The following is a 124,404-nucleotide window of genomic DNA, read 5'->3' on the forward strand; positions in this document are numbered from 1 at the left end:
TTTGAGGTAAATACGACGTGGAATTTAGCTCAAATTTATGTATATAGCACTTTTAGCTATGCATTTTGGAAAAGTGCATAGCATTGATGGAAATTGCATCGCATTTTGCGATGCGATACCGTCGAATTCGACCGCTGCCCGAGGGCGAGGTCAGGTCTACAACTAAACTAGCATAAATTCTGGTTGTCCTCAACACATTTTGGTTGTCCCCCCGAAAAAATAAATTTGTACTTCAGGTTCAAGACCATGAAGACATTAAATGTGCTGAATATCCACCTAATAATATACCATTTAAAGTCACCCTGTATAGTACCATTTTGCATAGAGATGACAAATAATGTACTTAACAGTGTACAAAGGGCCATTTAATAGAAGAAAATTAAGTTCGTATATTCCATAACTACACTTACTACATTAAACCTGTTTGATTTTGATGAATTTCGTACTAATGAGTCAAACATGTACAGATCACCCTGTATAATATGTTGATCACCCTGCATACTTAATATTTGAGTATAACTGTGGGCAGAAACCCATGACCTATGTATTTGTCTTTCTAATTTACACTTTCACTGATGAAATATAGGACTGCTACTTGAATAAAGAAGTTCTTCAAAATAATTTTTTTGCATCAAAAAATATAGGCGAATTTGACCACCCTGTATGTTCAACACAGAACACCAACAGTCGCCCACTTTATTATTTTGTGTGGGCCATTGTCCTATCTTTCAATATCCACATCTGTTTTGACTTGCACATTTTGGGAGAAAAAGATGACCCAGGTATAGCAAAATTACAAAATATGTATTTTTTTTTATGTTACACCCTATAGGAATTTTACCCACCCTGAATATTTGGATCTCTTTTTGCCATATCTAACATCCTTGTAGTATAAGCTTTTCAAAAATGTAACTTGTATACATTACACTTAAAATGTAAGGAATAAAAGTTATGCTTACTTCAGTACATATGGGTGACGTTTATGTCATTTTTCAGTGTGTAATATTTTTTGTACCCAGGGGTAGCGCTAGAACTTGCGCCATGGGGTCATAGGCGCATTCTTTTAGCTTTTGGCGCACAAAATTACCATATAGAGGTTGCTAAAGGGTCATTTTAACCCTTTATTTCTATTGTTTTGGATCCCTATAATTCCATAAAATTTAACATTTTTGACCCCTTGTTTAAAAACCTAGCGCTACCCCTGTCAAGCACTGGTACCATTGGGTAACTCAGTGAAAAGGTTAATTAAAAATATTCAGAACTGGACATGCTGAACAAGTGGACATCAAATACTATGTGCTAGTATTAAATGAAAGACAGAGATTTATCGCGTCTGATGTCAAGTGTCAATTTACGATCCTTGATTGGTTTACACAGGTTAGTAGCGCGTAAAAGGAAGGCCAATTTATCTGGTGCCGATCGGAGAAAAGAAATAGCATAAAATGGTGAAAAATTAAGTACTTTTACAAGGCAAAAAGCAACTTTTCTAGGCATTGTTGACATGGTGCCTTCGCGAAAGAAAGTTTCCTACTATAAAGACCTAACTTTTGAGATGGTTTTTATGTTTGAAGGTGCAAAATTAACAATTAGGGGCCCGGTTATACCGCCGCGTCCAGCAAGTCATCATCACGACACTTGTAAACAAACCGTTTTCTCGAGTTTGATTGACAGATGACGTCAGACATGATAAATTCTTTTTATCTCTTGTCTTTGACAATAGCAGTGATCCATAGATCTCTCTGAAGGATACAAATTACAATCAAACATAAACAGGTCATAAATTAATGTTAAGTTTTATTTATTTATTTATATTTTATAAATCATGATTTTAAAGGTACAAATGTAAAATATAGTGGTTGTCCAGGGGATAAGCTGTTTGACCTATCCATACATCATGTACATGCCATATGAAAGGCAAACCTTCGTTTTAACATGTTTGCTAGTCAGCCAAATTGGCCTAAACCGGGGCCCAAACACAATACTTATTTGCATAGAGATTTTAAAGAACAGATTTGTCAAGGAAACCTACATAAATATGTTGTCTATACTTCACTTGACCTAAATATATGATTTATTTTTGTGATGAGAAAATCACACATGGAATTTTAGAGGGATTGTGATAAGCAGTTCCACATAGAAAAGCTGCACTATCATGAGACTACATGTGCATGTATGCTGTTTTGTTTTTTAATTGATGCATTAAATGTTGGCTGAATATTTTTGATGAAAGTCAATCTTTGACAAGATAACTTTGCTATGGAAAGTGCTATGACAAAACGGTTTTCAGTTTTGGCTTTCTTTACTCAAGGGCTTTAATTTGATATATAAAATGATGTGATTTGATGGCAAATTTGAATTCACCTTTCATACCTACATTTATCGAATGTGTGTCATTAGCCCTCAGACACACACATACATACAGTTCTGCAGCAATTGACAACTCAAATACAAGGAATATCAGTTGATAAACTTAATGTTAAATGCAATCAACATTACAACACAATCATTCTGATTCTCAAAATGAGCAGATAGTCACTGAGCCATGCTAAACAAGTACCAATAATTGATTACCTCATGGTCTAAGGGAACAAACCAAAAGAGCGATGACGTCCTATAAACAAAACTTTTCGTTTGGGGGGGGGGGTAAAAATACTCGGTTACGTTTGCGGTCTGATGAAGAAGATGTCATTACCGGTATATATTTGTTACAGCTTTTCCGCATTAAAATTTGATTTGATTTTTTAAAATCAAAAACAAAGATTGCAATTAACCATTTTCAATGTACTTATAAATGTATTGCAATAAAACTTTTACATGATTTGTAGGCCCCATTTAGTTGATTTACTTTATATGTGACGACTACTTTGAACAGCTTAGCATCACTCAAAGCTTTAATTCCTCGGCATTCTTGTTGTACTCAGTCATCATGAAATACTGAATCGGTTACCTGTCATTTGCATACTTCAACTGAACTTACTATAGCTATACAAGTGAAAACCATGACCCGCTGCTGTTGAAAAAAGAAGGAACTGGCATGGTATGGACCATTATCAAATTTAGCTTATACTCGCTACATGTAGACTGACTAGCTAGCACGATTACTTAGTACAGAATAATTGTGTGTGATGTGCCGGGATTTGGTTTGTCCCATTTTATAAAGTACAAAACACCATGTAAAATCAGACCACCAACCTGAATTATATTATACAGGTGGAAGGTACTTGAAAAGAAGTCTGCTATATTTATATTTGATTAAATTTCCATACCACCTTTGTCTATTTTGATTTTAGGCCAAAGCAAATTAACATGCCCAGGAAAAAGAAGGAACTTGATGAAGACATCAAACAAGAAAGTGTATCAGCTTTTCAGATTCGTGATGAGTTTGTGAGATGGGACAATGTGAAGACAGCACATGATTTGTATGATGATATGGAAGTAGCAAGAATGCTACTGGACTGGTAAGTTCGTTTTTTCCCCCACAACAATGTTGTCACCCTGCTACGATAATTGCCTATTACTCACTTTTCAGCCAAATTGAGTTCTTGCCTATCATGTCTCTATTAGCATGTACACCTGCTGTAATAATGGCATTGAAATTGACTAATCATAAAGAAGAGTTTGGGATAAGTTAGGCAATTTTTACAGGTGACAAATGGCGAGTTGTTCATTTTAACACCATAATTGTATAACTCAGCTTAGACTACCCCGTAGTCCACTTGCCCATTGTGCATACTCTGGATATTGTATTTAAGCTTAAAACTCTGATTTAATTAATGTGTGCACAATTGATAGATTTTCATATCTGATCAGTCACCCTACTCCCTCTGTTTGTTAGCTTCCCAAGTGGACTACTGACATTGCCTTGCGGTTAATATTTTTAACACGGGACTCTATGGAGAGTTAGGCCAATTTCTGGCCTAACTAAAATTGGGCATGATGTAATGCATCTTAAATGGATCTGCCTTGTGATTGGTCGCCCATACCTCGCTATGGTTTAAATCGTCTGGGCCCGCGCCATTACCATTAACTACACCGTAAACAACTGTCTGTGGTATTTGCGGCGCTTTTGTGTTGACGCGAAAGTTAATCTCTCATCAAACATCTAGCGCATACTTGTGGTTAATGGACTGATAAACAAGTATGCTTGACAGTGTGTTTTAGAGAGCAAAGTCCAGGGGGGTTCTGCTTACAATTCAAAGTTCATAGTTGAAATTTGGGGTTCGCTATCAATAAACTGGTAGATTCCAAAATCAGAATTGTTCAGTATTAAAGTGAGCCGTTATAATTATGCAAGATAATGTTGCATTCAATTACTTTTATTGTCACTAATCGTACGATATTTTTAACTCTTTATGACCATTTTACTATTGAATACTTTAATTTTAATAAACATCAGTATAATTTTGAGTTCAACGAAATGGGTTCATCATGACTAATAATAACATATTTTTAATAAAATTCGACTATGGCATAGTCTAAACTCAGCTGTTTGTCTGGAGATTTTGCTCTGATTTTTGCCTACATGTAAGTCACAGGCCAAAGTCACTGAAAGTCACATGCACAGGGTTGCAGCTACAGTATAACTAGTGGGCAGTGGTGGGCAGCAGTTTTGGAGCCCACCACTCAGCTGCAATTTTAGCACTGGGGCCAACTACTCCGAGTCTAAAATTGCACAATTTTATTGAATTAGTCAACAATTTGGTAAATGTTGACAACAAATTGCCAAATATCAAGATTTTCATCAAATGCCACCCAGCACTAAAAATTATATATCCTAGCTACAACCCTGCACATGCATCAGTTATGTAATCACCCTAATCGTTTCTGATTAGTCCTTTTAATTGGTCTCATTATCATTTGTTCTTGTTCAAAGATGTATAGTGTATTAAAACATACATGTTTATGCCTGAACCATATTTTGTACTTTTTCTCAAAATGAAAAAAAAAAAAAAGCGAGTGGAGCTTATTTGTCATGTGAAATGTTATGGCGTAGATGGTTGGTCAGATCTCTGATAAGATGTAATCCAAAAACCCACTCTGCAACTTAACTGCAATAACTGATAAATTTCAACTTAGTGTGATAGAGTACGTGGTGAGTGATGACCTGATGTGCTCCATAGCTTTAAGTTTTGTGTCATATATTTTGCCTTAAATTACATTTATCCACTTTGAACCCTACAGGCAATTTTGCAATACAAGTAGGGATGTAACATGATTAACACTATATTTGAATTTACAGTGTATTGCCCCACACTATATAAAGCAGGATGCACTCATCATCACCTGTGTATCATGTGTGCAATGATAGATTGACTACAGTACCGCTCTTACAGGTGCAGATTCAGCATGATGTGAAAATTCAATAGAATTTCGATCCAGGTCTTTATAAAGACCTGGATCATAATTCTATTCTAATCCCTGTTCTTTGATAATCTATGTGCAATGCAGAGGAATGGCATAACATCTAGTGCAGTGCAATACATTTTAAAGGAAGTGTCCGGCAATCACAACATTATGTCTTATATGTTAGAAAAATAATTATCAAGCACGAATCACAGGGTTTTATTTAAAACAAAGTCATATTAACCATTAAAACAAATAAAAACATCGATCTCTCAACACACGATATTCAAAACTTCCCGCGCCGAAATTGTCTAGAGCAATGATGTCCTAATAATTCGATGAAGCCTGACGACAAATGAGCACAAATAACCATGACGTCATTGCTCTAGAAAATTTCGGTGCTGGAATTTTGAATATCGCATGTTGACAGATTGCTGTTTTTATTCGTTTTTATGGTTAATATGAGTTTGTTTTAAATAAAACCATGTAGTTTGTGCTTGATAATTACTTTTCCAACATATAAGACATAATGTTGTGATTGCCGGACATTTCCTTTAAAACATAGTGTAACCCATTGTTATGGTAATAAATCCTGTTACATGTACATCACTACTTCTACAGTGAATAACCAATTTAAAACTTCTAACTTGGTAGGATGATAGAGTTAAGTAAAATTAGATATTAAACTTCATCTGGTCTCATCTGAGATCCGTCTTCAGGCCTAATGGTCTCGGATGAGACTTGTTGCTGTACATGTAGTCAGCTCAAAACAGTAAGTCCAGATGAACAGTTGAACAGTTTAATATTTAATTTTACTTGATCTATAAAAATTACCTGGATGATTCAGAATATTCACAAATATATATACATGTATGACTTCATTTTGTGCTGTAGTTTTGTATATAACAAGCTTATTTGCATATATTGCCTTTGTGCTGTATAGTATTATGTCTGGTTATTTGCATATTGATAATAAATTTTTAAACACACAAAGCACTTTTCCTTGGCTACACATCTTGCAGTGGCAGCACTGGGGAAGCCAGATAAGCATTTCCCCCAATGTTGCAGGGGTGTGAGAGTTCAGATTAAAATCTGAATTCAGATTTTTTGATCTTGATATTTATCTCTTTTTCTACACTTTCTCTGTACAAAAGTATAGGAGCTTGCCAAATTTCAGACTTTTTCAGATTTTTTCAGATTTTTTTATCTGTGGTCACTCACACCCCTGATGTTGGGCATTTCCCCTGTCAAGATAAAGCAAAATCAGAAAATAAGCCCACTTGGCACTCCCCAAACAGTCACCCTTGCCCACCCCCCATGAAAATATTTCTGGTGCCGCCAATCGGCCAATAAAATTTTGACATTTAGATATTGAATTTCATTTGCAGCTATGACTTAATTGGTGGTAACTTCCTAGTCTGGTCTGATCAAGCAAAACTTGCTCCACCTCCTCTCTACGCAACACTATGTTTGCAGCATGTTTCAGAAGAAGGTTGGGAGGTTCTACAAGAAATCAAAGCACTTGGAGGCTGGAGGGAAGATAAAACATCAAGACAAAGAAAGTCTAGAAGAAAACAAGCACAGGTTCGACACATACTTCAAGAGGAAGAAGAGGAAGAGGAAGACGCAGACGAAGAAGAGGATGATGATGAGGAGGAAGTGGAAGTGGATTTTGACATGTATGGCTTGGGTCTTGACGATCCAAAGGATGATGACTATGACCCAGATGAAGATTATAATCCCGAAGATGATGAAGTGGAGACATCAAAGTCAAAACGACCCATTAGACAAACTAGGAGAAGAAAAGTTAGTGAAAGTTCTTCCACAACAAGCACAGAAACACCTGTAAAACCAAAAAAGGTAGGCTGAAATCACAAAAATGATTGTGCTATATGAATTGCGTATAAGCAGGCAGTGCCTATAAACAGGGTGCTCAGACAAGACCCAATAATGAAATGCAAATTATCCTCAACAATGAAACTATATCTCAATGTACAAGAATTAGTTAAATGTTTGAAATGGAACCATTCATTTGCAGGATATGTGAAGGCTTGCAAAACTCACTAACTTGTAAGAAGTAGAAAGATTAAAACTTCAACTGCACTCAGCAGGTTATTTTCCCAGATAATTTCAGAGCCATGTGTGAGATGCTGAAATCAGTGTTTCTAGGAGATCTTCTGCTAGAGTTGACAGTTGGTTTCACTGATTTTCAGCAAACTGTTATACACTGGACTTGTGTCTGTTTATTTTGTAAGTTGCTTAGTTATTAAGTTGCTGAAATTATTATGATTATACACATAGAAATCAACAAAGAAGCAGGGAAAAAGAAGACCAAGAAAAGATGGCACTGATAGCCCCAAAGCAGCCCAAGGCAAAGCAGGAAATGAAACAGAGGGAACCAAAAAGAAACCAGGCAAAAAGTAAGTACCATATCTTACTCTTACATCACAATAAGTAATGAATAGGGTATGATTTACCTGATGTACGTCCTTGAGGTCAGGGCATAAATAGACAGTTTTATCCCTCTGGCTTTATATTGGCCATCAAGGGACTTTAATTGGCCATGAAGGGACTCTTGTGATAGTGTATTCCTTCTGTCTGTCTGGGTTTGTGTGTGTATGTTATTCCATTTTGGTTTGGTTTTCATTTTTGTCCAATATTTTCTCACACATTCATCCTATAAAGTCAATGTGCTACCTTTCACCATTTATATGAATTTTGAAGGAAGAATCTTTTTTTTTTATAGACAATTGAAGGGTTGTTCCTCCAAAAGGTTTTTAATGCAAATGAATTCATTTTGAACAAAAATCTGACAAACATTACTACTTGACAACAGGTTTATGGTATTTTATGTAAATGCGACATCTGCCAAAGTCAGCAATAATGAAACTTGAGATATTGTCAAATATAAATACAATCATGCAAAAACCTTAACCCCCTGGACACTACTGGTCATCAAACAACATTTCTGACTTGGTTGATAAATTGAAATGCTCATTTCAATTTCCAAATATAACTATTTATGATCAAATTTGCCTTTGCAGATGATCTTATTAATAACCTCCTTGATTGGTTCAAAATTGGACACAATATTCATTTCGACCAATCGGCAAGTAGTTCTCATGGGGTTAAGCAAATAGACTTATAAAACGTTAATAAATTTGCAACCAAATATGCTAGAGACTAACAGATTTTAACATCAGAAAGCTTAAGTACTGTGGAAGCTGGTAAATGGTAACAATACAACACAATTGTCAAAATTTCCTACTTTGGCCTGACTTGATCAGGTCATGTCACAAATGTGTTGAAATACATGTATGGGCTGCGGTGAAATTGAAGAAACTATTTTCAAAGAATATCCAACTCTATAACATTTCAAGCAAGACAATGTATGTTTATGTACTTGGGTTACTGTCAAAAAACATTAAACCTTAAATGAAATAAATCTTTTCCCAACTTTTGACAGGAACTCGGGCAGATATTCCAAAGCCAGCAAAGTCTTTGAGTGCAAATACTGTTTGACTAGGCGAGATTTACTGTACGAGTTAAAAGATCACTATAATGCAGAACATAAAGAAACTGCAACAACTTCTGAAGATGTGGAGAAATCATGTGAAGGAACTGAGAAAACAGAGACAAAGGAAGTGAAGAAAGGGAATAAAGCTAAAGGGTGCAATTTTAATTCTAAAGTATTCAAGTTAGAGAGAGATGCCAAAATTGTGTTCCGCTGTCTTGCCTGTGATGAAATAATGAAGCATAGATACGAACATAGGCGACGCCATGATAGGAATAGAAGACCAATGGTTTGTCATGTATGTGGGAACGTTCTTAGTTCTCTTGAGTCATGGAAGCTACATATGAGCAGGCATGATGCCAAAGCACAGGGTGTGAAGATCATCTGTAAGATATGCGGCAAATCATTTCCAATTGTGGACTCTCTGAACAAACACATGAAATTCCATTCCAAAGCTCGATCTCACCAATGTGATACTTGTGGGAAAAGCTATAAAACTAACACCCATCTGAGTAGGCATAAACTAATTCATGTTGAAGCCAAGCCATTGATTTGTTCGTTCTGTGGCAAAGGATTCAACAATGATTCAAATTTAAGAGGTCATATTAGAATTCACACAGGAGAGAAACCTTACAAATGTGATATATGTCCTTTGGCCTTCACTCACAACGTCAGTCTGAAAAGTCACAAGAAATCTGCCCATGGAATAGATATGTGGAAGCTTTCAGAGCAAAAAGGCACAGAAGTTGATGAGGAAACTGTCAAGACGTTAGTTACGGCTAGCATTGCAGGAACAATTGAAGGAGTAGAAGCAGCTGACAAAGACCCTGAGGAGTTTGCTGCAGTGAATTTCCCTGAAAGTGAATGCCTTAAACTTGGCACACAGCAAGCTGATACTGCTGATGAATCAGGTAATGTTTGTAAGCAACAAGATGTGACTGTTCAAGAACATGCGAAGGAAGCGCCATCAATGGTTGGTCCAAGTCAGTATGATGCTATTGAGCCTACTGCAACTCCAGAGGACACAAATCTTGTAGCTCATGCAGATAACAAACCTTTAGTAACCCCTGCCACTCATCCATCAGTTATTCTGTCTACAAGTGAACAGCAGCCTGTATTGCCACCTTTTCCATCATTGCATCCACATCAGCAAATATCTACGCCAGGTGACTTCACAAACCTCCAAAGTATTCATCAGAGAGGCCCGCCTCTTAACATGCCAACAAGTGCTCACCAGCAAGATTATTGGGATATACATAAGAGGACATTTACTAAATTATAACACTAAAGTGTTGTCTAGTATAATTTTGTCTATAGAGTGCTTGCACGAAAGGTCATTAGTTCAAATCATCCTCTAGACACGCTCTAGAAGATATGCAAATGCATGGAGTACAAAAGAATTACTTTGATCAAACAGGTGATTGGTATTGTACTCCATGCATTTGCATGTCTTCTGGAGCTTGTCTGGAGGATGATTTGAACTAATGACCTTCCGTGCAAGCACCCTATGCAAACTACAGTGGAAAGTGTCAAAGTGATCATTAAAGCCATAATGTAGGATCTTATAATATGCACTATTTTTTAAACCTGATCCTCTTGGCATATTAATAATTCTAGTGTTTACACATATCCCAACTTACACAGGTCAGGCACAGAGCAACATAATTCACACATTATTAGTCCCACATAGGACTCCATTATTTAAAAAATAGCCAGTGGGGTTTCTTTCACTTTATCTTGTTATTTTGGTTTAAAATGGACAGAAACCTGGCATTTTTTTATTACTTATATTATATCAGCATTTCGAGTAAAGAATAACAAAATTAAACTGTAATAGAAATCATACATTATGGCTAACAGAAAGTGTTACTTTCAACAATGAATATTTAAAAATATTCATTGTTGAAAGTGGTTTTGACCTTTGAACTGATGTTTTTAGACTATTGCGTGCGATATTGACAAAATGCTCTGTATTTATGGTAATGGATCTACCGCACATTTTGTACATATTATTGAAATCTAATTTCATATTATATGCCAAGCGTCGGAAGCGAATGTATTATCGCCCTGTTCACTCTGCTGAACTCCATTTGGCCATGCTTAATTGAAGAACTATAGTTGCAAATTAAAGGCTACATAGTGTTTGAAGATGGCTAAAAAGGGGATTTAGCCTATTGCTATAAATTGTAATTGCCCATTTGGCTTTTTCAAAAGAGTGACGTCAGTACTTTGTCAGTATTACTTCACGCATGTTTTTACAGATGTACAGCTTTTGTAAACACTCCAGTTCTTTCAGCCAATGTGCATGCTTAATATACGCACACTGGTGCATGCACTAAAGTTACGCTCTTGAGGAAGCCAAATGGACTATAGATTGTCATGTTATGATTAGAGATTTGCATTTTATGTGAATCTTTTGCTACATGTAATGTATAATGTATCAGGATAGTGTATCTTTGAGAGAAGTGATCTTGTTTGTATACATGTAAGAAACATATGATATTTATAGTAGAGTGTTATTTTATCTATAATTTCAGACAAAATTGGTCGAATATTTTAAGACTTAATTGGAAATGGTCCCCTATATAATACTACCATTACAATGTTGTTGCACAACATTGATTGGTAGAGAAAGGGGAAGGTACAGGTATATGAAAGATGAACATTATTGAGGCAAGTTCAGGCAACACTATTATAATTCTTAGTTTCTAGTGACACGTACATGATATATTATTAGCATGCGTATTACATGTATAATAAGAAGAACCATGGGATTTAGAGTATGTGTTTGAACACATTTTTTTCTGAGAATATAGATATTGTGAACAATGTATACCGGAAATATAATAACATCATTAATAATGGTAATATTGAGCACAATATAATATTTATTTTTAATGTAAATATCAATGTTGATCTGATAAATAGTTTCAAATATTTATTAGCCTTAATTGTTATAAATATGCTGGATATTGTGCCTAATAAAACCCACCTGAATAAAAATGAAAAAGTGACACAAATGAGTAAGCTTAGTTAAACTGGCATTTACTGCATGTATGATACCACGAAATTGTATGTTCATGCTGATCATTGCCAAATTATATTAGAATCTGAATCTGTGAGAGTAGAATATTCATTTGAAGAACCTCTAGAAGTAAATCATGCACATTCTTGCATAATAATGCACTTACTTACAGATGTAATTTTGGTGAATAGGTGGGCCCTAAACAGTCCTTGGTTTCATAATATATGCATATAGGTTAATTTAAACTTTGTATTTTGTCTGATGTTAAAGTTTTTAAAATGTTTGGTGTTCCAAGTTGCTTTTTCCATATTTTTTTCAAAATTCACATTAGACATGTGAAAGGTTGCACATTGTCAATACAATATATTATTTTAACCCCAACACCCACCCACATCTGACTTCAACAAGAATCCCTATGGCAATCAATTGGACTGAGGACGGGAATTTTTTTATTTCAGTCTCACAAAATTTCCATGTTGCAAGAATCAATCAGGTCCAGCTGTTGCTTTGTTGTGTTATGTTTTTAAGAGACTTCGACTTGCCATTATGAAGTCAATGTGCATTATGTGGCATACATGTATTATTTGAATTTTAAGACCTTAAAACTGAATCTCCATGGCATTTGCCCTATACTTGAGACAATTGTATTTTCTGAGAGAAGATCTTAAAAACGTGAAGAGTTGTTCCTCCAATGAGCAGTATGTGCGCATCGACATGACAACATCTCAGGTCTACCAACTAAGGCTTATAATGAGATTTACCGAAAAGGTTAATTCACAATTAAGAAACTGTGATTTGAAATATGGCCATTTTATTATTAAAGAAAAGGTTTTTAAGTATTCAACTCCATGTGGTAAATATATTAATTTAAATAGTACATGTACTGAATTGTGAATACATTTTATAACATTGCAAGCCATGTACATTTATCAGTATGTTCTTGTTCTTTGAGTTACAATGCCATTATTTTATTGTAAAATACAATAAATCTTTTCCCAACTTTTGACAGGAACTGGGGCAGATATTCCAAAGCCAGCAAAGTCTTTGAGTGCAAATACTGTTCGACCAGGAAAGAATTACTGTACGAGTTAGAGGATCACTATAATGCAGAACATAAAAAAGCTCTCTCTGAGGATGTGGAGAAATCACATAAAGGAACTGAGAAAACACATGAAGAAACTGAGAAAACACATGAAGGAACTGAGAAAACACATGAAGGAACTGAGAAAACACATGAAGGAACTGAGAAAACACATGAAGGAACTGAGAAAACAGAGGCAAAGGAAGTAACGGAAGGGAATAAAGCTAAAAGGTTCAATTTTAATTCTAGGGTATTCAAACTAGAAAGAGATTCCACTGTTCTGTTCCGCTGTCTTGCCTGTAATGAAATAATGAAAAGCAAAGATGAACATAGAAGGCTCCATGATAGAAATAGAAGACCGACGGTATGTCATATATGTGGGAAAGTTCTCAATTCTCTTGAATCATGGAAGCTGCATATGAACATACATGATGCCAAAGCAAGGGGCGTGAAGATCGTATGCAAGATATGCGGAAAGTCCTTTCCAGTTGCGGATGCTTTGAAAAGCCACATGAGGTTCCATTCCGCAGCGCGGCCTCACCAATGTGATACTTGCGGTAAAGGCTTTAAAACTCACTACCATCTGAGCCGGCACAGGCTGATTCATGTGGAAGCCAAGCCGTTGATTTGTACATACTGCGGTAAAGGATTTAACAATGAGTCAAATTTAAGAGGTCATATCAGAATTCACACGGGAGAGAAACCTTACAAATGTGATTTGTGTCCTTCAGCCTTCACTCACAACGTCAGTCTGAAAAGTCACAAGAAATCTGCCCATGGAATAGATATGTGGAAGATTCCAATACCAAAGTGCAAAGAAGTTGACGAGGAGACTGTTAAGACGTTCATTACTGCTAGCATTGCAGAAACAATTGAAGGAGGAGATGCAGCTGATGAAGATAAAACTGAGGAACACTCGAAGGAGTTTGCATCTTTTCTAGCTACAGCGACGGAAAGTGATTGCCGTGAACTTGGCTTACAGCCAGTTGATATTGACTTGTCTGATAATGTGCAGAGGCAACCTGGTGCGACCATTCAAGAAGCAGATAAAGAAATGCCATCATCTGTAGCTGGACCAAGTCAATATCAGGATATAAAGCCAATTGAAATTGCAAGTCCAGAAGACCCAAATCTTGTAGCTCATGCAGATATCAAACCTTTAGTAACCCTTGCTACTCATCCATCAGTTATTCTGTCTACGAGTGAACAGCAGCCTGTATTGCCACCTTTTCCATCATTGCATCCACATCAGCAAATACCTATACCAGGAGGCTTCACAAACATCCCAAGTGTTCGCCCACCTTATAACTTGCCAACAAGTGTACAGAGTACTCACCAGCAAGATTATTGGGATATATCTAAAAGAACATTCACTAAATTGTAACCCTGATTTGTATATTCTCATGCTTTAATCTTATTAAGGATATATAGTACATGTATGCATAATAATATATTAAATGTCACATACATGAATTCATGTAAATCAACCCTAAAAACAATATGTTTTGTACTTTTCAAAAAAGTAGACAAATGTTGCAAAAAAAATCTGGTTCTAAAAAGGCTATAGAAATCATACTATTATCAAAACATTTTCAAATGTTGGTAAAAAGCATTTTGAATATAGTAATTTCTTTTGTTTTATCACAAATATTTTAGAAAGTAGCAAGTTAACAACATTATATCTTACATTAATTTACTAAATTTAGTTATTTTTTATAGAAAATGTTTAAAACATTTTTTAATCTTTGAGAGTCCAATAAAACATTTAGAAAATAGAACTATGTTTTATAAACATACTTGTGTTTGTTGGGAAATCATAAATGCATATGCTAAGACCAGATTGGAGAGAAGGTAAGAGCTGTAGATGGGATTCTTCTTTTTACCTAAATTTGTCTGTTGCACCACATAGTGGCATAGAGTGATTTTCTAAATTTTTTGTATCACATAGTGGGGTATAGGTTTAGAGCTAGCTATTATCCTACATGTATAATAGTTAATCCTAGTTAACTATTAAAGATACAGTTTAATAATTTGAACCTTAAACTTTCAAATGGAATCGGGCCACTGAGAGATATTAAACAGTTGAGGAATATCGACTATTACTAGTAGCATATCTTTCAAAAACGTTTTGCTCGGAAACACATTTTGTCCTTCACGTACGCCATTATGTGTTGGGACAAACAAATTGTATTTGATGTACTGGTAAATTGTCATGTCTCATAAGAAATCTCTCAAACAAATTAATTATACAGATGAGCAACTGTATATACTCATTATCATTCTTCTCATCAGATATGGTATTGCCTTGTAGCAAAGGGACAAATATGGATGTGGATGGCACAGGATGCTTTTGTTCCTCAGTTGAACCTCTGGACTTGACCTTTTCGGTAAATCCCATAAGCCTTTGCGGATAGATCTGAAATGTTACCATTTGACGTCACGTCTAATACTCGGAGTCTGCATACGGCCTTACTAAAGGTTTATTCAGATTTCCTTTCACAAATTAAGCGTACTGCTAGCCATCCAGCGCATATTATTTGTACAAGGTCCAATGACGTCGCGCACGTATACACGATGGTTGAGCTGTCAAAGGAAATCTGAATAAAACTTTATGCATTTCAAAGCTGTGACAACATCAGGTCTACCAGCAAAGGCTTATGGAATTTACACTGAAAAGGTCACTTAAATGTTTGCATGGGTAGAAATATGACTTGTGTACAAAATGCTCTTTCATAACATGTATTTTTGCTAATATCAGTATATACTGATCTTTGTGTACATGTTTTAATCAAATTATTACTCCGAAACAGGTCACATGCTTTGTAATTTGCAATTCATCTATTGCATGATTCTGCCATGATGCAAGACGTAGTGCGTCTATTCTCACTTATGTGAGCTTGCACTTTTAAGGAAGGAAGGAAGAAGAGCCTCAAACTGGCATGACATGAAAGGAAGAATTCCATAACTTGACACAATGTTATGTGACTGGTTCAATTCCCATTCATGCATGCTGCCAGATCGAAGCTCTCCTTCTCATGTGGCGGAACCATGCAATGGGTGAATTGTCACAATCTGAATGTTAGAAATCAATAGTTTCTGAGCTTGTTCTTTGTCATCACAAATCACTTCTGCAACCTTTCTACATCTGTGTGTGCTGTACATGTAACATATATAAGGTCTCATAAGAGATTAAAAAACAAATTTGTTAAGCTAAAAGTTGTAGCAAAAAATAGTATTAAGGGGTCGGTCACCCACTTTTGCACAGTAATATTTTTTGTGGGACCTGAGAGCAATATCGAATTGCATTCTGAATACGAAGAATGTCCTTCTGATATCAAATGATCTTTTTTTTTTAATTCACAATATAATACAAATTTTATGGCAAATTATTTAAAATTTATATTCTTGATATTTAACAGTCCTCAAAGTAAATTTATAAATCAAATGATATCAGGGTCTTAGCTAGAAATTGAGGGTTGCCCGTCATTTGAATAAAATTGCCTGTCCTAATTTGACCTTTAAAACATTTCCCAGACATTTATAGCCCATTGGGGGTCAAAGAGTTCAAATATGTGCTGATATGGCCTTGTACTACAAATTGGGTCTACTAAAAAGGTTAATTAGCTTCTCAAAACAAACAATTTATAATATAGCATCTGTCAAAGGCATTCATTTTGCCCATCCCAGGAGCAAACTGGCCGTCTAAAATGACGGCCAGACGGGTGGCTAGCTAAGACCCTGTAATGATATATACTTAAAGTGTATGTAGCTGGGATTTTTTCCCAAAATTTAGGTCTTTTGGGGAAAAAAATGTTTACCTTCAATAGGAAAGGTCAAAATGATTGTTGGCTTTTCCTCCCAGCTACATACACACTTTAAGTACATATAGATTTATTTACTTTGAGGACTGTTAAATATGAAAAATATACATTTTTAATAATTTACCATAAAATATATTTTATATCACCAATTTCAAAAAATCAATATTTCTAGATATCATCAGGACAGTCCTCATTCAGAATGCAATTCGATATGTCTGATGTGAATGTCCCACAAAAAATACTGTGCAAATGTTGATATCCAATCCCTTAAAGCTCTTTTATTGTAACCAGATTTCTGAGTAATATCACAACATGATAACTTGCTGAGATGAGGCAATTCATCATCATCATCATGAAATCTTGAAAATGCTTGATCGATGTGGGTTTCCCTTGACATTCCGATGCTTAATATTCCAATAGAAGCTGATCTGATATTTGTGAGCTGCTGATGGGATGTCTCATTGGTAGTAAAGTGTTATTGCACTATGTTTACTACATTGGGCTATTCCATTTAAAATTCACACTACCCCTGTGGAAGATTTAGCTAAAGTCTTCAGCGGAGGGAGTATGAGTTTAGAATAGAATAGACAATATCTTCCATTTGAAACACTCACTCCAGTTGTGGAGGATATAGGTAAAGCCATACTACATGGGGAGTATGGGTTTCAAAATGATTAACCCTGACCGATTACATTTGAAAAACATACCCCCACCCCCCTGTGGAAGATATTTCCAAAATTTTCCACAGGGGTAGTGTGGATTTCAACTGGAATAGCCCATTGAGTGTAAATATTGATACCTCCGGTACACCGCTGTCTGTATTTGCTATCTATAATGATGGCATGAATAATATTTATTTTAATTTTAGATAAATCATTTGCAAGAATTAAAAGGGGCATTTCGTGATACACAGCCTCATCTCCCCGCTTTGTAAAAAATAGTTGAGATTTTTATACCACTTGAAACTACTGGCAACATGTATTTATACAAAAATTTCTTGCAGAATAAGTTGTTTAGCAGAAGTATTGTCAAATTTGTATTGTGTTCTGGTTAACAGAATGAAATTACAACACAGTGGCCTATTCGCCCTTTGCACGGATCCGTCATCTTGCTACCAAAATGAGGTTCTCCCTGCAAATGCCCCGGGGCAAACGCATGTGCAAAATGTGCATTTTTGTTTCTCATGCTTTTCCAGCAATGTGCCAGAATGCTTTTGCAAAGCTTACATGGTAATTACAGCATGTGTTTGACAGGTGTACACGGAGCACACACTTTGTGGATCCGTGCAATGGGTGAATATTTGAGGTATTTCACAGAACATTACAAAAAAATTTTGTGCACTGAAATATGTGTCTAGTTACTGTACATGTATATGTAAATAAAAATATATCTACTGTATGACTTAAACAGTATAAAAGTATATTTAATCATTTAGAGATTTTATTTGTGTGTAAAAACAAAGGATGATTGGGGAATTGTAAAAAGTATTATGCTTATCTATATTCTACACCCTGTTTAAGGTTATAGTTTAAAGTTTAGGACAAAAAGCATTCTACATGTATATTGAATGTAACAACTAATTTGTAAACAAGCAACTTTTAAAAATAAAATAATATACAGTCAATAAGGTGTTGTCCTCCCATTACATCTCATTAGCCCAAAAAAATTATGTTTGGTTGCCCTCAGCGACCGACCGAAAAAATTAGAAATCTTGGGTTGTTTTTTCCCAAATCACTTTTTTAGAAGAAACCTTAAATTTGAACAGTATCAAGGACATTTCATTATGTTATTCACTCATTTTATTTATTAAATGCATATTTGATTAAAAACAAGAAGTATTTCCATTTAAATTCAGTCCAAAATTGCACAATTCTTTACCATAAAATGATCAAGCATTTGTCGATACTAGCCTTTTCAAAATGGAGAAAAATGTAGGAAGAGCCCATGAAAAAAAAAGAAGAAAAAAAAGGATTGACTACCGACTCTCCAAATTATTGTCTTGGAAGGGCAACCAAACAATTAATTTTTTGGCCTTATGTGGCACAATGAAGCAAAAAATAATGAGCTAATTTTCTTTTCTTCTTGTACCATACATTCAGCATAGATTATACAGGGTGTATCGAAATGATTGGTACCCATGGCCAACACCGCCCCGAACACCTCCACATCAAAATTCATTATAACGTCCACCTTGATTTGTAGATTATGTTATATATAAAAGGTCATAAAACTATAGGTTGTAGTCATATCAAGAGGATCTTATGTTAAATGTGGAAGAAACAGCCGTTTCATTAGACAACAAAGCTGATGGGTACCAATCATTTTGATACACCCTGTATGCAATAAATTTGTTGGCAATTTCATTTTCCATTCTATAGTACCCAGTATATTAACAAGTTGCAAATTTGCTATTTTTACATGTAAGCATGTTTATTATTTGTCAAATTGAGCATATCAAATTTTACCCCTAATTCATGGTGCATGTCGCATGCATTTAAAGTATGAATATCTGAGATACATACTTTCTTGAAGAATTTCAATGATCCATTTTAAGAACAAGTACATGACAATACCAAGCAGTGGCATAGCCAGGATTTTCTAGGGGAGGCAATGCCATCAGGTAAAAAATGCAAGTTTAAATGATGGTAATTTTATCATTTTAGAAATATACACCATGTGGTTAAAAATATTAACATATTTCAATATGTTTGTGATAATGGATAAAGCCATCAGTATATTTATTAAGGAACAAACCAAAAGATCGATGACGCCTCCTATAAACGTAATTAGTTTAAAGCCATCAGTTTCTCAGCCGAGTTTCGTTTCCCTCCCTCCCCTGCCAGAAACGTAATAATGAAATGTTGAACATTTTGACATAATAATAATAATGGCACATTCTTCAGACCGATGTTTTTGTACAAACGTAATCGAGTATTTTTACCCCCTCCCCCCTAAACGAAACTAGTTTCGTTTATAGGACGTCATCGATCTTTTGGTTTGTTCCCTAATCCAGTGAGTTGTGGCAGATGAAAGCATTCTTTTATAAGTACCTTGTATCCCATAAAAAGGTTACATGTAGAAATTGAATCGCAGATGGTAGGCCTACAACAAAACGATTTAGATATCATTAATTCAATATTGATTAACCATCACAATATCATATCAAAAGTTGAATACACTTCACGCCATGACTTTTAAATATTAAAAATATCTCGCACATCAGACACACCAAATTGCATTTTGAATATGTGGAATATAAATTTTTAATAATTTGCCATAAAATTTGTATTATATCGCAAATTAAAAAAAAAAAAATTATGATGATCAGAAGGACATTCCTCGTATTCAAAGTGCAATTTGATGTGTCCCCCCCCCTCCCCTCAAAAAACATATTATACTGTGCTTAAAAACTTGGATTATTTTCAAAAATCTACATTTAACCTTTTTGGAAGTTCTATTTTAAAACTTGAAACTTAGCATTACCATACAAAAGGTACTGGTATATTAAGCTCATGTTTTAATTGAATAAAATATATTAAAATATAGTTGTCTTTGCATGTTTCTACACAATTAAGAGTTTCTACACAAGAGTGATGGATCAATCACTATAATAAAATGCTAAATGTCTTGGAAAGTAAAAAAAAATGTGTATTGAATTGTATTTAGTCGTGAAATCAATGTAATTATTTATTTATTTATTTATTTATTTATTTATTTATTTATTTATTTATTTATTTTTATTTATTTATTTATTTATTTATTTATTTATTTATTTATTTATTTATTTATTTATTTATTTATTTATTTATTTATTTATTTATTTATTTATTTATTTATTACTCATTTCATTACTCATTTATTCTGTCTGACAAGTTTGATTTTATGTGAAAGACGATCGCGGTGATGATATAGAATAGGGGGAGTTATAATAAATGTGGCAGTTATTTGGGCAACACGGCGTGTATGCATATTTGGCAATTTTGGCATTGATGATAGACTTCAAAGTGCGCGGAGCACCTAAAACTGGAAAGTCAACATACTGGATATTCAATGCACGTAATACGAAGTAAAACGATAGTAAGAAAACGATTCAGACCACATACAAGATGATGTGCATTTTTCACTTCATGATACGATTACAATTGATCATTCGGCTCATTGACTGGGAGAGGCGTACCGGTTGCATGCAGGCCTGCTCCTACAGGAACAAGTTTAGCTGAGATTGACCAAAAGAGGGGAGTGGGAATTTTAAGAGGGGGTTATTGGGGTGTGTGGTGTTGAGAGGAAATCTGCATTTTTTTTCTTGAACCATGAGGGGAGAAAAAGGGGAAAACAAGATGGGATCCAGAAATTTTGAGCAGACGTGAGGGTGGGGGTCTATTTTTTTTGGGTCAGTAGCGTAGCCGGGGGGGGCAGAGCTATACCCCTGACAAAAATGAAAGAAAAAGACAATGTTTTTTTATTTTTTTTTTCAGCAACTTCATTAAATAGTGACTGACTTAAAGAGTATTTCGTGATCCTGGCATCCTCTTTTTATGACATTTTTCAGTAGAAATCCAAAAAAAAAGCTTATACCCAAAATTTCAGTTGATTCCGATTTTGCTTTTACGAGATATAGGCCTACGTGATTATGTGATACACTGCTCAAGGCGGCTATCAATTTAGGAGGGGGTCCCAAACTTACAAAAAGTCGGCGTCAATAAAATTTGCGATCCCCCTTATTTCGGCAACAAACATTCTATGACCCCCCCCACCACCACCACGACCACCCACCACTGCATTGATCACAGTGCGCCCTAAACAGGCTAAAATTGTATTGAAATCAGTCTTTTGGAATAAAAAACACTATCTGTGGTCATCTTGTGACTCCCTACATTTTGGTCATCAAAAAAAAAAAAGAATATGACCCCCCCCTGCTATTTTTCTTCCAAAAATTTATGACGCCCCCAGTATATTTCGGACCCCCCCCCCTTCCGAAGAAAATGATAGCACCCCCCATGTTGTAATTTCGTTAGTTCGTTATGGTGTACCAGAATGTAATTCAAATTTCACGATATTTTTGCAAAACGAATTAATCTGCAAAATCTTTTGTACATAAAAAACTTATGTAGCCAGGGTTTTCCAGTGGTATAATTTTTTTGAAACTTTTTTCAGAAAAGTGAGGGATGATGCTGTGGATCACGAAATGCCCTTTTAAGGAATCGGATAGCAACGTTTGCACAGTATTTTATGTGACATGAGAGCACTTCAGACACATCAAATTGTATTCTGAATTTTTATGAGTAATGCCCTTCTGATATCAAATAGGCCTAATTTAGATTTTTGAAATTCGCGATTTTTATATATTTACAAATTGTCCTAACATTCCCCCCCCCCCCAATAACTAAAAAATGTAGGTCTCTTGGGGAAAAATCAATACGAAAGGTCAAAATGTTCAAATGATGGACGGCTTTTCCTCCCACAGGGATGTCAGTTTTCAGGCAATTGCCTGATTTCAGGCCTTTTGCTACTCCAAATTTCCGCACTTTTATTTATTTTCAGCCCGTTTTGAGGCTTTATAGCCCAAATTTACGCGCTTTTCAGGCTTTTCCTGCCAAGTCACTTAAGCCACTTTCATCCCTGCTCCCAGCTACATACACTTTAAGTAGGACTACATATCATTAGATTTAGAAAGTTTACTTCTAGGACTGATATGCCCTATCAAAAATATATATTTTTAATAATTTGCCATAAAATTTGTATTAGGTCTATATCTCCAAATTGTTTGATATCAGAAGGACATTCCTTGTATTCAGAATGCAATTTTGATGTGTCTGATGTGCTCTCGGGTAGGGCCTACGGCGCGGCGCCTACTACAAAAAATAATAGGCCTTCTGTGCTAATGTTGTATACGATTTCTTATAAAATTAGACATCTCAAGTGATAATGTCTTTTACAAGTAGCCTTTAATTATGGGATTGACAACCTGCAGGAATTCAGCATAATTCACCCTGAATTTTAAACCAAAACTCCCAGCCAATAATCCTAGCTCTACTACAAACATGACAAACATTGATCAGCTGATTGACTTGCATCTCACAGCACCTGCGCTGCCGCATATCATTATCTGCCGGTGCACCAAATTGAAACTTTATATTACGCACGGAAAAAAAAGTGCCTCGAGTAAAATTTACAATAAATTGTTGATGAGGACTGAATTAAAAGTCATTCTTACCTATAACAACTGCTAACTGCCGCAACAAATTGTAAAAGGATATGTTTGTTTCTTGTTTTGTAGGCCTATTTCTATTTTAGGATTTTACCATTGCAGACGACACGCGCAGTGATGCGGTCGCGGTCGAAACCATATTTCACAAAGTTTGTGCTTCACAAACCGTCTGCTTGGTAGAAAGATTTGCGTGTTTTAGCATCTTCTGGTATAAAATTATGTCGAACGTTCCTCTTTCAAGTAGGCCTTCATATGATCAAGACAATTCATATCATAGCTGGACAATGTAGAAGATGTAGTACGAAAAGTAAGTGTTTTTCATTTATTCTAAAAATTGTTCGAGATTTATGAGATGGGAAAACTACCCGAGAGACCGAGGCACTACGCTTTGGTGAAATGCATTCAAGTTTGTATACATGAACTGTTGATGTTTTACGGTATGGTAGGCCTATGCCTAATAGGCCTAGTAATAGCCTATGCCTAATTTGATTGAAATTTGCATTAAGCCCTGGTACTAATCAACAATGATATATGTTCAATTTTAAAAATACCGGGGACAATAGGCCAACCCCCACTATCTTCCACTCGGGACCCCACTGCACTGGTATAAAACGAAGACCGGTAACAATTCATTGGTTGAAGACCGCTAAAATATAGCAGCAGCTCATGATACATGTATCATATTATTAAAATATAAACGTATCAGACTGGAGGGGTCGTCAATAGGCCTACATTCCTAAATGTGGGGTGATGTCCCGGGGGTGTTGTGCCTCCCGAATTGAGAAACCTTTGTAAAATGAAATCCCAAAATATTGAAGCCATTTGGTTGACAATTTTGGCACTACTATTATTGTCTACAAATTATTTAGACAGATGAAGCCAAAATATTCATATTGGTGAAATGAAGGCCCGATTCAAGCCATTGGGTCTAGGCCTATTGTATAATTTAATACCGTAGAAACCCGTCTATACGAATAGAAGCGACTTGATGATAGCATATTTCACGCAGCGCCCTCCACAATTTATATCATTATGGAATTTGAGCAAATCATTTACCGACACAAGCAGGTATACAATGTATTATTTTATCTTTATTTGCATCTCACGAGCATAGCTCATTGGCAAGGCATAAGATTTTGGTTCTTTAGAAAGATGGTGTGAGCCTCATCACGGTGAAAACTTTTATAAACAAAATATTGTTCAAACTTTTCATTTATATTTTCTTGCATTTTCTAAAGACTCCTTTCGTGATCAGTTTTTTTTTCATATTTAGTTTAATTTATTCTATTGCTTTTATTGTTTCTTTTCTTTGTCTTTTTTTCTTGTTTAATTTTCCTTTTCTTTTTTTTCTTTGATTCATATAATATTGGCAGGATAAGGAGAGGGGAACAAAGACCCATTCAGTGATTTTCATCCGGACGATCGTAAAATCATCAAAATTCACCTTTGTCATTTCATAGATGTATGTAACATAGCCAGCTAGTGGTTCAGCATAAAACCGTGTGACACATAATATACATTTGGCTACATTTTATTATACGATAAAGACGAATTAATTAAGGGTTTTAAACATGGTAACAAATATTCTCTAGCAGATCGGTTATACGATGGAACTGGTAAGCATAGGCCTATTATAAATTCGGGATATTAAATATCTTCCTGACGAGACAGATCTGCGCATGTGGTCAAAGACGATTTTATTAGCCACAGACCGTCCGCTGGAATTAGTTGAACATAACCATTCGCTATGGCTGTTGGTCGGACCTCTCATCTCTCCACATCGATTTGACCTATAACCCGGCAAAAGACATTGCCGTTTTTATGAACTCACATCTTTTATTTCCAATACGCTGGCGAAGTTATTTAATAATCGGATTAACTACCATAGCAATATAGGTGAAAACAATTTTTGAATATACCGCGTTATACACTGATACGTTCAGGCGGTACCTCTTCATTGAACCATATCATGCTGCACCTGTAAGATCTTTGAAAAGACCAGTATTGTATTCAATCTATGATTGCAGACATACACAGTACAGGTGATGAGTGTAACCTGCTTGTAGCGCAGCGCGATATGTTCAAAATTGTTTTCACCTATTGCTATGGTAATTAATCCGATTAATTACGCAACTTCCCCAGCGTATAATGGCCGAATAAATTCTGACCATCACTTGGCTTGTTGATTCGTCTATAGGCCAATTCACTGTCGAAGTGACGTAATAATCGCAATAACTACCATCAAGCAGATTGCACTAATCACCCGCGTATGTCACCAAACATAGATTGAATATACTCTTTTCATAAATACTAATCTTACATGGCGAGTGATTAGCATTTCTTTGACAACTATGGTTTAATGCATAGGTGCCACGTGAACGATGAAGTGCAGGGCTATATATTCGAAATTGTATTCATCAATTGCTATGGTAGTTAATCCGATTAATTACGTCACATCGACAGCGAATAGCCTATAGTATGGGTTCAAGTGGAACAAAAAAATAGTGTATGTCCATTGCTAGCTATGGTAATTAATCATGTTAGTGTTTACATCACTACTTCGGTGAAGACAGAGAAGTGTGCCTTCTCTACCAACGCCTGTGATATAACAGGTGCAAGCGAAACAAAATTGAATGACCAGAATAGTTTCACTTTGTCAGATGAATTGATTGAAGTTTTTGAAGACACTCTATTCTTGATGGGACAATAGATTCAAATATGGAATAATTATTATTCCTCATCTATTTTTTTTTATTGAAAAAACTGCAATTATGGCAACAGAACAATATTTATTTTGATTTCATTTCAAGTAGAAACAAAATCAAAAAATTGAAAAACGCACCCTACCTACCATTCCTCATTATGAATTGGGATGGCACTATTAAAATTGCACTTGAATAGGTTTTATTGCAAATGACGAGGACAGACAAGTCAATTTACAACCAGGGATTGATATAATGGGATAGCATCTAGTATTACGTAACACACCGAAAGATGTTAGTTTAACTCTAGACAATAGGCGCCATATTGCAGGAGGGTTAGAGTTCATAGAGGAAACGTTAACTGGTTAGTAGATTAGGTCACCCAGGCACATCACTAATGTGTTTCACATTTGCTGAGTTGGATACCTGATTTTTTAAAAACATTGATTTTGTAAAATTCTCCCTTTTTTAAAATTACTAAATCAAGTTAGTACTTCAAACCATTCTTTGATGAATCTATGCAATATGACGGTAATTTTGAAACATCTAAGAATCAATCTTAAACATCTTCATGATATTCATTTTTTTGCGCATGGTCAAGCATGCTCTTGCGCTATCCACAGACTATCCGGTGGAAACTTCAAAGCAACGATCATGCGTTAATATTTGAAAATGGCGAATGATGTATTTAAGTCGAACAATAGCGTGACCGGCGTGACGTAGTTTTTGGCATTGTTCCTATATGCACTTTCACCCTCCTGTTACAACACATCTCTCTAACCGTGGGTTTCGCTATTATTTAGAATAAATGCTTTTACTAGTTTCTATAAAACCACAAAATTACTAAAAAAAACTATAAAAAAAACTAAAAAAAAAAAAAAAACACCTAAAATTAAAAGTAGAAAGGTAGATTTGAAGAAAGATAAAAGAACATGTCAAAATGGGGTTAAATTAAACGAGAATGAAAAAACGGAAGGTGCCCGGTCCATGCTCTTCACATGTCTTCAGTTCGCAAAGTCTGACGCTCTATCAATTGAGCTATACGATCCTGATATACGAAACAATCGTTATTATGTCAATACAATTGATTGGTGTTAACATACTTAGATGGAATGAATAGCCACCCAGTGCCAGTATATATTTGCTCAAACTCCAAATACAACAAGCAACCAATTTTATTGAGGGCGTTTCTTAGGTATATCCTTGTAGACGGGGTTTTACGGTATGTCGGGAGTCCAAAGCAGATAGGCCTACGAAAAGGGCGACTTGCTTACCATGCATGCATACGCAGGGGGTGTCTGAGGATTGATGAAGTTTAAAAAATTGCAAAATGAAGACCTAATTAAAGCCATTTGGTGGACGGATTTGACCGGGAATTTGATACCATTAGGCCATATTGTGCAAAATGTTGTAAAAAAATGTGTGAACATGGTGAAAATGAATGCCCATTTTGAAGCCATTCTTCAACCGACGTCGATTCGACTGCAGTTTTTTAGGCATGGGCCTACTCAATTAGGCCTACGTGCAATTAAACTTTTCTCGTGCCTTTTATCCCTTCTTCTTTTTCTCCTTTTTTTTTTGGGGGGGGCTTTTCGCGCCGGGGGACATAGGCCAAATTATTTTGTGTAAAAGTGAAATTTGGCACGTGAGCGTTCCGGGTCGCAAGCCTATTATTGCTCTGTGACAGAAGGGTTGTATGTACTATGTATGAGAGGGATGTGCCCCCTAGCCACTTAGAAGTTGGTATTATTTACAATGCAACCTCAATTGAAGCCATTTGGAAGTAATTGGTACACATATCACGCTATACAGCCTACAGGGTGTCCCATACAAAAATAGGCCTACTGGGTGAATAAATTTGGACCGGCCCAAGTCGAGAAATAGAAATAGGCATCAGAATCAAAAAAATTGAAAAACAGCGTATAGCTCATTTTATTATGCATCGTGTAGGGCCTACGCTATTAAAATTTCACTTGAATCGGTTAGAAGAAATGAGCGATTACATAACACATGCATCAATTCACTTCATTCCAAAGAAAGAACATTCGAGTAGGCCTAAGTGGTTAAAACAATCAATTTGCTTTATATTTTGTTTATGAACATTTGCAATTTTTAAACAATCTTTTTTTGCAAAACATTTAATTATATGTTTTTGAAACACGGCACGATAGGCCTATTGAAAATGAAAGAAGATCGGTAGGCCTACTTGCAAAAACTTTTTTTTTTTTTTTTATATTATAACATTTGCTGAGGAGGACGCCCTCACTGATTTTTCAAAATCATTTTTTTGCACGATTATTTATTCCCTTATTAAACCAATAGCCTATACCCTTCAAAAATCAAGACTCTAGGTGCTGTAGTTTTGTCAAAATGGATCAAAGGATCGTACCATAACACGACCGAGAGGATGATTTAAGCACTACCCAACACCCCACGGGGTTACCTGTGCAGTGAGCATAGCTGTATGAGTAACATGACAACACTGCTCTACTGCAAAGACGAGGATCCGTAAAATTTGAATTTGTACTGCTATATTTACAATATTAATTTGCTGGTCGATTTCACATTTTATGTTATTCAAGGTGTAGAATTATCCTTCATTTACACACATCAATTATGTTTTTGTTCTGAAATCGACCAAAATACCCACACACACAACTTCTAAAACAACATCTTTGCCGAGTTCAATGGAATTTGAAATGTTAAGATGGCAGTTGAAATCCGGTGATAACACTTTTGCAGTGCATGATGGGGCTTCCTTAAATCATCCTCTGAACACGACCGAAGGAGTGATACGTATGGCGCAACATCGGCGCTGGTAGTCTCAAAATAAAAGAGGATATATCTGACATCATTTTATGGCAAAGAAATGCTTATCTACTGGACCATCCTGGATTGTATTTTGAATAACAAAAATGTTATAGGCCTAATATGGCTTTTAAATGTTGAGAATAATTGCATCAAGAATTATTGCATGAAGAATTCCAACGGGCTAAAAAGTTTTTTTTTTTTTTATTATAAACGTCACAATACTGTTATATTTGATACTAATGTATAGCTATGGGTTTTCAAAAGTGATACCAACGTAAGTACAAACATTCCCCACATAATGTCAATTAGCTACTCTTAAATGTAAAAGAGTGCCAAAACTCAGTCCCGAAAAAGATTCATTATAAGACCACTCATTAAAAGGAGTGAAATGTGTTTTTAACTTTAAAACCACTAAAAAGATAGTGAAAAACTCTTTAAGAGATGAATTTTAACTCTTTCAAGGAGTTTGGAAGGACAGTCTTTAAAACGTGTTGTCCATATTCATTTAACTCCTTGAACAATGATAACCCAAACCTTTTATTTCTTAATGTGCTACTTATAATTAAAAATCTGGCCTTGATACACTCAGTAAAGTATTTTTGGAACTTAATAATTTGTTTTGAGATGAAAAAGTGAACTATTTATCACTTTTTAATTTTTGCTTTATTTTTGCCGAAAAAACTGTTTTTACCAAGTGGTAAAACCGCGATTAAAAACGTTTTTTCCACCTGCGGCAAATACCTGCGAACCCTGCTATGATGTCATAATGTGAACGCCCCTTGCAAAATTGGGGAATTCTGGCTGTGTACAAAAGTATAGTCCTATAGGCAAAATTGATTTTCGGTTAAAAATTCTACCAACATGGGATTTTCACCGAATTTTCTCCTAATTATTATTTTCTTTCTTTTTCAGCTACTTATTACAAAAGGATGTATACGTATAGGGCCTAGAGGGAATCTTAATGAATTAGGAATCAGCCTGGCATAGGACTAGGACCACATCGGCAATGCAGTATACGGGCACCCCAGTCTCGGGGAAAGAAAAGGTAAGGCATTATGCAAACCCTGAGACACTAACTTTCGTAGTGAACATGCTTTCATTGAATCAAGACAGCACTTATTTTGCTATGAGCTTGTTGCCTTGTTTGCTACTGAGCTCTATTTGAACTTGCCTTCGGTTTTTACCTTGAATTTGTTTGTTTCTTTAAAGCCATAATGTGTGAATTGCATAAAGAATAGATTCTATTTCAATGTTATTTTTCACTGATCACATTGTCCCCTTTTAATTTCGAGCTAAACAAATGAGGTAAAACTAAGAAAATTGCAATTTTATTTCATCCAGCGCCTACAATGCGTGCATTAGCTCACCGATCGCATAGGACGAACAAACACCGAATACGAATAGCGATATGGTGGTTGTTGATCCTTGTTTTTTTTTTAATTTGTTAAACTGATAATAAGTATTAAGGTTATCTTCTGCTGATATCGTCGTTGATGAAGTAGTTTTTGTTTGATAAATCACCAAGCTCATATTGGTTTTGAAGAAATATTAATTTTAAGCTATCTGCTGCAGGTATCGACGTTAATGAAGTAGTTTCTTTGGCAAATCAGTTAAGCTGATATCAGTGTTTAAGAACTACTTCATTGATTGTGAGTATACTATCTACTGACGGCGCTGATGAAATTATTATAAAAGATTTGTTTGAACAAAGCCAAAGTTTTTACTCACTATTGACGGTTCTCCTATCATAGGCATCATCAGAATTATGGTTGTTGATCCTTAGTTTTTTTTTGTTAATTTGTTTAACTGTTAATAAGTTCCCTTCTGTTGACATCGGCGTTGATGAAGTAGTTTAATAACATCGTGGATTAATATCAATACATTTTATTTGGTGAATTGTCTTGCGATATCTCGCCAGAACTATTACAAATTTTTAATTGAAGTCCTAGACTTTGTCTACTCTCTTTAACAAGCAAAATACAGACCAGGCAAATGAACTATATCACTCTTAACGTGGGTTTACTTTTCGGCGTAGTGGTAATAGCCTAATAATTCCCGCCGATTAAGAGCTGATATATTGCTATTTTATGATGCTGATATCGGCCTTGATGAAGTAGGTTTCATATAATAAATCAGTTAAACTGATAACGATGATGAAGAACTATTTGATTGATTTTAAGTAAGCTATCTACTGCTGATATCTTTATTTATGAAGTAGGTTTCATATGATAAACCAGCTAAGCTGATATCGGTGTTAGAGAACTCCTTATTTGATATAAGTACGCTATCTACTGCTGATGATGAAATAGTTTCATTTGATAAGCTAGGCTTATATCGATATCAGTGTTAGAGAACTACTTGATTCATTATCAGTAAGCTACCTACTACTGCTGATAACGGCCTTGATGAAGTAGGTTTTATTTAAAAAATCAGTTTAGCTGATATCGGCGTTAAAGTACCATTTTGTTTGATTGATAAAGCGACTAAATATGCTAAACTGATATCGAAGATGAATTACTATTTTACTACTGCTGACATCGGCCTCGATGAAGGAAGTCGGTTTCATTAATCAGGTAAGATATTTGGGTTAGAGAACTACTTGATTGATTATAAGTAAGGTATCTACTGCTGATATCGGCCGTGATGAAGATCGGCTAAGCTGATATCGAAGATGAATAACTATTTGATTGATTTTTGTTATATGCCTACTGCTGGTGAAGTTGATCATCATGTTGATAAATCAGCTCAACTGATATCCGTGCTGAGGAACTGTTTGAGTGAATATATGTAAGCTACTGCTGATACCCTACTTGTTGTTAATTTGTGAAGATGATAATAAGTAAGCTATCTACTGCTGATATCAGTCTTGATGAAGTAGGTTTCATTTGCTAAATCAGCTGAGCTGATAGAGACCTACTTGATTGATTATAAGTAAGCTATCTACTGCTGATATCAGTCTTGATGAAGTAGGTTTCTTTTGCTAAATCAGCTAAGCTGATAGGACCTACTTGATTGATTATAAGTAAGCTATCTACTGCTGATATCAGTCTTGATGAAGTAGGTTTCATTTGCTAAATCAGCTAAGCTGATATAGACCTACTTGATTGATTATAAGTAAGCTATCTACTGCTGATATCAGTCTTGATGAAGTAGGTTTCATTTGCTAAATCAGCTGAGCTGATAGAGACCTACTTGATTGATTATAAGTAAGCTATCTACTGCTGATATCAGTCTTGATGAAGTAGGTTTCATTTGCTAAATCAGCTAAGCTGATAGAGACCTACTTGATTGATATTAAGTAAGCTATCTACTGCTGATATCAGTCTTGATGAAGTAGGTTTCATTTGCTAAATCAGCTAAGCTGATAAAGACCTACTTGATTGATTATAAGTAAGCTATCTACTGCTGATATCAGTCTTGATGAAGTAGGTTTCATTTGCTAAATCAGCTAAGCTGATAAAGACCTACTTGATTGATAATAAGTAAGCGACCTACTGCTGATATCAGTCTTGATGAAGTAGGTTTCATTTGCTAAATCAGCTAAGCTGATAGAGACCTACTTGATTGATATTAAGTAAGCTATCTACTGCTGATATCAGTCTTGATGAAGTAGGTTTCATTTGCTAAATCAGCTAAGCTGATATAGACCTACTTGATTGATTATAAGTAAGCTATCTACTGCTGATATCAGTCTTGATGAAGTAGGTTTCATTTGCTAAATCAGCTAAGCTGATAGAGACCTACTTGATTGATAATAAGTAAGCTATCTACTGCTGATATCAGTCTTGATGAAGTAGGTTTCATTTGCTAAATCAGCTAAGCTGATAGAGAGCTAATTGATTGATTATAAGTAAGCTATCTACTGCTGATATCAGTCTTGATGAAGTAGGTTTCATTTGCTAAATCAGCTAAGCTGATAAAGACCTACTTGATTGATTATAAGTAAGCTATCTACTGCTGATATCAGTCTTGATGAAGTAGGTTTCATTTGCTAAATCAGCTAAGCTGATAGAGAGCTAATTGATTGATTATAAGTAAGCTATCTACTGCTGATATCAGTCTTGATGAAGTAGGTTTCATTTGCTAAATCAGCTGAGCTGATAGAGACCTACTTGATTGATTATAAGTAAGCTATCTACTGCTGATATCAGTCTTGATGAAGTAGGTTTTATTTGCTAAATCAGCTGAGCTGATAGAGACCTACTTGATTGATTATAAGTAAGCTATCTACTGCTGATATCAGTCTTGATGAAGTAGGTTTCATTTGCTAAATCAGCTAAGCTGATAGAGACCTACTTGATTGATTATAAGTAAGCTATCTACTGCTGATATCAGTCTTGATGAAGTAGGTTTCATTTGCTAAATCAGCTAAGCTGATAGAGACCTACTTGATTGATAATAAGTAAGCTATCTACTGCTGATATCAGACTTGATGAAGTAGGCTTCATTTGCTAAATCAGCTGAGCTGATAGAGACCTACTTGATTGATTATAAGTAAGCTATCTACTGCTGATATCAGACTTGATGAAGTAGGCTTCATTTGCTAAATCAGCTGAGCTGATAGAGACCTAATTGATTGATTATAAGTAAGCTATCTACTGCTGATATCAGTCTTGATGAAGTAGGTTTCTTTTGCTAAATCAGCTAAGCTGATAAAGACCTACTTGAGTGATAATAAGTAAGCTATCTACTGCTGATATCAGTCTTGATGAAGTAGGTTTAATTTGCTAAATCAGCTGAGCTGATAGAGACCTACTTGATTGATTATAAGTAAGCTATCTACTGCTGATATCAGTCTTGATGAAGTAGGTTTAATTTGCTAAATCAGCTGAGCTGATAGAGACCTACTTGATTGATTATAAGTAAGCTATCTACTGCTGATATTGGTCTTGATGAAGTAGGTTTCATTTGCTAAATCAGCTGAGCTGAGTGATAGAGACCTAATTGATTGATTATAAGTAAGCTATCTACTGCTGATATCAGTCTTGATGAAGTAGGTTTCATTTGCTAAATCAGCTAAGCTGATAAAGACCTACTTGATTGATTATAAGTAAGCTATCTACTGCTGATATCAGTTTTGATGAAGTAGGTTTCATTTGCTAAATCAGCTGAGCTGATAGAGACCTACTTGATTGATTATAAGTAAGCTATCTACTGCTGATATCAGTCTTGATGAAGTAGGTTTCATTTGCTAAATCAGCTAAGCTGATAGAGAGCTAATTGATTGATTATAAGTAAGCTATCTACTGCTGATATCAGTCTTGATGAAGTAGGTTTCATTTGCTAAATCAGCTAAGCTGATAAAGACCTACTTGATTGATTATAAGTAAGCTATCTACTGCTGATATCAGTCTTGATGAAGTAGGTTTCATTTGCTAAATCAGCTAAGCTGATAGAGAGCTAATTGATTGATTATAAGTAAGCTATCTACTGCTGATATCAGTCTTGATGAAGTAGGTTTCATTTGCTAAATCAGCTAAGCTGATAAAGACCTACTTGATTGATTATAAGTAAGCTATCTACTGCTGATATCAGTCTTGATGAAGTAGGTTTCATTTGCTAAATCAGCTGAGCTGATAAAGACCTACTTGATTGATAATAAGTAAGCGACCTACTGCTGATATCAGTCTTGATGAAGTAGGTTTCATTTGCTAAATCAGCTGAGCTGATAGAGACCTACGTGATTGATTATAAGTAAGCTATCTACTGCTGATATCGGTCTTGATGAAGTAGGTTTCATTTGCTAAATCAGCTGAGCTGATAGAGACCTAATTGGTTGATTAAAAGCATGATAAGTAAGCTATATACTGCTCATATCAGCCTTGATGAAGTAGGTTTCATTTGATAAATCAGCTAAGCTGATATCGAAGATGAATAACTATTATGATTGATTATAGTTATATGCCTACAGGCTACTGCTGATAATGTGGATTTCATTTGATAAATCAGCTCAACTGATACCCGTGTTGAGGAACTATTTGAGTGAATATACGTAAGCTACTGCTGACACCTTACTTGTTCTTTGTTAATTTGTTAAACGGATAAGTAAGCTATCTACTGCTGATATCGGTCTTGATGAAGTAGTTTTCATTTGCTAAATCAGCTGAGCTGATAGAGACCTACTTGATTGATTATAAGTAAGCTATCTACTGTACTGCTGACATTGCTGACATATGTCTTGATGAAGTAGGCTTCATTTAAATAAATCAGCTAAGCTGATTAGAGAACTAATTGATTGATTATACTGCTGACATATGCCTTGACGAAGTATGTTTCATTTAATAAATCAGCTAAGCTGATGTCGATGATTAAGAACTATTTAATTGGTTATAAGCTATCTACTGCTGACATTATGTCTTTATGAAGTAGGTTTCATTTGATAAATCAGCTAAGCTAATATCGTTGTTAGAGAACTACTTGATTGATTAAAAGTACGCTATCTACTTACTGCTCATATTGGCCTTGATGAAGTAGGTTTCATTAATTGGATAAATCAGCTAGCCTTATTGGGCTTTCGACCATCTCCACCATAACTGTCTTTGTACGCGACACTAACAAAGGTGCCAATATCTGAATTTTGATGATTTTTACAACCTCTGGATGAGCAAATCAATAAAAGGCCTTTGACATGTTTAAGGCCAATATGTATCAAAACGAAATTTGGTGTTTTCCCTCCCCAGAAAAATCATGCACATGGGCGGAAATTACACAACTTAGGCCTGTTTATAAAACCCATATCATTCATCTTGTCAGATTTATTTATTTTAAATGTTTGAGTACAAACACCGCTATAGTTCAATTCCCCTCCGACTCAACATGCTTGACGCACTTATTTCACCACGCGTGAACATTTACAAAACCACTCTGACACATTTAGACGTCTTATCTGCTGCTCTTGTTCGGCCAGGTACAGCCCAATCCATCTTTATGCAAATTCTGCTCTTAAGCGTTGCATAGGGGATGAGACGGTTCAAGTGCTGGTGTCTGACATGAGAATGTGCGGCTGAGAAAATACTTACAAACATTGCAAACACGAATACTGGTTTGATGTCCGAAGTCGTCATCAAACAATTAGGGTTAACATGAGACATGTTGTTTAAAGGCCAATATGTATACGAAATTTGATTTCCCTCCCCAGAAAAATCATGCACATGGGCGGAAATTACACAACAGAGGGTCCAGTCGCAAACAAGCTGCATGAGATCACTTTCATCTCATTTCTGCTGTTTCGTGGCTGTGTTCCGTTGACAAGACCAGCGGACGTATCTTGTGCATTAGATGCAACATAAAAATATCATCAACAAAGCATGTCCTTTAAAAGTGTGTGACCAGATCAACAACTTTATCCCGCATTTTTGTTCATCAAAACAGATTTTGGTATAGCTCATATTTTGCTCATTAATTATATCCCCATTCCCGTAATTATCCTAGTAAAATTTAACGGCCGAGATATGTTTCATTTAGGTGGTGTGAAAAAAAACCGTGGTAAAAAGTGGTAGCCACACCACTGCATGTACTATCCTATGGGACATTGCTATACGCTGGCGAAGTTACGGAATAAATCGGATTAACTACCATAGCAATAGGTGAAAACAATTTTGAACATATCGCGCTGCACTACAAGCAGGTTGAACTAATCACCTGTGTATGTCTGCAGTTATAGATTGAACACAATCTTGTGCATTAGATGCAACATAAAAAATATCATACTGGTCTTTTCAATGATACTAATCTTACAGGTGCAAGTGATCAGCATGATATGGTTCAATGCAGAGGTACCGCGTGAAAGTATCAGTGCAGCGCGGTATATTCAAAAATTGTTTTCACCTATTGCTATGGTAGTTAATCCGATTATTACGTAACTTCGCCAGCGTATACACGCAGTAGATAGCCAACTTTATAATCATTCAAATTATAGTTCTTTAAGGGATCGCATAGCAACGTTTTGCACAGTATTTTTGTGGGACATGAGAGCACATCGGACATATCAAATTTCATTCTGAAAATGTCCTTCTGATATCAAATAATTTTTATTTTTTGAAATTCGCGATATAGTACAAATTATTAAAAAAGTATATTTTTGACATTTAACCGTCCTCGAAGTAAAGTTTATCAATCTAATGATATGTACATATGTAGCTTGGAGGACTAGCCGTCCATCATATGAACATTTTGACCTTTCGTACCTGACTTTCGTATTGAAGGTTTTAAATTTAAAACGGGGCAAAACAAAGGGGGAATATACGGACATTTTGAGCGAATGCAAGGGGGTGGGGACGCCACATTTTTGATGATTTTTTGGTTAAAACTCCCACCATATCCCTGGTGGTTTCTATGTCACAATTGGAGGGGAAATACACATAAAACTACGTGTTCACAATCATGAAAATTTATACACGACTGACAAATACCATTATCGCATTCTAATTTTGCTAATGTTAAACACCTGTCCCAGCAAATACGTGTACATGTACATTGTAATACTAATAACAGGGGGAATGAAGCAATGCAATCACTTGTATTCTATTGTCAACAAGGGAAACATAAAGGTAGACTTTCCCGTCTCTGGATACCCCCACAAAACAACTGCATCATCTGAAAGAAAGAAAGAAGATATATATTATTGGAATATTGGGAATTATAATGTTAAACTAGCAAATAGATTATTTCAATTTAGTCCACTTTGACTAACAGTCTCGGTAGGATCTGTACTAGTATCTGATTGAACATTGAAGAAATTGAACGGAATTTGAATTGAACATAATTGAACATAATGTAGTCTATATAATAGGGTAAATAGAACATGTAAAAATAAACGTTTACTTAGGGTAAATAGAATTGTTCAAATACGCGTGCACAATGTGATACTAATAACAGGGAGATAAATAAAACAATCACTTCTATTCTTTTCTACTGTCAACAAGGGAAACATAAAGGTAGGATATTCCCGACTCTGGATGCCCTCACAAAACAACGGCATCATCTGAAAGAAAGAAAGAAGATATATTATTAGAATATTGGGAATTAGAATGTTAAACTAATAGATTCAATTTAGTCCACTTTGAATAACAGTCTCGGTAGGATCTGTACTAGTTAGTATCTCATTGAATATTGAACAAATGACACTGAACATAATATGAATTGAACATAATATAACCTATATATAGTAGGGTAAATAGAACATGTAAAAATAAATTTTGCTTATTTTTAGGATAAATAGAATTGCTCAAATTTTAGAAAATGCAATACGTCGTTAACGTTGTTAAGTTAATCGGTTAATGATGCTAATTAAGTCTGCTGATAGTCGATTCATGACATATGGTTCAATCGTTACAAATCCACAAAGGTGTAATTAATAATGTCAATTCCTGTGGTTTGCTTCTCTTCGTTTTCATACACACAAATTAAATCATTGTATCAACCGAATCCGCCGAATTCCACCTATCGACATGCACTGTAACCTAACAACTATTGTTATTTTAGCCGTAGCCTGGCTAGCTATTGTTGCAAATGGGCATTTATTTTCTTCGATGGCAAAACTAGAACCACTCTTGAAAACAGAAGAAGAACTTCTGGACTCCGTTCAGGAATATGTGCGTCTTGAAAAACAACAACTGTTCAGAATGGAAAGGTTTGTTTTATTTTGTTTGTTGTGTTTACGATCAAAGAAGATAATTATGGTACACTTTCTATAATCAGGCATGAGAATGGCGTGAATTCGGCTTTTAAAGGCCCAAAACAGGTTGACAAAATTAAAAATGCGTAAATTTGGACAACAAAACTGCCTGAATTCAGGGAAAAGCCTGAAAATTCTCATGCCTGTATAATGCATTTCTCCCATTTCAATTTTCTATAACTGATTTGTGAAGGGTATATATATCATTAGTCAGGGGGCACACGTATTCTACTTCATAAAGTTATGCCAAGTCTGACTTTTTATATGGACCTTGTTATTGAACCCATAAGGAGTTGATTCCAACTTGGTTTGAAATTCTCAGTGACAATTTTCATCACTTGAGGGCGCTTTTTCAAAATGGCCACCAAAATCCCTTAAAATCACCATAACTTGGTCAGAGAAGCACCCAACAGCACGATTCTGATGTCTATACCCATGTTTTCAGGGTCAAGGAATCCAATAGAGTCATTTACAACAGCCTAGGACCTATCATTTCAAGATGGCTGCCAAAAATTTCAAAATGGCCGCCAGTGAAAATTAATTAGGCTATATCTCGGGTGCAGAAAGTCCTAGAAGTATGATTCTGGTGTCTATACCCATGTTTACAGGGTCTAGAAATCCATTAGAATGATCTAGAACAGCACAGAACCTTAAAATCCCAAGATGGCCGCCAAAATTGAAAAATAACCACCACTAAAATGCAGAATTTTGCCAATATCTTATCTTATCTGTGGTTTAGACTCATTATCCGGGGTTTACAATCCTTAACCTTAGCAAAACAGTCTAAACCATGGATAATGTATCTAAACCCCAGATAAGGCACCGTAACCCCAGATCAAGGGACGTATAGACACCAGATAAAGCAGGCCAAACCCCAAATAAGCTGCCTTAACCCTAAATAAGGAACATAAACCACAGATAAGGCATCTTACACCACGTAAGGTGCCTTAACTCTAGATAAGGATCTTAAAGCCCTGATAAAGCATCTTAACCCCCAGATAAGAGACATAAACCCCAGATAAGAGACGTAAACCCCAGTCTAAACCCCAGATAAGGCGCCTTAACCCCAGATAAGGAACGTAAACACCAGATAAGGCATCTAAATCCCAGATAAGGCGCCTTAACTTCAGATGAGGGACGTAAACCTAGGATAACACAGTCTAAACCCCAAATAAGGAATGTAAACCTTAGATAAGGCAGTCTAAATCCCAGATCCATTCTTTAGGTATCTAAACCCAGATAAGGCTCCTTAACCACCGATAAGGGACGTAAACCCCAGATAAGGCAGTCTATACTCCAGATAAGGCACCTTACCCCCAGATAAGGGTTGTAAATATAGGATAATGCAGTCTAAACCCCAAATAAGCTGCCATAACCCCTGATAAGGGACGTTAGTTGGGGATAACACAGTCTTAACCCTAGACTTCTCCGTAGTCCATATGCCCATTTTGCATACTCTGACCATTACATTTAAGCATAAAACTCTGATTTATATTGATTTGTGTGCAACTGATAGATTTTCACATCTGTATCTGATCTTTTCAGTCACTGCACTCCCTCTGTTTGTTAGCTTCCCAAGTGGACTACTGACAGTTACTTTTATTGTCACTAATTATCTGATATTTTTAACTCTTTATGACCATTTTACTATTGAATACTTTAATTTTAATAAACATCATCAGTATAATTTTGAGTTCAACGAAATGGGTTCATCATGACTAATAATAACATATTTTTAATAAAATTCGACTATGGCATAGTCTATCTTAACCCTAGATAAGGCATCTAAACCCCAGATAAGGCACCGTAACCCCAGATAAGGGACGTAAGCTCCAGATAAGGCAGTTTAAACCCCAAATAAAGCACCTTTAACCCTAGATAAGGAACACAAACCCCAGATACAGCATCTAAACCCCATATAAGGCATCTAAACTCCAGATAAGGTGCCTTAACCCCAGATAAGAGACGTAAACCCCAGATAAGGCAGTCTAAACCACAGACAAGGCACATAAACCCCATCTAAACAATCTAAACCCCAGATAAGGCATCTAAACGCCAGATAAGGCCCCTTAACCCCAGATAAGAGATGTAAACCCCAGATTACGTCCCTTATCTAGGGATAAGGCACCTTACCCAGGGTTTAGATGCCTTATCTAGGGTTTACGCTTCTTATCTGAGGGAAGGCGCCTTATCTGGTTGTTAGACTGCCATATATCTGGGCTTACGCTCCCTTGCTGGGGTTAAGACGCCTTATGTGGGGTTCAAATGCCTTGTCTGGGGTTTAGACTGCGTTATCCTTGGTTTACGTCCCTTATCTGAGGTTAAGGCACCTTATCTGATGTTAGATCTGGGGTTTACATTCCTTATCTACGGTTAAGGTGCCTTATCTCTCTTCCGTAAAGTACAGTCCGCCTCTGGCGTATCACGTACTGTGATGGCTGTGTGCATGCCAAGTGAAGATATATACAGTGCAGGTGATAAGGTTCTACAAACTACTGTGCGATAAAAAACCAGGCTGGCTTAACGGGCTTGATGGTCTGACACCTTGCTTGAATCCAGCTACGGATGTGCAGTTGATGAGATCTTGAGGCAGGTTATTCCATAGCCTAATGGTGTCCGGAAAGAATGACTGCCGGTACACAACTGTCCTGGCGAAGGGAATCAAGTATCTCATTGAGTGTCCTCTCAGTGCTATAGTTGGAATCAGATAGGTATGGGGAACATCAACTAGATGGTTAACTATCCGGAACATCATCACCACTTTGGTCTGTGCACGGCGTTCCTGAAGGGTGGGCCACTGGAGTTGGTCTAACATGGCAGTAACACTACTGGTGGTTCTGTAGTCCCCATAAACAAACCGTGCAAAGCGCCGTTGTACCATCTCCAGCTTTTGGACATTGCATGATGTTGAAGGATCCCATATTATGCTGGAGTATTCGATGATAGGGCGTACTAAGGTCTTGTAGCACATCTCCTTGGTCTTTCTGGGACACTGGTGAAGGTTACGTTGCAAGAACGCTCTGGTGGCATTTGCTTTATTTGTAACGGAGTTGATATGATGGTTCCAGCTGAGGTTCTTACTGATATTAACACCAAGATATTTGGCTGAGTCTACCTCCTCGAGAGTATGATTGTGGATAGTGTATGGCTGTTGAATAGGCTTCTTCTTATTTGTGATGCGGATGACTTGGCACTTCTGGGGGTGGAACTTCATCTGCCAGTCATTTTCCCATTGCTGTAGATGATCCAGGTCTTGCTGTAATAAACGTGTGTCCTCCTCCGATTTAATGTGGCGATACAGGACACAATCGTCCGCGAATAGTCTGGCTGTTGTACCCGCCGAAATACAGTCAGGAAGGTCGTTTATAAACAACAAGAACAGCAAAGGTCCTAAAACACTTCCTTGTGGCACACCAGATAAGACTGGTGTCGTTCCAGATGTTGACCCTTCCAGGATGACTTATCTTGGGCTTAGATTGTGTTATCATATGAATATATGAATACAAAAGCCACCTAAGTCCATACTTTGGCCAAATTGAGTTAAGCATGGGAAATTGTTGCTATACATAGGCCTGTTATATGCATGAAAGAACAACTCAAATTCATTCTCTGTGTCTATTGGGCATGTGAAAAATAGCATGTATGAAAGAATCACCCAATTCCATGATTTGAGTCTTGTAACACATTGATTGAAATCCAGTATGTATAAAAGTCCACTTGTAACACATTCATTGCTGGAGAATGACTTTTGAACAAAAATGGGTTTAATAAAGGAAAGTGTGTGGTTTATATTACATGGCAGAATGCTTATCAACATTATACATACCTGTGTGCTTTATTTTGTATTATCTTACTAGTGGTAATCTCTTTCTAACATTGTTGTCTTTGTATATGATTCAAAAAACCACCTAAGTCCAAAATTTAAAATGAACCCCACGAAGTCCCTGAAATGCTAATCGTCATACCTAATACAGGTTAATGCACTCATTTGCACGTAAAACTTACCATATTGACCAGGTAAACCTAACTGAAGGAATTAAAATGATACACAGGTTTTTCTTTCAAAATAACTTCGCATGGACTTAGGTGGCTTTTGTATTCATGTATTCATATGTTTACGTCCCTTATCTGGATTACGGCGCCTTACCTGGGGTTTAGACTGCGTTATCTCCAGTTAACGTCCCTTATCTGGGCTTAAGGCACCTTATCTGGGGTTTAAACTGCATTATCCTAGATTCATGTCCCTTATCTGGGGTTAGGGCGCGCCTTATCTGGGGTTTAGACTGCATTATCATAGATTCACGTCCCTTATCTGGAGTTAGGGCGCCTTATCTTGGTTTAGATGCCTTATCTGGGATTTAGACTGCCTTATCTGGGGTTTGTGCTCCTTATCTAGGGTCTAATGTGCCTTATTTGCGGTTTAAGCTGCCTTATCTGGAGCTTACGTCCCTTATCTGGGGTTACGGTTAAGGCACCTTATTTGGGGTTTAGCCTGCTTTATACGGGGTCTACGTCCCTTAATCTGGGGTTTATAACGGCGCCTTATCTGGGGTTTAGATACCTTATATGGGGTTTAGATTGCGTTATACTAAGGTTAAGGCATCTTAGCCTCAGGATAAGGCGGTCTAAACCACAGATAAGATAAGATATAGTCAAAATTCTGCATTTTAGTGGTGGTTATTTTTCAATTTTGGCGGTTATCTTGGGATTTGAAGGTCATGTGTTGTTCTAGATTATTCTAATGGATTTCTAGACCCTGTAAACATGGGTATAGACACCAGAATCATACTTCTAGGACTTTCTGCACCCGAGATATAGCCTTAATTAATTTTCACTGGCCGCCATTTTGAAATTTTTGCAGCCATCTTGGAGAATGATAGGTCCTAGGCTGTTGTAAATGACTCTATTGGATTCCTTGGCCCTGAAAACATGGGTATAGACATCAGAATCGTGCTGCTGGGTGCTTCAAAAATGCAAAAATAGTCACAAATTTGTCAAGGGTGTAGTACCACCTTAAACACATCGAATTGACCCTTAAACCCCTTAAAATGGTTGACAAACATACACATTAGGTATTCCTAGTGTAAAATATAATTTATAAGATTGACTTTGGCCAAAACAAAGTTCACTACAATATGATATCGGCATTTTTTTAAATAGATTCCTTGAAAATGCATCATTTTATAAAGCGCCCTCATTAGTTGAAAAAAGAAAGTGAGATTTTCAAACCAAGTTGGAAGTTATTCCTTATGATGTTATTGAACACATAAAAGTTAAAAATCAAACTTGGCACAACTTCTGAAGTAATGCTAGTTTGGTGACGTGTGCCCCTGACTACATCTCTGGTTTACGATTTTGTAATATATTCCCGACGTGTGTGGGTTTTTTTTCGTTAATAAAGTAAATGTAAATCCGTGTTTTGTATACATTGATGTTTTAAGGTGCGATGAGCACCTTATGCATTACCCCCTGTCCTTCAGATTTTATACCAGTGTTTGGGTGCTAAAAAGCGGTTTTGGAATACCTCTCATGATATGACTTTCTTTTATAGCCTATTTATTTGATAAAAATCGCACATCACGTTCAAAAGTTGCGGATAAAACATTCCAACAGATGACGCACATCATACAATCATCCCCCAATGTTGACGTCTGTATGTGGGTTTCTGACCAAATTAACCTCATAGTTGGCAATTTTAGCCCCCAAAAGTGCAAATTTTTATTTATTCCACTTTAATCCACCATATTTCATCAGTTAAGCTTCAATATGGCAACATTTTTCGCTCGCATTTGTACCATAAACTTATTCTGTTGCCAACAGGTGCTGTATTCACTGTACTTCGAGAATTATATTTCTTATGCATTCTATTGTTTTCAAACAGTGTTATTTAATTAAATAAACTGATAGAAATTAATTACAGGCCAAAATACATAAATGAAATAGAACAAATTGTTGCAATTATAGAATTCAAGTGATATGACAGTTAACAATTTCTAATCATAATCTTATGCTAAGTAGCTAATTAATATTCATATTTCAATGTTTTTAAACTTGTTTCAACTTTAAAGTATAGCTTTTCTCCTATTTTATATTTGACCAAAATTGTGTTTTCAAACAAATGTGGAATCAAAACCATACCCCCCTCCCCTCCATTACCTTCCAAATTGGTCAGAATATGCCTAATTTTAATGAACCTGAATCTAATAGCACAGCTTTTAACATTTTGGTGTAAACCTCCGTGCATCAGTGGATGCTGTTTTTATCCACGGACAATACCAAAATGGAACTCGCTGCCATCTACCACCAAAACAGCTCCTGATGTGGCCTCTTTCAAGAACTTGATCGGCGGTAAGGAAATTGAAATTGAAATCGAGGAGAAAATTTAAGTTATCAAGCGAATCGATGCATACGCTGATAGCCACACCAGGCGTTTTGTGCAGTAACAGACAAGACAAGACAAGACAACAGTTTCATTTATTTTTATTTTGGAGAAATGATTTGAGAATGGAGTATAACTTTTTGAATGTTTCTGAATGTTTGAAGATAGCATGTAACCTACCCCTCTATGTATGTGGAAATAGGTTCATTCGCTACATCTTTTTAAGAGGACAATTTTGACACCTTTTAGGAACTTGATGACAAGCTGCATTTTTGTTGAAAATTTGACCTTGTCGCTAATTAATTATGCACATTAGCTAATTAATATGCAAATCAAATGTTGATCAGTACTTTTATGCTTCTTACCTGGTGATATTATAAAGTTGGTGTGATGTTTAGTTGCAAAGATATGTTAATTAGAGAATAAAGGTATTGGTTTTAGCTCCTGGAGTGTATCTATCGTCTCATATAACACGGGCGACATCATTATTTTAAGTAAAACAACGAGGCGAAGCCGAGTTGTTTTTTTTCACAACAAATAATGATGTCGCCCGTGTTATATGAACGATAGATACATGACAGCAACTAAAAAAACAATACCTTTATTCTCATTCTTAAACACTTCAATTCAAATAGAAATATCATAAGTATTACAAATTTTAATCAAATTAAATCCTACATTTTAAAAGGAACTACCTTGGGCTTAAAATCGATCAGTCCTGTTGTTGCTATGCGCCTCCGATTGGTTCAAATAGCGAGCACGCGTATCGCGTTGATGCACACCCGCTGACCCGTGTGATATCGTGTCATATCACACTGGTAAAGAACCAATGAGATTGCAGAAACGTTCTCAAGTGTTTAAGAATCACTGCTATAACACCTTATCAGTTCGTTTGTTGCACATGATGCAGTCATGTCTACAGTAGAATTCATCTCGACCTTTGCAGGACTTAACCCCATTAAAAGCTATTAAACCAAGATAACACTCATTGAAACAGCTCAACTGATTAAATCGGATCTTCTCTGGCTGTGCACATGTGACTGTTTTCATGTGCGATATCGCAATAAAGTTTGTATTATAGCTTCAGTTGGGTAACGAAAGGAAACAATGGTATGTGTACTTTTGTTCACGAAATGAGACAATGGCGTGCTTTTTGTAAACCAGCATTCTTGAAATGAGCAAAATAATGCAACATAATGATTGTTGACTTAACACGGTTTGGAAATAATTTCTTCATATTTTTGGTGTTATCTGTCGTTTACATATCCTTCCTAAAACACAAAAGTACGACCCTCTCCAAACACCTAAATTAGCTAAAAATTTAGGACATGTTACAAAACTATATTGTCTAGAATTTTAGAAGAGTACTTTTAATATTGGCCGGTTATTTTTCACACAGCGACGTTAACTAGGCAATGTACTATTACCTATAACATTAACTAAAACACCAAAGTACGAATATTTCCAAACATCTAAATTAGCTAAAAATTTAGGACATGTTAAAAACTATATTTTCTAGAACATTAGAAGAGTACTTTTAATATTGGCCGGTTATTTTTCACACAGCGACGTTAACTAGTCATATCCCCATACTTATAACGTAGGGCTATTTGTAGAGGTCACGCGTCAATGGGAAAGAGCACGGTGTATTGTGTATAGGAAAACGGACAGTAACTGCAGTATGAAACGCTCATTCGTTGGATTTGTTGGTTTCATACTGATAGTGATACAATCAAGGTTTCAATGTCATTGGCTGATACGTCATGCCACGCCGCCGCGGCAAGTGATAAGACTCTGAACTAAAGATGTCAACAACTCGTACCGTAACTAACAAACCCATGACCTGGGACCCATGACAACCAAGAGTTTGACTTACAAACTGAACAAAATATATTTAGGCTCATTAATCTATGAGCAGTTTTTGAGAAAAGTGCCAAATTTGACACCGAGTTTGAGTCCCGTACTCCTTACAGATGTCAAGAAAATGTATTTCTAAGATTTGACCCCAGATGACATTTGACCCGACACCTCTGACCCCTGTATGATGTTCCATAACGTTCTCCAGGTCATAAGGTTTGTTGCCACTGAGTTTGAGCCCCGTACCTCTTACAGATGTCCAGATTATTAAATTCTGTAAAGTGTTCCCTGGGTCATGATATTTGTTGTCACTAAGTTTGAGCCCCATACCCCTTACAGATGTCCAGATAATATAGTTGTAAGATTTAACCCCCTTAATGACCTTTGACCCCAATTCTGTGTGTAAGGTATGGGCACTGGGTAAAGCCGATGCACATGTGTAAGTGACATCATTGTGCTATGTAATATGTGGCAGAAGAAGCATTTTGAAAATATTTGGTTATATACCGAAAATGCCCCTTTAATGACCTTTGATCCCAATTTTGTTTGCACCATATGGCCACTGGATATAGCCGATACATATGTGCAAGTTACGTAATTGTATGGTGTAACATGTAGGAAGAGAAGCATTTTGAAGTTTGTTGCCAGAAGAAGAAGAAAGAAAGAAGAATCGGATAGCAAAACAGTACCTAGCTCGGGGGGTTGAAATGCATTATCAGCAGATATCTTTCGGTTTGAACATCTGCAGAAGTACAGTATCCTGTGCTGTGTTTGGAAAGCTATAAACTGTGGGTGTGTTTGTTTAAAATAACTAGTGTACCTGTAGCTGTAAGAGCACCTGTAGCCGTGATAGTGCTTCCGTGAAGTTTAAAATGTAGCTCCTAGATTACCTTTGGCCTTGATTTGAAGTTCCACGTGTTCCCCTCATATCAAGGATTCCACCCACCAAGTTTGAGCCCGATCGGACAAAGTTTGAAATTTGAAGCCTCCGTGATGACCTTTGACCTCGGTTGACCTAAATTTTACTTCGGGCATATATTCCCCTCGTATAAAGGATTCTACCCACCAAGTTTGAGCCCGATCGGACAAAGTTTGAAATTTGACCCCCCCCCCGTAATGACCTTTGACCTCGGTTGACCTCAATTTTATTTCGAGCATATATTCCCCTCGTATAAAGGATTCTACCCACCAAGTTTGAGCCCGATCGGACAAAGTTTGAAATTTGACCCCTCCGTAATGACCTTTGGCCTCTGTTGACCTCAATTTAATTTCGAGCATATATTCGCCTCGTATCAAGGATTCCACCCAACAAGTTTGGGCCCGATCGGACAAAGTTTGAAATTTTGACCTTGACCTCCGATGACCTTTCAAACCACCCCATAAACGTGGAATGCCCGATACCTATCTATATCCGAAATATCGGAACGATGCGTCGAAGCACGGCGAAACGCATAGACGGACAGACAGACAGAGCTCATTATTTTATTAGTACTAGTGCACCTGCAGTTGTAATGGCCCTGTAGCTATTAGGGCACCAGCTGCATGATAGAGATACTGTTTGACCCCTGATGACCCTTTTTGACTTGATGACATGTTCCTTACATGACCTTTGACCTCGGTTGACCTCAATTTTGTTTTGCGCATATATTCCCCTCATATCAAGGCTTCCACCCACCAAGTTTGAGCCCGATAGGACAACGTTTGAAATCCATGACGTTTAATGTTTTTCATGCTCCCCTCATACGAAGGTTTCGACCCACCAAGTTTGAGCCCGATCGGACAAAGTTTGAAATTTGACCCCTCCGTAATGACCTTTGACCTCGGTAGACCTCTATTTTACTTAGCGCATTATATTCCCCTCCTATCAAGGATCCCACCCACCAAGTTTGGGCACGATCAGACAAAGTTTGAAACTTTGACCTTGACCTCCGATGACCTTCGAAACTACCTGGTAAACAGCGCACGCCCGATACCCATCTATGTGTGAAATATCGGAACAATGCGTCGAAGCACGGCGGAATGCATAACCGGACAGACACACAGACAGACAACGGCTATTATTTTAGTAGTATAGATAGATCTATGAAAAATAAACAAGCATCTAAATCTATTTCGTACAGATTGGTTGAGGAAATAAAGCAAGAACGAATCAATCCATCCTCAGCACGCTCAAATGGTGATTCCCCAACGCCCACTGGTGGTAATTTCATCGATCTTGGTAATCCGATCCAATCCTACTTATTGCTACGGAGATTGCGGCACCAATGGCATGAAGTAAAAGGATATGCTGCAGATTTGACGAATCAAATGCGTATGTAAACTAATTAAAACAGGTCTTTATGTCAATTATCACATACGTTATAACGAGGATCATTCAAAAAGTTCTGACTGAAGTTCGTAACGGAATTCCCAAGAGTTGGGCTACATGGGTGGAACATTTTAGAGCTAGAGGGGACCGACACAGAAGGCCACACTTGAGAGTCGTTATTGGTCAATTTGGAGGAGCTCATTCCGAATCGTTTATGTGTATTAATTTTTCATAAAAGTTGTCGAAAGTCCACACACAGGTCATATTCAAGTTAGGAAACATCGCCAAATAGGTAATTGTTTATAGGGTTGTATGGGGATTAACCTTCTTTGTAGTTTTCCCCAGTAACGGAGTATTCTAGTGAAAACTATTCATTGTCTGACTTATTTTACATGACGAACAATGTGAGATCAGTTTCGTTGAAATGGAGCTTTTCTCTGTAGATCCTAAAATTTGACTTTTGACCTTTTTTTCTATAACTTGAAAGTAGTAAGTTCCCAGCAAACACAAAAACGTTTTAAAAACATTTTAAATAAGTTATATTTTGGCTTTTGGTTTAGGTAAAAACGTTTTAATAACATTAAAATGTCGGGTTATATAAAGGTCATGATAACGTTTAAAACGTTTTGTATGAAAACACACTACAACAATATTTTTGAATGTTTTCAAAAAATGTTATTGTAAACTATTTTTGCAAACATTTTTGCCAAATATTGTGTCAATACTTAAATAACATTTATATGTTAAAATATTTGAACCCAGCAAACACAGAAATGTTCTTAAAATGTTTTTTTCAAAACTTTTAATAACATTTAAATGTCGGGTTATATAAAGGTCATGAAAACGTTAATTGAAAATATTTTGGGCAAACATTTTTCGCAAAATATTTTTTCAACCCCAAAATAATATTCTGTTTAGAATGTTTTGTATCAAGTTTTCAAGAATGTTTTTGGAATGTTATTAAAACGTTTTTATACCCTTTATATAACCAGACATTTAAACGTTTTCTGTAAAACATTTTTTTTTGCTGAGCAGTAGATTATCAAAAAATGTTTTTTAAGGTTATGAAAACGTTTTATACTCTTTATATAACCCGACATTTAAACGTTTTCTGACAACCTTTTATAACTTTTTGCGAATGATGTCGAAAACGTTTTGTGTTTGCTGGGTTGATACAACAGTTACAACTATACTTTCTCTGAATCCTTAGAATGAGAGGAATAGTTTGAAGTGGTTTATAATCAAAATACTTTGGGTTATATGTTAAACCATTAAAACTGGACTTTGACCAAAACTGAGGGCGCAATGCGTGTGAAACCCCCCCCATTAAACTCATCGAGCATTACAGTGCTGAATTTAATAAACCAAAACACTCCATTTATCAATTTATATTGCTTTTTATAAAATATAAAGATTACTTGGAAACCTTTAGAAGACTCTGGAATTCAGACGGGACATTTCCATTGAAAGAAGACCTCACAGGATCAGTTAGAGCTCTACTGCGCCTTCAAGAAATTTACCAACTGAAAACATCAGACCTGGCACTCGGTCGATTACTGGGGCAGCAGAAATCAGCACCCTTGCTTGGTAAGTTGTCCGTATATCCTTCAGATAATACGCGGGTTTTGGGATTTTCTACCGGAAGTCAATTTGTGCTGAAGATCCTTCCCACAGTGCTGTAGGTGCACAACAATAGACACAGCTCTGAGGTCAATCATGGGTTAATCCATCCCCCTTTATTATGCAATACGCATTTGTGGGAAGGAATTTCGACACAAATTGACTTGCGATACAGAAACTCAACATCCGCATATCCCTAGTATTAGCAATGCCTGTTAATAGAATTGCAGATTCATACGTAGTGGTAATAAAATTAGAATAATTTAAAATTAGACTTCAACACTGCTTGTTTCTTTCGCTTATCGGGAGCGCTTTCGATTATTCCTTGTCGTCAGCCGATGCTGTTAGCTATGATGCTTTTCTTGGAAATGGTTGGTCTCAGTAAAAACCCAAAATTACGAAAATGTCCACTCTTTACGGCAATTTTGAACAAAAATTGGTTGATTTTGCCACACCCCTGACGACGGTAAGTGTTATTTTAAATTATGCTCATTGCCTATTATGTTTTTTAAAATTACTTTTCTTTGATTTTAAAGCTTCCGATTGCTTCGACATCGGCCTTGAAGCGTGGATACACAATGAACATTTTTATGATTTAGGAGTAGTCGCTGAGTGGATGATGGAAGCACTCCGCAAAGGGAAACAAACTGATGAGTCTTCAGAAACTAACGTTACACGAGAAAGAGCCGAAAAGTTGCTTAAACTGTCAGAGGGAGATGAGGTACGTGTTGAGGCAATTATGGTCATTAATTTTTTTAAAAACACCAGAAAAAGAAACAATAACTTACCATCTGACTCGCTCGGTGACAGGTTATGCAAAGGGCAGAGCTCTGCAAACTGTTGGAAGAACATGAGTACCAATAGGTAGAACAAGTATGCATAATAAATAATATTCCCTGCAATGACAATAGCCGCATTAGTTCAATCGCGTTTTCTTCCCATGTTGTCAACTTCGCTGAACAAGGAAGGCCCCTTTATCCTTTTCTGTCGTTCTGGTTGGTCTAATGGCAGCAGCCAAAAAGTTAAAAGCTTTATCCAAAAGGACAACCCGATCTTCCAACTAAACTGCTGTATATAATCGGTTTACATATATACATTATAAGGTAAAGGAGAAGATCCTGTATAAACAGTAATCGGAGTGCCCATCTCTCTTTCATTGGCGATTGGGCCAGACTCCTCCATATAATGTTACTGTATCGGGATCGCTACACCTCCTCAACAGCGAGTCTGTTACCCCCTTGTTACCTTCCCAGCATTAAAGAATGCCGGTACCCATTTATACACTTGGGTGGAGAGGAGTAATCGAGATATAGTGCCTTACTCAAGGGCACAACACGATGGCGTCGCCGGGGCTCGAACCCGCAACCTTCCGATTATGAGTCGAGAGAAACTTACTATAGAGCAGTTCTGGGCCCTGGTTCTGGGTGACTATATTGACGCCCTCTGTTGGTCAACGTACATTACATTAAGGTTATCCTTGCTTTCTTGATCTTCGGGCCATTATATATTGGAGCTCAATCAGTTGCAAGTTGCAGCCTGTGTGTTTTTTAAGCCCCGACGAGCTGGGGCACAGTATCAACAAATTACATCAAGGTCGCAAGCTAATGGAGTTCCAATATATAGTGGTCACACAGTGCAAGAAAGCAAGGTGAATGCTTAACTTTAAAGTTATCGACAGGCCGTCACCCATTTCTCTTTTGGGATAACCCTTAATTTCGCTCATTTTCTGCCCTCTATCGGGAGCTGATTTATTTTGAGCACTAATTGGTTCGCTTTAGTCCTGCGGGGCAACCTTGAACAATATCGTTATTGAGTGCTTTTGAAACGCATCCTTCTTTCCATATTTGTTATTCTGGGACTAATAAGAGAACCGTTATTAACCAAAATCCATACAATAACCCTATTATATTACAACTAATCCCTAATCGTAATCCAACAACCCTAATCCCTAACCTCCGACCTAATGCTAATTGGTTCCTTTAACACTTGAACAATGTCGTTATTGAGTGCTTTTAATCCTCTGTTGTTCTGGGACTATAAGAGAACCGTTATTAACCAAAATCCATACCATAACCCTATTATATTACAACTAATCCCTAATCGTAATCCACAACCTAACCCTACCTCTGATCCTAACACTTAACCTAACTCCGACCTAATGCTAACACTAACCTACGCCCTAATTATAAAGCCATACGATCATATAACATATAATTGGTTAATAAACCTGATTTTTTTACATAATTTGTAATATTTCCACATGTCCCAACTTGCACCTAAATGGAATCAGCCAAATTGTTTGTATTTGTAGGTCAACAAAGTTCGAAATAAAGTCATAATTCATGAATGACTTTATATCCTCCCATAGAACAGTGGACTTCGGTTGTATATATAAATGCGCATATATAAATGCGCACGTGACCAGATGGCCAGTGCCATGTTCGTGTTACCTCACTGTCAATCACTGAAATTGCGACCACAGTTCCAGGTGGTGGCCGCATTGCATTCTCTAAATTCAGTAAATTTTCATCGTCAACCGTGTAATTGAATGGGATTATTTTGAAATTTTAAAACGCTTGAAATATCACAAACAAATAGGCCTATGTTGATAAATAATATAAATACAAGCTAAAACCGTTGGGGTTCGATAATGAACCCCACAAAATTAACCGACTATAGAGTATGCACTATGCAATAAACCCAAGCGGAACGAGAGTTGCTAAGTAACCGCTAACCGAACCATAAACACCGTGACATGCATGATCAGAGAGCGAGTCTTCAATTTCCCCATAGCTTCCCACGTTGTACACACGTCAGTCGAATTTGGCGGTGTTCGTTTGTTTGTCCTCCAAGTTATAGCATTGTTCACTTTGTGTTGAACATTGTAAGTGGGCCTCACTAATGACATAAAGGTTACTGTTATATCATGTCAAGAGGCCACTTTCATGAATAAGCTAAACAGCCTATGTGGAGGAATTGTATGCATGAGCAATCACACCAATGACGTAGTAATGAATACCCTCTATATTGGAAAATGCCATACGGCCGGGCGGTTTCACAAGTTGCCGGCTCGATCATGTCATCCGCCGCCTGCACAGTTCTGACCTTGTCCCCTTTCATACTTTCATGCCGTTGCGACAAGAGGCATGACTTATCAGCCATTCACAAGTCTTGATTGTGTCTGTTTGTCTACAATGCGCGTGTGTCACGCCGCTCTGCGGCAAGCAGCATAATAGTATGAAACCAGCACTACGTCATAGATATGGCCAATTGGCACGCCCATTTAGCACGGAAATTATGAAATATAAGTTTGTAAATCAGCTATATCTAGCTTTTCCGTAGTTAATTTTTTTTTTTCCGTGATGGAAAACGTTAATAAAGAGGTTATCTTTCGGGTCAAGTTATTTTACCCTTTGCAATCAATGCCACTATTTTGCAAAAGCAATTTTCCTTGCGACCTGTCATTTTCCCCTATACTTTTGCACGGGGAGTTTATGTACATCCGGGTACCTTATATCGTTTAATACGGTATGGCGACTTGTAGATGTCACGTGCGCATTTATATATACAACCGAAGTCCACTGTAGAACTGCATGTTAAACGGCCAAAATAACCAGTAGGATTTCTTAAACTATACCTTGTTATTTCAGCTCAAAATGGATAGCAATCCTTCCCGACTATTATTACTAGTGTTATTTCAGCATTTTGAGTATAGAATAAGAAATTTAAAATCGGAAGGAAATCGTACATTATGGTTTCACTCTAAACGTAAACCTAACCCTAAGTCTAACCTTAACTATAAAAAAAAAGCGCAGTGATTTATAGTGCGCTACGCACAGGCACAACGACTAGACGTTGATCCACAAGCCTCAGCACACTTTACAGGTTGTCGCTGACCACTATGGCCCCACATCATTCCATAAGCCATTAAACAACAATTCAGGGACTTAAAGCTGCTTCAAGAGCGCACACCCTAGACATTCCACAAATAACATTCGCAACCAGGATCAGCTCCCCGAGTTTCGTACGGGTTACAACGAGACAAATTAGCAGCAAGTTCCTTGTCCAGGGGAATTTCAAGCTAACTCAATTACTACTATATTACTATACTACTAACACTGATCCTATCCCAAACCTAACGCTTGTGATAGGATCAGAAATCTGACCCTATTTCAGATGTCTGATCTGTCCTATAACCAACGCCTTAATCATAACCCTTAAGCTGAAACTAACCCTAACTATAATTCTCAAACTTAATCCTTACACCTAACGCTATACCTAACACTAATTATATCCCTAATCTAAAGCCAAGAATTCTCCGCGTTGCGGAAATTCAATTCGGAGGTAAAGCGGAAAACGCATTTCTGAGAAAAAAATAAAAAAGATAAGCAAAAATGACCTAGAAAAAGAAAAAAAAATACAATTGAAAAGAAATCAATAAAATACTAAATGAAATGGGTCTTCAAAATTCATCAAAATAATAGATTTACCGTACAATGCCTGTCCTACCTCCCATTGCAGCTCGAGTATCCCACAATCCTTTGCGCGCCCGACTAAAAATAGCTTTTTGGGGCTTTCCCGACCTTTTGAACGTAAGATTCTTGTGAAATTTTATTATGTCAGAAATGTGCTAAAATTACAAAGCGGAGAAAAGCGGAATTTAGCATTTGTAAAGCCGAAAATTCTTGGCTTTACCCTAATCTTAACCATAATCATAACCTAAAATGCCCGAAACCCTAACTTTAACCCTTTTCGGACAAATGTCCCTTCAGACATTCCGGCTTTTCCCATTATGACTTTGACAAGAAAAAGCTGGAAAGACCAACAGCAATATTTCCATAAAAAATAGTTTTGTATTTCTTTTACATAAATGTTTTTACCGTCAGATATGTCCAAATTTGATTTTGACCCCAACAGATTCGGCAATACAAAGAAAATCACTATTAATTTTAATACCGGCGCATAATGTCGCCAATGCGCGTAACTCTTGTCTATCGCGATTGAATTTGGGTCTATTGATGTGTTGTAACCTTCTCGCACGTAATAAATCTGGTAACATCACGTAATATTTCGATTTATTATTAAATTTCAGATTTTCCCAGAACTACAGCATATTAGGCTTAGATTTTTGTTGGGTATCATACTTCATCAAAGTACATTGCATTAGTGTAAAAATCTAGATTTCTAGAAAAATTGAAGATGGGTCATGAGAAAATGTAACAAGTTATAAATCTTCTCACATTTTAGGCAGCCAATGTGCAGAATATGCAGAATGCAATGAACATCGTCTATCAACTTGTAAAACAAGGTATGAGTACTCCATAAGCTAAGATATTATTTTTTATTGTAGCCTAAACTGAGTAGAATAGTTTTAATATCAACAATAAAGATGTCGGAGTATGAACACCTTTTGTTCGTACTATACATAATTTTTGTACGGTTTTACGTACCAACTCGATAAGGACGACAGCTAGCATTGGAAAGCTGTTTCATTTGGCTAATTAAAACGAGAAATTAAAAAACCAAGAAACTAACAAATATCAGGTCCTTTAAAGTTTTCAACATCGAAAAATATCAACCAAAAAACTGGTCACTAGTTGGCAATGGAGGAGCGCAGTCCATTTAAAGAATATTCAATTCATTCTAATTTTGAAATTGACTATAATAAATGATACTTTTTTTTTTGCCCGGTGAGGAAAATAGTAATGTTGCATAAACAGCGTGCGGCGTGACGCAGTAAAAAGTGCCCATTTCGACATCGTGCGGCCGTTAACCAGACAAGTTTGCAGGGGTGCAAATTGTGATTTCTTCCACAGGAGCAAGGATTTTAGGCTCAAGATTTCCTCAATCATACCAGACATCAGTGGCGTAGCTGCGGGGGGCGGGGGAGGTGGACGAAGCCCATACGCCCCGAGGGTTTAGGGGTCCCGAGCACAAGAGCGAAAATTAAATTGGGGCTGATAATGGAGAGCTGGGCCGGATTTACCATTGGGCCAGATGGGACATGGTCCAGGGCCCCCAATTTGGGGGCCCCTAAATTGCCCTATGCATCTTTCTGTTAACCCCAATAACAGCATGTTATTTGGCCAATAGAGCAAAATTATACAATTTTTATGCGCTTCGCGCGCATTCAAATAGCAAAATTAATGTTGATCTGGGGCTAAAATAGTCTGAAATTGAATTTTTCGCGTGCTTTGTGCGCAAATATCCTATTAACATCGGAACAAAATATGTTAGTCCCCCTGTATATTATACGTAAACCAAAACTTGGCCACTGACTGCAGTGTACATGCATTCCCCGGCACGTGAGTTCGGGGCCTCCAAATTTTGGCCTGTGTCAGGGCCCCCATAAGATAAATCCCGTCCGGAATAAAAGGGCCCGTACTGCTCCTTGTTCAGGGGCCCCTGATGCTTTTTCTACGCCCTTGCCAGACATAAAATAGCTTTATTCTGCTTTCGAAAGATGAGAATGTTAACATAGCGTTTATTTTTAGAACTATTCTATTTGTTAAGTCTTCGAGGTTCAAAAAAGGCTTTATAAGGACAATGTGCGCGGGGAAATTTGGAATTTTACACTAGTTTGGGGTCAATTTTGGTGGGACAGAGGCTGCTTTCCCCCTTTTCTGTTCCTTTACCCCCCATTTCCTCTTTCGGGTTTTTTTTTTGTCAGAGGGAGCACAACTTGTTCAGTTATTTATGGTTCTGCTTTTTAAATTTCCTCAATATTTTCCAGTTTGTCCTCTTCTCACTGACATTAGAATTGATACACTGAATTCCTTAATGACTTTTTATGTGTTCCCATAAAATCTTCGTTGCCGCCTCTCTATAAATTTCATCAGATATGATTTCCGCCTCTCTATAAATTTTCTCAGATATGTGCCCTGGTTGCACCTGTCTTCCACCTTCACCCACCTTGTTTTTTCCTGTTAGATTACATCGAATACCTCCTCTGGTGATGAATTTCCTCATAAATGCATTATAACCCATTTCCATATTCTAACAACACCTTTTTCTTTTTTTGCTCCTATACAATAATGTGAATTCCTCTTTTACACAACCAGTGTCTTTTATAGATTTCCTCTCTTCCATTCAGTAGCTTTTATGCCTCATAGCCCTCCCCTATTAACTAGTTATCTTTTGCTGAGATCTGTTTGCCTCTACGTCATCTTGTACCTCACTCATCCTCTTTTTCTTTCCTCCTTTCCCCTTCTCCTCCTCTTTTTTTCTTCTCCCTCCCTCTTTTTTCCTCTTTCCTTTTTCTTCCCAAGGCATTAATTCCACAATTTTGAAGAGAACTCACACAATATGCACATATGTACCGCACCGTATGAATAAAATTATAATGGGTTCTTACGAACACAATTTATCATAAATATTAAATAACGTAAATTAGTGACCTTATTCCGTCACCGAGAGTGATTTTGTATAATAGGGAGACGGGCGTATATATACGACGAAGTCCGGGGGGTACAGTGAAGGGGGTATCAGGCGCGTCCATGGACTCACAAAAAGCACCCTAAACACGTATTGCTGAGACTAAAATTTGCACCCCTAAACAAGTATATGTAGAGCGATTTGCTACCCTAAACAAGTAGTTGTCTTTTCCCTACCCTAAACAAGTAATTGATGCAATTATTACCCCTAAACAAGTAAACACACAGAAACAGGTGCTTTTTTCAGTTTGAAAAAACCCTATTAAGAAGCTGCTGCCTTGATCAATTTTGGAAATAACAGTCAGGCAATAGTCAAGAATTGAAATTTTATGTGAAATTACCCCTATTCCCGGCAACAATTGTCAACGAAGTCACATAGGTCTGGTCATCACGGCAAGTATGCCGAATTTGGCAGTTTCAAATCCGATACTTTTTCTCAGTTAATTTGATACATAAATGAGTATTCATGAAAAGCACTATAAAAATTAACATTTCATTCACTACTGCTTGTTTCTTGTGGAAAGTAATGTGCATTTTATGTGAAATTTTGTCCGTGAGTCACGCGATTTACGTATTTTTACCAACCACTATGTCTCAATCTCGATATAATATGTAAATACATGGCCAGCTGACGTCATCATATAGGCACGTAACAGGTTCTACAATTGGCTAAACTATAGTGTATAAATACCAATACGTAGCGTCATGTCCATTTGCATATATGATTTCCAGTCTGGTATGGGATATGAGTGCCTAGCATCGAAAGATTTGAGTCCCGTTGGCAAAACTACCCTAAGTACGTAAGAGCTCCAAAAACATGTACCCTTTTACACCAATTTTACATAAATTTGATACCCTATTCACGTTACGCACGTAACGTGCCCTAGGCTGTAAAAATACCCTTTTTACGTGAATTTACGGACGCGCCTGATACCCCCTTCACCATTAGAGTGGCACCCCGGGGACGAAGTATATAATCTCAACTTCTCTATTCAATCTAAATAGAGTTTTAGAGCTTCGTCAATCAATCAAACAATCGTTCAATCAACCAATCAATCAATCAGTCAATATTATGAAAACGTATTACCATGTTTACAGATTCAAAGAATGAAAGACCAGCTCCAAACCTTCATAGGACATTAACTGAACGAGTTCCAAGTACTACGTACCTGAAAAATATCACCACAGAAACTCGATACTTTGCTCTATGCCGCGGCGACGAGTCTGTTTTAAGTGTAAGTTTAGTACCAGATAAGGAGCTCGATTCTTCGCTCTATTCCGCGGAGACGAGTCTCTGTTTTAAGTGCAAGTGAAAACCGGCAGAATATTTACAAGCTTTTACATTTTGGTAATAAAGTAGAAGACTTACCCAGCTTATCCAAAAATGTCCTTAAAACGTTTTTTTAAGTAACGCAGGGTTATATAACGTTATATTGTAAAATATTTTGGGCAAACATTTTGCAAATATTTTGTCAACAGTTGATGATTAACATTTTGTTAGAATGTTTTTGCATCACGTTTTCAAAAATGTTTTCTGAATGTTAGTAAAACGTGTTTATAACTTTATTTACAATCCTCCATAAGAAAGTCTCAAATCAAAACGTCAACATAGTTACAACGCTTCTTAAATAATTCACAGCCATGACAACAATACAGTAACACAATTTTCCGTATAAATTTATCTTAATAGAAGCCTAAAAATCCACGATTACTGGTTTGTCGCTACAACCATCACAACCGACCAGGGCTTCGGATACGTCCGGCTAAAGAAGAGTCTTAGCTTCAGAGCCACCGGTCGTGTACTATCATGATATGGTAACTGATCACGAGATAAACCTGATAAAAGAGAGGGCTCTTCCACTTGTAAGTATTTTTGTTTTCTATATTTTAAAGGATAACGTATCATTAAAAGAGACGTTTATGTGCAAAGGACCATGGACAAACCACAGCTCTTGTATTAAATACAAGAGCTGTGGTTTGTTCGTGACCAGAGTCAATTTTTGTGACCCTCTCCATCACGGTACACTCTAGCTCATACAACACGCCCTTAATTTTGCTCCATTGACTTGAATAATTCCATCTGCAAGCATGTATGGCTATACATGAATGCTCTTTTCTTGTTTTCAGCTTGATTTATTGATCGTGTTTACCGTAGGCCAAATTACATGAAATATTACATTTACATTAAATTGCATTAAAAAAACATTTTGAATAAAGTAACAATCAAATTAGTAAAAGAAATTAATTACACTTGCTGAGGCAACACCCACCCACCCCCTCCACACGCACCTCACACCGATCACCCCTACCCCCTCAACATACTCACCCCCACCTACAAATACGCTAATAAATAAATTCAGCGTTTCCCAAAATTGTTTTACAAGCGACCCAATTTTTGAATGACTTTATCGCTACCCACAACTAATATTACGGTGGTATACCTGGGGGGCAAAGTTAACTTCAGGGGGAAATACCCCCCCCCCCCCAGTGCCGCCACTGGATACCAGTGGTGGATGAAAGGTGAGACCAAAGTTTGAGTTGTCTAGCTTGCTAAACTTTCTTGTTCAAAATTTACAAATTCAAACGAATCGAACATCGCACACAATTTCCAATTAATAATGTTCAAATGGTGCTTACTACTAAATTGCGAGTAGTACATGATGCCGCTTTATTAAAAAGCGATTTATAGTCGGGGTTGTTAAATTTGTTTCCAATGCTAACTTCCTTTTTTAAATGTCCTGCGACTCACCAAAGCGAACAGCTGAATTTATTTAAAGCCATAATGTATGATTTGCTTCACAGCGACACCATCAATTTTACTCGGATTTCTACTTTTTGCATAATTATAATGCCCAGTGGTATACTAAAATACCACGTAAAAGACTAAGCCTGAAGTGCTTTAATAATAATAATAATAATAATAATAAGCAAGAATTTATATAGCGCATAAAGCATGGCATCAATGCGCTTTACATTAAAAACATCTTAAAATACAAATTACATAAGCAAAATTCATACATTACAAACCATACAGCAAGCCTGCAAAAAGCAGAATATCAAATAAACACAATTTAAAAAAAGACTATTATACAACTACATATCATACAAGGTAAAAATTGACAAAATAGTATAAACAATCAATGTCTGATAATAACAGTTTAAAATTCCGATGAGCAAATGTACAGAACACGGAAATATGAGTATACTCAGTTGTTAAATGCTTCATTAAAAAGGCGTGTTTAAAGACGCGATTTAAATTGAGATGTTGTCTGCGAATTGCGAATGGCAAGAGGAAGCCGGTTCCAAAGTCTTGGTGCAACCACTGAGAAACTCCTACCGTATGTTTTGGATTTTGCGGGAGCTAGAGGCCGATCTGAGAGTCCGAGATGGTTGATATGTTTTTATAAGGTCCGAAATATAAACAGGGGCCTCGCCGTTCAATGCCTTGTATGTTAAAAGCATGAGCTTGAAAACGATTCTCTGTCGGATCGGCAGCCAGTGTATCAGTAGACTTCGGTTGTATATATAAATGCGCATGATGCGCACGTGACCAGATGGCCAGCGCCATATTTGCATTACATCACTGTCAATCACTGAAATGGCGACCATTGAAGGAGTGGCTAAAGTTGTGACCTTGTTTCGTGGCTAGCACTGGCAAGGAACATTGGCTGGAGATTCGATGCTATAAATTTGGAAGGATAAATCATGGATATCGAAGGATCATGATGATTGCACAGCACCTCCCTCCCCCCCCAATGTACAAACATAACTAATGTTTATTTATTTATTTATTTATTTATTTATTTATTTATTTATTTATTTATTTATTTATTTATTTATTTAATTATTTATTATTTATTTAAAAACGAACAATTTGGACAAATTGGGAAACAAATTTATTTAATTATTTATTTATGTACTTAGGCGACGAAAAACGAACAATTTTGGACAAATTGGGAAACAAATTTTTCCTGTACAAATGAATGCCGACCCCAAATTTCGGAAATTTCAGGATAATTTTTTTGGTATTTTCTCAAATTGAAATTTATTTACAGAATTTTGTGATTTTTTGGGTTATTTAAAAAAAATTTGAAAAAAACACCAACCGACCGACCGACCCTACTTGAAAGGTCCGTCCGCCCGTAGAACAAGGTTTCTTTTTTTTCTCGCCTTACTTATAATTTTATAAATATTATTTGCCCCCCCCTTCTCCCAAAAAAAAACCACCCCTCCCCCTTTTACACTCATAAATTAATTGTTTTTTGCTAACTTTCCCCTTCCGTGTAAAGTAAAACTTTATAAGCCGGTTGAATCAAACTGAACTAAATTGACGTATACAATTACAATATAATACCATGACAATAATGTGTATGACGAGATCTAACTTACTAGCTGAATAAACCTCAAACCATGCATCACATACGTGATTGTACGTCAAATTGTCATATAACGTATGAGCGTGATGTATAGTATGCGAGTCTTCCTCAACATCTTCCAGCCGGGATGATTAGATCATGTACAGTCATCTACGTGTTTATACTCTAAATTGTACGTCAACATGGTCAAAGGGTGTACAGATCACCGATTTAGCATGGGGGACACAAAAAGGTGCTCAAAAACACCCTTTGAATTAGTTCTTTCTCCACTTTTGATGTGAGCATCTGTGATGTGAGCGAGCGAATGAGTTAGTTAGGGTTGAGGAGGTCGGGCGGGGACATCTAGCCTATTAGTTCGAGAGGGTCATTATTCCGAAAAGGGCTAAAGTTATAGTTTCGTCAATTGACGTTAAAATGAGAGTTAAAATTAGGGTCAGGGTTATTGTTCAGTGGCGGCACTACGGGGGTGGGGGGATATTTATCGTGACTCCCAAATAAATAAATTCATGACCCATTCCTTCCGAAAAAAATGACAGCCCCCTAAGTTCCCTATCATCACGTGCAAAAATTATCAAATAACATCATCGGCAGCTACTCAGTTCTGACCTTAATGCCAGTAAGAATCACATTTCGTCATCAATATGGCCAATTGCCACGCCCATTTAGCACGGAAATAATGAAATATAAGTTTTTAATCAGCTATATCTAGCTTTTCCGTCATGAAAGAGTTTATGTTTCGGGTCAAATTATTTTGCCCTTTGCAATCAATGCCACTATTTTGCAAAAACAATTTTCCTTGTAACCTGTCATTTTCGCCTATACTTTTGCGTGTGGAATTTGTGCACATCCGGGTACCTTACATCGTTGAACACGGTATGGCGACTTGTAGATGTCACGTGCGCATTTATATTATATATAAAACCCGAAGTCCACTGGTAATTGAACCATTACAGGTGTAATATGATCGTGACAACTCTAGCAGCGGTGTTTTGGATTCTTTGCAGTTTATTGAGTTCTTTGTCAGGGAGTCCATATAGGATGCTATTGCAATTTAATAACAGTAAAATGTAATTTAATAACAGTAAAATTTATCTTTTTATATTAAAACCGGGGAGACCCGGTTTTATTCATATACGTCGAGCGCGATGCTCATATGCTCCGTGCAGTATTACATGTAATACGATCGGCGAGCATAGTACACGCATAGGCGCTGGAATGAAATCGCAATTTCCTTCGTTTATGCCTCATTTTTTTGGCTTGAAATTAAAAGGAGATAATATGATCAGTGAAAACAAACATTTAAATAGGAATCTATTCTTTATGCAAATCACACATTATTGCTTTATTTAATAAAATAGTAATTACAAGATGTTGCACATAGATTGACCATATTGGATATATCTATATAGATAAAAATGCTGTCACATTGACGTGTTTGTTTTGTTCAACAGAAAAATTATATGATTATGTTTTACTTTTGATGACGTGTTTGTTGAAAGACAAAATTGTTCAAAACAGCTACTAGCAAAATTATTGTTATCTCTCAGTGGCCTGATTCCATTATTAAAGTTTAAGGTTCAAACTATTACACTGATAGTTAACTATTATAGGATTATAGCTAGCTCTAAACCTGTACGCCACTATGTGAAACGGAAAGTTTGAAAAATCACTCTACGCCACTATGTGTTGCGACCGACGATATGTTTGTTAATTGGTTTTAATGGTTAAAGTTTCTTTTAGTAGAGAGAAACTGTAAATTGATTTAGAAACACTGTATATAATTGTTCCTGATTTTTCAATTGGGTACACACTCTGTGTGTACAGGTTATTAGCACCTATTGTTATATATTTGACTAATATACTCTGAGCAAATAAAACGAGAGCTAAATACACTCAATTATGCCAGGCAAATTTGTTGGGGAAATTGTAATATATAATACACCCATTATGCAGTGGGAGTTTTCATGATATTTTGTCAAATGTAATCACCACCTGCACCAGAAAGTCACTTTAATCAATTTGCATTGTGGGATATGGTGCCATCAATCCCATGTCTAGCCACTAATCTGCGCTCATAAAACTAATAGATTAAATGGCCATTATACATGCAATGTCAAATTGGGGGGAGGGGCAAGGGGGTATCATTTTTTCAATCAATTTAGTATCCTTAATATTATGCCATTGTGTCGTTATCATTATAGAATAAAAATTCCTTTAAAAAAGGAATGGGGCGCCCAATGGGAGCTTTGATGTGAGATGCTGAAATCCGAGAGGGGGGAGAGCACTCCCACTTTGGAGGTGACGCGTATGTAGGGCTGTTAAGACCCCTTTTTTCACCATCGCTGTCACCAAAAAACCCATTACCAGTGCATGCTGTGTAACTCAAAGACCCCGTATTTTCCCTTCAGATCTATCACCCAAAGACTTTGAAATAACAAAGCCATTTGAAGTCATTTAGAACTAGAAATTCAATTTCCGAGGCTTCTTTGGCTCACACAAAGACCCCATTAAAAGTCATTCTCACCCAATGCCCCCCCCCCCTCCATAATTTAGATCCAAACGGATCTACTCTCTCAATCAATGACCCCATATTCTGTACATTTTGGTCTCCCTGAATGCCAAAAACCATGCTCTCACACAACGTTATAGGCCCTACATGCAATGTCAAATTGGGGGGGGGGGGGGCAAGGGGGTATCATTTTGTCAATCAATTTAGTATCCTTAATGGTATTGTGTCGTTATCATTATAGAATAAAAATTCCTTTAAAAAACAACAAAAAACGGTAAAAATCCTGTTGACCCTGGCTGGAGAAAATTATAAACGACTGCAAATTAGTCTATGAGTAAATTGTAGGTCAATGAATTATGCAAACCACACAAAATAACGTTGCACAAGCCAGTGATCTCCTTGCAATTCAAACCGCACAAAATAGCGTACGACACGTTAGGCGGTCTACTTGTTGATGTTGGGAGTGACACTAGTCGTCGGGGGGGGGGTGTAAATACCAGTAATTGGAGTAGATAGTGGCTTTGGTTTTATACGTTTTTGGTAGAGCAACTGGACAGTTAGTAGTAACAATATAATCAACACATTCAGAAAATAAAGATTGGATCGAGCCTGGGAATTGAGTACTCAGTATTTTTGATTATAATGTGATTGTAACTACCAGTAAACTATACATTGCGAATAAATATATCTTAAATAAAATACCATGCTTTTAATGGATAATGGATTTTAACTGTAATTTATTAAATATTGGTAAATGGTAAACACAGAAAAGGTAAAAGGACAGCAATTTGGAGTTATGAATAAAAGAGTTTCAAGAAAGGAATTTGAAGGAGTTAGATTGTTATGGACATGATGGTTTAGTAAGCGGGAAAATGTTGAAAGTCGGGTCAAGGTCATCCGAGGTGAATTGAGTATAGATTGTCAGTACTTGCAATGCAAAATTATGAAACATGATCTTCATCCATGGCGTTGTCTTTTTAAAGACATTTCTTGTTTGTTTTTGTTTTTGGTGCTCTTTGGGTTTGGTGTATTGTATCATTTCATTTTGTGTATCTGTATATATATATTTAGGCCCTACTATTTGAGTGTGTCAGGGGGCACAACATATTACAGGCTTCTGCTTCTGTTGTGTCTCCGTCGGGTTTTTTTTATCATGCCTTTATTTTTGGATTTCTTAATTTTGATTGAAATACATTTTGATTGATTGATTGCATTGTAATTCTTTTTGTGTGATTTCTTGTAAAAATAATAAAACAAAACAAAACACAGAAACATAAAAAGATAAATGCTGTCACATAATCATAGTTGAAACACACCAGTTGAATATGAAAGACCCTACGAAGATGAGGTCATTGAGGAAGAGTGAGGAAAACTGTCACCATATATTCTAAGAGACACTATTATTTTGCAGATGAGACCATCAAAAATTGGGTCAACTAGCGGTGGTGAAACTACGGTGAATAATGAGATACGAGTAAGCAACATTGCCTGGTTATGGGAAGTATTCGATAAAGCTGATGAATTGGGCAAAATCCTTCCACGAGTAGAGGACTGTTCAAACCTAAAGACAGGCCATGACGCATCAGAGGCTCTGCAGGTACTACCCTAGTATTATGATTATATGTTTGCTTATTGGCTTATGCATACCTACACCAGCCCACCCCACCCCGCTCCCCACCTCACCACAGAAACTTTTAGCATGGGCGACTTAGGCAAAACTTCCTCGACTCCCAGGAGGCGCCCCCTCGGGCACCCTCGGAACGGTTCATGCAAACTCAAGAATTGGTCCCCAGCATTGGAGCAATCTTTCTTGAGAATTTAGATCACCATGTCTATGTTTCTTAACTGATTTAATCTGAGCTAAAAGATGCAGTAATTGGCTGTTGGGTCTAATTATGCATTACTAGGTGGTTACCCGTATTTCGCGGTTCTCGGCTGTCATGGTTATTGGCTTTTACAGATCTCACATCAGGGTGTGTCCTTTGGCTGGGATCACTTTCCTCACAGCTGAGCTCAATTAAATTGCAGCTTTAATAAATTGCAGCTTTTGCAATTTGACCCGACTTTCACCCTCAATTTGAAATTTGACCCGACCGTTGACCACGGATGACCTAATGAACGCAAACCTAAGCTTCTTGGGCCAAAGTTACACCCACCCACCAAGTTTGAGCTCCATAGGAGCAATTTGAAATTTTTGACCTATGACCTCTTAACCATAGGTCTGACAAAAAGGTCACCGTGGAAACTTTTATTTGTTAGTCCAAGGTCCACCCACCCACCAAGATTGAGCTCCATATGAGCAATTTGAAATTTGAAATTTCTTGACCTATGACCTCTTAACCATAGGTCTGACAAAAAAGGTCACCGTGGAAACTTTTGTTTGTTAGTCCAAGGTCCACCCACCCACCAAGTTTGAGCTCCATAGGGGCAATTTGAAATGTGTACCTTTTTTGACTTATGACCTCTTAACCATAGTTCTGACGAAAAGGTCACCATGGAAACTTTTGTTTGTTAGTCCAAGGTCCACCCACCCACTAAGTTTGAGCTCCATAGGGCCAATTAAAAATTTTGACATTTCTTGACCTATGACCTCTTAACCGTAGGTCTGGCGAAAAGGTCACCGTAGAAACTTTTGCTTGATAGTCCAAGGTCAACACAATGGCATGGCTAGATTTGCCATTTAACATGTTTGAAATTAGACTTCAATTGGACTTGACCCCGTCGTTGACCTTTGACCTTAAAAAATATAAACTCGTTCTTCCTCATACCAAGCTGCACCCACCCACCAAGTTTGACGAACGTACGACCCCTAGTCTCCGAGAAAAGAGGCGGACAGACAAACAGACAGATGTACAGATTCTGGTGAATTATAGTAAGATAATATTATTGTGTCTTGGTTTAGAATATACAGAGGTAAAAATAACTAATATCTTAATTCTTTTGCTGTCTGTTCTCACAACAGGAGTAGTCACACAGTCATTTTCAGATCTTATTTTGTTCATGTAGATTTTACTTTGATTTTATTTTCAGGTAGCTAATTATGGACTGGGAGGTCATTATCACCCTCACCTTGACGATCAAACGGTTCGTTTTTAAACATTGTCATGTATGTTTTGATCTGCTCTTCCATAATACGATTCCCTGGCCCGTTCCCCGGGCAATAACCTGTAACCCGATTTAGTCCTTTACTATGTTTGTATGTATACACTTTTTATAGAGTCGATCGGTCGTTTTAAGAGGATGCTAACATTATCACGAAATATCCATTTATTTTATAGCTGCGTACACATGCGCGTATTTTTAGGTCAAGATGGGGACTACTGGGGCGCCATGACCCTGGGACCTTGTCAAACAAACTTGTTCTGGGGCGGCAAAAACGAAGGGGCGGTTTTTAAAGAAGATGGGGCGGCATAAAAACAGGGGCGGCAAAAACGAAGGGCGGCAGACAAAAACGAATTAGCAAACAAAAAGGGTGTAAAAAATTGAAAAAAGCATAAAAATTCTTTTTTTGTTCTCACAAAAAAAGGTTGCATGTAGATTTTACTTTGGGCGCTAGCGCCTGAAATCGTTTTAATTCCCATGGCCCGTTCCCCACTTTTTTTTTTTTTTTTTTGCTCTTCCATAATGATTCCCTGGCCCTTCGGGCTAACCTTTCAAACGACCGTGAAATATCCATTTATTTTAATCTGCGTACACATTTTTTTTTCGGGCTGTTAAAGAAGGGGCGAAGGGGCGGCAAAATTGTTTCTTCTTTTCAGCCTGAAATCCTTCCCCAGGGGTTGGGGCGGCCACGGTACGCCACTGGTACACCTCCACCTTTGAACCACAGCAGAAATTAATGCATTGATGAAAGTGTGTTAAATCACACATAAACTCTACCATACTATACTGTAGTTCGCTACGGTACTATATAATGTTCATTTGTTCACAGAAAAGCAACAAAGTCAATTGTATGCATATTCCATCCAGCACAAATTCCTTTTACATTCGCCCGTTTCAAGTTAGGAGTTTTAGGATTGGTTTTGGTCACGTGGTTTCCTATTTGTCTAAGCTCTTGACTGACGTTATTACCGATACCTTTATCTGTACCCTTTGTTAGAAACTAAAAACTTGTAGAAAACAGTTGGGTGTAAGGGAGAGGAGGGCACCGTGTAGGGGAGAGGTACGGGGAGAAGAAGGCGACCAAAGAGGTAGTGGCGCTTCGCTATCGCTCAGCGATGAAGTATAAATTCAGCTTTCGGCGTTATGATTGCAGACAAGATCTACTCCTATTTTTAATCCCCTGATTTTTGGTTTCTGAAAAAAAAAATCAAACTCAGAACTTGAAGCGAGGGAATGTATAAACGTGTTATAAACATGTTTTGATTTTTGCCAAAACGTTTATAACAAAGGTGACGAAAACCAACGTTTTATTTGAAAAGGTTATTGTAAAATATGTTTTGGCAAACACTTTACATGCAAATCATGAAAACATTTTGTCAACATTAAATAACCTTATCTTAGAATATTTTGCAACAAGTTTTTAAAAATGTTTTTAAGGATATTAAAACATTATACCCTGTACATATAAACTGACATTTAAACGTTTTATTTTCCGTAAAACTGTTTTTATGTGTGCTGGGTTGCAACCATTATCTCAGACCTGCCTTAATTTGTCAAAATGTCCTGGTTTGTAGACATGGTAGAGATACTATAATAGAATAATAAGGCATGACGGGAAGCCAAGATTGGGCTATTCTAGTTGAAGTCCATACACCCCTATGGAAGACGTGACCTTAATAGCCCTTACAGGGGAGTGTATATTATTTCAAATGGAGTCGCCCTTTTAATAGGTAACCTAATTTGAAATTCACCGTGTGAAAAATTAACGTCATGTCTTCCATAAAAGGTGAATGGATTTTCAACTGGAAAAGCCATTCTCTGCATGCTGTGCCTGTCAAATGGAGTTGCCATAGGTAATATCATTTGAAATTCACACTCACTGTGTGCAAGATATAAAAGTCATGTTTTCCATATGAATTTCTACTGGAATAACCCATTCTTGATGCAATTTTGTTTCTTTTTTGACTTATTTCAGGAAGGTGTTCAGGAAGGACATCAAGGAATGGGAAAAAGAATTGCTACAGTTTTATATTATGTGAGAGCTTTTTAAGTTGTCGTGTGAATTTTAATTTTTTTTGGATTGATGCATATTTTATCTGTATTAAAGCAAAAAAATGGTAACGTGTGCACTTTTGGTTATACGCTCTACCAAAGGGGGGGGGTGGACTCACGGTTGTTTGACGGCATGCAAAACCGGGTAATTTTAAGTAAAGTTGAACAACGATGGCGCTATATATCTTAAATCTTGCAAGGGGTAGACGTTTTGCATAATGATATTAGAACATCAGAAAAAAAAGACTAACAAATGACAAGGATATATAAAAAAATGTAAATAGCGCCCTCTATTTGTACACAAATGTACAGTTTATAAAAAAAATATTAATTTGATATAAAACGGAAAGCTATGAATTTAAAATAGCAAGAAAAATATATGTACATTATACATGTATATTATTAGTGTAATAGCTGTTGGTACTGTCCTGGTCTAGAATTGAACATTATAATATAAAGTTTTGTTGGAAAAAAAATCACATCAAACAACCGTGGGGGGGGGAGGTTGGTACATGCCCTCCAGATTTTTATAGTAAACGCTATGGGTATCTTCTATCCAGTAATACCATTTCCTCTATAGAGCGCGGCGTGGTCCGTTGGTTAAGGTCTTAACAGGACTTGTTACAAGACGTCACCGGTGCACCGCGGTGGGGGTAAAATTGATATTCAATTATCCACTCTCTCCCATTATTGCATTAATTATGGGGCAGATGCAGTGGATGACAAAGATCTCGCAGCCAGTGAGTTGCGATCAAGGTAACACAAGTTCGTACACCCTAACCGTGATCCCGGCACATTCTGGGATAGCAGCGTTTCAACACTGAATAATTTTGCCCAGGTTAAATAACACGCGTGTCACTTACGCAATGTATTTGCCTTTGTAGGCCAAACATTGATTTTTGATTATAAAAGCATCGTACAAGCATGCAATTTTCACTATTTTGGCTAAATCTGATTCTCACCTGAATATCAAGTTTGAACTTTTTATAAGAATTAAAATGAATATTAAATATCGCCGGGCCTCACCACTAGTTTGATCGACCCCAGCCCCCGGGTGAGGTGGTAGATCACAAATATTTTGCTAACCGTTATGGACTTACGTTTAGCCCAATGCATTTGAGCGCTTATTTGAGTGTTTTGGTGTACCGGAGAGAAAAACAACATACATATGTTTGTGTTTCGCCATATTTTCAGAATTGCCCAATTCAGAAGCAAAATTTAGTTCTTCCCAACCTATAGCGATGCTTTTTTTTAAACAGTTATTGTTTGAACTTAATTGATTATCTTTATTCATGTTATTTGAGCCCAGTCAAATTATGAAATAACCCACCACAAATTGCGATAAAATCCATTTCACTTACATCCATCTCCCAAAAGCGCACATAATTATAAGCATCAAAAGTCCCCAAAAATCTAATTAGTGGAACAGTGCCGAATTTGCATAAATCCAAAATGGCCGCTTAGGCGGCGAAAAAAGAAAACCCTGTTCTACGAGCCCGACTGACCCAGATTTTGAACAAATTGGGAAAACATTTCCTGTACAAACCTGCATATAGCGGCCGTTTTAGTTTTCTGCAAATAACTTTTGATAAATTTAATATGCTTTTCTGATATGGATAATCATTAAATAGATTCAGTTATGATTACTGGTGGGTTAAGACCTTATTTTCCTTAATTTGAATGAGCTAGAAAACATTTTTAAGCTTTCGGTGTATGCTTGTGTCAGCTAAATAATTTCGGGAGCAGCTCCTGGAGAATAAGCATCCGAACAATGGCGTAACGAGCGAAATTTCCGAGGTGGCAAACTTGTAAAATTGTTCCGCTAACTCGTGTGTCATTATGACATTACTGGAACAGATGCGCAAGAAGCACCCATAAATTTGAATGATGGTCCCTATCAGGTAAAATTTGGTAGTAAATGTCAATTTTGATCAATTTTGTCCTCGTATTTTAAGCCAGAAGGGGACACGTTTCCCCTACCACCGGTCGGTCCGATGCCTTACTGCGACTAACAACCCCTTCATCTTTTTCTAGCTGTCGGATGTAGAGGCAGGGGGTGCAACAGTCTTTATCAACGCGGGAATAAGAGTGCCGCCAGTTAAGGTATGTTTCATGTTGATAATGTCATTTAGGGTCTTCGCAATAATTGTGTGTGCTTGTTATTTGCATTTGTTTATTAAAGGGGGCTATGCGGGTCAAAGGATTATTAACAGGTCAAAGGTGAAGTAATTTTTATCAAAACTTTGTTTAGGGTGGTATTAGGGGCGTGGGTATGGGGCGTGTTGGTGTTTTGGAGCTATGACCTTTGAATTTGACCTTTACGGTTTGATACTCACCCAAGTGCCGGGATTGTTTTCCCCGAGTTACAGCCCGATTGAAGCAACTTTAAATTTGACCTGACCTTGGATGAACTTTCCAGTTTCCAGTTTCATACCTCCCAAATTGTCAGGGATCACTTTCAGCCTGGTCGGAGCAACTTTAAATTTGAATTGACCTTTGACTTCGGATGACCTGTAAGGTTTCAAAGGCTATGTGCCAGTGCCATGACACAAATACTTAAAATCACTGGCTCTTGATGGAGCACAGAGAGGTAGCAAGTTCAACCTTGGTACAGACTTCCTTTTCATGTGTTAACAAAGAGAGAGAGAGAGAGACAGAGCCAAAGAGACAACCTTATTGATATAGATACCCAGGTAAGTATGCAAGTCATCAGTAGAAGCCAATAGTGACAAATAACAAATAGTGACAAAACAGCCAACTCTAACCAAGACTGGTATCGAGGAATAATAGGAGCTCCAGTGGAATTAATGTAGGAACTTGGAATGTCAGAACGATAAAGACGGAAGGTCACTGGGAAATCCTCCTTGACAAAGTTAAAAGATTTGGGTTTGACATCATTGGTCTTTGCGAAACACACCTGACAGAAACAGAGACACTCGTCAACAAATATGAATAGATCATCCTTTTAGCATGCAGGAAAGATGGCATCAGAAGACATGGAAGAGAAGGTGTTGGGATTTTGATACCAAAGCCACTTGTTAAATGCCTGGTCAGCTATGAATTTGTCTCTCTTACAATCATAACAGCAAAGTTCAAATTAATGGAAGGAATACTCAACATCATTAATATTTCCGCCCACCTCTACACACAGCAATGCAGAGAATGATGGATTTTATGATGGCCTGTATCAGCACTTTCAGAAAGTCAATAAGAAGGAGAAGCTTATTCTGATGGGTGATTTCAATGCCAAAATAGGCTCTGGCAATAATGCACAGACATCCACAATGGGCAAGTATGTTATTGAAAAGAACAACAGCACATGGAAGAAACTGTTGGAATTCTGCATGCTCCAAAGTTCACAGTCTGTAACACCCACTTCCAGCATAAAGAATGTAGAAAGATAACACGGATTTCACTTTGTGGGAAATACAAAATAATTATGATTGATATCATCATACCTCAACAGTACAATCCAGAATTGTCGCTCCTACTGCTCAGCTAATGTGGGCTCCGATCACAATCTAGTGATCGCAAAAATGGTTTTAGCACCAGTCAGAACCAAACGCTTGCAAACAACAGCTATGACGTCAGCAGGCTTGCCAACCCCTGATTGCAGAAGAGTTCAGAGCCGAGATTGGTAGTACTTTTGAACCCCCGCTTCAACTGGAGGATACTGATGTAGAAGACCTGTGAGCTAAATTCAGAGACACCACAAACAAAATCACAGAAGAATCAATTGTTGATGATAAACAGCACAGCCTTGGCTGAAGGAAAAATCCCGAAGACTGGAGTAATGGTCTAGTAATAACCCCTGTGTACAAAAAGGCAAAAAGGACGACAAACTGGACCTAGCCAACTACAGAGCTATTACTCTCCTTATAATCCGCTGTGGATAACCATTTGAGAGAGGATCAATATGGATTTAGGAGTTCGAGAGGCACTTTAGATGCGTTATTTATAGTCCACCAAATCTTTTAAAAGGCCAAAGAAAGACGCATACCAATACACTGGAACTTCGTAGACTTCAAAGCAGCATTTGACACCATATGGAGGGAAGCCCTTTGGAAATTTCTGCGATCAGTTGGAGTAGACAACTTACTGGTGAACCTCGTTGCAAGAATGTACGAGCAAAATGTTCAGTCATGATAAATGGAATGATCACTGGCTGGTTTGAAGTCATAGTTGGTGTGTGAGAAAGGGTAGTCTTCTCTCTCCATGCCTCTTCAATCTATATCTGGAGTTCGTCATGAACTTAAGGACATCCAAAATTTAGGCTCTGGTGAGCAGATGGGTGACATGTAGCTACATGTGCATTAACAATATCCGTTATGCAGATGACACCACACTCATGAATATGGATTTTGAGAACCTGCAAATCTCCACTTATGAATTGGAGAAAACATGAGGCACCTGGGGAATGGAAATAATAATGCAAGATCATGTCTGACGATCTTAGAGATATCATGCTGAAACAAATGCCCATTGACAATGTAAATACCTTTGTCTTTCTCGGTTATAGTGTGCCCTCTGTAGAAGAGCAGTGGCGTAGCCAGCACTTTTTCTGAGGGTATGCAAAGGAGGGAAGGACAACTTTCAAAGAGAGCAACGTTTGACAAAAATGGGCTAAAAAGTACAAAAAACAACCCACGGTGTGGGAAGAGGGGGAAAAGACTTCTCACAGGGGAGCAGCTTTGCCCCCTGGCTACGCCACTGTAGACATGGTAGAAGAGGATATTAAACTTCACACATGGCAGCCTGTGCATTTACCATCAGGTTTAATCATACCATCACCAGATATCTTAAATTAAGGATTTGCCAGTTGCTTATCCTCCCTATTGCCATCTATGTCAGAATCCTGGGCGTTACGTGAATCCGATCGCCAGACTGGATGTCTTTGAAATGTGGTGCATAGGGCAGTGCTTGGAGTTCCCATTCTTGGGAAAATCTGCAACAATAATGACATCAGGCAGAGTCTCAAATTCACTAGCTCCATCAATGATATTATTTGTCGGAGACGTTTGAAATGGGCTGGGTATATCTTCAGGGTGCCTCAACATCGGCTTCTCCACCAATGAAGCCTACATAAATGACCTCAGCCAAAAAAGACCTCCAGAACGTCCACCAATCAGATGGAAGGACCAAATGCAGAGGGACCTGGAAATAACCCAACAGCAGCGTCACAAGCAGCGGACAAAACTGTGCAGCTATGTGAAGATGATTTCAGTTTGCAAGGCCCTTCCTATAATACATTTAACTCCTCTGCTTAAAGCCTTCATGTAATGGTAATGTGATGTTTCTGACTCTTAAAAGCTCGTTGACCTGTCCACTATCTTCTGGCAATGTGGACATACTACCTAGATAATCAATAATAACTATAGCGATAATTTGGACAATTTCGAACAAAATAAATACATATTTGTATGATCTAGAAACAATGACCACGTTACCATTGTTTTCAGTGTTGACGTTTTTTGTCAGTGTTTCCATTCTAATTTGCTCGTCTTCATTAGTATGTAAGATAAACGGTGTGAATGAGAACATAACCAGAATTAGCTCAGAAGGGCACTACATGGGCGTGTAAAGGTCTGGTTCAATGTTAGTCTCGACCCTTGCGGGTTCTCGATCTCAACTTATACATCTCGCCAGACCTGCACAACAAGACCATTATTTCTGGTCATGGTCTGTTTCTCACCATATATTATCCACCACAATGACTCTGATATTAGTAAATTTGATTATCAAACAGGGCAGTGCAGTTATTTGGTACAACTATTTGAAAAATGGCGAGTTAGATCGACAAACACTTCACGCAGGTTGTCCAGTGCTAATGGGCTATAAATGGGGTAAGTACTCCTGTCCGCCTGCATGGTACTTGTCAATTTTGGGCTTACGACGAGTCGAACCTTGAGCTCATATTTCGCCAGTTTGGGGGTTATTTTGCTCAATTAATAATAGGTTTATTTCTGACTTAATACATTGATCTTTATACAGGAAAATGAATCAAGGAAGGCACTGGTCACATTTATATTTCATTATTAGTGTTCGCTATTTCCCTCCCAGTGAAGATCATGCACAGGGTGGAAAGGCAAATTTTTTACGACCCCCCTATCTTGGATCGAAAATTTTTATGACGATTTCGATCGTAAGCGGAAAGAAGGCGCGCGGAGTGCGTAAAAATATATAGACCCCTATAATTAGAGATTGTGCGAACATTTTGATTGTTAAGTTAAAGAATGTGCACGCAGCGCGCAAATATTTTGAGTCACCAGCCCTTTCTGCCCCCCCCCCCCCCTCCCCAGTATATTCATGACCCACCCCCTTCCGAAGAAAATGACAGCCCCCTAAGTCTCCGTCTGCATGGTCCTTGTCAATCGTAATCGTGGGCTTACGGTATTTTGGCCTGGTGGATTTTTATTTTGCACTAATGATGGACAATTTTTCTATTAAGTCGCTAAAGGTCAAGAAAGGTTATCGTGGTTATGGAAGGTAAAAAATTGAAAATCCTCTAATCTTGTTAAAATGTATAGCAAATAACACGCCTACAAGGATTAAAAATGCATAGTTTGTGCTATCTACAAACCTTATACTCTTCGAGTTGCAGTTGACGATGATCTGCAGTTAGCCAGCTAAAAGTTTCCAACAAATATTTTTGTAACGATCTGGCCTGTGGTAGACAACTATAGCGACTTATGTCTATTGGATATTTTGCACTAATAGTAATTTAATCTATTCCTTACTTATTGTTGCAGCTTCCAACCTTTGGATTCGTGAGCATGCACAGGTTTTCAGACGTAAATGTGGACTTACACAAGATGATATATATTAGAACATTACCACTATTTTGAAGCCAGGCACAACTCAGTCAGAATAAACTCAGAGTATGTGCTATTCCCTTTAAAATCTACCATGATACCACATGTGGAAGATTTAAGAAACATCTTCCACAAAGGGAGTATATTTTTCAAATGGAATTGGCTAAGGTTAATTATTTTGAAGCCTATACTCCCCCTGAATATACTTTACCTAGAAGGTATATCTTCCAAAACTGAAGTGGAGTGCAATTTGAAAATCTCTATTTGCAATCCATAAAGAAATCTTGAGATTTATTTTTGTGAAATTCACCTGGAATAGCCCATAAAATATACTGTTTTGCCTGGTTTCTAATATTCATGACAAGGGCGATACACACTTTTATAACAATAAAAGGAAGTATTTCAAATCAAACTTACCCAAAATCTCGGTAAAAAGTAGTTGGAATACTTGTGTAAAAGTAAGGACTGTTTTTAAACCTTATTTTGTTGGCTTGTCGTAAAACTCGCTGGATGTGATTTCCATTGAGCCCTTTGTTATTATGTTGACCAAGAGCGCACATTTTTCAATTCAGCTTTCAACTTGAAAATACTTGAGTAGCCTATTTCACGGTATTTCTCAGTATGTCATGGGTGGTATTTACCAATAAATACCGATATTTACCACCCGGTTAATACTGATATTCTACACTCAAATAAAAATTATGAAACATGATCGTCATCTGTGGCGTTGTCTTTTTTAAAGGCAGTTCTTGTTTAAACCTAATTTTCCGTACACTTGACATACTAAATTTTCGCTTTCTTTGGTGTGGTGTGAAGTCGGAACTGTTTCCTATTCAATACTACAAACCTCCCCCTGCCGCACCAATCAATGTTGAATTTCTCTATACATGACCAAAAACACGCCGTCAGTCTTTTGGTAGTCTCAACACCGCATGGTCCTTTACACCTGCGCCATTAGGCTATCAATTTAATACCCAGACCGAATAGGCTATGTAGCGAAATAAACCAACTGGAAACAAAATGATGGAGAAACACCAACATTGAAGTACCCACCCATGTTAAAGTGTTCCAACCAATTTGACCGGGATTGCAGTTATCTAATCTATTTGCAATCCATATTCCCTATTTAGAAATCTTGAGATTTATTTTGTGAAATTCACCTGGAATAGCCCATAAAATATACTGTTTTGCCTAGTTTACCTATATCTCATGACAAGGGCGATACACACACACTGCCCTACCACAATAAAAGGAAGTAAGTAACGAATTGTATCAGAAGAAAGCTCATATTTTTCTCATAAACATATTGAAATTTGATGATTATCATTAATAACAAGAAATGTTCCAAATCGGTATATTTCGAAGAAATCATGATAAAAAGGAGAAAAAACTGCCGAATTAGTCAAAACTATGGTATACCATAGTTTTGACTAATTTGGCAGTTTTTTTTGATGATATCTTGGGAAATACACTGAGTTGGAACTTCTAATTTCAATATGTTTATGAGAAAAATAGGGCCTTTCACTTGAAATCAATATATTACATGATCATGATGATTATCATTAATAAAAATATTCTGAAAATGCCTGAGGGGTTCAGTATTCGAAATCATTTCAGTATAGTACGCCGTAGGCCACCAGCCAATTCAGAATTAATGCAACTGCTGCGTAAAACAACACTGACTACCAATATCACACTGTATAAATGTCGGTTATGAATTAGTCACATTTACAAAAAAAATTTACATTTTCTTTTTGCATGAGTGCTTGAAAGGGATGACATTTTATGTTATACGTAAGTTTTAAAGAATTTTATTTTCCAAATATATCAGGTCACCTTCCTTTAATCAGTAATGTCAAGTGTATAACAATATTATGATTTATTGGTTTAAAATAATGAAAGTGTCCTATACTTCTTACGTGGTGGGTTTTTATCAGATCTCCTAGTACATTATTGGGTATGCAAGTAGGCGCCTACTTTTCATTTGATTTTTCAAATTGAGATAGAACTGAACTGAACTTTTAGAAAGATATTGATGTTATTAGTTAATTTATTAAAACAAATGCCCCTTAGTGGACGGAAAAACCTGCTCTACGGAACCGACCGACCCAGATTTTAAGAAATTAGGGATTTTTTACACTATTTTCGGCTTCTTTTTTTTTCAAAATATTTACAGATCATTGTAAAGGTCCATCCACCCTTAGAACATACTTACTTCCCTTTGTCATAGCAGATATCAATTATCTATCAGGTGATATCAAGTGTAAGGGACCCTGGAAATTGTGTTTTCGGGCGTCCGCTACGGCAGCGCCCCTATATTGGCTTGTACTAGTTGCAAAATGCTTCAAATTTCGGTCTTGCTAGATTCACTTTTCATCTGTTTTGTTTAAGTGCGTGCTTAGAATAAATAACACAACTAACTTGGTTTTGATTTTATTAATGTATACTAATATGCATTGAATGGAAGTAAAGTAGTTCTATATATATAGCGGGAATTAACGCTTGAAATACGAAATTAATGAAAATGTCTTTTAGGTCTTCTAAACACGCGAGACGCAGATGGCGCTAACACAGAGTACGTTCCAGGTGAAATGCGGCAGTGCTGGATTTAATAGAGACGGAAAATCGCTCACTTGTATGACACACATTTTGTCCAATAAAAATATTTTAGGTGTTCCAATAAAAATATTGTAGGTGTATTTCCACATGAGGAAATACAATATTGTTGGTGTTGGCCTATATAACACATGAATATGCAAACAAAATGTTGCTTAGTACTTATAATAAAATGCTTCTTGCATGGTGCGGATATTATCATGAACTTAAAGTTGGTGTAATGTTTATAGTTGCAAAGATATATTAATCACTACACACCTTATCAGTTCGTTTCTGATCGTTGATTCTTCTTCACTTGTCTTCTCCTTTGTAGCCAATAGGAGTGAGGGTCCGCGCACGGCAAAATCGAGAGAGAGAGAGATGGATAGAGAGCGAGCATATCAATTTGTAAGCGCTCTTTAGCATAGTCATTGAATTTACAACCGTATGTCAAAACAGGCGAAAATAGTACATTTTTGCACAAGATTTGCAATTTAAAGAGAATTGACCATTGCTCATTCTAATGACACTAGTATATGGATAATATAAGTGTGCATTTTCATTTAACGACGTAAAAATTTAAAAATATTGTATGAACCCTTGAGGTTTTGACTTTTAAAACCTACATTTTGGTCAGTAAATGTGCTTGGATAGGTAGTTTTCAACAGATTTACCACATTCGCCTTGCTATAACATTGAATTGCGTTACCTGTTGACCTAATGACGAAACTGAATGTTTTTAGGTAGAAGTGTTAGCTTTGGTTTGATATTAAAAAAAATCACCTGATTGGATGAAGGGAACACTTGAGGTTTCGACAAAAACCAATCACAGAGGCCCATTTTTCAGCTAGAAGCTCCAGAGCTCTTACGATGCTATGCACTCAACCGTGTAGTGTAATCAAAGACTGTGTGGAGACAAATTCACCGCTTGCTTGGAAGCTCTTGCACGAAAATGTGTGCTCAGGTGTATCGAGGTGGAAATTGCATATATGGTTTATAAAAGAATCGTTTTTGTATAGAAACCATATGAGAGAGAAAGAGAGGGGAAGGGATAGCGAGAAGAAAGAAGAGGAAAGAATAACGACAGGGAGCAGTGTCGCACACTGGTTAAGGTCTTTGCCTCTATATTACTGTTGTAGGTTCCGGGTGCAAATCTCCGCAGGACCAAACAAATACCCCCCCCCCCCAACAAGACTAATGCACTTTGCTCAGTGAATTTATCCGTATGTGAATTATCCATATCATAATAATATATTCTATCTACCAAAAAACGTTTCAAAACGTAAAAAGTTTAAAAAATCTTTCCTGTGTGGCTTTTCACCCTTTTTTAAAACTTGGTCCCATTCAGTAAAGTAGTAATAACATGAAGAACGAGTCCTAATTTCTACAGGCAACAATTAGGTTTAAGACTGTTCGAAAGCGGTGCAATATGACGTAGGCTGTGTATTATCAAAACATTTGAAGGTTTATGTTTTATTATATTGCGTGTTCATAAAGAGTAGTCGAGTATTATATATACTTAGCAAATTGACTCTCTGTCAACCTGCTACATATAGGCCCTACATCTGTACATAAGGCGCAGAATCGCACAAGACGATGAAGAATTTAACAAAGTGAGTATTTGCTACTTTTGCTTAAATAAAAATACATTATAACGTCTTTACGGAAAAACGTCAATCACGCACGAACATTAATTCATTTACTCTACAAAGTGAACACTGACAACTAAGAAAACAAACAAGTAGCCTAAAGATGACTTCGTATGGGTCTTTAGAAACTTTCATAAATGGGACCAAGTTTAAAAAGGGTGAAAAGCCACACAGGAAAGATTTTTAAACTTGGCCCTTTTTACGTTTTGAAACGTTTTTTGGTAGATATTAATTCTTTTTTAATTAATTTTTTTGAAGTAAAGAAATATTGCGCGGTTAGTGGTTCTTTGTAGCCATGCGAGGCGAACCATATAGTTGGATATCCATATTTCGCGGTTAATGGTTCTTTGTAGCCATGCGGGGCAAACTAGTCGGATATCCATATTTCGCGATGAGTGGTTTTTGAAGCTTCGAGGGGCAAGCTAGTTGAATATCCATATTTCGCGATGAGTGTTTTTTTAAGCTTCGAGGGGCAAACTAGTTGGATATCCATATTTCGCGGTTAGCAGTTTTTTGTAGCCCTGCGGGGCAAACTAGTTGGATATCCATATTTCGCGGTTTGTGGTTCTTTTAAGCCCTGCGGGGCAAACTAGTTCGATATCCTCATTTCTCGGTTAGTGGTTTTAACGACCCGTAACCACCCCAATCAGCTGCATGGGGTAAAAGAATTATTAAAAAAATTAATAGCTGAACCCCGGGAGCTGAACCCAATAGTTCAGCCAGGGACTGGAAACAACATATTGATGACTATATTATAGAGTGGTTTTTTTTAAGTTTCGAGGGGCAAACTAGTTGGATATCCATATTTCGCGGTTAGCAGTTTTTTAGCCCTGCGGGGCAAACTAGTTGGATATCCATATTTCGCGGTTTGTGGTTCTTTTAAGCCCTGCGGGGCAAACTAGTTCGATATCCTCATTTCGCGGTTAGTGGTTTTAACGACCCGTAACCACCCCAATCAGCTGCATGGGGTAAAAGAATTATTAAAAAAATTAATAGCTGAACCCCGGGAGCTGAACCCAATAGTTCAGCCAGGGACTGGAAACGACATATTGATGACTATATTATAGAGTGTATTCAATAAACCCAAGCGGAACGAGAGCTGCTAAGTAACCGCTATCCGAACCATAAACACATGCATGATCAGACAACGAGTGTTCAATTTCCTCATAGCTTCCCACGTTGTACACACGTCAGTCGAATTTGGCGGTGTTGGTTTGTAGCTGTTTGTTAGCCCTCCAAGTTATAACTTCGTTCACTTTGTGTTGAACATTGTATGTGGGCCTCTCTGTAATAACATAAAGATCAGTCTGATCAGTGTGATATCATTTCAAAAGGTCACTTCACATGATTAAGCTAAACAGCCTAATTCGGCCCTGATTTGGTAAAATGATCTAACTTGAAATTAAAATTGCTGTTTCGAGAAAAGTAAGAGCTTTAAAGTTTGAACACTTGACGTTTTTCTTTTTGAATAAAATAAATTATTAAACAGATCTAATGTCTTAGAAAATATATAAATCTCATTATTTGGTGCAGAAAAAGTTAAGAGTCCCACGTAACATCGCATGGTAAAAAGTGAAAAGTAATTGAACAAAATGGTGTTGTTCAACGATGTTTTAATATAAAATTATACACTGACGTTTCGTACAAAAGTACTTTATCAAAGTGAGCAAAAACAACCGTGACACTCCCATCACGCGCCACTACAACGAGATTCCCCATATTCCGTCTGATCTTAGAGTAACTGGCCTTCTCCAAACCTCAGGTTCAGATCACTAGCGTTGGTTGAAGGAACAACATACTATAATTATACCATTACGGCACCCTTGCATTCAAACTTTATTTTCCTTTTGGTCACGCCCTGCCCATTTGGTAGATCTTCATTCTCTCCATTATAGCAGTTTTTTTGTATTAATTTCGTGTGTTTTCTCATTTTCTTTTTTCTTTCTTTCTTTCTTTCTTTCATTCTTTCTTTCTTTATCTCTTTCTTTCTTTCTTTCTTTCTTCCTCTCTTTCTTTCTTTCTTTTTTCTTTCTTATTTTTCTTTCTTTCTTTCATAGGCCTACTTTCATTCTTTCCTTTCCTTTTCTTTTTCCTTTCTTTATTTCTTTCTTCTCATTTCTTTTTCCTTCCTTTCTTTCTTTCCTCCTTTCTTTCTTTCTTTCTTTCTTTCTCTTTTCTCTTTCTTTTTCATTCTTTACTTCCTTTATTTTCATCACTCTCTCTTCCTCTTTCTTTGCATTTCATTTAATATCTAGAGTTTGTCTGCGACCGCTTTCTCTCGCGCTGCTTTAATTTGCGTGTTGCGCCATTTCTAGTATACGCACCTTTTAACATCGCGTTTCTCATTTTTGTTTTCCGCGCTCGCAGACATTCTCTATTTTGCTCACTTTGATAAAGCCTTGTGTACGAAACGTCAGTGTATAATTTTATATTAAAACATCGTTGAACAACACCATTTTGTTCAATTACTTTTCATTATTTAGTGGCATGGTGGTGATTTAAGGATGTCACCAATGGAAAGAGCGCCCTCACATTACCCATGATATGGATTTATCTCAAAATGTCCAAATTTCAAGTTATTGTCAATTCATTTTAAGTCGCTGGTAACGAGTATTTCAAAAAAAGGGTGTAGCTTTGAATTGATGTGATGGGATTCAATTTTATTCAATATCTATGCTGATCAACAGATCGTTCTACGGTTTCACGATTTAAATTACTATAGGCCTATGGCCCTAGATTGCCGAGAAGGCATTGATGCAAACATCATGCATGTGAAATGTTCCAAAGGTTAATGAACGAGAATGAAAAGAACAGATTAACTTTATCATGTTTGTCTCCCTATGCATGAGTGTGTATATTTATGACCTTTACAATGTTCTTGTTAGGTATGGGGTATTATTAAAAGAAAAAATAGTTATATTAAACGAAATCCTGGCACAAATAAATCGTCTTCATTCAATTGTGCTCTCTTTAAAGCAAGTAGAAATAGCTTGTACACTTTCAACATGGGAACACGTTTTGACGTATCTATAATTAGTAAAAAGATGTAGCTCAGCGGCCAGCCAACAAAAAGAAATTGTCTATAGTAGGCCCTATACGAGAAACAAGATTTTCTCTCTGAATTGGCCGTATTTTTACGTGTAAGAAAATCAATCGCATTATCGTGTTCACTCAAAAATTTAGAAAATAAATGGGCACTTCTGGGTTAGGTATCTATAGATTATATAGAATTTAAGTATGATATATTTTCGATGGTAATATATTTTCACTTTCAAAGTTTGTAGTTTTCATAATTGCAATTTCTGAATATTATATAAAAAGCACGAATAAGTCTATAAATGTAAGAGTATCGGATCATTTTGAAAGTTAATAAATGCGAAACGCCGGCGGTAGACACCAGCGATATCAGAGATTGCCGCGATTCTTGCAGTAGCTTTTATGAATAGAATACAATAGTGGATACAATAGCGGATACAATAGCGGAACAATAGAGCTCTCTTACGGGCAAATAAACCTCGTCGCGTTTTGCTAAATTTCACTTCTTCTTTTTCATGAACTAACCGTTATTTCATTAAGTAACCGTTATTTTTAAAACTTGGCAAAAAATCGACCGATGTTTTTAATCTATACGAGAGTGATAGCCGGGGGAGGGAGCACTAACACAAATGACCATACGGGTATGTTCCCCCGAAAAGACCCCCCTTTCGGATTTCGCAGACCCCCTCAAATGGAAAGGTTTGGTTAAAAACGATTCTCTTATAAACGCATCAATGCACAGTTTCCACCTCGATACACCTGAGCACACACTTTCATCCAAGAGCTTATAAGCAAGCAGTGAATTGTATCTACACAGTCTTTGGTTACCTTACACGGTTGAGTGCATAGCATCATAAGAGCTCCGTGAGCTTCTAGCTGGAAAATAGGCATATGTGATTGGTTTTTGTCAAAACCTCAAGTGTTCCCTTCATCCAATATAACATGGCGAATGTGGTAAATCTGTTGAAAACGACCTAATCAAGCAGCATTTTTGACCAAAATGTAGGTTTTAAAAGTCAAAACGTCAAGTGATACTTACACTATTTTTTCGGATTTTATGTTATTAAACGAAAGAGGACACTTACATTGTCCATGCTAGCTTCATTTCAATGAGTAATGACCAATTATTTATTTATTTATATTTATATTTATTTATAACATTTGGCACAAGGCCAGGCAGATCCAATACTGATTATACAATAAATTGAAGGATTGCCCTTACATTAAAATCAGAAACATTACTAGAAAATACATATAATCAAAACAGAATAAAATAAAACAAAACATAAATTATGCGAACTGGTTAGAGGAGGTGGGACTGGATGGCCAATTTGAAGGCCTGGAGGGAAGAAGCATTGACAATAGCTTCAGGGAGATAATTCCAGATGGAGGAGGCAAACGGATAAAATGATCTCTGGGACAATGAAAGCCGGCGGAAAGGAACTTGAACAGCGCGGGAATTGAGGTTTCGTAGACCGGGTCTGGGATGAGGCTGGAAAGGGTTGGGAGAAGAACAAAGATTGGCAAAGATTTTAAATAAGTGACACAGAGAAGCAACATCACGACGCTTACTAAGAAGAGGCAGGTCGGAATCCAACAGAAGGTCCTCATGAGAGGAGTGGACCGGAAATACCAACAGCTCTGAGTTTATGGAGCAGAGGGCTGTGGGGGACGCGGTCAAAGGCTTTGGATAGGTCAAAAAGAGCCAAGGTGATTAAGTAGTAGTTACCCATCATTAAGAAAGGAGATTATTGATTCGTTGAGATTCAATCAATGAAGCTTAGCTGCCAGTGACCACTACAGTGAACAGTGCACAGTAGCCTACTAATACTAATAAATCAGCAGCACAGTAGAAACTGGATGAGAAATTAATGAATTTCATGGAGAAACGATGACGGATTTCTCCTAAAACAGTCCAGAACCGTCCCTGCAGCACACAAATTAGATGACCAAAAGTTAGCATGATGCAGTCATGTCTACAGTAGAATTCATCTCGACCTTTGCAGGACTTAACCCCATTAAAAGCTATTAAACCAAGATAACACTCATTGAAACAGCTCAACTGATTAAATCGGATCTTCTCTGGCTGTGCACATGTGATTGTTTTCATGTGCGATATCGCAATAAAGTTTGTATTACAGCTTCAGTTGGGTAACCGATTATAAAGGAAACGAAAGGAAACAATGGTATGTGTGCTTTTGTTCACGAAATGAGACAATGGCGTGCTTTTTGTAAACCAGCATTCTTGAAAATGAGCAACATAATGATTGTTGACTTAACACGGTTTGGAAATAATTTCTTCATATTTTTGGTGTTATCTGTCGTTTACATATCCTTCCTAAAACACAAAAGTACGACCCTCTCCAAACACCTAAATTAGCTAAAAATTTAGGACATGTTACAAAACTATATTGTCTAGAATTTTAGAAGAGTACTTTTAATATTGGCTGGTTATTTTTCACACAGCGACGTTAACTAGGCAATGTACTATTACCTATAACATTAACTAAAACACCAAAGTACGAATATTTCCAAACATCTAAATTAGCTAAAAATGTAGGACATGTTAAAAAACTATATTTTCTAGAACTTTAGAAGAGTACTTTTAATATTGGCCGGTTATTTTTCACACAGCGACGTTAACTAGTCATATCCCCATACTTTTAATGTGGGGCTATTTGTAGAGGTCACGCGTCAATGGGAAAGAGCATTGTGTATAGGAAAACGGACAGTAACTGCAGTATGGCAAGCAAAGACCGTCACTATCAACCCAAAACAATTATTTTTCTTTCTCTTTAAATTGCAAATCTTGTGCGAAAAGTTACTAGTTTTGACTGCTTGTCATACGGTTGTAAATTCAATGAACAATTACTTTGCTTAAAGAGCGCTTACAAATTGATATGAAATTTGAGCTCCGAAAGACCCTTCATTTTGATAATTTGAGCTCTCTAAAAGACCCCCATAATTGCTCATTCCTCACATTTCTGGGGTTTTTCAGGCGATTTCCAACCAGATTGTAAAAACAGACCCTTGATTTTGACTGTTCGCAGCTCGAAAAGATCCCCTTTACTTGTTTGCAGCTCCAAAAGACCCCATACCCGTGATACCGGTACTCCGTCAGCTTCCAGAGACCACCACCTCAAAATTCCGAGGGAACAAACCGCGGGGTGAGGACCACATTGCAAAATTCTGGCAATTTGGTGGACGCAAACATTATTATCATAGACCTGCATGTATTCAACGGTCTTCAATGAAAATCTGAAATTGTTACTTAAACCAAGAGGGAGAATGATAAGTTTCAAATGTTAAAAGGGAGTAATCCGAAATTTGAGCGAATGCGAGGGGAGAACGCTAATTCTTTTGTCGATTTATTTGGTCAAAACTCCCACCCTACCTCTGGCGTATATTGAACGGTCCCTAATTCACATTTTGACGGTAAATGGGCGGTAAATACCATTATCGTATTATAATTTTGCTAATGTTAAACACCTGTGACGCTATTAAACGTACCTAGCAAATGCTGTAAATACGTGGCCACTGTAAAAAATAGAGAGATAAATAAAGCAATCAAAACAATAACTTATATTTTATTCTACTGTCAACAAGGGAAACATAGAGGTAGACTTTCCCGACTGTGGATGCCCTCACAAAACTGTATCAACTGAAAAACAAAAGCAAGGATCGGAAGAGGACATGAAAGAAAGAAGGAAAGAGAAAATAAGGAGAGAGTTAGAAAAGAAGAAAAATAAAGAAGGAAAGAGGAAGAAAGGAGGAGGAAGGAAGGAATAGGAATTAGTCAGAATGTTAAACTAGTAATTAGATCCTTTCAATTTAGTCCACTTTGACTGACAGTCTTGTAAACGATCTGGTATCTCATTGAACATGAACATTGAAAAAATAAAATTGAATTGAAGAATTGAACATAATAATGAATTGAACATAATAATATATGATAGGGTAAATAAAATTGCTCAAATTTTAGAATATGCAAACCGTACGGTAATGATGCTAATTAAGTCTGCTGATTGTCGATTTATGACATATGGTTCGATTGTTATTTGAAAACAAGAGTGAAAACAAAAGCGTCATTAGGGGCTGTGCAATAATTATGAGCCCTTGTGGGAGGGTAATATGGGGAGGGGGCAAGAAATTTTCGGAAAGTCGAAAGGGGGAGGGCCAAGCCAATTTTGGCAAGCCGAGAGGGGGACAAGTGATTTTTGGCACACATTCATGGGGCGCCTTTTAAATAACGCTCTAAAAAGGCCTAGGAGAACAGTGCGGAAACATTTAGATATGCAAACAAACGTTCCTGCTCGCGAGCTCCCAACATTTAAGGTTTGCAAATTTGGATCTAAAAATTTGGCATGTTCAAGGGGAGGGTCTTTGCCAAAGAGTTTTTGGCAGGCCGAGGGAGGGGCGATTTTTGGCAGACCGAGGGGGCAAACAATTTTGGCACGTCATTTCGAAATGCTAACTCCCCCCCGCTCATAATTATTGCACAGCCCCTTAATAGTGTCATTTGCTATGGTTTGCTACATGTACTCTCCGTTTGTATTACCGAATCCACCAGTCGACATGCACTCAAACCATCCAACTATTATTATTTTAGCCATAGCCTGGCTAGCCATTGTCACAAATGGACATTTATTTTCTTCGATGGCAAAATTAGAACCACTCTTGAAAACCGAAGAAGAACTTCTTGACTCCGTTCAGGAATATTTGCGTCTTGAAAAACAACGACTGTTCAGAATCGAAAGGTATGTTTTGTGAATGTTTATTTGTGAGATATCTTACACTCCCCGTATGCATTTCTCCCATTTCAATTTTCTATACTGATTTGGGAAGGGTATAAGATATCTTATGGTTAACGATTTTGTAATCTATTCCCGTTGTTTTGTTGTTGTTGTTTTTTGCGTTAAAGATAGATTTTGGTATAGGGTAACCGTGAATGCTCATATTTTTCTCATTAACATAATGAAATTAGGTGTTCCAAATCGGTATATTTCGTTATTTAAGTAATCAAATAATAGAAATTAATTACAGGCCAAAATATATCAATGGAACAGAACAAATTGTTGCATATATAAAATTCAGGTGATATGACAGTAAAAATAACAATTTCTCATCATATTCTTATGCTAATTAGCTATTAACATTCATTTTCAATGTTGCAACATTAAAGTTGATTTTCTCCTATTTCATATTTTACCAAAAATGCGTTTTCAAAATAATGTGGAAGCAAAACCCCCATCACCTTCAAAATTGGCCAGAATGTGCCTTAAACTAGCTAATGAACCTAAATCCAATAGCACACAACTTTCATTAGTTTTTATTTTGGAGTTGATTTGAGAGCGGGGTATCACTTTTTGAATGTTTTCTGAATGTGTGAAGATAGCACCTCTATGTATGTGGTCCATTTTGTGGAAAGTTTATTTTATACTAATATCTCTTTAAGAAAAGAATTTTGACACCTCTAGAAACTTTGTGTGCATGATATTCGGTTGATGAGCTACTTTTTTTTACCTTGTCGCTAATTAATATACAAACAAAATGTTGATCAGTACTTGTCAACATGCTTCTTGCATGGTGCGAGTATTATCATGAAGTTGTTGTAATGTTTAGTTGCAAAGAAGTACAACCAAGAAGTGTGACTTAGAAACTGAACAAATACCCACTAGCCTTTTATAATGGAAAGTTTATTAATGTCAAATTAATACACACCAAGATAACTATACTTCCATGTGTTTTGTTTTCATCATAATATGGTATATCTATAACTATCTCACATTTTTCTCATTAGAGAATGAATTTGAAGAAAACCCGATGATAATTACAAACACTCGCTGAGCAGCAAGACCTTCCCTCTAAGCTTTTAATCCGATAAGCTGATTATCTATCTGTTTTCATGAATTGGAAGACATTCTTTGATGTATGACTGAGCTCAATCATCTGAAATTACTGTAGCGTGAGCCACCCAGGCTGGTGGCTCAGCATAGTATTTTATTAACAGAAGGTTTTCTACAAATTCATTTCCTAATGTTTATTACATGACAATAAAAAAAATGTCAAACTTGAAACGTTTTGTGTTTGCTGGGTATAGGCCCTTCAACATGTTCAATCCGCACCTTCCGAGATTTTATCGAGCTTGTTTCTATACTTTTAGCAACTTGCAGGTTTATTGTTTTATTATTTTGCAGATATTTTATGAAAATGTCAATTAATTTGTAGTTTAAACGTTATCAAAATTTTCTCGGATAAAACTGAAACATTCTGTAAATAACCCGGAACATTGATGGTAGCTTACTGACAGTAATTTTTGTTTCGGACGTCTGTTCATAAAAAATCTTCATTAGAACAGAAAGATTATGTGAACAAAACCACCAAACGTTCAGTAAAAACCTGATTAAAAAACCCAAACAGAAACATTCAGTAAAAATAGATAGAATTGATAACAGCCCAGCTGCCATTAATGGGCTGTTCCAGTTAAAATCCATACACCCGCTATGGAAGTCATGACCTTAATCTTCCACACAGGGGATGTAGATTTGAAATAGAGTCTTCCATTAGCTCCCATTCAGGTGACCCCAATTGAAATTCACACCCCTTTTGTGAGGGCATGTCTTCCTTAGGAGGGTGTATGGATTTTAACTGGAATAGACCAATTATCTGGATTGGTTTTACAGAAATATTTCTAATGCTGGTTTCATACTACCCTGCCGCTTGCCGCTGAGCGGCATGGCGCACGCGCATTGCAGACAAACAGACACAATAAAGGCTTGTCATTGGTTGAAACGCCCTGCCGCTTGCCGCAGCGGCAAGCGGCAGGAAAGTATGCTGGAGGCTTAACAGTGCCTCATTTCAAATATTTAGTTTTGGTTTTGGTCACGTGGTTTCCTATTTTCCTGCCTATAGCTCTTGTCTCACCTGATTATTGATATCTTTGTTTGTACCCTTTGTTAGAAACTCAATTTGTATCAAGGAGATTCGGTTTTCATTTCAGTTTCCTATATTATAATGGTGTGAAGAAGAAAATCACTTGGTTTGAATAAAGGGGGGTCACTCCCATTGTGGCCTGTACACCATCCGCGATAATCAACTTTTGAAAAGCACCCTAAACAAGGATTTAACCCTTGGCTAAAACAATACCCTAAACAGGGATTTTATTCCAAACATCAAATTTCATACCCTAAATTTCATTTCCGCGTATTTAGAAATTGCAATTTTGCTACCCTTTTTTCCAATTTTCATGTTTTTGACACCCTAAACGCGATACGCGCCTACCCACGGAAAAACGACCCTTTTTACGCGTTTTCATTATCGCGGATGGTGTAGAGGCCACAATGGGAGTGACCCCCCCCACCCGGGGTTTGAAGTTACCTGATCTAAGTATACAAACGAAATGTTTAAATTTCGCAGTGCAATATTCACGAGGAGATAAATTGAGCATGTCGATCTACATTGAAAAACGTGGTTTAGAAAAGCCAATAAGCTATGGCTATTTTAGCTGTGTAAAAATATAGACCATTGAAATATTTGCATTCAACATTACAAAAGGGGTGACTCAGGTGATATAAACAAAATCGATTAATGTCCTTTTCGCATGTTCGAGAATCGATGGAAGGCCATTATATGACTTCCAATATAAGCTATTCACTTTTATTGAAGCAATTTTTACTGAAAAAAAGAAAATAAAGTGGAAAAGAATGAGTGTGTGTGGTGGGAGGTAACATGAAAGTGTGCCACCTACGACAGAGAGCATCAACTCTCACCTGCGTTGATACAGTGATGCCAACGCCGCGCCTTAGGCGCACAATTGGGCTACTTGGCGATCACTTGCCGCTACTCAAAAAAGCATGCCGCTACTTGTCTAAAATTGGGCTACTTTTGCCAGTCTCAGGCCGCGGCAGTAATTTGATGTATTTTCCTTTCAATTTAGCCGATTTATAATGGTTTTGAGTCTTTGAAGCTCCAAATTGAAATTACAATGGGTTTTGTGACCATTTATTGATCGGTCAGTAACTTCCCAGTAAGTACCGGAAGTTTTAAAGTCAAGTGCTTTTCCGCCCAATTGGGTGTTTTGCGTTCTAAATTCGGGTAAATCCGCCCAAATATCCGGTATTGGGCGCTTTTTGGAAGCTTAAAAAATTGGGCTACTTGAGAATCCTTTACCGCGGCCTGGCGAGTCAATGCGCCGCGCCTTGACGCTGAAAAGTTTTGGCAACACTGGATAGATATCCGATAATTATATATTATATACTTATTCTATACTGTGTCCTCAGGCTCCCAGCATAATAGTGTTATGATTGCAGACCAGATCAGCTCTACTTTTTAATCCCTTGATTTTTGGTTTCTGAACAAAAGAGAAACCAAAACTTATCATTTGAAATGAGGGAGTGACAACGTGTACATATAATAATGACTACTTGGAACAGCGACCTGAGGACAGTGACGTCATACTTGGAACATGAGTCTTGATATAAAATAAGAGATTGAGATAACCTAATGGATGTGCGTAGTGGATTCCAGATTTTAGGAGTATTATATGAAACAGTGCGACTAGAGGCTAATTTGATAGACTTTGCTTGGCGTGTTTGGTTTCAAATGTAAGCACGTGTTTTTAAACATAATGAAAAACATAAAACTAAGAACTAAAAACATAAAACTGGAATTATTAAATCCATTTAAACACAGTCTCGTTAATTGAACACATTGGCATAAACTACAGCATAAACTATGATATAGAAATTAGCGGGCAAATAGAGCAAAAACATTGTTGAATTATTAACACATAGTAGTCATGACATATGTTTCTTTTGAGAAAGTACTTATATCAAAACTGTATATCAAAATGCCAACACTATATAATTATTAGTTGTGGTCAGAGTTATAGAGCAAAACAAAACGTTTTCGAAAACTAATGCATTCGCAAAAGGTTATAAAAGGTTGTCAGATAAATGTCGGGTTATATAAAGGGTAAGTATGGTATAAAACGTTTTCATTACATTAAATACGTTTGTTGTAATTTACTGCCAGAAGACAGGATAAATGTCATATTAAAGAAAAAGCGCCCTTTGTTGTTATTTAGATCGTATTTAATGCGTATTTAAAATGTTTGCCCAAAAATAAATAACGTTTTTGACGACCTTTATATAAGAATAAATATTAAAACGTTTAGTAATTTGAACAGCTGGGTGCAAATATTTTAACATAATGTTATTTAAGTGTTGACAAAATATTTGGCCAAAATGTTTGCAAAAATAGTTTACAATGACATTTCGATAACATTTGAAAAATATTGTTGTAGTGTGTTTTCATACAAAATGTTTTAAAACGATTTCATGACCTTTACGTATAACCCGACATTTTAATGTTATTAAAACGTTTCTACCTAAACCAAAACCCAAAATATTACTTATAAAATTTAAAAACGTTTTGTGTTTGCCTCATTCTCGAGTCAGGCGACCAAAATGACTTGACTATCTTAGACAAAATGACTTGCAATACATTTAAAGTATAATCATGGGTATTGATTGCATAAGATAACAGAAATGTGATGATGGAAGTAGAACTTTTTGAATGAACTCTTTTTGAGTTGCCAGCATTGTACCGTAAAAACGATGATGTTACAAGTATTTCACCGTATAATTAGCATATAATATACGGTATATTACCGTAAAAGTGCGGTAGAATGTCCATAAAATACGGTAGAAAGCACGTATGTTTTACGGTAAAATACCTGACAACTGGCTTGCCATTTAAAAATATTGGAAGATACAACACTTTACACGCACAAAAATGTACTATTAAACATTCAGTTAAATAGTAATTCAATTTTACGGCAAATAACCGTAAAGTTTAGGGCAAAGTGACGTACAATAATGGTAAGTGTCGCTTTCTCAGTCAGTTACTGCCATGCAAAACAAATCTAATAGAGTGGATATGCGGCTACAATTCATTTTCAGGTATACCAGATTGTCCTTATACATGTTATAGCTCGCAGTCTTGTGCTTTGTCAATGGTGTATCAAAACGTTGCGAAATAGCTCAAATCGTATGTAAGTCGTTTCAGTGGGGAAGCATCGCCTGGGGGCGCTGCCTCAAAAATTAACAAGTATCTAACTCTATTTCGCACAGACTGGTTGAGGAAATAAAGCAAGAACGAATCAACCCATCCCCATCCCCCTCAAATGGTGATTCCATCGATCTTGGTAATCCGATCCAATCCTACTTATTGCTACGGAGATTGCGACGCCAGTGGCATGATGTTAAAGGATATGCTGCAGATGCGACGAATCAAATGCGTATGTAAACTAAACAAGTTTTTATGTCAATTGTTACATATACGTAATAACGAGGGTCATTCAACAAATTTCACGGAACTCACCATATTTGGAGTTGGGGTGGAAAATTTTAGAGGGGCCGATACAGAGAGCCACACTTGAAAGTTGTTCTTGCTCAATTTGGAGGTGTTCGTTTATGTCATTCCTTTTTAAATTTAAATCATGATGCACATGTTACACTGCATTAATTAAAGCTAGTTAAATTTTTAATTACTAAAGTTGATTAAGATTAACCATTAGGCAATTATAATAGTTAGAAAGTTAAAAAAAATTATATTAACACTATGCAAATGCATTTTTACTTCTACTGGGCACCAAGTACATTTTATTAATGCACACCAACTTCCCATTCGCTGACTAATTAGCTTAATTAAGCTCTTTCAATTATTAATTAATACATTTGTTCAACTGTATTTGTTATCAATTCATTACATTCATAATTTCTCCCCAAAATAAGACCAAACCATTTGTTCATGATGGATTTTAGGAAAAATATAGCAATAAGAAGACAAAATGGTTTAGCAAAAAGTGCCCACCTCAAAAACATGACCACATGTTACAAACTGGACTTTGACCAAAACTGAGGGTGCAATGCGTGCGAAACCTCAATGTACCATTAAACTCATCGAGCATTTAGAGCGCTGAACGTAATAAACCAAAATACTCCATTTAGCAATGCTACCTAATTTTATTGCTTTTTGTAAAATACAAAGATTACTTGGAAACTTTTAGAAGGCTCTGGAATTCAGACGGGACATTTCCATTTAAGGAAGATCTCACAGGATCAGTTAGAGCTCTGCTGCGCCTTCAAGAAATTTACCGACTGAAAACATCAGACCTGGCAGACGGACGATTACTAGGGCAGCAGAAATCAGCACCCTTGCTTGGTGAGTTGTACGTATATCCTTCAGATGATACGCAAGTTTTGGGATTTTATACCGGAAGACAATTTGATCCTTTCCACAGTGCGCACAACAATAGACACAGCTCTGACAGCCTCGCAAGACAATTTTATATCATTAAAAAGACGGATTACCAATTGACCTCAGACAGGTGATGGACAAGTACCAAGCGACAGGTGATGGACACACAAAAGAATAGGCACTTTTGGATAATTTTCATCAAGGTTACTCAAAACTTGCCTAGCTAATTTATTATACAGCAGGTTTCTCTGCCTTTTTAATATGTTATGAAAAACTTAATTTAAAAAATATCTACCGACGGAAATAAAAATCTATCGACGGATAGTCTTGTTATGCTCTCACAATCTTGGTCTAAAAATTGGCCAAGGTTACTAGTACTGCTGTCCCATTCAAACGCACAGGAAGACCACCTACAGCGTTGAGGTCAACTTTCCAGACTTCCTGTCTACTGGCAGTAATGGCTACTACCCTGTGCTAACATCAATGAATTGTTTAATTCGAATTAATCAATTCGATATTATACACTGGTCGATTGCAGATCCGTCGGAACACGCTTTTCAATACAGAATAAATCGTGACATCATCCAAGCAGCAAAGTTCATTTCCCATTGAAAAATCGTTATCCGACGGATCTGTAATCAACCATTCTGTGCGGACGGTACAAAAACTCTTATTCCGCATATCCCTAGTATGCCTAGCCCTAGCTGTTATACAGAATTGCAGATTCATACGTAGTGGTGATAAAATGAGAATAATTTAAAATTAGACTACAACACTTGTTTATTTCACTTTTCGGGAGCGCTTTCGAGTATTCTTTTTTCGTCAGCAGATGCTGTTAACTATGATGCTTTTCCTGGAAATGATTGATCTCTAGCCCTGAGTCTGCCTTTCCCAAGAAAAATATCATCTCCTGACGATGAGAAAGTTCATGGAAAGCGATCCCGGTAAGTATTATTTAAAATTATGCTCATTGCCTATTATGTTTTATAAAATTAATTTTCTTTGATTATAAAGCTTCTGATTGCTTCGACATCGGCCGTGAAGCGTGGATACACAATGAACATTTCTATGATTTACCAGTAGTCGTTGAGTGGATGATGGAAGCGCTCCGCAAAGAGAAACAAACTGATGAGTCTTCAGAAACTAACGTTACACGAGAAAAAGCTGAAAAGTTGCTTACACTGTCAGAGGGAGATGAGGTATGTGTTCAGGCAATTATGGACATTATGTTAAAACATCAGAAAAGAAACAATGACTTTTAAAATATCTGGGCTCATCTGTACACTAAACTAGTACCGACTCGCTCGGTGACAGGTTACGCAAAGACAGCGCTCTGCAAACTGTAGTACAGGATAGTGCCAATTAAATAGAATAAGTATTGCATTATAAATAATATTCCCTCCTAGGACAATTATAGCCGCATTGGTTTATTCGCGTTTTCTTCCCATGTAGCTCCATGTGGTCAACCTGGTTGGACCAGGAAGGTTAGAGATATGCTATGCTGCATGCCCCTAGTGAATGCTCCCTTTATCCTTTACTGTCGTTGTGGTTGGTCTAATTTCAAATAGCAACAGCCATAAATGTCAGTAAAAGCTTTATCCAAATCTTTTTTTTTCTTCTTTTTTTTGGCCGTTGCAATTCTGATCGAACAACCTTGTCTACTAAACTAAACTGCCGTATAGAGTCAGTTTTATATGGCTCTAAGCTGACCGTATAGAACAGTTTAAGATGACTATATTGACGCCCTCTGTTGGTCAACGTTACATTAAGGTTACTCTAGCTTTCTTCCCGTTATATAATGGAACTTAATTACCCAGCAAACACAAAAACGTTTTAAAAACATTTTAAATAAGTTATATTTTGGCTTTTGGTTTAGGTAAAAACGTTTCAATAACATTAAAATGTCGGGTTATATAAAGGTCATGATAACGTTTCAAAACGTTTTATATGAAAACCCACTACAACAATATTTTTAAATGTTTCCAAAAAATGTTATTGTAAACTATTTTGGCAAACATTTTTGCCAAATATTGTGTCAATACTTAAATAACATTATGTTAAAATATTTGAACCCAGCAAACACAGAAATGTTTTTAAAATGTTTTTTTCAAAACCTTTTAATAACATTTAAATGTCGGGTTATATAAAGGTCATGAAAATGTTTTTAAAACGTTATTGAAAATATTTTGGGCAAACATTTTTGCAAAATATTTTTCAACCCCAAAATAACATTCTGTTTAGAATGTTTTGTATCAAGTTTTCAAGAATGTTTTTGGAATGTTATTAAAACGTTTTAATACCCTTTATATAACCCGACATTTAAACGTTTTCTGTAAAACATTTTTGTTTGCTGAGCAGTAGATTCTCAAAAAATGTTTTTTAAGGTTATGAAAACGTTTTATACTCTTAATATACCCTTTATATAACCCGACATTTAAACGTTGTTTTCTGACAACCTTTTATAACCTTTTGCGAATGATGTCGAAAACGTTTTGTGTTTGCTGGGTAGTTAGTGAGTTTCTGGCCTCAGCCCTACCTGGCTTGCGGCCTTGATGTTTTTAAGCCTTAACGGGCTGGGACCCAGTATCAACAAAAACATCAAGGCCGCAAGCCCGGTAGGGATGAGGCCGGACTAGTAAGAGAATCGTGAGCAGTAGCGTAGCCAGCCCCTCTGACCAAAGGACAAACGAAAAGAAAAAGGGCAAGAGCCCCTTTTCCATCAAAATTCACCCCGATCATGGGCCAAAATAGCGCACATCGTCCCAAGAAACCCTTTTTTGGAAGCTCGAAGACATGTACAGTCTCTCTAAAGACAAACATTCTATGTTGCAACTGCAATTGTTTCAGCTCAGTGCCCTTGAAAATTTTACCCCCCCGACCAAGAAAGCTGGCTACGCCCCTGATCGTGAGAGGCTCATAACGGATACAGGTCGATAAAGTCCGCAAATCGTAAAGGCTCGTTATTAACTATACTCCTTACCATAATCTTATCAACCTAATCGTTAATCATTATCATAATCCAAAACCTAACCCTGCATCTGATCCTAACATTTATTACCCTAATCCCAAAGTAATGCTATGCCTAATACTAACCTAAGCTCTAAACGTAAATCTAACCCTTACTATAACCCTAACATCTAACCTTAACTATACTCCTAACACTGATCCTATCTCAAACCTAACGCTATCCCTAACACGAACCATCACCCGAATCCTAACCTGTAACCTAAGCCCTATCATTACCATAAAGCTGAAACTAACCCTATATAATAGTTTATATATCTACCTCGAGTCACTGACACTAGCTTTAAAGTTCTGCGTGTACTGCGTTGGGCGTTGGCTTAGCGTGGTTTCTTGCGTGTATCACGGCCCTGCATATCTTATATCGCCTTGATAAGAGTTCGAAGCCCTGTCATCAACAGAGGGCGGTATTAATCCCACGGTAAAGAATGTCCCAATGTCTGATGAACCGCACTAATGAGCTGGTCAGTATCCATAGAAAAGCTTGTTTCCGGCAAAAATTGACAAGTAACTATCATAAATTTCTAGATACAGTTACTAGAAGGTCGCGCGATGAAATCTAACCATTTGTTAAATCATTTCTTAATTGAGGGAGCAATAATTATTCCTCATGAATATTAATGTCATGTTGATGACATCATAATTACTCGAATTTTGTTGATTTTGGCATTTTGAAACATTTAAAGCTCAAAAGACACATAAAATCAATCAGGAATATTTTTCTTCATTTCACATGAGTCTCCATGCCGAAATTCTAGCATCAGAGTAATCTCCTTTTTAAGATACAGCTTTTATAAGTGTCATATGTCACCTCTATATAATTCGTAAATTTGTATTATACACACAAACAGTGATGCCCGTTTGTGCTGTATTTATGATAGTTTTTCATATCCGATTTTAACGATAAAACACATTCCCTACAGAGAAAACAAAATAACAAAACATACAACAGTTTGTAACATTCTCTATGAACTTGAGCATCTATGTTTGGATTGTGATGTAATTAACGAGTGTAATGATTTTTCTTTCTGAATCTGACTGGTAAAATATTATTTTTCATCACGATTTCGCATCAAATACATACATTTCTGGGTCAAAAGACATATAAAACATTTAGAAATATTGAAATATGGGTTATAAATAACGCTAATAAAATCATTTGAGTTGATCAAGTAATCGCTTTTAATGATTTTCAAGGCAATATGCATAAATCATGAAATGATGATTCTGCATGTACATAATTTTTCACTTCAGTAAGCTCGTCTTTTGACCAACGTTCATTATTGATCAATGTTTCTATTGTAAGCAGTAACATCAAAGAACCACAGGTGTATGAGCTTGTGCATTGAATTGGATTAGGCCTACATATGGGTTTATCAGGTTATTGATCGCTGGATGGAAGCGAACATGATACATATTACGTAGTATTCCATGCCTGTGCGGGGAGTTGAACCCTAGCGACCAGAACTATGAACACTTTGAAGTGTTAGCACTTTGCGGGGCCGTGGTATATGTAGGGCATCATAGTTCATCAAAGTACATTATATTGTGTAAAAATCTAGATCTGTAGAAAGATTGAAGACTGGCTGTTGCGAAAATGTAAAAATATGGCTTTAAATTTAATCTTCTCACATTTAGACAGCCAATGTGCAAAATATGCGGAATGCAATGAACATAGTCTATCAACTTGTAACACAAGGTATGAGTACCATAAGCTAAACTGTTATTTTTAATTGTAGGCTAAACTGAGTAGAATAGTTTAATCTCAACAATAAAGAGGTCGCGGTGTGATGCCTCGCGCCCTACGACCTTTTGTTCGTAGCCTACAACATGTACAATTTGTCCACATAGAAGTACAAACCAAATCTGTGGTGCGCTCGGCAAGTACAAATCGCGCAGCAGTTGGGGCGCCACAGAAGCATTCACACACGCATTGCACTGAAATGTTTATTCTCTAGTACCTGCAGTTTCTGAGGTCTATTTACTTTGTACTTCTATGTGGACAGACTCTACTGTATGTGCATACGAACATACGACATCCTGTAGTATGACTCACACGTCTATACGTACCATTTTATAACTCGATAAGGACAACAGCTAGCATTGAAAAGCTGGTTCATTTTGGTTAATTAAAATTAGAACTAGTGGCAAATGGTGGTCATAGACCACAAACCTAGCTGGGGCAGAGGTATCTACCCCTACAAATGTTCAAAAATGCTCCCCTGGTCATGGGGTTTGTTTTCACCGAGTTTGAGTCGTTTCAACAGATGTCCAAAAAATTCAATAAGATTTGACCCCAGATGACCTTTGACCTGAATGCATGATGTTCCATAATGTTCTGGTCTTGAGGTTTGTTGTCACCATGTTTGAGCCCCGTACCTCTTACAGATATCCAGAAAATGAAATTCTACGATTTGACCCCAGATGACCTTTGACATGACCCTTGCACAGTGTTCCAAAATGTTCCCCAGGTCAGTAAGTTTGTTGTTGTGGAGTTTGAGCCCCGTACCCCTAACATATGTCCAGAAAATGCATTTAGAAAATTTGACCTCTACATGACCTTTGACCTGACCCCTGCAAAATGTTCTCCTGGTCATGAGATTTGTTGTCACTGAGTTTGAGCCCCATACCCCTCGCAGATATCCAGAAAATGAAGTTATAAAGATTTGACCCCAGATATCCTTTGACTTGACCCCTGCAAAGTGTTCCAACATGTTCCCCTGATCATTAAGTTTGTTGTCACCAAGTTTGAGCCCTGTACCCCTTACAGTTGTCCAGGAAATGCGTTTCTAAAATTTGACCTCTGCATGACCTTTGACCTGACCCCCGCAAAATGTTCCCCTGGTCATGAGATTTATTGTTGTCGAGTTTGAGCCCCATACTCCTTACAGATGTCCAGATAATGCAATTGTAAGATTTTACCCCCTTAATGACCTTTGACCCCAATTCTGTGTGTAAGGTATGGGCACTGGGTAAAGCCGATGCACATGTGTAAGTGACGTCATTGTGCTATGTAATATGTGGCAGAAGAAGCATTTTGAAGAATTTGGTTATATACCGAAAATGCCCCTTTAATGACCTTTGATCCCAATTCTGTTTGCACCATATGGGCACTGGATATAGGCGATACATATGTGCAAGTTACGTAATTGTAGGGTGTAACATGTAGGAGGAGAAGCATTTCGAAGTTTGTTGCCAGAAGAAGAAGAAGAAGAAGAAAGAAAGAAGAATCGGAGAGCATATAGTACCTAGCTGGGGGTGTAAACCCCCAGCTAGGTAAAAAACCAAGATACTAACAAATATCAGATCCTGGTAAATCTTTCAACATTGAAAAACATGAACCAAAAAAATCCTGGTCACTAGCTGGCAATGGAGGAACACAGTCCATTGAAAGATATATTCAATTCATTTTAATTTTGGAATTGACTAAAAAGGTCCCTTCAAATAAATTTTAGTTGCAAGAAACAAACATTTCAGTAGTTTAGGACCAACAAAAGGCCTATCATAAATATAATAAATGATACCTTTTTCGCCCGGTGAGGAACGTTGCGTGACGCAGTACTAAATTGCCCATTTCGACGTTTTGTGGTCGTTAGCTGGGCAAGTTTGTGATAAAAAAGATGTAAATCGCAATCTCTTTGTTGTATGGGAGATCTCACACAATCTGCACGTATGTACCACAACGTATGAATAAAGTCAAGTTTAGACACCCCACTCTTGCTTATTTATAATGAGTTCTTACAAACACAATTAATCATGTTATTAGGGACTAGTTTATAGACTTTCCTTTGTATGTTCCATTATCGTTGATTATCTTTGATATATTGTTTAAAATGGACGTATTTTCTGTAATGTCCACGCGTTGATTTCGTACGAACAAAATCTGCAATACTGGCTAAATAACTGAATTAGTGACTTTGTTCCGTCACAGGAGAGTGATTTTGTATATTACATGTAGTTAGACGGGCGTATAATACGACGAAGTATAGAATCTCAACGTCTCTATTCAATCTAAATAGTTTTAGAGCTTCGTCATCAATCAAACAATCGTTCAATCAATCAACCAATTAATCAATCACACAATCAGTCAATTATGAATTACCATGTTTACAGATTCAAAGAATGAAACACCAGCTCCAAATCTTCATAGGACATTAACTGAACGAGTTGCAAGTACTATTGACCTGGAAAATATCACCACAGAAACTCGATACTTTGCTCTATGCCGCGGCGACGAGTCTGTTTTAAGTGTAAGTGTAGTACCAGATATGAAGCTCGATACTTCGCTCTATTCCGCGAAGGCGAGTCTCTGTTTAAGTGTTAGTGTTGTGCCAGATATTAACTTAAAGCTCGATGTACTACGCTCTATGCCGCGGAGACGAGTCTGTTTTAAGTGTATGTGTAGTACCAGATATCATGGATATTAACTTGAAGATCGAAACTTCGCTCTATGCCGCGGAGACGACTCTGTTAGTGTAAGTGCAATACCAGATATTAGAGAGATTACGATTTTCTAAACGTAAGTATCGAACGTACGTGGAATTTATTCAAAACCACTATACCATTGTATACTGTGACGGGATTTTGAATAGATTGCACATACGTTCGATGCTACGTTTGGAAATCGCAATCTCTCTAATAACTTGAAGCTCGATATTTCGCCCTATGCCGCGGAGACGGATGTCGAAAACAATCGAATACGTTTTTCGATTGAGCTACCTGCCTTCCAATAATTTTTATTATGTTGACCTATTGAACTCACTGCGCATGGTCAGATAGTGTAAATGCAACGCACGGATCATGGAAAAGTACAACATAAAAAAATTCCATGCTCCACCAAAATGTAAACCGGCAGAACATTTACATTTTGGTAATAAAGTAGAAGACTTACACAGCAAACCCTTAAAAAACGTTTATTCAACACGGTTTAGTAACGTCGGTTATATGACGTTATATTGGAAAATATTTTGGGCAAACATTTTGCAAATATTTTGTCAACGGTTGAATAACATTTTGTTGTAATGGTTTTGCATCACGTTTTCAAAAATGTTTTCTGAATGTCAAAACGTGTTTATAACTTTATTTACAAACCTCCATAAGAAAGTCTCAAATCAAAACGTCAACATAGTTACAATGCTTCTTAAATAATTCACAGCCATGACGACAATAGACACAATTTCCCGTATAAATTTATCTTAATAGAAGCCTAAGAATCCACGATTACTGGTTTGTCGCTACAACCATCACAACCGACCAGGGCTTCGGATACGTCCGGCTAAAGAAGAGGTCTTAGCTTCAGAGCCACCGGTCGTGTACTATCATGATATGCTAACTGATCACGAGATAAACCTGATAAAAGAGAGGGCTCGTCCACTTGTAAGTTTTTGTTTTCTATATTTTAAAGGAGCTAATCCTATTGGTTGAGGATATGGATTGTCTTCAAACTTACCTATATAGTGTCAAATATTGTCCGATTTATGCATCTTTGTGAGAAAATGAGAACATTCTCCAGCATAATGTAAATGATTAGCACAATATTAGCAAGCCAATACGTTTGTGTGTTTTGTCTTATTCAATTAATCTCATTAAAACATGCTCAGAGCATTTCCTTATTTCAAAAATATCCTCATACACCACATACAGAAAAGGACAAGAACCACATGCGCAATTGATATAATCCACCACGATCTGGATTTCACTCAGCTGCAAAGGATGATCTCGTTAAACCAAAATCATCCGGTCGTTATTGGCAGATTCTCGTCTATGGAATTGATTGATCGATTTTATTCAATCAATCAATAAATCATTCAATCCTTTTAAAGCCGGGTTTCAAAGAGAGAATCAATTTCGTACATTTTGAATTCATTGCATCAGAACAAGATCAAAAACTCCTGCCCGCCCAGGACAATCCTGCAAGCCCTTCGCTGCACTGGTTGTTCAAGAGCAGTGGCGTAGCCATTGCGGTTGCTGAACCCCCCTAGTCATTGTCTTAGACGGACTATATCGGTCGGACTCGGACTGAAATGTTTTTGTAGGTACATTCACAAGTTTGAGCCGTCAGTACATTGTTCCGAAAACTTGGCTACGTCACTGATCAGCGGTAGGAGGCAGGTGGTGTATGACGTGCAGTCCCTAAATTCAGTAAATTTTCATCGTCAACCGTGTAATTGAATGGGATTATTTTGAAATTTTAAAACGCTTGAAATATCACAAACAAATAGGCCTATGTTGATAAATAATATAAATACAAGCTAAAACCGTTGGGGTTCGATAATGAACCCCACAAAACTAACGAGTATATGGAAAATGCCATACGGCCGGGCGGTTTCACGAGTTGCCGGCGCGATCATGTCATCCGCCGCCTGGTAGGAGGGGTATCAAATGGTCACCATATATAGGCTTACATGATTCTATTTACGTTTACCGCTACGTATGAATACACATCATTAAACTATTATTTTGCAGATGGAACGATCAATGATTGGGACAACCGACGGTGAATCTACGGTGAATAATGAGATCCGAGTAAGCAACATTGCCTGGTTATTGGAAGTATTCGATAAAGCTGATGAATTGGGCAAAATCCTTCCACGAGTAGAGGACTGCTCAAACTTAAAGACAGGGTATAACGCATCAGAGCCTCTGCAGGTACTACCCTAACCATTATGATTGTATGTTTGCTTATTGGCTTATGTTTGCTTATTGGCTCTGCAGGTACTACCCTAACCATTATGATTGTATATGCATACAAACACCAACCACCACCGCCCCCCCTCACACACACCCGGCCTCACACACCCCCGCCACAGATACTGTTAGCATGGGTTATTTGGGAAAAACTTTCTCGACATCCAGGGGCGCTCCATCGGGCACCCCCGACCCCAGACGACGGTGGTCGATATTATTCATGTGGCAACAGCCAATAGCGTAAACAAAACAGACAATATGACGGCAACACTGCCTGGACGTTGGACGCCCCGTGCCGAGGTGCACAAAATATATTTCTCAGTGCAGTGTATACATTTTCACATGAAAATAAATATTTTTGGATTCAAAATGAATGTGAAGAATTTTTTTTTATTAAAGCCGGGAGTTGGAATCGATCTCATGACCCTATGCGTGGGAGGCGAAGACCTTTCCGCTAGACCACACAAACATTGATACACAATGGGAGAAATTTTTAGTATATATCATAAACATATCGTGCGTTATTCAAGGACATACAAAACATTCAAAAAACCATACTGCAGTTACTGTCCGTTTTCCTATACACAATACACAGTGCTCTCACCATTGACGCGTGACCTCTAAAAATGATGTACGTTGTAAGAATGGGCACTTGCCTAGTTAACATCACTGTGTGAAAAATAACCAGCCAATATTTTAGCTATTCTCCAAACTTCTAGCAAATATATTTCTCTAACATGACCTAAAATTACAGCTAGGTTAGATGTTCAGAAACAGTCGCACTTTTGTAAAATATGAGTGAGGGCAAGGCATAGCTAGCCAACTCCCCGTGTTAATTGAATGGAGATTTGACCGAAAATATTGGTATCGGACCGCTCACTTCTGAAGGATGCCACAAAAAAACGGTACAAGCTACATTTTAACTATTCTAAATAGGTTCTAGAAAATATAGTTTTGTAACATGTCCTAAATTTTTAGCTAATTTAGATGTTTGGAGAGGGTCGCACTTTTGTGTTTTAGGAAGGATATGTAAACGACAGATAACACCAAAAATATGAAGAAATTATTTCCAAACCATGTTAAGTCAACAATCATTATGTTGCTCATTTTGAAGAATGCTGGTTAACAAAAAGCAGGTCTTTGTCTCATTTCGTGAACAAAACTACACATACCATTGTTTCCTTTCGTTTCCTTTATAATCGGTTAACCAACTGAAGCTATAATACCAGCTTTATTGCGATGTCGCACATTGAAAACAGACACTTGTGCACAACCAGAGAAGATCTGATTTATTCAGTTGAGCTGCTTCAATGAGTGTTATCTTGGTTTAATAGCTTTTAATGGGGTTTAAGTCCTGCAAAGGTCGAGATGAATTCTACTGTAGACATGACTGCATCATGCAGTACTTACAATGAGGTTCATTGTCGAACCTTAACGGATTTAGACTGATAAAATAGTGCTTCATGCATACACTTTTGAAATTATTTGAGACATTTTCGTGTTTACGTGTAAAACCAATGATGACGTCAAAATTCAGTCAATCTTGGCCGCCCCAAATCCCACCCCGCCCGACCCAGAACGGGTCATGCAAACTTAAGAATTGGTCCCCAGCAACAGAGCAATGAGGGCTCTGGGCCCTAGTATGTTTGTTTATTGGATGATACATAATAATCATTGAGTTTGACAGAATGACGAATAGCGATTCATACTAAATTCATGTTAAGTATTCTCTTAAGAACATTTCAGTATGCCAAATAATGAAACCCGAGGAGTATGAAGAGTCAACTATTATTGGTCTAACCTTGCAGCATCACGAAATTTTATATCCCTAAACCTAACCCTAAACTCTAACCCTTAACCTAAAACCAAACCTTAGAATTCGTGATAATTCTCACATCAGGGTAAAACCTAAAAATTGGATATCTGCGTTGTTTCAAATTGACGTGTGGACGTGTTTACACAGGGGGTCGGGTGTTTGCCATTGAAGGAAAGTGTAATGTTAATTAAGAATTCCCTAAATGCAGTAATGTATTATTTATGAAACGGTGATCGAAAATCCAAGGAAGGAACAAAAGCAAAAGGTTTTAATGTTCTAATAAATAGAAAGCATGGCACTAGTTCTCTTGTTTGAGAACACTTGTTGCTAGCGCTTTGTGCACCAATCAATCCACGAAAAAAACCGTTGACAACGTAAAGAAAGCAGCAAGTTTAAAAAGCCCCCACCTCGGCTCACTTTTTGAAACTTGGTCCCATTTGTAAAAGATACGGATTTAAACTTTGTCATAATATTATCAACTTGAAACACAAAGTGTTATGTATCTTTAATGTGCCGATGCGAAATTAAGGGGGTACTACACCCCTGTGGTAAATTTGCGACTAATTTTGCATTTTTCGCCAAATTTAATAACACACTGGTAACAAAAGTTATATATATTATTGGGGCAAGGAATCCAATTACTACACTGAAATTTCAGTGAATCAAGACAAGCGGTTCAGTAAATATGATAGGAAATGAGGTACATCCTAGCGGTACCTCATTTTCTATCACAAGTATCGAACCGCTTGTCTTGGGTCACTGAAATTCCAGTGTAGTAATTGGATTCCTTGCCCCTATAATATACAAAACCTTTGTTACCAGGGTGTTATTAGTTTTTGAGAAAAATGCAAACTATTGAGGGGTGTACTACCCCCTTAAGTTGTTAGCATTCTGGAAAGATCAGAAAGGTTATTATGATGTTCTTGGCCACAATCCTATATAATTATGTTTTGTTTTATAATATTAAGTTCATGATCAATTGAATGATCGACTGAATTAAACGAATAACAAATAGGCGTGTTAATGACAATGATGCTATTTTAAAAACACCGATTTGCTGTTGATATTCAAAAGTGGGACCAAGTTTCAAAAAGTTTTTTGGTGGACTTCCTTTCTTTTTATGAATGTAGCCAAGCAGCTCCAAGCTTGGAAAGTCATCGGGTTACGAAGTACTCCATAAAACGAATAAAACGAAAAATAGATGTTTGAAATTATGTTATCCTTGATTTACTACAGTAAATAATATAACAAACCTTTATCAGCCGTTTATTTTTAAAACTCGCTGGTCACAGCTACCGCGTGACTGTAATGTTAAAGGGACCATTGAAAGAAAAACATATTTGGTATCAAAATAAAGCTAATAACATATAGAATCCATTTCTAAAATGATAAACGCAATTTTCCTTTATTTTACCCCAAATCAGCAAATAAAGACAAAGCGCCCAATGTCGCGTCGTTCCGCCCAATTCATATGTGCAGAGACACGTGGCAACCCCTGTGACGTCAAAGTGGTTATCCTCTCCGCTGCATGGCAACACTGCATAGTCCAGACTTGGTCCTAAACCAACGCATGAACGTGTTTACAGCAATGAACTTTTATGTGCCTTTTAGGCCTAACAAGTACATTAAAAGGATATTATAATATAAATTACAAAGCTACAATGACTTCTATGATAGGCCTATATATAAATTCTAGCTAGGCCTACAAAATTGGCCAACAACGGGGAAACATAAGTAAGTTAGGCCTAGGCCTTCATTTTGACAAAGTCAAAGCTGTCAGTGCTAGCTGCTCGGCGAGTATCATTTGTTTTGACTGAGGCATTCTGATATAGCAACTCTTTACTTATATTTCCTCTGAAATATCTGGTGAAGATAGGAAAGAGAAGGCAATGATGTTTTGGGTTAGCCCATGACATGCGACTAATCACCGACATAGATTTGAGAGCAAAATGGAAGAGACAACCAAGACGGAAGTACTTCGTCAGGCGGAAGGCAAATGAAGATTTGATTAATGAGGAGTTGAGTACCTTCAAGGACAAGTATTTTAGCATGGGAAATGTCTCTGTGCAAGAAAAGTGGGACAATCTTGAAAGTGAAATAAAGACAGTCATGAATAAGCATATTCCTCAAAAGACAGCTGCTAAACCAAACAGTTTGCCATGGTTTAAGAGATCACACCACAGACTCAGACGCAGGAAGCAGAGGGCTTTTAACAAGGCGAAAAAGTCGCAAAGTAGTGATGACTGGAAAAAATTTTTGTCTTGCCAGAAAGAACTTAAGAAATCTCTCAATGAATCCGAGCGTGAGTTTGTTGCAAATAATCTTACCACTGCAATGAAAGAGAACACCAAGCAGTTTTGGTCATACATGAAAAGACTGGGTAAAAGTGAAAGCGGTGTCGCAGATCTCAAAGTTAACAATAATATCATTAGCGATGGGAAGGAAAAAGCAGAGGCATTGAACGCACAATTTGCTAGTGTCTTTACAAGGGAAGACAAGGAAGCGATTCCTACACTTGGCAGTAGCAGTATTCAAGACATTCCAGATTTAATTATTCATGAAAAGGGGGTTTTAAAGCAACTCCAAGAACTGTCTCCGAATAAAGCAGCAGGACCTGATGAGATACCTCCATGGTTTCTCAAAATGTTTGCTGAGAAACTTGCGCCGATATTTACAGACTTGTTCCAAGCTTCTGTTGATCAAGGGACTCTCCCCATCAATGGAGGGAGGCAAACATTTGTGGCATCTTTAAAAAGGGGACAAAGCCGTGCCTGAAAATTATAGACCCGTTTCGTTAACAAGCGTCAGCTGCAAGATTCTGGAGCACATTATACATTCACATGTTATGGATCACTTGGAGCAGCATAATATTTTGGTTGATTCACAACATGGCTTCAGATCTAAGCGCTCCACTGAAACTCAACTCATTTTAACTGTTGATGATATTGCAAGAGCTTTGGAACAAGGGGATTCAGTGCACTGGCAGTTCTAGACTTCTCCAAAGCCTTTGATAAGGTTCCTCATGAACGCCTTCTGAATAAGCTTCATCATTACGGGATTAGAAACAACCTTCATCAATGGATCAGAAGTTTCCTATCAAATAGGACCCAGAGAGTTGCATGTGAGGGCAATTTTTCATCACCCAAAGAGGTCCTTTCTGGAGTACCACAGGGGACGGTGTTGGGGCCGTTGTTGTTTTTAACCTATATAAACGACCTCCCGGACATGTTGAGCAACCAAGTAAGACTCTTCGCAGACGACTGCCTGGTGTACTCTACAGTGTCAAATGAAAGGGACATGGACTCTCTACAAGCTGATCTAAAATCTCTTGAAACATGGCAGGAGACCTGGAAGATGAGCTTTAACCCTTCCAAATGCACGGTCATGGAAATTTCCTTGAAGAGAAACCCTCCACACAGAGACTATATTTTCTGCGGGCAAGTTTTACAGCAGCCAAACTCAAATCCTTACTTAGGGGTGCAGCTGGATAACAAGCTGAACTGGGGAGAACATGTTACAAACACAGTTAACAAAGCAAACCGGACTCTGGGTTTCCTGAGGAGAAACTTGTGGTTTTGTCCAGGGGAAGTGAAGTCTACTGCATATCTAACGTTAGTGCGTCCAGTCTTAGAGTATGCTGCGGGTGCATGGGACCCATACAGGGCGGGACTCATAAAGAAGATTGAAAGTGTGCAGAGAAAAGCTGCAAGATTTTGCACAGGGGATTACCAAAGAGAAAGTAGTGTCACTCAAATGCTGGAAGATCTCGGATGGGACACTCTAGCTGTCAGAAGGGAGAGAAATCGTTTAGCTATGTTTTACAAAATCCAAAATGAGTTGGTAGGAATCAACAAAGAAGCCTATATTCAAACTTCTTCTGCTGCGGGTTTGAGAAGAAACCACCACCTACATGTTGAAATTCCATTCATCAAGAAGGACGTCTATAAAAACTCATTTTTCCCAAGAACTGGAAGGGCATGGAATTCCCTCACTCAAACCACTATATCAGCCCCATCTTTAGACATATTCAAGAAAAACCTCTAGCTTGCAGGTCACCAAATAGTTAGCGATTTGCGGTTTTCGCCCTGCTGACTACAACTTCAGAAGGTTCAGAAGGTAATAATTTCTTTAGGCCTAATTAGCCTACCTCCCGGGCGTGCGGCCTAGGTTAGGCCGTATAAAATTAATATTTTGGTTCTCGTCCAGAGGATTTTCATGAATTGATGAGGGAGGGAGGTGTTTTTTTTCAGTGTAAAATCAGCATGGTCTGCAGTTTTCGGTCTTTTCCAACAGTGCTCGAGGAAACGATGACGCACTTTTTTTGTGTGAGATTCTGAGGGATAAACCCCCTAGAGTAGGCCCTACCACAAAAAGACCTGGAAGTGGTCCTTGTTCTCTAATAAACTTATTTATAGGCCTATGTATGAAAAAAATTCATAAATCATTCCAAAGTCTAAAATAATTGAAAAATCTAAAAAAAAAAATCTGACAAATCCCAGAAATTGAGGAGGAGAGGACGAGAACCAAAACATTAATTTTATACGGCCTTAACCGCCAGGCCTAAAACGCAAGCCGATCCTGACTCCGAAGTTTGGAAGCTGAATTGCGAGTGATTAAAGTGTGTTGCTTGTTTCCAAACGGTCGCTCCGTGTAGAGACACACTTATGGGACCAGGTTCAAAACAAAAGTCAGGCTCGGGAGAGCGAGTTGGCGCAGTTGTTTCCTCGCCTTGCACCACTACTGAGGTCCTGGGTTCAACTTCAAGCACCTGGCGCGCGGCCCAAAGACACATGTGAACTTGGTTTATCTCGATCCCGCAGGTTTTCTTCGGGATCTCCAGTTTCCTCCTGCTTCTCAAAAATCGGTGATTAGTTGTTTGGTTATCAAAAACTTCCTTCACCCAATGAAATTTGGGGAGCTGAAAAGATATTGGTGGATGTTACAATCCAAGTGCGACAGGTTCGGCAGCATCCAGCCTAGATGATGCGATCTGATTGTGATAATACCATGGCAGCGAAATTACAGCGCTTTGAACCCTCCGAGATCTGGGAAAATGCGTTATTATATAAAAGCCGAAATTTATTTTTATTTATTTTTAAAAGCCTATGAAATATGAGAAACAAATTTGAAGATAAAGAACCACGAGAGGAACATAATTAAAGGCCACTCCAAACAATCATATGAACATATTTACTGTCAGCCTTTAGTTTACGTTATGGAAATGCTTATAGGCCTAATCCAATCTCAACTCCCACTGATACTTGAAATTGCAAAGTGTCCGAGCGTTTTATCAAAGGTAGGCCTACAGTTACAAAGTTTATGTTGATTGGGTAAATCTTGTAAAATACAGCGCGCCTGGCTGGATATTTCCTTTTTAGAAATGACTGACATCAATTTCGCATAGCCTAGGCCTACCCCGGTCCTAACCATCCATGGATTAAAATAAGTGTAAGTCTATAATATTTCCCATTTGATGTTTGTAGCATATAGGCTTTTTGAAGGCCTATGTATGTTTATACGCGCTCATCGTAATTTATTTCAAGAACAGCTTGCATGTCATGTTCTTCTGAACCAACTTCTTCATCTGCCGCTCAGCTACTGCCCCAGTGCCAACGGCTCAAAATATTGGCAAATCTCCCGTATAACACATGGTAGGCCTATACTAAGGGGAATAAATTGAGGGAGTCTGAAATGTTTAATGCTATTTTCTTTATTATAAGGGAAAACTTCTTTTTTTAAATGTTTCAAAAGTTAATAATATTGTCAATAGTTTAGATTTGCTTCTGTCCAATAAGCATTTCAATTTAGAGGCTGTGTTTTAATCATCCTCTCAGAGAACCATCAAATAACAAGAGCCTCGATCCTATCATCCTCCTCTACAAATTACACAACTAGTAATAATGTCCGGGAATAATACATAGGCCTAAATGATCCATTTGCATTGTAAAAATAACTAATAAATGATAAATAAAAAGGCCCTCCACTTCCTCTTTTTGATAACATGTGGACAATCAACTGGAATTTTGTTTTTACTTGACCTTTAAATAATTATAAGTGGTTGTATTACCATGATTATTGCATCTGATATTTAGATCGCGATCGCTGTTGTCAAATTATCCCGGCAAAAATGTCAACGCAACACAAAACGCGTAACCACAATGACGTCATCAGGAAAGCGCCCAATTTTCTACTTGTGATAAATGACGCGCGATGTAGCGTCGGAAGGGGGTAAATCGAGTACGTTGTTTTCATTGTATTTTTATTTCTAAAATAGTTAGTTCTTCAATTGTTTTAGATATTGATTTTATATTTTATGGGCTTTATTTTGATACCAAATCAGACACTTTTGGGCAGGTTATTAATTTTGAGGTTTTTACATATCTTAAATATAGAGATATTTTGCTCCACAACGCCGTTTTCCCCAATGAAATTGGATATTCCTAAGCGAAGATAATTGAGTTCGTAAGTTATGGTATTATGAAATTGAGATATCGGCCTTTAAAAATATTATTGACAATGTTGAGAGTAGGAATTACCTTGAAAAATGTCTCAAACAATACAAGATGCCAGGTATATTCTGGTCTGAAACTATCAGACAATATTTTAAACATTAATAACATCACAAATTCGCAACAAACCCAAATTGTGAAAAAAAATCGCCCCAGGCAGATTTTTTGCTATTTCTCCATTTACGATCCTGCCCAAAAGTGTCTCCTTTTGACATGACACGTCACATATGATCAATATACATTTTAATATACTTTAATTATTCAAAGGCAACTAAGAAAATGTAAATATGAACAACACATACCTAATGTTGACGATGCTAGCGAGACACAGAGTCAGTCCGATTTACTGAGAAATACGCGTATAATTATGTAGCAAGGCTTATACTACGGAAGCGTCTAAGTGCTACGACTTAGCAAGATAATTATGTTTTAATGATTGTGGTTTTTTGTAGTACTGCGGGGCAATCTAGTTGAATATCCAAATTTCGCGGTTGATGGTTCTTTGTAGCCTTGCGGGGCAATTTAGTTGGATTTCCTATTAAGCGGCAGTTGTTGGCGGTCTTTCGCGGTTTGTGATTTCCCTCATTCTTCATGCCCTACCCTCTATCGGGGGGTTAATTTATAGTTTAAGCTTGTTGGATAACTATACTTCGCGGTGTGTGGTTCTTTGTAGCCCTGCGGGGCAATCTAGTTGGATATCCAAATTTCGCGGTTGATAGTTATTTAGTCATTCTTCATGCCCTACCCTCTATCGGGGGGGGGGGGGTTAATAGTTTAAGCTTGTTGGATAACTATACTTCGCGGTGTGTGGCTTTTGAAGCCCTGCGGGGCAATCTAGCTGGATGTCTCTATTGAGCGGCGGTTGTTGGTGATCTTTCGCAGTTTGTGGTTTTAATTTGTTGGATATCCAAATTTCGCGGTTTGTGGTTCTTTGTAGCCCTGCGGAACAATCTAGTTGGCTATCCCTAGTGAGCGGCGGTTTTTGACGTTCTTTCGGGGTTTGTGGTTTTAATTACTCTAATTTATCAGGCCCTGGCCTCTATCGGTGGCTAATTTGACTTTTAAACTGGTTGGATATCCACATTTCGCGGTTTGTGGTTTTTGTAGCCCTGCGGGCAATCTAGTTTGACATCGCTTTTGAGCGGCGGTGTTGGCGGTCTTTCGCGATTTGTGGTTTTTAATTTTCCTCATTCTTCAAGCCCTGCTCTCTATCGAGGGTTAATTAAATAGCTTAAGCTTGTTGGATATCCAAATTTCGCGGCTTGTGGTTCTTTGCAGCCCTGTGGAAAATCTTGTTGCACATTCCTATAGGCTGTGCCAAGTTGTTCCGTGTGTCTGTGGTGGGGACAGTCCCTCCTTTCAATAGGCCTTTGGGTATTTTTGCCGCTTTGCTAATTTGTCTTTACGTATGACTTTAATGGCCTTCCATATTTGGTTGTCTCTTTTTGGATACGTTTTTTGTCCCTGCTGGCCTTCCATATTAGTTTAACAATTTTTCACACCTATAGAGTGTATGCAATAAACCAACCGGAACGGTATAACAATTGATAATAATATAGGTGTTTTTTTTAAATAGGCCCTTAATATAATAAATAATAAACCTGAGAATCAAACATCTTGCTTTGATAAAAAAATAATATCACAATAGCATGATTAAAACTGTGCATGATGCAGTCATGTCTACAGTAGAATTCATCTCGACCTTTGCAGGACTTAACCCCATTAAAAGCTATTAAACCAAGATAACACTCATTGAAACAGCTCAACTGATTAAATCGGATCTTCTCTGGTTGTGCACAAGTGACTGTTTTCATGTGCGATATCGCAATAAAGCTGGTATTCATAGCTTCAGTTGGGTAACCGATTATAAAGGAAACGAAAGGAAACAATGTTATGTGTGGCTTTGTTCACGAAATCAGACAATGGCGTGCTTTTGTAAACCAGCATTCTTGAAAATGAGCAACATAATGATTTTTGACTTAACACGGTTTGGAAATAATTTCTTCATATTTTTGGTGTTATCTGTCGTTTACATGTCCTTCCTAAAACACAAAAGTACGACCCTCTCCAAACACCTAAATTAGCTAAAAATTTAGGACATGTTACAAAACTATATTGTCTAGAATTTTAGAAGAGTACTTTTAATATTGGCCGGTTATTTTTCACACAGCGACGTTAACTAGGCAATGTACTATTACCTATAACATTAACTAAAACACCAAAGTACGAATATTTCCAAACATCTAAATTAGCTAAAATTTAGGACATGTTAAAAACTATATTTTCTAGAACTTTAGAAGAGTACTTTTAATATTGGCCGGTTATTTTTCACACAGCGACGTTAACTAGTCATATCCCCATACTGTTAACGTAGGGCTATTTGTAAAGGTCACGCGTCAATGGGAAAGAGCACTGTGTATATTGTGTATAGGAAAACGGACAGTAACTGCAGTATGGTTATCCTTGATTAATGACAATACAATTATTGTTTAATAAAATATTGAAAAAATCAGTTGGTCATCGGATTTCGAACTTGGATCCCCGGATCCGGAGTCGAACGCCGAAACCATTGAGCCACGGGACTCTGATGTAAATTTCTGTGTCGATGTACAGTATTTATTATATGAATGGGTGCATCGTCCTGAAAGAACAAAAGAATTGTGAAAAACCGCGTGACTCTAATAAAGCATCCAAGGTAGCAATCTTTTGAATTTGCATCTTTCTTCGGAATTTGGATCACAATGTCTTTGTTTCTTGACTGATTTCATCTGAGCTGTTGGTTCTAATTATGACATATAATTATGTCTTGGTTTACATATACAGGGGTAAAATAACTGAAACATTAATTCTTTTGCTGTCTTTAAAGTGGTCTCACAACAGGAGTAGCCACACAATCATTTTCAGACCATCTTATTTTGTTCATGTAGATTTTACTTTGATTTTATTTTCAGGTAGCTAATTATGGACTGGGAGGTCACTATCACCCTCACTTTGACGATTATACGGTTCGTTTTTAAACATTGCCATGTATGTTAGCTTATGTTTTGATCTGCTCTTCCATGACCTAAATATCCCTTAGAGGGGAGCGTAGATTTCAAATGGAGTCGCCTCTTTATAGTTACCTAATTTGAAATTCACACTCCCTGTGTGAAAGATTAAGGGCATGTCTCCCATAAAAAGTGCATGGATTTCAACTGGAAAAGCCCATTCTCTGCATGCTATGACTTTCAAATGAAGTTGGCCATTTAAAAAATGGAAGATCTAAAAGTCATGTTTAGCTATGTTTCCATGTGAATTTCTAATGGAATAATCCATTCTCTGTATGCTGTGCCTTTGAACCAATTTTGTTTCCTTTTTTACTTATTTCAGGAAGGTGTTAGTGAAGGACATGAAGGAATGGGAAAAAGAATTGCTACAGTTTTATATTATGTGAGAGCTTTATTACTTTTTAAGTTGTCGTATTTTATTGGATGCGTATGCGTAATGCTGGTTTCATACTACCATGCAGCTTGCCGCTGAGCGGCGTGGCGCACTCGCATTGCAGACTAACGGACACAATCAAGGTTTGTCATTGGATGATACGTCATGCCACTTGCCGCAGCGCCTAGCGGCAGGGAAGTGTGACGGGGGCATAATAAAGCAAATGGTAACGTGTGCATTTTATACGTTCTACCAAAGGTGGAAAGGGGCTCACGGTTGTTTGTCGGCATGTAAAACCGGGTAATTTTAAATAAAGTTGAACAACGATGGCGCTATTTATCTTAAATCTTGTTTGCAAATTTGCAAAAGGTAGACATTTGTATAATGGTATTAGAACATCAGAAAAAAGACTAACAAATGGCAAGGACGTTTTCAAAAAAAAAATCATCATGAAAGTAAGGAATAAGGGACAAACTAGTAAAATCGTTCCGCTAACTCTGTGTTATTACAACTTTACTGGAACAGTGCGCGCGAAGCACGCATGAATTTGCCACTTTAATGTTAAGATGGTCCTAAATCAGGTAAAATAGTAGGCCTAAATGTCAATTTTGATCAATTTTGTCCCGGTATTTTGAGCTAGGGGGGGGGGGGGACTTTCCTAATTCCTAACTGTGACTGACAACTCAATCATTTTTTCTAGCTGTCGGATGTAGAAGCAGGGGGTGCGACAGTCTTTATCAACGCGGGAATAAGAGTGCCGCCAGTTAAGGTATGTTCCATTTCATTTAGGGGCTTCGCAATAATAATGTAGGCCCTCTATGTGTTTGTTATTTGTATTTGTTAATTAAAGGGGTCAAAGGGTTATTAACAGGTCAAAGGTCAAGTAATTTTTACCAAAACTTTGTTTAGGGTCATGGAGATTAGGTGAAAGGTTAGCAAGCGATTTTGGTAAAACCTGTCGGCGGTGGAGAATAGAATATCAGCAACAGACGGTATGAAAATGGCATGAAATGTTTTTAATAAGCAGATAGATCACGTAAAAGAGCCGAACTTATCAGTGGCGTAGCGTGGGTCATCCGATTGGGGTGGGGGCACCAATCATAATGGGGACGGGGGGGGCTCCGGGTCTGATTAGGGGGCACAAGCCGGGTTTTTTTTGCAATCTTCCTATGGGATTTTCTAAATTTTGCAATCGATGGGGGCACGTGCCCCCGTTCCCCTTTTGACGCTACGCCACTGGAACTTATTTCCACCCCCTCAATGAGTCAACTGTGTTGTTGTCATGTCTATAATTGTTCAGCCAATCAACGTGATTGTTTATCACTTCTGCGTTCACGACCGTACATATATACGCTCGACGAACAGCACTTAACTTGCAACTCGCCTAATTTTCACCACGACTTAATGTACGATTTCCTTCAATTTTTTAATTTGTCATTATATACACAAAATGCTGAAATAATACTAGTTATAATGATCAGGAATGGTTTCTGTCCATTTTGAGCTGAAATAACGAGGTAACGTGAAAGAAACACTGCTTGTTATTTTGGCCGTTTAACACGCATTTCTATGGGCGGACATAAAGTCATAATTTCTTGAATTATGACTTTGTGTCGAACTTTGCTCTGTTTACCTATAAACACAAAAAATTTGGCTGATTCCATTTAGGTGCAAGTTGTGACATGTGTAAACATTACAAATATGCCAAAAAATCAGGTTTGAAAAAAATTAACCAAATTCATATTATAAGATGGTACATTATGACTTTTAAAGTGTCATTTTTAAAGTAAAGTCATATGGATGCATCGGCAGTGTTGTTCTGGTCTGGTTCAATGAGCTGCGGGTTCTCGATCTCAACTTATTGCACATCTCGCCAGACCTGAGCAACACTACCATTATTTCTGCTCATGGTCTGTGTCTCACCCTTTATACCACAACAGGGCAGTGCAGTTATTTGGTACAACTATTTGAAAAATGGCGAGATAGATCGACAAGCACTTCACGCAGGTTGTCCAGTGTTAATGGGCTATAAATGGGGTAAGTGCTCCTGTCAGTCTGTGGGTACTCGTCAAGAATCTTGGGCTTAATAATATACAGCGAGTCGATCCTTCAATTCAGCTCATATCCCAGACTTATATTTTGCCAGTTTGGGTAAATTTATTTAAATATAGCCTATATTAGGATTGTTTCTTCACAAAAACACATTGATCTTACAGGAAATGGGTGGAAGGAAGGCACTTGACACACTTGTAATTCCATGTGTATATTAACAGTTATTGAGTTATCATGGTTATGACTAATAATAGTGGTGTAGCGTGGGCCATCATATGGGGGGGCGACCATGATTGGAGGGGGGCACAAGCCGTTTTCCGTAATTTTCCTATGGGATTTTCTAAATTTTGCAATCGATTGGGGGCACGTGACGCTACGCCACTGACAGCGACGTAGCGTGGGTCATCACAGGGGGGTCTGATGGGGGGGAGCACGTGCCGTTTTCGGCTGTTTTCCTATGGGATTTTCTAATCAATGCACATACAATGAGCCTTGGGATCTCACGCAGTTTGTCATGTGTTCATGGGCTCGGGGATGGTCTGCGTGGTCCTTATCAAGCGTGGGCTTACGGACTTTTGGCCTGGTGGATGTTTTGCACTAATCTTGGAAAATTTTGGATTTGACCGCTAAAGGTCAAGAAAGAATTGAAGGTAAAAAATTGAAAATCCTTTGATCTTGTTGAAACATATATATATAGTACCAAATTACTTGTCTAATCACAAGGATTTAAAATGTATAGTTTGTGCTATCTGCACAGCTTTAATTGGGACACTCTTCGAGCTACAGTTGACGATGATCTGCAGTTAACCAAATATTTTTTGTAATTATCTGGCCTGGGTGGGGTAGACAACTATAGCGACTTATGCCTATTGGATATTTTGCACTAATAGTAATTTAATCTACTCCTTACTTATTGTTACAGCTTCCAACCTTTGGATTCGTGAGCATGCACAGGTTTTCAGACGTAAATGTGGACTTACACAAGATGATATATATTAGAACATTACCACTATTTTGAGACCAGGCACAACTCAGTCAGAATAAACTCAGAGTATGTGCTATTCCCTTTAAAATCTACCATGATATCACATGTGGAAGATTTAAGAAACATCTTCCACAAAGGGAGTATGTTTTTCAAATGGAATTGGCTAAGGTTAATTATTTTGAAGCCTATACTCCCCCTATATATGACTTTTTCTAGAAGCTATATCTTCCAAAACTTGAGTGAATATTTCAAATCAAACTTACCCACAATCCCGGTCAAAAGTATTTGGAACACTTGTGTGTAAAAGTAGGACTGTTTTTTTAAACCTTGTGATTTCAATTGAGCCTTTTGTTATTATTTAGACCTGTTTAGCACACATTTTTCAATTCTGCTTTCAACATGAAAACACTTGATACCGATATTTCTCACCCGGTTAATGGTTAATTATTCCACACACTGAATAAATGATCTTCATCTATGGCGTTGTCTTTTTAAAGGCAGTACTTGTTTAAACCTATTTTTCCGTATAATTGACATACTAAAATTTCGCTTTCTTTGGTGTGAAGTCTGAACCGTTTACTACAAACGCACCTCCCCTGCCACCCGAATCAATGTTGAATGTCTCTAGGGGTACATACAAAAAACAAAAAAAACAGCTACCAACATTGATCGGGGGGATATTTAAAGTACCCATGTTAACGTATTCCAATAATTTTGACCGGATTGCAGGTATCTATTCTATTTGAAATCCATATCCCCTATGTAGAAAACTTGAGGCTTAAACAGGGGAAGTGTGAATTTCATCTGGAATACCGAATGCCCCATAAAATTTACTGTTTTGCCTAGTTAAGGGATGGGGTATGAACGTTTGGACAGTATTTTTTGTGGGACATTAGAGCACATCAGACATATCGAATTGCATTCTGAATACGGAGAATGTCCTTCTAATATCAAATAATTTTGATTTGTTGAAATTCGTAATGTAATACACATTTTATGGAAAATGATTATAAATTGATATTTTGATATTTAACAGTATATACTCGAAGTAAACTTTATAAATCTGATGATTTATACTTAAAGTGTATGTGGGTGGGATGAAAAGCCGACGATCAATTGAAAAATGTTGACCTTTAGGCCGTGCAAAATTAATATTTTGGTTCTCGTCCCCTCCCTCCTCAATTTCTGGGATTTGTCAGATTTTTTTTTTTTTAGATTTTTCAATTTTTTAGACTTTGGAATGATTTATGAAATCTTCATACATATAAATAAGTTTATTAGAGAACAAGCATCACTTCCAAGTCTTTTTGTGGTACTCTAGGGGTTTATCCTCAGAATCTCACATTTGAAAAAAAAAAAAGGGCCTCATCGTTTCCTCGAGCACTGTTGGAGAAGACCGAAAACTACTGACAATGCTAATTTTACATTGAAAAAAAAAAACAAAACAAAAAAAACACCTCCCTCCCTCATCAATTCATGAAAATCCTCTGGACGAGAACCAAAACATTAATTTTATACGGCCTTAGTATTGAAGATATGGATTTTTTTCCCAAAACATACACAAAAAAACCCCGTCTTTTTAGGAAAAAAATGCATATGAAAGGACAAATTTTTCAATTGATCGTCGGCTTTTCCTCCCAGCTACATACACTTTAAGAATATATTATTAGATTTATAAAATTTACTTCGAGGACTGTTACATATCAAAAATGTGAAAAATATCAAAGTTTAATAATTTGTCATAAAATTTGTATTATATCGTGAATTTCAAAAATGAAAATTATTTGATATCAGAAAGACATTCTTCGTATTCAGAATGCAATTCGATATGTCTGATGTGCTCTCATGTCCCACAAAAAATACTGTCGAAACGCTCATTCCAGATCCCTTAACCTATCATATCTCATACACACACATACTGCTCTACCACGATAACAGGAAGTAACGAACAATTTCACGGTTTTATTTAAAATATTCACATGAGCAACATGACACTTACGTTTCAACTAATAATGATATATAATTTACTTAATCCCTAATGTTAAAGAGGAAGCCCCACCAGAGTAGTTCTTCTGGGGTGAACCAAACCTGCCTGGTTATCAAATTAATCAGTGACAAGGTTATCTCTGAATTTGACAGGTGCTAATTGATGCAATAACATTAAAACATCAATTAGCACCTGTCAAATTCATAGGTAACCTTTTCACTGATTAATTTGATAAACAGGCAGGTTCGGTTCACCTCTGGCGGGGCTTCCCCTTTAAGTGCATATGTGACCGTACACCACGAATAAGCCGTAAAGTCGGCCCGGTCAATTTTGTTTTATTTCGTGTTTAGAAATTATATATCATAAGCTTTAAAATGGTATATCATTTGACGATATCCAGAAGCGGGGTTATGGTTTAACTTTTCTCCTTCAACAAAATGGTACCTTTTTCGGTTCTACATGTGTCTTTTTTTCCACATTGCTGGTAATACCAAAGAGTCATAATAGGCGGTCATTTCAAATCATCCCCAAGTCAACGAGGTTCATGAATGTCCTCTCATTGTTAGTAGATGGTTATACATACCTCGACAAAATACGATGCTTTGTAACCCACCACTTGGAACAGGATTTAGCCAAAGCAAACAAAGACTAGAGCTATTTAAGAATTCTATAGACATGTAGAAGCTTATTATCCTCTTCAACAATAGGATTATTGATTGGTTTGACTGGCGCTATCAAAATGAGATACATGAAGCACCAAATTGAAGTACCTATGACTACGACCTTCATGCACATTTTACACTGTAACTCAGAATAAAATTTGCAGCCTTTACGGCTCATACGTGATGTACGGTCACATATAAGTAAAATATTACTCTCTTTTTTTAAATTATTAAATATTTTACCTTATTCTTATGTAAACTTAACCAATATCCAACAAAAGAATAATATTTTAATTCGAAAGGGTTACTAGCATTCATAAGGCAACAAGGGTTGGGTAAGGTTTTATCTATCCAACCGTTCTAACATTGTGGGTGCACCCCTTCTGTACACCCCTGACTAACACATATTATCAGGCAAGTATACGGTAACGGTATTATATTTGGCCATACTATTCCAACAATACTAATATGTAAAATGATAATGAATTTTTCTTTTGTGCAATAATATAATATGTAGGTCCAGATCAGTTCAAGTTTATTATTAATAAATAGGAAATCATTGGCCGGATCAACTTGGCTCTTGGGCACGCCAACATTATTCGCTACTTGCACGGTTCCGCCATTATGCACTATGTGCGGGGAGAGCCTCGAACTGGCAGCATACATGAAAGGAAGAATTATGTAACCTTACACAGAACGTTATGACTAGTTCAATTCCCATTCATGTATGCTGCCAGTTCGAGGCTCTCCCGCACATAGTGCATAATGGCGGAACCGTGCAAGTAGCGAATTGGACCTCTGCCTCTCATCAGATCGAAGTGTTACAGCTCCCACCCAAATACCGTATTGTAACCTATGTTTTATTCCATGAATTCTTGCTTCAAAATTTTTGAGTATCCCCACGACAAATTACTTCAACGGGTCAAAAATGCGCAAAGCGCTAAAATGCTCAATAATTTTAATGCTAAAATGGCACAAAATTAGGACAATTGTGGTATAAAATCCGGACCAAAGGAAGATGCACATTACAATTTATTACAACTTCTATCTTTCTTTAAAAAAAATAAATTTCCACCCCTAAAGATCGTGGCCCTTGGACCAGCAGGGCGGGTGTTTATTTTTTGCAACCATAATGGCCGAAACACGCTAATAATGGACCGCAATAACAATTAATATGGTTGCAAAAAAAGAAAAGAAATTTAAGCGGCCCAGGCCCACTGCCCCGTGATAAATCCGGCCCTGGATTTAAACTTTGCCCCTGCATATGAATTCAATTGACAAAACATCAACCAGCAACACAATGTCAACGAATTATTTGAACCCAGTCCCTCTCATTAGAAATGTATTTAATATGCATGAGGGTGTGCCATGTGTAAACATGATCCCTTTTCTAGGCTATTTTTGGTATGCGGATATGGATGGGTAAATTTTTCAAAATGTTCTAAATTTTTTCGGAAAATGGTCACATTTCGCCTCACTGTGGCCCAAATTTTCAAACAATCTCTAATCGTTCAGAATTTTTCTCCTTGAAGCCTGCAAATAATACACATTTTCCTTTACTTTTTTACAAACAAATCCACATTTAAAGGAGTATTTCGTGATCCTAGCATCCTCTTTTTATGACATTTTCAGTAGATATTCACTGAAAAGCTTATTCCCAAAATTTTCAGTTGATTCCGATTTTGCGTTTGCGATTATGCATGATGTGTATTACAAAGCTCCATCAGACTACTGTTGCAATTTCGTTCTGGTAAATTCATTAATCTGCAAATTTAATTTTTGCACCTTTTTAGACATTATGTAGCCAGAGGTATAAAAATCGCAACTTTTTGTTTTTAGAAAAGTGGGGGATGATGCTGTGGATCACGATATACTACAATATTCAGTGATAATGTAATGTCTGTGAATGCAAGATTTTAAAGAAATGATATAGTTCAAAATGCGCTTATTTTAAGCTATTTTACAAGCCTTAGAAAAAATAAAGTTTGAAGTCAGTTAAGCTGTTTCAGAATAATAAATAGTTAAAAATATTGAAATACAAACACGCTTCTCCTTCAAAATGGCGTTCAATGTTTTTGAATTTGTTTCTATAAA

The 124,404-nt window shown here is 37.2% G+C and overlaps 4 protein-coding genes across 8 annotated transcripts in view; all 4 read left to right on the top strand.

The window, feature by feature from the left end:
* LOC140155399 (uncharacterized) overlaps positions 1-19,525 on the top strand; it is a 22,067-nt gene extending 2,542 nt beyond the window's left edge. For 2 of the 3 annotated variants that reach the window (XM_072178240.1, XM_072178241.1), the window contains exons 2-5: positions 3,291-3,458; positions 6,732-7,203; positions 7,645-7,763; positions 12,892-19,525. In XM_072178240.1, coding sequence (XP_072034341.1) covers positions 3,307-3,458; positions 6,732-7,203; positions 7,645-7,763; positions 12,892-14,347 — 2,199 coding nt within the window. In that variant the 5' untranslated portion in view covers positions 3,291-3,306 and the 3' untranslated portion in view covers positions 14,348-19,525. The other variant, XM_072178242.1, reaches the window with a different exon arrangement.
* An 18,363-nt stretch (positions 19,526-37,888) lies between these two features.
* Positions 37,889-120,328, top strand: LOC140155400 (prolyl 4-hydroxylase subunit alpha-2-like). Of its 3 annotated transcripts, none has more exons than XM_072178244.1 (13): positions 37,889-38,136; positions 48,538-48,728; positions 50,139-50,312; positions 50,882-51,066; positions 55,593-55,653; positions 102,306-102,442; positions 103,395-103,568; positions 104,658-104,840; positions 116,156-116,209; positions 116,574-116,633; positions 117,325-117,393; positions 118,565-118,661; positions 119,599-120,328. In XM_072178244.1, exons 1-13 carry the CDS (start codon positions 37,955-37,957, stop codon positions 119,673-119,675), a joined length of 1,644 nt encoding a protein of 547 aa, XP_072034345.1. In that variant the 5' UTR covers positions 37,889-37,954; the 3' UTR covers positions 119,676-120,328. The 3 variants fall into 3 exon arrangements, with proteins under 3 accessions (XP_072034345.1, XP_072034344.1, XP_072034346.1); XM_072178243.1 differs by lacking the exons at positions 50,139-50,312; positions 50,882-51,066; positions 55,593-55,653 and adding exons at positions 94,962-95,135; positions 96,186-96,370; positions 99,831-99,891; XM_072178245.1 differs by lacking the exons at positions 37,889-38,136; positions 48,538-48,728; positions 50,139-50,312; positions 50,882-51,066; positions 55,593-55,653 and adding exons at positions 88,472-88,666; positions 94,043-94,209; positions 94,962-95,135; positions 96,186-96,370; positions 99,831-99,891.
* LOC140155402 (prolyl 4-hydroxylase subunit alpha-2-like) lies at positions 58,903-76,867 on the top strand. The gene is made up of 8 exons (XM_072178246.1): positions 58,903-59,013; positions 59,469-59,641; positions 66,075-66,260; positions 67,694-67,747; positions 69,741-69,800; positions 71,852-71,920; positions 75,564-75,660; positions 76,567-76,867. Exons 2-8 carry the CDS (start codon positions 59,591-59,593, stop codon positions 76,641-76,643), a joined length of 594 nt encoding a protein of 197 aa, XP_072034347.1. The 5' UTR covers positions 58,903-59,013; positions 59,469-59,590; the 3' UTR covers positions 76,644-76,867.
* LOC140154089 (uncharacterized) lies at positions 108,610-110,820 on the top strand. Its single transcript, XM_072176698.1, has 2 exons — positions 108,610-109,424; positions 109,650-110,820. Exons 1-2 carry the CDS (start codon positions 108,610-108,612, stop codon positions 110,737-110,739), a joined length of 1,905 nt encoding a protein of 634 aa, XP_072032799.1. The 3' UTR covers positions 110,740-110,820.
* Positions 120,329-124,404: the final 4,076 nt, after the last annotated feature.

This window comes from Amphiura filiformis, chromosome 6 (genome assembly GCF_039555335.1).
Source record: "Amphiura filiformis chromosome 6, Afil_fr2py, whole genome shotgun sequence".
NCBI classification, from domain to species: domain Eukaryota; kingdom Metazoa; phylum Echinodermata; class Ophiuroidea; order Amphilepidida; family Amphiuridae; genus Amphiura; species Amphiura filiformis.

What these genes read in the sequence shown, in the direction of transcription:
- LOC140154089 (XM_072176698.1), top strand. Translation starts at nt 108,610, where the DNA reads ATGCGACTAATCACCGACATAGATTTGAGAGCAAAATGGAAGAGACAA. An exon ending in CTCCCCATCAATGGAGGGAG is followed by an intron (nt 109,425 to 109,649) that starts GCAAACATTTGT and finishes ATATTGCAAGAG; the next exon opens with CTTTGGAACAAGGGGATTCA.
- LOC140155400 (XM_072178244.1), top strand. Translation starts at nt 37,955, where the DNA reads ATGCACTGTAACCTAACAACTATTGTTATTTTAGCCGTAGCCTGGCTA. An exon ending in CAACTGTTCAGAATGGAAAG is followed by an intron (nt 38,137 to 48,537) that starts GTTTGTTTTATT and finishes TATTTCGTACAG; the next exon opens with ATTGGTTGAGGAAATAAAGC. An exon ending in GTTAATGGGCTATAAATGGG is followed by an intron (nt 118,662 to 119,598) that starts GTAAGTGCTCCT and finishes TTATTGTTACAG; the next exon opens with CTTCCAACCTTTGGATTCGT.
- LOC140155402 (XM_072178246.1), top strand. Translation starts at nt 59,591, where the DNA reads ATGGTAACTGATCACGAGATAAACCTGATAAAAGAGAGGGCTCTTCCA. An exon ending in CTCACCTTGACGATCAAACG is followed by an intron (nt 67,748 to 69,740) that starts GTTCGTTTTTAA and finishes GACTTATTTCAG; the next exon opens with GAAGGTGTTCAGGAAGGACA. An exon ending in GCTAATGGGCTATAAATGGG is followed by an intron (nt 75,661 to 76,566) that starts GTAAGTACTCCT and finishes TTATTGTTGCAG; the next exon opens with CTTCCAACCTTTGGATTCGT.